Source organism: Nelumbo nucifera, chromosome 7, assembly GCF_055504915.1.
Source record: "Nelumbo nucifera cultivar China Antique chromosome 7, China Antique-T2T, whole genome shotgun sequence".
In the NCBI taxonomy this organism is placed as follows: Eukaryota; Viridiplantae; Streptophyta; class Magnoliopsida; order Proteales; family Nelumbonaceae; genus Nelumbo; species Nelumbo nucifera.
Genome location: NC_142655.1, coordinates 5,018,958 through 5,163,136, shown reverse-complemented (window position 1 = coordinate 5,163,136; position 144,179 = coordinate 5,018,958). Strand labels below are relative to the sequence as shown.

General features: G+C 37.7%; 6 protein-coding genes, 1 long non-coding RNA gene and 2 pseudogenes across 27 annotated transcripts; 4 read left to right on the top strand and 5 right to left on the bottom strand.

Moving 5' to 3' along the window:
- Positions 1–12,144: 12,144 nt before the first annotated feature.
- Positions 12,145–14,855, bottom strand: LOC104597449 (zinc finger protein WIP2-like). The gene is made up of 2 exons (XM_010258981.3): positions 13,924–14,855; positions 12,145–12,880 (listed from the first exon to the last, which is right to left on the bottom strand). The coding sequence occupies exons 1-2, from the start codon at positions 14,497–14,499 to the stop codon at positions 12,443–12,445; spliced, it is 1,014 nt and encodes a 337-aa protein (XP_010257283.1). The 5' UTR covers positions 14,500–14,855; the 3' UTR covers positions 12,145–12,442.
- A 10,910-nt stretch (positions 14,856–25,765) lies between these two features.
- Positions 25,766–49,228, bottom strand: OEP80 (outer envelope protein of 80 kDa). Its single transcript, XM_010258983.3, has 16 exons — positions 48,463–49,228; positions 47,816–47,909; positions 47,547–47,629; positions 47,304–47,401; positions 47,133–47,202; positions 41,820–41,913; positions 37,571–37,652; positions 34,892–34,927; positions 30,093–30,246; positions 29,850–29,990; positions 29,566–29,636; positions 29,355–29,433; positions 29,116–29,231; positions 28,782–28,929; positions 26,474–26,543; positions 25,766–26,074 (listed from the first exon to the last, which is right to left on the bottom strand). Exons 1-16 carry the CDS (start codon positions 49,021–49,023, stop codon positions 25,920–25,922), a joined length of 2,052 nt encoding a protein of 683 aa, XP_010257285.1. The 5' UTR covers positions 49,024–49,228; the 3' UTR covers positions 25,766–25,919.
- An 8,162-nt stretch (positions 49,229–57,390) lies between these two features.
- Positions 57,391–66,579, top strand: LOC104597452 (copper-transporting ATPase HMA4-like). 3 transcript variants are annotated; one of them, XM_088891255.1, is made up of 9 exons: positions 57,391–57,678; positions 58,162–58,449; positions 59,827–60,572; positions 60,735–61,206; positions 61,530–61,697; positions 63,200–63,454; positions 63,627–63,749; positions 63,860–64,345; positions 65,973–66,579. In XM_088891255.1, exons 2-9 carry the CDS (start codon positions 58,186–58,188, stop codon positions 66,393–66,395), a joined length of 2,937 nt encoding a protein of 978 aa, XP_088747381.1. In that variant the 5' UTR covers positions 57,391–57,678; positions 58,162–58,185; the 3' UTR covers positions 66,396–66,579. The 3 variants fall into 3 exon arrangements, with proteins under 3 accessions (XP_088747381.1, XP_088747382.1, XP_088747383.1); XM_088891256.1 differs by lacking the exon at positions 57,391–57,678 and adding an exon at positions 57,762–57,814; XM_088891257.1 differs by lacking the exon at positions 57,391–57,678 and adding an exon at positions 57,885–57,907.
- A 5,415-nt stretch (positions 66,580–71,994) lies between these two features.
- On the bottom strand, positions 71,995–84,404 carry LOC104597451 (subtilisin-like protease SBT1.9). 16 transcript variants are annotated; one of them, XM_088891183.1, is made up of 9 exons: positions 83,920–84,344; positions 83,416–83,522; positions 83,049–83,335; positions 82,754–82,946; positions 81,313–81,392; positions 80,991–81,098; positions 78,044–78,272; positions 77,410–77,617; positions 71,995–72,677 (listed from the first exon to the last, which is right to left on the bottom strand). In XM_088891183.1, the coding sequence occupies exons 7-9, from the start codon at positions 78,047–78,049 to the stop codon at positions 72,469–72,471; spliced, it is 423 nt and encodes a 140-aa protein (XP_088747309.1). In that variant the 5' UTR covers positions 78,050–78,272; positions 80,991–81,098; positions 81,313–81,392; positions 82,754–82,946; positions 83,049–83,335; positions 83,416–83,522; positions 83,920–84,344; the 3' UTR covers positions 71,995–72,468. The 16 variants fall into 16 exon arrangements, 2 of the variants coding, with proteins under 2 accessions (XP_088747309.1, XP_088747308.1); XR_016078453.1 differs by having other exon boundaries at positions 77,945–78,272; positions 80,891–81,098; positions 81,313–82,946; positions 83,049–83,300; positions 83,920–84,395; XR_016078461.1 differs by having other exon boundaries at positions 77,410–78,272; positions 81,015–81,098; positions 83,920–84,376.
- Positions 84,405–86,484: 2,080 nt separating this feature from the next.
- LOC148790110 (copper-transporting ATPase HMA4-like) lies at positions 86,485–103,805 on the top strand (annotated as a pseudogene). Its single transcript, XR_016078598.1, has 9 exons — positions 86,485–86,516; positions 86,619–86,634; positions 87,135–87,193; positions 87,453–87,725; positions 88,047–88,214; positions 101,180–101,434; positions 101,513–101,635; positions 101,746–102,231; positions 103,295–103,805. The product of XR_016078598.1 is annotated as a copper-transporting ATPase HMA4-like (transcript).
- Positions 103,806–115,577: 11,772 nt separating this feature from the next.
- Positions 115,578–118,173, bottom strand: LOC104597751 (GDSL esterase/lipase At4g10955-like; annotated as a pseudogene).
- Positions 118,174–120,255: 2,082 nt separating this feature from the next.
- On the bottom strand, positions 120,256–122,456 carry LOC109114728 (uncharacterized). Of its 2 annotated transcripts, XR_002022682.2 has the most exons (3): positions 122,042–122,438; positions 121,083–121,155; positions 120,256–120,902 (listed from the first exon to the last, which is right to left on the bottom strand). It is a non-coding gene; the product is annotated as an uncharacterized LOC109114728 (long non-coding RNA). The 2 variants fall into 2 exon arrangements; XR_002022681.2 differs by lacking the exon at positions 121,083–121,155 and having other exon boundaries at positions 122,042–122,456.
- Positions 122,457–125,342: 2,886 nt separating this feature from the next.
- LOC104597454 (ADP/ATP translocase 1, mitochondrial) lies at positions 125,343–130,310 on the top strand. Its single transcript, XM_010258989.3, has 4 exons — positions 125,343–125,391; positions 128,056–128,586; positions 128,675–129,046; positions 129,634–130,310. The coding sequence occupies exons 2-4, from the start codon at positions 128,074–128,076 to the stop codon at positions 129,928–129,930; spliced, it is 1,182 nt and encodes a 393-aa protein (XP_010257291.1). The 5' UTR covers positions 125,343–125,391; positions 128,056–128,073; the 3' UTR covers positions 129,931–130,310.
- Positions 130,311–135,767: 5,457 nt separating this feature from the next.
- SLO1 (SLOW GROWTH 1) lies at positions 135,768–138,384 on the top strand. Of its 2 annotated transcripts, XM_019197787.2 has the most exons (2): positions 135,768–136,406; positions 136,548–138,384. In XM_019197787.2, exons 1-2 carry the CDS (start codon positions 135,968–135,970, stop codon positions 138,125–138,127), a joined length of 2,019 nt encoding a protein of 672 aa, XP_019053332.1. In that variant the 5' UTR covers positions 135,768–135,967; the 3' UTR covers positions 138,128–138,384. The 2 variants fall into 2 exon arrangements, with proteins under 2 accessions (XP_019053332.1, XP_010257292.1); XM_010258990.3 differs by having other exon boundaries at positions 135,769–138,384.
- Positions 138,385–144,179: the final 5,795 nt, after the last annotated feature.

The window sequence follows — 144,179 nt, the reverse complement described above, 5'->3', positions numbered from 1 at the left end:
GCATGAGGGTCATGAAAATGTTCATATTTTATGGTCCAACCAGCTGGGACGCAGAGTTGGGATTTCATTTTTTCTTGGGAGGGGGCCAAAAGCTAATAAACATAGAGCTTGGGGGGGGGGGGTCCAAAAGTTAACAAGCATGGATGGGGCGAAGGTATATGTGGGCACTCCAGATCTCTTACCCACAAACTTTTTCCACATCCCTGCACACAAGTTAACAAGCATGGATGGGGCGAGGTATTCCCAATGAACACATGTAATGTCCTGTGGGTAGTGATTTGAGAATAGTTGTGGGAGGGAGAGAGAGAAGAGGGGCCGGGGGATAGACTAAAATTTTGAGATGATCATTTTGACCCTGAGGCCAAGGCAAGTATTGGCAATGGCATCATCTAGTAAATATGAACCACAATACCATTTTAAAGTTAGAGTGGCCATTTTCTGTGTGTAATGTGTTCCTCTCCCCATTCTATATTAATAGGCAACTTTAAGCCCCAAAACCTTTTGTCTTTGTGGCTAGAGTAAATTCATCTTCCTAGGCAAATTTCATATCAAAATATAAAGCCTTTAATATAGCCAATAACTGTTTATGGAAAACAATAAAGGTAGATGCAGACTAAAGAATTGAACAAAAAGACCAATCCAAAGGGTCATTTACTTGGTGGACAACTCTTTTTGTTCATAGTTTTTAAAACGGGACCGAACAAGGAACCGTTTAAGGGTCCGGTTCCTGGGTTGAACGGTCTGATTGTTCGGTCTGAACGGATAGCCTGTTCTGACAAAAAAAGAAATTTAAAAAATGGCCAAAAACTATTCTTAGGTCGAACGGTTCGACAGTCTGACCACCCGGGTCAATGGTTCGCTAACCAAATCAACGGTTTTTGGCCAAAAAGAGATTTTAAGGTTAAACGGAATTAGTTAGGTGACCGGTTCCTAGTTTTTCCGATCCAACCATCCGGTCTGGTCTGATTTTGAAAACATTGGTTCACATCGTGCGTCTACATGGTAGAAACTGGGCTATTGAACTGAAACTTTTTCTTCAAGCAGTAATTGTATTAGTTTATACTTGTGCTTTTCTAAAATTTCAATAACTATCTATCATTCTATGTGTAATGATTCAAAATAAAAAAAAGGGTCGTTTACAAAAACACTCCCTATAGTTTCATAGATCTACTTAAACCTACCCTATAGTTTTTATTTTACTAAAAACACCTCTATAGCTTGCAACTTATTTACTGAATCTACCTTTTACTACGAAGTGTTTGTTTTGCTATCTGAAAATGGTAATACGATCACCTAACCTGAGTGGAAAATGTTCAAGGGCATGGGCCATGATTGTTATTTCAAAAATACCCATAACACTTCATATGGAAAACAAAATTGACCAAATAGAATCAAACATAGTGGTTACTCGTGTCTTAGTAGGAGCAAAAGTGATATTTTCATTTTTTTTATTTTCTTTTGACTAAATTTATTCAAATGGACATTAGGGTCAAAACTATTATTTCCACAGTCATCTAATGGAAGATTGATTAAGTAAATCAATTGCAAATTATAGAGGGTGTTTCAGTAAAACGCAAACTATAGGGTAAATTTTAGTAATTCCATAAAATTATAGGGAGTGTACGTTTTAGTAAATGACCCAAAAAAAAAAAATAAACAGACTTCCCAAAACTGTTGATGGAACCCTACCCAGCCCATGATTCCTTTTACAATTTCTTCTGTTGAGAATTTGAGATGAGTGCCTTCAAACAACTTTAGAATTGTGCTCAGTCCATACCCCTATTGCTCAGCTTCCCAACTGCCCAATAAACACCACCTCTGATGAAATACGGGTGATCTGCTGTGCTTCTACAATCTTGTTGCATAGATCAACAGAATTCAGGTTGAGAATTCCCATGTCTAAAGCAGCTAAATTTGTCCTTGCTTAAGCACTTTCCAAATGTATGTGGCCATCCAGACCATAAAAGCAATTTTTGAGGGTACCTTGAGGTCGAAATCTCAGGATGAAGTAAATCAACCTTTGCTAGTAGTGTATGAAGTTTCCCAAAAAAAGGATCAGATTCTAAAAAGCTCTGATGGTTCCCTTACCCAAATTCTTCATGGAACTTCAATAGTAAGCTAGCTATCCATCTCCTCAAATTCCTATGGTGTAGGTTCCTTCCAGACCTAGCTAGACTGCCATATTGTTCCTCCTGAACCTGTGGGCTGTTAATCTGAAACTTGACCAATGAATGAAAAGCCTTTGGCAAGAATAAGTGGAGTCCTTGTGAAGTACCAACCCAACTACAGCACATGTGCAAGATTCTTGGGCTGATTGATTTCTTCTTTAAGTGACTAGTGTCTGTGGTACATAGATAGTAATTTTACATTTTGCCACGTGTCATCCCAAAAAGCTAATAAGGATATATTCTAGAACTACATGAGACATATATACATTGGTGGTTGCATTCCTAATTCGTATACTTTTTATGTTATTAAGGAGGATATTCATCCAATATGTAGTGGACAAAAGAAGTATGGATTTATTACATTCATTCATCACTGATCCAAAATTTTCTTGGAAAAAACAAAATGACCACAAATCAATAGTGAATAAATAGCATATTCAGTTAACATAGTCAATGTTATAGTTGATATAACAACATATTTTCTATTGTGATTTATGGGTTTTCTTCTCATGTGGAGGAATATAATATTATCCAAACTGTTAATTTCATGCCGATAAACCTTTTTGTTCATCCCATCTTTATAGTGTCCTTGTCGGCATCAGTTTGATACCTGGTTCTATGTAAGTTCTCCACTGAATAATAGGCCCCAAATGTTCTTTCTTTCTTTTCTAAAGATAAACCAGAGATTGGAAAAGTGGCACTTTTTGTCATATGGTAAATGACTAGCTACCAGGCTCAAAGTTGACATAAGAAAAGAGAATTACATGGAGAAAGGGGGGAAAATAGAGAGAAATTAATAATAATGATATTGAACTAATGGGTGGGAAAAACTGTCCTAGAAATCAGGATACAACTGATTGCTCGATTCTGCATTTTGCAATATAATTTGTCAACTTTACAGAATAACACTAAAATAGTTGCCTTAAACAATGGTCCAGACTTGAAAGAGTGTGAAATCTTTTATCTAAGCATCAACCCTACTCTCTCTCTCTCTAAAATATACACACGTACACATGCACACTGCATTATTAAGAGAATCAACAATTCTTCTTTCCTCATGGTGGATGATGTATGTCAGAGGTGGACCCAGAAAATTTTCCTTGGGGGACCAGTGAGCAGAAACATACAAAGCCTTGATGGAGCCTACCTTATATGTCATAAGCTCTGTGGGCAGTTTTTCAAAAATTCATAGCCACACTTGGCCCCGTTCCACTTTCCAGGGTGATGCCAACTTGATTCTTTAGCTGTGTCATTTTTATTTTTCTAACTTATTGACAGAGAGTAATTGGATAATCAAATAAAAGCATGACTAAGCCAGAAATTTAACTTGGATAATCTTTTTTTTTTTCAACTTACATTTTTGCATCATTCTTAGTATTTTGAATCAAATAGGTGTTCTATTAATTTGCTTAACCATTAATTATAATCACCATGTCTGCACTTATTTACAGTTTTATTGCTCCTAAATTGAAGCATTGTAACTAAATATATTAAGAAAAATATCATACAAACACCAATGATCTTACCTTTTCTTTCTAATGGAGGAAGAGGGATTGGAGGGTTTGAATGTAAAAAATAAAAATGCGTGAGAGAGAGAGAGAGAGAGATTAAGGGTCATCTAAGCAAGTATTGAGCTCTCTATTTCTCTTAATTAACTTAATATCAATTCTAAGAGAGAGGCTAGTTGGTAGATTTTATCTTTATCTTTTTAGTAGTAAGTTTTAAAGAAATAGTATTAGTGTTTTTTTCTTTTTGGTAGGTAAGCACTAGTGGATTAGTAGACTGTTTAATTTTACACCAATTATTGTTAGTAGATTGTTGACAGTTTCCCTTTATAATTTTGTAATTAGTAATCCTAAATACTAAGAGGGCATTCATGCATGTGGTTCTTCTAAGTTGAAGACAAAAGTATTGCAACACCCTTGCCCCTGGATCCTATCCTGATTAATTAGAAAATGGTTTTGAGTTGCAAATGAGCTTAATGCAACTTTAAGTTTGCTTTTTTATTTCATTAATTCCTCATGGTGATCGATGCTGATGTAATTCTTGAAGTGAATGTTTTAAATTTTTAACACAGAAAGTGTAATTAATTGGATAACCAATAACCACAAATCTATTGCAGAATGCAGATAAGGTCAGTACAAATTTATGTATGAAATGATGTTGATGTCTTGGGGAAAATTATTACTTAGTGGCCCCTGATCATGTGGCAGAAAGGTTGTTTTCATTGTTTTCTCTTCATTTTCATCATCTTCTCCATCCTTTATTCTTGTTGTTGTCATCATCATCACTGAAACTTCTTTCTTTGGCTAGTGATTGGAGAAATGTTCAATTATACAATATGTTAGTATCTCATGTACATGGAGCCAATTTTGGTGAGTGCTTACTAGGTATGATAGTTTGGATTGCTTGTGCCATAACTCCATGTATTAAGGATTTGACTCGTGAAATGAAAACACAACAAACTTTTCTAACAAAAACCTTTCAAAAAAGGAAAAAAAAAGGGAAAAGTACGGGCAGGTTCAATGCAGATTTCTGATTTTCACTGCAAAGCTATAAACATTCAAAATGTCAATAATTCACATTCTATACAATAATGCCTGCCCATGAATTGACATCAATTCCGAGCTGGCACCTACCCCAACAGTACTTTGGGCCTACAAATTCTGACCCTGGGCTGAACCGTCATTCTCCCAAAAAAAAAAGGCTTATCTAACAAAAAAGAGCACTAATTTTATTTGAAACAGTTTTGTATCCATCGTATGCTTGTTTTACTATTTTATGTTCACTTATATTAAAGACTTAATGGAAAAGTTGTGAATGACCTTACATCTTGATTAACTACTTTTTTCTGTCAATCTATGTGGTAAACTCTTGTATCTCGTTGTTTATTGGATGGTTTTGAAAAATCCATATGATAAATCTGCTGAGAAACTTGCTTTGCAAATTGTATATTTCAAATCCATCTTCTTTTCCAGCCTTTACAAATTGTGAACATTAGGTATGCACCCATTCTTTATGTTGCATGATTTTCAAACCATCGTTGACCCAGATAGTAGGACTGTTTGGCCCAGAAACTATCTAGGTAATTTGTTCCGTTTCACCCCCGAATCATTTCTTTGCCAAAAATCATTTCAGCAACACGTTAACACAAGTGATCAAACTGTCATCTGTTCAGACCCGAGAGTCGAACCACTGACCCAAAAACAAACAGGGTCTAATTCTCAAATCAGGACATTGAGACTTAAACCTTGTATGCTTTGCCACAAGATTTAATCCTTTCAGAAAGATACCTCTGCACTTGTATCTTTGAGTTGGGTTGGTATATTTTCATCTTGAGTGTGTATAGTTTGTAAGGTTCCAATGGTAAGGTTTGTGTCTAGGGATGTCAGTTTTTCCCATTTCCCTGGGACCTGCCCTTTACAGGGCGGGCATGGGATGATTTCCCCCCTATGGCCATGGGGATGGAAAAATTTTCATCCCTATTAATAAGGATGGGTGGGGAATGTAAAAACACTCTCCACCTTACGATCCTTGTTTATATATGTATATTAATATTTTAAAAAATATAACTGAATATATTTAAATTTTTTAATATTTTTAAAAACAAAATGATTGATATCATAAAAAAATCACGGGGAATGAGAATACCAATGGGAATGGGGTTAAAAATGTTATGAAAAAGCAATTGACACCCATGAGTCATCTTGTATTGATCAGTATGCTAATTTTGACAAATCATAACTAATGTAATAGTTTAATCAAGACACTAAATCTTTCTTATTAACTTTTAGATTTATCATGCTTTTCCAACCAATCCCATAAATACTCTTTTACCTATTGATTTTTAGCATAAAAAGCAATGGCTATCTTCTTTGTCTAGAAGATTTATGAATCCCCCTTTTTTTTGTGGTAAAGGAAGACCTCCGAATCAAACAAGTGAGTAAATGGTCTAAATCCTAAAGGATTTCTTACTAACCCTTTATCGCATTCCTTAAGTAGAGAATCTTTTAATTTTCTATATATCACTTCTTTGACAAAAGTGCTCCAAGAATTTCTTTTAAAATTTTTTAAGTTCAACTTAGAATTGATATGACAGAAATAGAATTGGAGAAGACATGAAATAAGACTTGACGTATAAAGAGAGATCTGATCTACAGCCAGGAGTGCCCCATCCTCTATTATAAGTCTACCTACCAAAAGAAATCCTGATCTGTTTTCTCGATCATTTTTTTTTTAATTAATAAACTCCCAAACATGCCCCCCCCCATTTATGTTAATGAAAGACAACTACTTACGCTCGTTTGGAAAGAGTATAAATTAATGCAAATATATACAGTGCAAATACATGCAAAATATAAGGTTTTGCACTTTACAAATTTGTATTTGTATTCAGCATTAAGATTAAATTGAGAGTATATATACAAAAAAAAACAAGGGTGATTAAGAGGTTATCTGATGAATACTGTTTCAAAGGAACATAGTGATCAGTAAAAACTTGAGATAAATCCATTAGGTCGGCCCTGGATGAGGGGTAATTTAGTCACCTGAATGACATTACGACACATGGCATTACTAAACAACTAGACGAAACCCTAGCATTGAGTAAGCAAACCACCTCGATAGAGCGGCTAGCAGCGCCTCGTCCAGGGCCGACCTATAGTACCTTGGCCCGGCCGACCTAAAGTATCTCGGTGTAAGGAGAGACCTCCTCCGAGGACCGGACGAGCTGACTTGGGCACAAGTAACGACTTACGAGACATGCCCGTCGATTTACTCTTTAAGCCCGTTATCAAGACTAAATTCTCCGGGAGTAACAATGCTCGGTTGTTAAGCCCGCCTACCCGCATCGTCCGCCTCAGAGTTGATCGAACGGACCTTAGTCCTCTGCACATGTCACGTAACTGATAGAGAGATTCTCTCCGAACATAACGGGATTGGCTCTCCGGGAATTTTAGACCCGTTACGAGGGGCCTCTAGACCCTCACACCTATATAAAGGCATCATTCTCCTAAGTGAAGGTACGCACAATTCAGCTCTCGCATATTCTAATCTTCTAGCATTCTAATTCTCCTAAGTGAAGGTACGCACAATTAAGCATTGGTGTGCCCTCCTTGAGTAAAAACAACCCTAGCATTCTGATATTATTTCCCTTCAGGTCTCTCCAGAAAACTATCTAGTTCGTCGATTGATCTACCTCAGCATCCGATCTACCACCTAACTCGGCATCCGAGTCACTTTCCAATAGGAAAATTTTCAGCTCGGCATCCGAATCAATAGCCAACAGGGAAGTACCAGATCACGCACTATCACATTTGTACTCCTCAATACTTTTCCTTATTGACCTTAAGATTAAATTGAGAGAGTATATATACAGAGAGAAACAAGGCTAGGTAAGAGGTTATCTGATGAATACTGTTTCAAAGGAACTTAGTGATCAGTAAAAACTTGAGATAAATCCATTAGGTTACAGAAGTAAAAGCACAGTCAGTCCCTTTTTATTTGTTTTTTGTTGGTTAGCAGTAACTACTCTCAGTGAGAGAAATCACTACAGTACATGGGTTATAGATCGAGCCCAATAAGCACTGTTTGCTTTCGGCAACTTACAAAAATTAATCCCAGCTGTCCTGTGAAGCTTTTACACTAGTAGGTGAATTATTCCTAAAAGAAAACAACTTAAGAGTGATACATTTCGCTTTCAACTTGTGCTTCATATTTTTCACTCTCACTTTTTTTTTTTTTTTTTGTTCTGATATGTAGCGTGTTCATTGTACACACACATCTGAAGAATGGAGAGAGGATCCTTCGAGGAAGCTGGTGAAAGAGCTTTTTTTTTTTTTTTTTTTTTAAAAAAAAGATCTTTTTCTCTTTAATCTTTCGTGCTTATTATTATTATTATTTTTTTTTTAAAGTTAAGGGGATGAACCTTTGGCCTTCTCCTAAGTGGACCCCACAAACCCATAATTTACACATGGTCCCACCAACACAGCGATCAAGACCATTCAATGGGTGGGCCAGCCTTTGATGGTTGCATGGCCTCAAGTGTACATAGATTGTAGACACTGGAGCAGCTGGTTCCTTTTGAGTAAGGTTTTACATAAAGAAAACAAAAGGAGAGGTGGCCATGATAACTTCTTTTGGCAAATGATTAACAAAGTATGAAACACCATCATTTTACAATCCGAGCAAGTCATCATTGAATATGTAGGAATATATATGTTGATTCCCTTCCAATGGTTGATAGTATGTCTACGTACCCAAATAAGATGGTTTATTCCACTCAGAATCAAAGAAAAAAAAAGATTTTAATTTATTAATTTTTAATTATTCCTGATTCCATGCGACTCACTCACTCTCTACTGACAAAATCATCCTATGGAAACTGATGGGTAGCTTTCAAAGGACAGGCCACAGCTAGGCCAGCCCTGAAATAACGGAATAACAGTCAATATGTAACGGGTATAAAGGTGCAACTGTGTAACGGCCATAAATTAATAAACAGTGTGACACATTTGCTCCTGCATGTGAGAAGCCAGATGCAATTCTGATGAGACCGTGGGCCATGCCACTGGTGAAAGAACGGATGGGATCATAGTCTGTGGTGGAGCCATATTCATTCATTTCCTTCCCCTCTACCTTGGATTGGATATGTAAAGCTCAACAGACAAGATTTGGGTTTTTTTTTTTTGTATGGTTACTATTAGTATATAAATATACTATAACAATACAAACGAGGAAAAAGAGAAAAGAGATGAGTCATGTAAAAGGTAGCTTTTGTTCTTCATGAAGAACATACGACGAGGAACAAGAAAAGTGCCCCTTTATTAAGAAGGCTTATCTATATGATAAGTATTCCGGAGCATAAGTTAGATGCATCCAAACACAACCCAAGTAATAAAAATTATAAAAGTTTTCATGTACTAATGTAGAAAAGAAAGAACAGGAAAAGGTTGAATGAAGGCAAGATCAATTCCAAGATGTCGATAATTTCTGGATGTACTTTTTTTTTAAAGGTATGGATGTGCTGGTTTGGTTTAAGTTTGTGGGTTTTTGGAGGTGGGCTTCTTTTAACTTTGATTTGGGTGTTTTGTTTTTCTTTCTTTACTAGTATCTTCTGCAGCAAGATCTTGTATTTATTTCTCAAAACAAATGGATCTATTGGAAATACCCTTTGATTTCATATGCTGGAATCATGGCCAAGAACGCCAAATATAGCTTTTCCTCTCTCTCTCTCTCATTTCTTCTGTTTGAAGTCTCTACATATTCCCTTGGCAAAGTGACCCAATACCTACAACTTGGAGAATCTCCAAACATGCAAAGCAAGAAAGCTTTAGTAGAAGAGATTGGATCAAACCAAGCATATTGCATGGATGATGACGATAATGAACAACTAAAATAAATAAAGTGATCTACGATTATAGTCCAAAAGAAGGATTTTGTTTTCTATCTTTTTCCTATTTATTTATTCTTCTTTCTTCAAAAGTTAATTTGTTATAAGGTCAAGATTATTTGCTTTAATTTTTGTTTTCCTTTTTCCTTAATGGGTTCTATATATATATATTCTGAGTATTTATATCAATATCCCATCATATTTTGTGGGCGGAATTCAATTTTCCATATGAATATATGGTTTCTCTTGAGATGATAAATTTGGGTAGCTTTTAAAACTTTGAAAAGAGACTTGTGATTCGAGCCATGGGAGACAAAGTTGTCCCCTTGTGTTGGAATGTGAATAGAAAGGCAGAGGATAAAAAATTGTTTTTTTTTTTAATGGGGAATGCTTGTTCTCCTTGGCAAGCCCACAGCAATACATGTAATTTATAAACCTAATAAATAATGGGGGAGAAGAAGAAAAGATAGAGAGGAGAGAGAAGGGTCTTGGGATTTTAAGCAGAGAGAGAGAGAGAGGACTAACTCATCAACTGCTAGGCAGTGGAGACAATCAATTTTCGGTTGTCAGCATGTGACCAATCCTCTTGTGATCCCTACTAATTCCTTCTAATCCCCTGCTTCCCTTATTAAAGAAATGTCAACAGGATCCTGTAGTCTGATTCGTGGGTCGGAGTTGCAGTCTTGCAGAGTCATAAAAAATAACAAGGGTGGAAATTAAGCTCCCACCCTTTAAGACATTTAATTATTAATAATGCACGTATGCATGCATTCTCTCTTCATCAAAAGAGATATTAATACAAGCTTTGTGTGTCTTATTCTTAGGTCGTTGTAACTCATTTCAGGAATGTAAAACCTTTCATTAGGAAGCTAAGAGCATATTTTGATGATACAGAGAATACAATCACAACTCCAACTCCAAATATTTTGAGTAAAGGGGGCCAAGAACAAATTAAGTACTACAAAGGAACAGTTGTAACGGCTGAAGTCAAGAGTGACTTCACACTTGACTTCGTCAAGTCTCTCTCTCTCTCTGGTACAGATGATTTGTTGTTAGAAACAGCAGTAACCATGGACACTTTTCTTGCTTTTCTTCTCTAACTTGATATATTTTGATGTTGATGCATAAAACATAGTGGGCATTAGGGTTTATATTATCACTCCAATGTTGTCAAGGCAAAACGCCTAAAGATAATAATGACCTCTTGTCACCATAATTATCATCGTATTCATCATTAATACTGACTCGTCTCGGTGTAAATATAACAATTAAAGACGGTCATACTTCCCCGTTCCCACGTTAAGTTTGAAAGCGAAAACCCAAGGTGCCAAATAAAGAGAAAAGGTAGAGAGAGAGAGAAGATCATGAGGAGCTAGATCAGTCAAATGTCTGTCGAAATGTCATTTCAAACTACAATACATCCATGAATAGGGTCCATCAGTAGGTTGTGTATGTACCGTAGGGAGGCATCAGTATGTGTCGCAAATAAGCCCAACCAATAGGACTAAGGACTTTGGCTCCCACTATTGCAGACCTCTTCCCAATCTCTCTCTCAGTCACTCTCTCTGTTATCTATCTATCCATACGTTTCAGTAAAGCTGCCAGCAAATCCATACCGTCCCGTCCAACCTTACGAACATCGATCTTATATTATTGGTAGTTTGGTACTACTGGTATTATTGCTCCTTCCTTTCTTGTGTTTATATTTATTATATATTAGAACTCTCTCTCTCTCTCTCTCCTTCTATTACAAGCTAATCATTTGATTTGAATTTCCAAGCGTAGTGAATCTCACACGGTATATGTTCCATCCATCAACGAAAACATCTCTCCAGTCTCCACTACCCAAAGTAAAGGGTATGGCATCATATGCACTCAAAAAGCTGATGTATTTGCAGGTTGAAAAGCCTATTCCAACTACATTTCGAACCCAATATCCTCAACTGTCTTTCTTATCCAGGGAGCTTATATCCTTCCTTCCTTCTACACCACTATTTGTAGATTTCATGGACTAGTGGTAGAGAAGACTGAAAAAAGAGCAAAACAACCTTATAGGGATTTCCTTTTCAGAATAATAATAATAATAAAATCTTGCAGCTGAGACAAAAGTTTGATCAGAACATGAATCCAAATGGGTATATATATATATATATATATATATATATATATATATATATATCCATGCAATGTACCATTGACCCTAAAAGTGGAAGAGACTTTGATTATTTTGAGTCATTCACTAGATATCATATAGCTTTGTTGAAAACATGGGTATTTGCACACTGTAGCGCTGTATATTTGTTTTGACGCATGCATGTGTAACACATGAGAAAGACAACTCTTAGGTATTGATATCCTAACTAAATCAGGAGATAGTGATTTATAAAGGGACCTTCAAAACTTCTTTTCCCTTTCTATGGGCAAGTGCTGCTGGATTTCAATCCTCAATGCCTCAGAGATTTTTTTTCTATTTTTCAATGATGAGAGCAGCGTATATGAATTAGTAACTGATCATCCATTAGAACTCCTTCTTTCATCAAAGCTAGCTAGCTAGGAGAGATTAATTAAAAAGAAGAAATGGGGGAATTAAATAATAAAAACCATTAGCATTACCTGATGAAACAAAAATGGATTTACAGAAACTGGGTCTAGCATTGATATCGATGTATTTTTCTATATGGGTTCCTACAATACTAAGATCAAAAGAAAGAAAGAAAGAAAGAAAGAAAGAAAGAAAGAAAGAAAAAACAGCTCTCAGAAGTAAATTCAACGTTCAATGTTTTGCTGCTGCTTACTCAGAGAGCCAAAATTGTAAGCTGGGTACCAGCTCATAAGAAGAGTCACTATTCACTTATCCAAAGGACCATGGATATGATCCGTATCATCACTGCGAGGTCTCGTCATCTTGTTCGATTTCAGACGCAGGTTCTTCTTCTTCTTCAAAGCAGTCAATGCCATAAGCAGCGTGGCCATGTCCAAAAGCTTTGATATGGTCCTTGAGAGACCTCTTGTGCTTGAAATCAGACCCACAGATGCAGTACCACAGTTTCCCACAGTTCTTCTCGTGGGTTCTCCAGTCACCTCTCACGGCGAAGGCCTTGCCGCATTTCCTGCACATGAAGGGCTTGATTCCATGCTTTCTCTTGTAATGGGTCTGCAGAGTTCTGAAATCCTTGAGTGGTTTGGCTCTTGGGTGATCGATGTTGTTCCTACAGCCTGGTGCACAGCAATAGCAAGGCAACCTCAGCATGGCTGTTGGTTGGGTGCCCCTCAGAGACTCCGGCCCTTTTCTATACTGAGATCCATGCCCCCACATATGCATCTGCAAACCAAAGAAACATGCCGGAGAGAGTAAGTACTTCCACCAAAAGGGGTTAGAACCAGAAGCTACAAATTGTGCATCCACCATTGCTCAGTTTTCCAGAAATTAAACTGCACAAAAATGCGATCTAATGTATTAAAGTGGAACTTTCTGCTCCAAAACTAGTCTTTTCTGTTGCAGGCTTTAAGAACATGTGGTTTGTTCAATTCACAACGGTGATCTGAAACAAGATTCATATTCTAGATCTCTCTCTCTCTCTCTGAGCTCCTGTTAAGACCGAAAGCGTATTCTTAATCAAGAAACAGATGATAATTGGAAAACCCTGGATATAAATTGTGTATTCGCTAGCTTGAAATATTGTGTGAAATTTGCCCACCATAATACCCACAACAATAAATTAAAGAAGAAAAAGGGAGATATGAATTCGTGGTTAAACATGGAAATAAATTCTGAAGCAGGTATAAGTTGGTGCAGGATCAATAACAGTGGATACCATATTCCGTTGTATGGGTTTTTTCATGCATGTGAGGATTGGTTTGTTTCAGAGAGCGGAGTGTTCAGGTTGAAAAGTTGTGTTCTTTGACGAAGATCATCTGAACCCTGGAAGAAACTGGAACATTTTTTCAGTTTTGCACGCGCGCCAATGTGTTGAGGAGAACACAAACTTCAAAGTACCAAAAGCATAAGGAACATGCTTGTGTTGTTCAATCACATAAAGAAAGGCACTGATCTGAGTCTCAGTTGGACCGATGGTCATATCTTCAAATCCCAAAACCAATAAACCATGCAAATGCAAACAAAAACTGAAAGCATGTATGACTATATAAATACACATAATTTTAAGAAGAAGAAGATCAACTCAGACCCATATGACTAATATACTATCTTCATGTTGATCAAGCTTAAAGAAAGTGAAAGATTATAATCCAAGTGGAAGCAAAGAAAAGAGATGATGGGTTTTTCTATTTCATCTTTTCTTCAAAATTAAAAAGAAAAAGCTCAAAGAAGAGGGAAGGAATCATGGTTCATGTTAAGAAACATACCTGCATGTTGTTGTATCTATTGAAGGTCTTGCAGCAAACAGGACAAGCGAACTGTGTAGGACCAATGAGAATCTGAGAAGGGGTAGGGATCCAATATTGGCCCTTATTGAGTCTGTTCGTTGTATAGCCTGAAGCAACAGTAACGCCTTCCGTCTCTGTTTTTTCTGTAGATGAAGAGACCGAAGAGATCAGATCAGCAGCACTCGGACTGGGGAGCCCGATATGTAGGGCAACAGTTACAGTTTCATCGTCGGCAATACTAGAGAAGCTCTCATCTTTAGGCTTGTTCTTGTCCTCATCCATGGCACTGCAGGAGGCCCCTTGTTCTTCATGTCTGGTCGGGCTCAAGCTAAGGAGAGGAAGAGCTTCTCTGAGGGGAGGAGAGGGAGGAGGAGACTGATAGTGAACCAAAGAGTTCTTTCTGTCGGTGCTGCTGATGATATTATTTTGATAGTAGTTGTATGCGTAAGGAGTATAAGATGGGTTGGAGGAAGAGGAGGTGGAAGAAGAAAAATGGTGATGAAGAGATCTGTAGTTGAACCATCCATTGAAGAAATTAGAGTAGGGGTCTGTCATGATGAAAGGTGAGAGGGGAGAATGGATGGTTGGGTGGATGGGAGGTTATTATAGAGAGAGAGAGAGAGAGAGAGAGAGAGAGAGAGAGAGACTAAGAGAGAGTAAACCCAAAAGAAAAATAAAGATAACTCAAAAGTGGAAGGTAAATAAAACCAAATGAAAAGAAGCAAATGGGTGGACAGTTCAAAAAATCAATACTAATAATAATAAGGTAGACCCAATAAAAGAAAAGGAGAGAAAGAAATCACCTCTTGCTACGGAGAGAGAGAGAGAGAGGCAAGAGAGGAAGGGGATAGTGGGATAGAATGAGATAATCTTGGGACTTGAAAGAACAAACTCCTTGTTGGGTAGTGTGTGAAAAGGGAAAAAATGCACACAGCAACCCAAGAAGAGAAATAAAATTAAATATATAAAAATGAAAGAAAAAACTCAGAAAAAAAAAAAAAAGAATGACAAGGTCAGAGGTTAGGGTTGGAGTTGTCTCCCATCCCACACGAGTGTCTTATGTGCCTGAGGCTGAGAGAGAGAGAGAGCCTCGGTACAACCCGAACAATACGTATAAGAGAAAATTAAACTTTTTTTTTTCTCTTGCTCGGGAAGCAAGTAGTTTAGTTTCACTCAGTGCCGGCATTTGCTTCGGTGGACGCGCTTTGGTCGGCTCGGCTCAGTACGAGCTGAGAGACTGTCCCAATCCTCCTCTCATCTTCCTTGTCTTATATACTTGACCCTGTTCATACATACATACATACTCGCATGCACGCCCAGAATCCACTGGTCCTCCCATCACCCACACTTCACCTTTTGCCTATTGAATTCAATCCAGCTATTCTCACTCCCAGTCTACAACTCCTCAACCTCCACTTCACAGTTGTTGTGCATGTAGTATTACGTTTCTCTTACTCTTTTACATTGCACCAATTCAGCCAGTACATTACTAACTACTAACTACGTACATTAGAAATAAAAAAAACTATTATCTACATTTAAGTTATATTTAGTGTCATTGTCATTTTTATTTGCAATGTTTTAGCTTGATTAATACAAATTTTATGAGAATATATTGTTTTCTACAATAAATGTTTTGAATTAGTAATACAATATTTGGTACCATTGTTGTTTCTTCATGAAAAGTTAAATTTGGTGTTTCTACTATAAATGACAACACTCAATCCAATATTTATGTTTTTTCTTTAGTGGAAATGACTATATGGTGTTATGTGATTAAACAATTTCTCAAAAATTTGTATTGACCAACCTAAAACATTGCAAGTTAAAGTAATAATAGTATCAAATACAACCTTAATTTAATGTGGTTTTTGCCATGTTTTTTTTCTATATGTTTTTGAAATATTGCACCATTACTAACATTATTTAATTGCATTTTCCTTTATGTCTTCCTATTAATTAACCAATTGATCAAATGGGGTCGTGGGTAATTGATTCAGGAAAGGCTGTGCCTGTGACTCACTGGTGACCATTAAGGGTTTATGCATGGATCTCATCTTATTAACAGTGTCTGCATAAAACCCATGAAATGGAACTCCATGATTTGCTTAAGAACCATTATGGGTCTGTCCTTCAGTGATAATTATTATTGGGTAATAATTCAGCTCTTCTTTGCGAGCCAACAGGGAAAAGAAACCGTACCCTCATCCTGATCATTCTCCAATCCATATCACGAATGTCCATGAAAGTATGTAGTATTATTCTTTAATTGCCTCATAAGGGGTAGATGGGACACCCTATGGGCCCTTAATTAGGAGGGATTCATGGGTCATGGCTAGCTCTCTTTCTTTATTGACAAATTGTGGGTATTTGATCAAGGAAAGCATTTGTCATCCATATTTTGCGGAATCCAGGATCTTCTTAGATGGGCAGATGGATCTTTCTCTAGGTCAACTATTCTCAGGTGGGGTAATTGATTTATGTTGAGTAATTTGGTTTTTCGATCATGTGTTCTTAGGGCATTAATTAATTACCCCTCAAATAAGCCATGGCCATAGGGGTATATGTGTGAGCCATGCATTCTCTCATGGATATATCTTCTTGGATAATTATATTAATCAAACAATATAATACAGCTTGATTCTATAGCCATCGATCCTTTACAGATTGTGATCAGCTGATTCATATATATCATTCATGGAGCTCTGATTTCTTGACTATTAACAAACTTGGTTAATTGATCAGGAATGAAATAGGAGACATTCTCTCTCTCTCTCTCTCCTATTTCATTCCTGTGTTGCATTTACTAAGTGGACATAACAGGACTGTTGGAGCATAGTACCTGGAGATGTCCCAAGAGAAATAAATAATGGATGGAGGGAAGGTGGGAAGCTGCCATTTAAGTGAGAAAATGAAGGCCAGATATAAGCCAAAGTGATTGAATGGAAGGTTTACGGGAGGAGGCGGCAAGGAAAGTGATGGTCAATAGCAATACAGCTGTTTTTATTCCTTGGGGTTTTTAGAGAGGTACTGAGAGAAGAAATTACGTGGTGAGAATTACAATGACCAAGTACATGGACCATAAACATCACGTACTGGGGAACATTTTGCTGCTATATTGACCAGCATGACTACCCCAAATTACTCTCTTTTGGCCCCTAACTATGCTAAACCTCATAATTAAAAAGGTCCCTATATCCTTCTAATGAGAGAGAGAGAGAGAGAGAGTTAGTGGCATATTTGAGTAGGACCTTTTCCTATGAATTAGGGAATGAGAAGAGTTTGTGGGCAAAGGGGATTTGAGTTAAGGGCAAAAATGTTATATATGTGTTACATAATCACACATTATAGAGATGGGGGACAGAACACTTTGGACTACTTTGGACAAGAATGATTGCACACCCAATTTAGGCTTTACTCGCTTGGTTTGGATTACTTTTATTAGGTGGATCAGTGATATACAGTGAAGTTATTCAATGTTCCTTCCCCATCTCCCTAAAGCAAAAGGATTTTAATTAAAGAAACACTGATGAGCATAGTGTCACCTATCTAATTCAACTGTTCAAGTTTAGACCCTTAATTAGACCTAAAAGCCTCGTTCATAGGGATGTTGGTCTACATTCAAGATAATTATGCACCCAAATCCTTCCATTAACATAACTGATGGATGATGCCCATGCTAGATAGACTCTACTACTTTGCATATTTCTTAAGGAAGAAAGCTTTATTAATGCAAAAGAATAACCAGGGGGCAGGTGACCTGATCCTCAAAGGTACATCAAGAGAAAAATTGCTCTAAAAAGTAAAAACCATCCAAAAAATTAAACCAAAAACAACAAAAATTTTAAGAAGTATAGCAGGGTGATCGATAACCCTTGTTTTTCCTTGTTGACCTTCGAACTTGGACCGTCTCCGGTACGTTCTTAGATTTACGGTTCTTTTGATTGATCATCCAAAAACTAATCAAATTGGTGCCATGGTTGGTGATTCATTGGATTGATATTGGGGACCATATATGAAAGGTATTCTCAAACGCAAGGTACCAACCAGCTGGTTGATAATTAAGGTTTCCTGTTGGTTGTAGCAAAGACTTGGGATCGAATCCCACCTGCACCTAGGTTGCGGGGGTTACGGGTTAGGGGATGAATTACACCCTGTTGTGTATTCCTTCAAAAGATATCAAAAAAAGAAGGGTATTCTCAAACAAGTCTCAGAAGACTCTGGTTGAAAATACATTTCCTAACATCTCTATTATATATGTTGAACCTTACAATAGCAGCTGGTCCTTATGCTCTAAAGGGTAGTTAGTACGTCTAACAAATGAGCTATATATAGGGGCTTTTAAACCTTCTTTATTTATATAAAAACCTATATCCCCAGCCCCTTTCAGATAGCAACTCCTCTTATTTGATTAGTTTTCCTTCTTCAATTGAGTTTTTGTCTCACTTCACCGACAACAGAGATAAAACTTTTGTTCTCAATGAGTCTAGTTGAAAACTTGAAAGCTTCTTTCGATGTGAATGGGGCCAGATAGATTGAGACCATGACTAGAGGGAAACATGCTTGTAGTCTGTCAAACTTTGATAAATTTGGGTAACTATATTGGGCTTGAATCACTTTTCCCCGTGATGTATATGAGACAGTTCACGTCAAATTTCTTGCGATAGCTTCAAAATATCCCACCTTTCTAGGGAGAAAATTTTATTCAAGGTCATACCGCCCAATATTTTTAGTCTGTGCACAAAGACAGCCTATTAGAAAGGTTTCCAATGTCCAATTCATAGTCTCATCATCACCATTATAGACAAAACTGAACAGCAAACTATCTATTCGCATAGTCAATGTGATGTATGAAGGAGGGACTCTGTCAATCCCCCACCATCCCTTAACGACCCATGAAGAAAAATGAGATCCAATAACTTGTGCCGACGAATTATCCCATAGGCTGTGTTTGGTTGCAATGCAAATAAATTTGTTATGATGCAAAATTATGACAGTGCAAATGATTTGAGTGTAAATTTTTGTTTCAAATTTTAGCTTATTTTATTTGATTGCAGTACAAATGAAGTAAATTAAGACATGAAGGAGAATAAAATAAAACCCAAAACAAAATTAAACAAGAATGTGCATTTTTTTTTTCATTTTGCACTTCCATACATTCGTACTAATATAAATAAAATTGCACTGCAACCAAACACAGCCATAAAGAATTTTACAAAGTGGTAAATTTGTTTTTCCATTTTCATTCCCATAATTCCTCCACATGCAGTGTACCTTGATCTTTTGCTTTCACAGATCTTATCGTTTTGGATTTGACAAGTTCATTGGTGGGTATAAGCATCAATTCAGTAAGAAAATCAGGCTTTACCCAAATTCAAGATTTCAATGAACTCGAAACTTTTCTTTTTTGTTTTGAAATTAGTAGAACCTTTCATTCAAAAAAGCTTTGCCATTTATTAAAGAACAAGTTCTCCCTCTAATATAAATGGTTAAATAGTTGCATGTAAATATATGTTATATTATCTCAATTTATTTTTACCATGCTATATAGGATTCTTATCTTGATTTCCAAGGCAAGCATGTCTCTTTGTGGGTAATTTCCCTTTTGGAAGACTAATATTAATATTCTTTAGATTTCATTGTAGTACTGCAAGAAAAGAGAGTATTTGTTCATGTATGACTATATACTTTTTGAGGTTTTTTTTTTTATAATGAGTATTTTTTTCCTGTTTGAGCATGGGAAACATCCAAACAACTGGTTTTGTTTCACCCTAAAATCATTCTTTGGCCAAAAACCGCTGACTTGATTAGTGACCACTAACTCAGGTAGTTGAACCGTCAACCCATTGACCTGGACAATGATTTTTGACCGTTTTTTATTTTAATTATTTATTTTTTAAATCAGAATGAGTCATCCATTATTCGAACTGGACAGTTAAACCGTTTGACCTGGGAAATGGTGGCTAAAACGGTTCCATGTCAAGTCCGGTTTTTAAAACCTTGTGTTTGAGAGATTTGGGTTGGGGCTATTATGAACCTTAATTTGGGTTCAGCGTTGAAGGTAAAATAGATATTTTATTTCCTCCATTAACTGTTTCCAAAATCTGAACTAGGGGTCTGAAGTTCTACACAAATTTCTATCTCGTGTTTTGGGTTTTGGGAGCTTTGATATACGAATGTTTTTGTGTGATTTTCATTGAAAAAACTTGTTATAACCTCCCTTTTATTTAATAAAGGGAAAATCTGTGATACGGAAAAGATATGATATGGAAAGAGTTTTGATCAATCAAAATCCACCCATGAATTTTGATAAATAACACTTGATTCCTTACCACGTTTATGATTCCAATTTATTGGTCAATTGTTTTTCAGATATCATATCTTTTCCATATCATAGTCGAACCCTTTAATAAAATTGTGTTTATCTTAATTAACCCATGACATAGGCAGTTAGTTGAACCACATGAAATCCTTATTCTTTGTGATTTTGCTTTTCTTTTTCCTATCAATGTTTCTCTATTTTTTGAGACATCAATTCAAACAACATACCATAATACGTATGACTCAGAATTTATATAAATTAGATGTTGGTTTTAATCAATTATGGTTGCAAAATTAAACAATATTAAACTCAACAGTGCAGTTCAGATAAATAACTTCTCATTAATTATTTTAAATTTATATTAATTCTATTAATCCTTGCAAAGGAATGTTAAATGCGTAAAAGCTCCCCATCTGTTGTTGGTAGATGCCAAGATCGATTAGAAAATAATAGCTGCCACATTCTGCACAAGATTGCTTTGACCACCAAACAACTGTTTTAGATTCCAAGGTGCTTTGGTATTAACAAACCAAAATGCCAAGGTCTGTATATTCTTGCAGACTGCAGTAACATGAAAAGGAAAGGACTCTACCAGGATATTCCTCATTTCAGTCCTCTTTCAAACAGACTAACCCATGCCCACTTGGCATCAACTCCTAACATGAACCCCCCACTTCTGCAATTTGATCTTTTTTTTTTTTCTTAATTTTTGAAAAGGGAGATGGATCTCCCATGAGGATGACTTGGTGAATAATCCAAACACTATAATTAACTTCTTTTCATACTATATTAATTTGCACTTAAATATATCTCATGCTTTTGTCTAAGTAACCAAAATTTGCATTACTATGTCCTCTTATCTAAGTCTAAGCATTTTGGGGATAGTTACTTATTCCCCAAACTTGTGTTGGTCCATGTTTTTTTCTATTAAATGAGCTTTACAAGGGAATGAGGGATACATTGGAAAAATCAAATCAAAAGTGCACACTCATGTTAAATATTGAAAGGGCTGAGGCTTAATCACATCTCTTGGTTTCTGGCCAACTTGCTGGTAATCAAATGCCAACCCCATAAAGGAAAGGCAATGTATGCTTGAAGTTGTTTAGGAAACCAAGTTCTAGTTTCATTCAAAGTTCAAAATTCAAGTCCTTGTTCTGGATAGCCCCATGTGAATCCTTAGAGAAAACCCATATTTAGTTCTTTTAGAGAACTACTTTTTGGTTATGTTCAAAGTTCAAACCACAAGTAGCCCTTTTGGATGGACCCCTATTGCATACTGCATTGACTAGTGGATTGATTGACAAGCCCCTCAAGCCAATATGTAAGAATTTTATACTTACTTCAAAGCCTCCCTCATGTATCAAACTCTGTAAAAATTCTTGGGGATTGGAATAATTAAGTAGCCATTAATTTAGGAATTCCCATTTCATGTACATTTTAAATACAATGAGAGCAAGGGTGGGGAACATTAAATGTTTCTACTATTACATTTGTAGGGTTCCCTTGCCAACAAGAAACACATCATGCCATGTACATTAATTAATAAACTCATTAATGAATTAATTAACAATCCCAGGTAGGTATAGACTCCAAGAGCCTAGAGATCTGTAAAAAATAATATAATAGATTAGATCATTAGAATAAACCATAACTAAATAACAGATTAAAACAGCCACTCAAATGAGGTTGAGGCCCCTTCTTTCTTGACCACACTTCATGCTTGATGCTTCTTCCAAGTTCCATCCCTTTATGTTTCCAAGAGAGCACGAGTGTGTGGGATCACTTTCAGTCTTCACCCTCCATATATCCTGTTTTGTGACTCCCAAACATCTCTGTCCCCATAACTACGAAACCCTACAAAGTCTAAATCTTATTATTATTATTTAGTTGCAGTTATTTTGTTCAATTCTCAATACAAAACTTACAAAGCTGTTTGGTTAATGTTCTTTTTTCCTTCATTCACGGTGATGATGAAACGTGGGCCTAGTCTATCCATCGGCTTTTCTTGAGAACTGGAATGATCCAGTGCAGAAACACATAGTTACTTGCACTCAGGATATGTTGACCAAATCAAGAACACCCTGTGTGAAAGTGCAACTATGAACATGATCAGTGTGAAGGGAGCCCGCCTGAGATTTTGAGACCCAAGTCTATATTTGCAGAGAGGTCTCTCAGTATTTGTTTTCCTTCTTGTATTTAGCAGTTTTGATCTCTTTTTGGGTGGAGTGTTATCTATACTTGTTTGGACTTAGTCAATTTATTTCGGCTTTTCTTACTGCTGGTTTCTCTGAGTTTGTACACTGACTCTGAGCATATTACTGAATGAACTTCGCCTATTAAGGCTTAAAAAATAAAATGGAAAATTCAAACGCGTTGATATGGGCTATGCACTGCAGCCATGCATGGATATACTTGTACATCCAACCAAGCAAATGACACGTGCAAAGGTTAACAATACGGAGAGAATGAATGGTTGATAAACACTATTTACGTGAAAATATGACATCAACCAATGATCTCTCTCTCTCTTCTGAAAGAAAATGAAAGCATACCAAAAACAAGGAGGGATCCACAGAAATCATCATCACCTAAGACTTGTCCCAACTATATAGGGTCCGCAAGAGGAATTGATAAATAATCAAGTAATACAAAGTGAAAAGATCATTTACTAAAGCACACTATAGTATAGTTTAATAGATTTATTGAGATCCACCCTATAGTTTGTGTTTTATTAAAATACCCCCTATAATTTGCAATCGATTTACTTAATTGGTCTTATGTTAAGAACTTTTGTATTGCTTGGGAAATGTCATGTGATCACCTATGCCGAGTGGAAAATGTTTCAAGGGCATGGGTCGAAAATATCCCCAACACTTCATATCAAACTTTTAGAAAGAAATAATGTTTAGTTTTAATAGAAGAAGGGAAACAATGGCACCCGGGTTCCCAATTTGCAATATTGACTGAACAGGCTGATTGCCCACATTTTACAAGGGAATAATGTTTAAGTTAAACTTGTGTAAGTCCATGAAACCATAGGAGATGTTTTAGTAAATGACCCAAAATAAAAAAGAACACTGTTAAATTTCTTTTTCTGAGGGTGGGTCTACGGTTTGTTGGCATGTCGTCCATGACCATTTCTAGTTGTTTATTGTAACTTGTAAGTACGGCAAGAGGAGAGATTGTGTTAGAGACTAGAGAGAGAGAGAGAACCTTAAGATCGAGATGCCGTCACTTCAATTCTTCAAAGCGTTGTGGGTTCATGGACTTCTTTCTGGGAGGGTATTATTATGATTGTTGCCAATTGCCAATTAAGATTAGTTAGGATTGGACGAAGAATCACCATCCGTGAGGGTTTGTTAGGACTATGACATTGGTCTTCTTTAATGAGCCATCAATCAACCCAAATGTGGCGTCAAGTCTCCTTCCTTGCCGGGTTACACGACACGAATCACATCACCCACGTCCACGGTAGGGTAGACGGTACACCCAAATGAATTCATCAAACATGGTGGCTTCATTTCCCCGATTTTACGTGTGTATGGATGTGTGTAAAGTGTAGTAATCAACTGCATTCTGAAAACTGAAAAGCATTATCTGATTGTATTGTTTGTAGGGTTGGTTAGCATTTCACTGCTCTCAGCTCTTGGGAGGGATTGGGTAAAAAAGATGAACCGGGGATGGAGGGTGGGGAAATGAGAGATGTATGCCACAGGGCAAAGCGGTCAAGAATCAGCATTCCGCATGTTCCGCCTAACAACAACAGTTCTCTGGCTATTAATAGTGAATTTGGTTCCTGATCTTCATGGTTCAGACTTCAGAGCTCGCCACGCCTTGCGTAGTCCCGAGGTGTCTAATCAAACTATTAATGGAGCAGGAGGGGAGAAAAAAGCCCAGTGGCTGGATGGAAACACTTCAGAGTTAAGACTTAAGACATGAAACAAAGGCATCTTTATCTTTTTGACAGTGCTAAGAGTACGGTAGTGCTTCTGTCGTCGTGGGGTGATGCTTCTTCAGTCATGCATGCATGGCGTGCATGGTGAAGCTTCCAACAGTAAATAGATTTAATCCCAATCCAGATTGAACAAAATGCCCAGAAGATAATATGACACCGACTTCTCATCATGGGTGAGACCGGGATCCTAATTTCATGGATGGGGTGGTGCAGCAACCAGCAGCTCTCTCTCTCTCTCTCTCTCTAATTTAATTGATATGAAATGAAACACAAGGCACCTGGCAACCTGCATTGCCGCGCCCTGTTGAGTTCGGTGACGCATTAGAAATTAGACATTAGACATTAGACCACGTTAAAACAGTGAATAACAAATATGGACAAACCCAAATGTAGCAGCAGTTCTTAGATGACAGTGGCACTACTTATAAGTGATATCATAATTGCATATGTAGCCTGGCTGAAAGATATAATACGTGATGATGCCCAACAAGACAGAGATTCTCTTAGGGCCCAGACAGGGACCACGCCAAGAGGCAATGACAACATTTCGGTTTTACAGACAAATGGTAACCCCAACTGGGCTTTACTTAAAAAATGTTCTCCAATGACCCACTCAATGGAGACCTGCTACAAAATTCAGCAGAAACAAGCGAACTGGGCAACATGATCCACTTATCAAATTGCAGGGTTGCTTCGGAAAAGAGTGCAACCAACCGAATCAGCAGAGCTTCTAATACTTCACGAATCTTGCGAGTTCAGGTCCAGGAATACTGGAGAACCATCTATAGTTTCTAGAATAATAGATAATCAGGCCAGCCCTCTGAAAAATGCAAATCCAGAGAAGCTTGGTTAGGTCGTCTTTCTGAATTTGAACTGGACTATGCCGCGGGCCGGAAGCCTAGCATCTTAGGCCTTGTTCTCTGTGTATGCGTTCTTAATGGACACACTTAAAGTCTAGTATCAAAACCAAACTTCTAATTTTGATTTGTGACGAAACCAATACTTCAAAATGAAAGGGGCTCGTTATTGATCAAAAATATGGGCTCGCTCTCCGTGGCTGCTGACCAATTCAATGTGAGAAATCTATCAACCCAGCAAACTCCCAAGTGAGCTTAAAACTTATTAAGACTCCGATCTTCCCCCCCCCCCCCCCCCCCCCCCCGGCCCCGATCGCATTTCCTGCAACTAGTTGCAGGACAATCCACAGACCATTCAATAAAATGCAAACAAACCAGTGTTTGAAAGAAATGAAAAAACATCACATCAACTGGTGTTTTGTTTAAAACACCGCCCTATTCACATTTCATTGGGGTCGCATGCAACAACAGTTGCAGTAAATCTTCTCTACCCCCTCAAGTGCTTGTCACCATTCAGATTGGTTACGAAAACCAACCCAAACGGATCAAAATCCCAAGTTCTAACTTCCAAAAACACATCCTGACCATCAAACAAGATGGATTATAAGGTTCATCCATCAGAATGGAGGCTTAGGTTGGGAGCATGTAGTGATGTGTCACCTCAGTACAGGCGTAACTGCAATGCAATTTTATGAGAATGGTAGACTGACCTTCCGAGCTTGGGGTTTAAAGAAGAATGAAGAACAAAAACTACCAATCAAAAGATAAATATTTATAACGTAAAAAAAAAGAATAATAAAAAGAAAGGGACTATCAAAACTGATAAAAAGGCACCCTTAACTCAGTTCCGGTGCCCAACTCCAAAATGAAATCTCTTGGCCTGCTTGTCGTTGAATGCATATTCCAACCGCAGAGGACCTAAGGGAGAGTCTACACGGATTCCAAACCCATAGCCATAGCCACTTCCAGGTTTTAACCTCGCTCCAGCTGGATCACCTGCAAAAAAAATAGGAAAGGGGCAGAAGATTACAAAATGAGTAACAAAGGAATTAACTAAAAATCAACATGAGTGAAAGAAACCACCCTTCACTCAAAGAATTGTGGATTTGGTGGCTTATAAGCTCCTCTCAAATCTTTCAACCTAGATCTAGCATTTGGGTGTTGTAATAAGCGGCCCAAAGGGCACAGCTTTTTGGTTGGCCAGGCCAACAAACATGGAACTTGGAAATAATATTTAGGTTAACCACCCAAATCTTTAAACCCAATTCTGCAGGCCAACAAGTGGCATTGCATGCATTAATATCAGAAAATACATGGAGCATTTTATTCTACTAGAATGTCATATGTTGTTAGTTCATTGACAACACAAAGCAGAACTGGTTTAAGAAGACATACCAGACACTGTTGGGCCTGATCCAAGATCACTTCCATAGTCAGCAAAAACTGCCCCTTCTACTGGTCCAAACTGCAAGATGGGAATATAATGATCAACAGTCGGTAATAGTTGCATGCAACATAGGAAAATACCAATAAAAAAAAAAAAAACATCAAAATTCCATAGAAAATTTTCCATGCATAAGCATTCTCATGGTAGGTCTGCCTCGAGGTTTCACTTACATGCCATTGTATAATTAAAAACCTTTGTCATGTCTAACCAGTCTGTTTGTGTTGAAACATCCGTGAAAAATGGAAGCTTGAGTTGTGACCAGCAAATCCACTTGTCAAAAAAATTTCCTACCATGAAAAATGGATGCTTGTATGGTATGGTTTGGAACTGGTTCTGCACATTTATCCAGACCCGACCCATTGGCAAACACTAGTGTGATGTAGTCATGACAGTAAATACTAGGCCTTTTGTTCATATTTTCTTCATGTACCCTTTTGCTAATCAAATATGGAATCTTATTGAACTTAGAAAAATGAATAGAAGCCTATCATCCAATATCTACATATCCCTAGTAGTAGTGCTTAGAAACGATATAAGAATCACAAATTATACTGTCTGTCCACTTGGGAATATTGGGTCTGACCCAGTAAGACCCTATTGACAATAAACCTATTTATTGGTTAAATTGGCACATTTGGACATCATAATATGACAATATCGCAAGTATATCATGAGAAAAAATAGGTATTTTTCATGGTGAAAGGGAAAAATAAGTATTAGACTGGGTGTTTTTTTGTAATACACACATGTATCAATGATGTATTAGTTGGATCGTGTCCTAATCTGTTCAGAACAGCCAAAACCGATCACGACCCAATTATAATCAGGGCACATCATACAGACCCAGGCTCTGTAATTGGGTCATTCTGTTTGGCTTTGGGCTACGACAAAAAATGGGGAGTGGGCTTAATTCTAATTCCCAAGCAGTGTTACACTCATATGTCAACCCATGAATATATATATATATATAGATTAAAATTTTTATATAAAATGAAGTATATTATATATAAATTATTACATATAATACATAATATAATATTTTATACTATAATCATATTATGTATATGTATATCATTAAATATATTAGATTTATTGTGGGTCTGGCCAAGAATGATAACCTCTAAACACATTGCTTAACAAGATTGATTTCTAAAATGTAGAAGCTTGAAAGCATGCTCTAGTTAACTTTGGTCTGATTAGCAGCTCCTAAGTCATGAATCACGAGCATAAAGAACATGATTTCTCAAGAGAACATTCTTTTTTTCCACAGAAGACTTGATGGAGTATAACAAAAACCCCATGCTTAAGAGTGCCATGACAGCTCATCAACTTCTGCCTATTTGGTTTATTCCATAAAATTATGATACCCCGATACCCATACAAGGGTGTCATATTGTGTTAGATAATTCAATTTTTAATGTAAATTCTATATCAAATGCTGTATGCAGGTAGCATAGCCATAAAATTTCTGAAAAGTTGCAGTTCACAGTTTACCTCAGTCAAAATAGTTCCTATGCAATTAACCACATCAAAGACATATTACGATTCTTAAATAATATTTCCCTTGCGAGCTAGGTTGAAATTTTCTGCAATAGGGCAAGCAGCAATTCATGAAAATGCAGGAAAGATTTGGCACTTCTTTATTTTCCACAGGGTAGAGACTCACCTGATTGGTGGTCTTGGAATTCTTAGAAGCCAAGACAAGGTAATTTTAGTTAGCTAGTATGCCTATCATGTTCAGGAAGTGTGAAGACTAGCAAAAATCTATTTCTGAATCCAGAAACAAATGGAGATTTACACTATCAATACTACTTGTATATACAACATTAATTAAACATAAGCTTTGGAGAGAGCTTTGGAGAGACAGGACAGATACTCTAGAGAATCACCTTAGCCGTGAAGAAAATAAACAAAAGGAAAATTAAATGGAAATAATGAGGTTTCCAAGGATCTGTAGAAACATGCTCCTTCCATTAATGTATTGAATCTGATTTTTTTGAGAACATGAAAAGGACTAGTCTATAAAAGATTGAGGCAAGATTGTGAAACACTGATGTTTTATTTATAATTTCTGAATATCTCATACTCTTTTTTGGATTCATAGTCACATGAAGGATCCTTCTTGTAATACTTTTTTTATATACAAGTTGCTTGTAACCAATCAAAAGAAGTTCAAATATTCTAGCAGAGAAAAAAAGATAAGAAATGCAGACAAAAACAAAATAAATAAAGAATAAAACCAAGATTTCTACCTACCATAGGAAAAGAAACCTCTCCACAGCCAACCACATATGACCGACCAGAGCCCACTGCACCTTCTTCATAACCTCTGACACTGTTGGTTCCACCAATTGCAAATGCCTCATGGGGGGAGAAATTACCCACCACATGACCACCAGATAAACTAGGAAACCGACAACACAGTGGGAATCAGTGGAATAATGAATTCAACTAGAACATTAGAAGCAGCCCTTCAACATGAATAACAATACAGAAACTCCCCATTACATTCATATAATGTCATTTTTTCAGCAGACTTTGCTAATGAAATGCTTTCCATGCACAGGAACAGCAATATAGGATATTTTACCTCAAAACAAGGCGTGCAGGACCAATTTCAACACCTTTCCTAGCGCGGGCATTCACTCTGTTAAAACACAGCCACTCGGGCAAAATAGGTAGTCCTTGTTCCATGTTGAAGACAAACTGTAGAGAACATAGAAAACTGAAATTAACATGAAAGTTCAATAATAGTAAAGCAGCACAAAATGCTGCACATTTTCTTTTTAAAACAATAGAGGAAACCATAAGATCAAGTTGAAAAGTAACCATTGAAGACCCATGATCACCAGATCCAGTGTAGACACTCTCAATTTTTGCAAGAAGCATGTCATCATGAGTATTCCCACTAAAAAATAAGATTGAAAAGCAAAGTGTAAGAGCAAACTCATAAGCCAACAACATAATCAAATGCATGATAATGAATATGTACTGTAGGAGTTCAAAAATGACCAGAAGGGCAGCATTTAGATGTTAATACCTTGCGGTAAGTGGACTGCTATAGCAATCCTTAATAATGGGGTTTCCTCTATCATCACGTGCACCAGCATGCTGAAGGGGAAAATGGAATTAGTAGACAGAATTGAACAATACAAAGAAATGTATCCAGGATAATGCTAAGGAACTGAAATTTATAGCAATTGCACACTTTTCCCCACAAGTTTTGGCCCTCATCCTCGTGCCATGCCAATAAGGGAAAAATGAACACTTTATGAAGGACCCTAATAGAAACAGGCCAAAAAATTGGCAATTTCAATCAAATACCTGAAAAATAAGACCAGCTGTTCCACTCCACTTTGGCCTGAAGGGTCGACTGAATTCAATGCCAGCTGTAACTCGACCAATTGTCACATTACCGCCATCATGTTGGTTCCCATGAACAAGCATTCCTGGAGTTCGTGAGTTCTACACGAAGAGATCAAGTTAGTCATTTTCTTGCAAAAAAAAAAAAAAAACTCGTTATATATGCTTCTTTTTTGTTGGGTGGGGAGGTTAACTTTGGATTACCTGAACCATAATTGACCTAGATGTCCGTTTGTCATCTCCTTCAATCCATGGATCCGTATAGTTTATACGAAATATTGAGTCAATTTGACCTCTTTCTAGTGAGATATTAAGTTTCTGGTTCCTTCCAAGAACATTCCTATGAGAATATGCAAAGCTGTAACAAAAATTGAATGAAAAATGAATAAACTGCAAATAAAAAAAAAGTCATATAAGCAAGGTTATTACAGTCTTTGTACTCCTCTAATATTAATGAATATTATCAATTGATGAAGTTATCGATCAAAAAAGTATAGGCAAGGTTATTTGTCACCATAACAAGAAGTGACTTATAGCCAGTTAGCACATAACAAAGGTCTATACATAACAGAAGTGACTTATGTATATATATATATATATATATAGAGAGAGAGAGAGAGAGAGAGACTATGTAGAGCTGCAACTTGGGCCAGGTTAGCCCAAAGCAGCCAGAAAAGGTTGTGTCAGGTTGAAATTTGGGTTAGTGTTATTGTTGAAAAGTATGAACCCAGCTTGACTTCAGGTTGTTAGGGTTGAGGCTTTGGCCAACCTGACCCCATTGGAGAAACTTAGGTTTCCAAGGCAACAAAAAGAGTTTAATCTTCTGCAGAAATACCTTACATGTCCCTTTTACTTTGGTTGCCAAAAGGTCATGTGGAATATAAACACCTAGTTCTATGAGAACTAGAATCTAATCTTTGATGGTATTTCCTCAATCAAGGAAGCTTTCCTGGAGTAGATCCCCTAGAATGTTGAATGGTTAGGTTCTCTAGTGTCAGGAATGCAAGTCTTTCATCTCATATGCATATAGAGTTGAATAAAAAAAGAGTTTGAGCATAAAAAAGCAATAATTATAATGAGAACACTAGTCTTAAAATAGTTTCACTAAATTAACTAGAACATTATTTTTTATTGGCAACCAGAAAGTAGAAACTTCATTAACTTATTAAAAAGAATGGATTTGAAGTAGATGTGCTATACATCCCTATTATAGTGTTAGGCTAGCCCCAACTAGACATCCCTATTATTTGGTGGTATAGGAATTCTTTTAGTATGAAAGCTTGTAAATTCCATGTTTACAGCCTCTAGTTGTAGAAGGGTTTTGTCTTCTTTTTTGGTTGAAAGTATACTTTACTTCTCCAAAAAGAAAAAAGAAAAAAAGTCCAACTATTGCTTTCATTATTGCATTCAATTCTATAGGGATAACCAACCAATACAAGTTACTTCTGTTCATTCCTTGCCTAGCCAACTCATTGGCTAGACTATTAGAGTTTAGAGGATCTTGTGTCCATGGAAATGTAGTTCTTAATTCCATTACCAGTTTTAGTGTTTCTCTCATCTTGTATCTGTATTTCCAAGAGCCAGTAATGCTTTGAGCCAGCCCAAAACTACCCTTGAGCCATACAACTAGCAACTCATCCCTTGTAGAATCTTCATAACAACATTTCCATGATCATTCTTGAAAACACCAATAAATCCTAAAGGACCTCAGTTAAACAAGTTACATCCATCAAAATTTAATTTGATATAATCAGGAGCAGGAAGAGGCCAAAAGGAGTGAGTTATTAGTAGTCTTAGCTGAAGAAAAAACAACCATAATTTTCCAACCCCTATCTAAAGAAAAAGGGATAAAAATTTTCAATGGTTTCACCCATGTGCCACCTGAAGTTAAATGTTCTCTATCAAAGCTTCTTTTGATTGGGCCTTGTCTTTAAATATTATAGCATTTTTGGAAACAACCTATCTGTATGTGCAGGGGTAAGGCAACATATATCTTCCCCTCCCCAGACCCCACATTGGCAGGAGCCCTGTGCACTGGGCTGCCCTTTAAATATTATAGCATTTCTTTCGTCACAAATTGTCCACCAGATTACAGCCCTTGTGTGTTTCTCCAAAACCTTCCCCCTTCTTCAGCATGGAGAAAAAAAGACTTTCCACATCCACTAGCACTTGCATCCAAAGGGTTAGGACCCCAAAAATATCATATACAAACAAACAGGAGATTAGTAAAGGGAAGCAATATTCACAGCTTGTATTGAATAAAAAACATCACAAGTATTTATTTTCAAATGTATTACCTCCCAACAGAAAATTCTTGTTTTTATTGTATCAATCCACTCAAATTGATTTCACAGGGGAAAAAGGGGAAAGGGATTCCTAAGAGAGGGTCTGAAAGAAATATGCACAAGTGAAAGAACCACAAGGGTTTTTTGACCAGACTTTGCAATCAAAATTAGCACCAAAAGAATTCTTTCCAAAGTACTAGAAAGACAAACAACCTCAAAAGTTTCCAAAACCCAAGGGTTCTCCTCGAACCTGAATCACAAGTTTACCCCTGTTCTGAGCATAGTTTTCAAGGCGCCAAGGCAAGGCTATGCAACAGGGGGCGCCTTGTCGCCTAGGCAATGGATTTTTTTTATGTAGAAAACATAGATCCTAGGGTAGTTCCCTAGGTACCATAACCATATTTCCTTAATAATTATTCATAATTTTCACAAGAGAAGTATAGAGTTCATGTTAAAGTATAGAAAATCAACATATTCATGAGAAGAAAATGAAGAAGGAAAAGAAATTCACAAAATATAGGGGCTGAACCCTTATTTTTGTTATAGGAAAAGAAGAAAACAAAATGTGTTGATTAGACAATGTGTAGTAGTAGTAGTAGTAGTAGAAAATGTGTTGATTAGACAAAATTTTAAGTTCTTCCTTATTGGTTCAGGTTTTAAAGTCTCCGGGGGTTCAATACAGCATTTAGCAATGTTTATATTGATTAAACCCTAACAAATAAGAAGATTAAAAAAGAAATTAGTATATAAACACACAAAATGAATATTTTAGTTTAATAGTACCTATTTTATAAATATAATGTCAAAAAATAAAGAATAAAAAAGTATTTTATAATACATAGTACAAAACTGTTTGGCAATTAGGCGAGGTGAGCCTCAAAGGGCACCTTGTCGCCTAGGCGTCGCCTTGACAACTATGGTTCTGAGAAAGAAACAAAATGAGAACAAGCTTTTTTTTATTGAGAACATCTGGAGAATCTATCTTTCAAAGATAACTCATTCAACCACAGAACTTCCCAAAATCTACTTCTATCCTTAGATAACACATCATGCATAATGTGTTGCCAAAAAAAGAATTAAAAAAAACTTGAAAACTAGAAGACGGCTTTCGAAGGAAGGAGAAGCTAAAGATTCTCTTGCAACTGCAACTGCATCTTAGCCATTTTTCATCATCCCATAGACACCTTTAACAATAATGTGCCACAATTCATCTAAATCCAATGGAAATCTCAATAACTACTTCCCCAAAAAAGAACTTCTAAACACCAACCTTCCCATCCCTAACTCTCCTTCCTTTTTTTCCTTTTACACACCATAGTCAAATGAATCAGATGGTCACTTTTAGAATCACTTGGTTCTCAAAGAAAACCCCTCATTATTTTCCCAACCTTTTTTACAAAAAGAACTAGGATTTTGAACAAGTAGATAATAAATGTGCAGATTGGCAAAAGCTAAATTAATTAAAGTAATTCTCCCTCCCAAATAAATATAATTCCGCTCTAGTTAGTCAATTAGAAAATATATCAAGGAGGGGATATTAAAAATTGTTGGATCTAAAGTTGCTAACTAGAGAGAGTCCAGATATTTATGAGGCCGCGTAGATGCTAAGCATTCCAACATTTCTGCATTTGATCAAGAATTGAAGTTTTCAGGACCCATACTCCCCTCTGTCCTCATAAAAGATGATGCTGTAATCTGAAAATTGAAAATGAGTAATCATGGTCCTATTCCATCCAACTCTCCATCCTAGACCAAGTCTTTTACTCCAGAAATTTTAGGCCCCCATCTTATTATTAATATCTCTTTAATCATTATTATTAATCAGAAAAAACAAGAAGGCAATATAAATAGGTGGACCTCCAAGGGCAATGAATGGCAAACAGGATAAACTCTCTAGGAGGGGAAGGGCTTACAAGGGATAATCCAATTTGAGGGGCACCAAGCTAGGGGTGGCCACGAGCCGAGCTTCTCACGAGCTATTCAAGCTCGGCTCGGCTCAGTTTAAACTGAGCTTCGAGCCAAGCTCAAACCTGATATATAGGCTCGTTTTCTAATTGAGACGAGCTCGAGCCCAACGAAGCTTGGCTCGTGAGGCTCGCGAGCCTAGTAATAATAAGTAAATAATTTTTTATTACATACATGCATATACACACATATACATATAAATATAAATAGTATATAATAAATAATTTTTGTTATATAAAATATTTTTATTTTTTATGTATAATAGTAAATAATTTTTATAATTCTTATTTTTTGTATGTAAAATAAAAACATTTTATATGTACATTTTTTATTTTTTATATGTATAATAATAAATAATTTTTATAATTCTTAATTTTTTGTATGTAAAATTAAAAAAAATATTTTTATATGTATAATTTTTATTTTTTAGAAAAGAACTTGGCTTGCAGTTGAGCTTGAGCCGAGCCGAGCTCAAACTTGCAAGCTTTGAACAGAGCCATGCTCGAGCCAAACACAGTTTCAGCGAGTCAATCTCGAATAGCCAAGTATTCGGCTCGAATCCACCCCTACACCAGGCATTGGAATAATTTGAAGAGAGAGAGAGAGAGAGAGAGAGAGAGAGAACTAGGTTCTTTCATGGTAAAAATTAAGTGCCACAAGTGTAGGGATATAGAACAAATAAGCATAATATATACTGAAGATGAGATGCACAAAAATAGAACTCTTGTATAACCAAGATAGCATAACACTTACCTTCCAATTAATCCTGATAGAGGGCCACTTGTTATCCTACATATACAAGCATCACCAGGCAAATATCAGAATAATAGCATCAAAAGATGATACAATAAACAGAACCATACTACCATGAACAGAAAAACAATAGAATTATGTACTTTCTAGTTTCAACTTTTCTATATGGATAATTGGCCATGGTAATATAATTATACAACTCCAACCAAGAAAAAGTTTTGGTTTTTCATGGAAAAGTAAATGGAAACAATAACAAGTATACCAACAAACAGTAAATTGGATTACATCAAATTGAACTCGGACAGCTGCAGTATGGGAAACTTTAAGGGTTCTTATTTTTAGTAATGCAAGGATTCTTCTTTTGTTTGTTCAGGGTTCAAGCTCTTTGGCTGGATCATACTAATGAAATTATCTCTTCTTGGCCATACGTCCAAGGAGTAAAAAAGGAAAATATCCTTTTAGAGTTGTATTCCTTGGATATTTTCGGTGTAACCCTTTTTTTAGAAAGATAAAGTGTATAATTGTATTGCCAAAAAAGTATCAAAACCAGAAATTACAGGAAGCCCCAATGAGAGAAGGGGGCTCCCAAAGTATGATATTCACATTAAGCATATATAAAAGACAACTCAGAAAGTCAGCCAGGGTCGTAGCCAATTGATCCCACTGATTACAAAAGTGCTGAAAAGAAAGCCTGATGAAACTTCTCTTCAGGGAAGCCCACAAAAATAGCAGCCTTTCTGCTTTACCAAAAACTGTTAGCCGAAGTTGATTATTGTAGATGTCAGTTTTCTTGTCATTTAGTTTGTTTGCAATTTCTCAAAGTGGTGCTATCTCATCACCCTTATTGATATTGTAATCCCTCTTTTTTTAACTGAAGCATTGGTGGGTCTTTTAGAACTTACAAAAGGGAGGTACTGGTAATGTTTATTCAGGTCCTATTGGTATGGGGGATGCGACTTAGGAAGAGCTACTATCTATTCTACAAGGTTTAAAACTGGGAATTTCATTGAGATAAGAAGTTTAGAAGTGGAAGGAACTGACTGATGATCATCAGCTGGTTCAGAAATGGAGCTGCAGGAACATGGCATCTACATCATCATATCAATTATCAAGCAGGCTAGATCAATGATTGCTAGATCTAATGCTAGTTTCAACTGTGTTCCTAGATCAGCAAATACTCTTGCTGATGCTCTAGCACAAGGAGTCAATAGACAGCATTGGTATTGGAGCACATATCCCCCAGGTTAGTTGTCTATGTTGGGTCTGGTTGTATGGTGGGGAAGAGTAGAAGTGGGCTAGTTCTCATCTATCATTTGGGTGAGGGTTGATCGCACTCATTGTTGTAAGTAGAAAGCCTTATGTGCTGATTCGGCCAAGCTTGTTGTGAAAGGAAGAGGAGAAAGTTGGGGGTTTCAGCAATAGACAGATGAAAGGGAAGAAAAGGAGAAGAAGGTCGACTAGGATAGTGATTCATAACCCTAGCCGCCAGCCCCTCATTCTATTTATAATTAACTTAAATATGAGATATTACAAAGATGCCCCTAGTAGGGCGGCAACTCAAACTAAGTACTTACAATTCTTTTAAAAAATAAAAACTAATGGGCCCAAGGCCCAACAACTTCTTAATTTAAAAGAAAACAAACTAAACATAAATCGGCCCACTCAACATTGTACAGTCTGGTCTGTTTGTATTCAATTCTATTTTCGTTAAATTGATAAAGTTCAGGAAGTTACCAATGAAAAACAGTAATATTGAAGATGCCAATGACCTTGCCTGGTTGTGGCAGACACCAGGGATTGAATCCCACCTTTCACCAGGGTTGGGGATTGGGGGGGGCTAACCTTGTTGATTTTTTTTCTTTTTGAGGAAAGTATTAAATTCATAACTAATGGTTCGTCCCCAAAAGACATACATGGCAAAGCCACTGCATATGAAACCAAGAGTTGACTGTATAGTAAACAGTAAAGACTTTACATGAATCCACCCAAGCTCCCAAATACCCCCCCCCCAAAAGTCCTCTCTCTAAAATGCATTTCAAGATCTTCCAAGGATGCTCCTTAAATTCATTCCCCGCTAATCGCCAAGATTTGATACATCCAATAACATATTAGTGTTTCTCCAAATTTTATCCTCCTGAGATGATTACTGAAAGAGTCTCAAGTACCTCAATTTACATATGGTCCAAATTATGGCTGTAGAAATGGACAGCCAAAATAACTTTCTTCTTTAAGCTTGTTACAACCCAGCATTGGGGTGTTCTTTTAACCATGCCCACTAATTCTACTGCTGATAGGGTAATGCAGAAATAAGTGGTCTGCCAATTCCAGCCCATGGCTGCAGAACACGAAGCATTGGTCCTGGTGAGCACTTTATCAGTTTACACTTGGTGTGACATCAGCTCAATGCTGCTGTCCATATTAGAAAGGAGCTTTTTATGGTATAGGTGCATGCCAAACCACTCTGCAAGGGAAATCACCTTCACTCACAGCAAAGGACCTTTTTAGCAAAAGGAACCCACTAAGAAGGTGCCATTCTCTGCCAACTCTTAACTAAAACAATTAATGCTATTATATTTACATTACATTCAAATACACTTTCACAAGGTTAAACCAAAATACCAACACAAAAATCAGCAAAATGTCCCGATTCTGGTGCTCTCCAAGACAAATGTTACTTACCCACTTGAAATTCCACCACCAGCAGAGAAACCTCCACTAACACGCTCAACAACTTTCATTATCAAATCAACCTTTCCAGTATCTACAACATCGGAATAAGGAATGTTATTTTCAAATGACATGATATATACACAAATCATTTAAGGACCCATAATTTAATAATGGATATTGCACTGAACAGAAAAGGATTCATCTAGCCAATCCCATATATGTATGAAATTCACATGGAGCTAGTATTTATGCACAAACAGGACTCTTGACAATGAAGAAACATAGTTCAAAGAGAGATTCTAGTTTTTTTATCAGAAACAATAAGAATTTTATTGATATCTGTATTAAAACATGGAATACAAAGATGTGCCAAGCACCCTCAGCTTTTGAGATAACCCCTACAACCCTTCTTGGGAACATCAGTCATATTGTTAGCTGATATCAGGATCCAGTTGTGATCCATTCTCAACTCCATTGCCAATGGTTTTACCTCTCTCAATACATGTCTTTATGCATTCTTTTTTTGATATTCTTTATGTAAAAGCCTCCCACAATATAAAATAGCATGAAAATTTAAGTAAAAGAAAAATAAGGTAGTAAACAGGTGATAAGAAATGTCTTGAGGATTCTCATGTAATCCTATAATTAGTTAATTACATGATTAAGCTCAAATTGTTTCTTCAGATATGTATATGCCACTATTAACTGATATAAGTCCTCCATGCTTAGAAAATTACAATTTTAACAAAGAGGAATATAAAATAAAAATTCTAATATCACATTATTAATGAATTTTTTTATGAATAACTGTCATTGGCTGGTCCACACACCCATGAAAAGGTGATATTTAACTGCCTTGCCAGTCTCTTGATTTTTTTTTTTTGGATAAGTTTGCCAGTCTCTTGATTTCCCTCAAGACTTGTCGGTATTGCCAATGTTCTTGCCCTTGTTCCTTCATCCAGTTCACAACCACCCTCAGATCACCTTTTGCATCTATATTATCGGAATTTTGAGAAATTGCCAACCTGATTCCTTGGCTTGTTGTTACACTTTGACGAAATATCAAATTTGATGTCAAATGGGTAATTTAATATACTGTAGGTCATGTCCATGATGTTTAGAGATAAAACAGTTTAGCCTATTGGAAGTTTGGAACTTAAACAATAAAAGCTACAACCTTTATGTTTAGGTTTGCATATTCTTGTATAATGAAGTTTTCTTTTAATTCTTTTTCCCCCTTAAAAATGGCACCTCACTTAGATTAGGCACAAGTCCAACCATGTATCTCAGGCTTTATCGACCCCTTGTACTTTATTTGCAACTCTCATTTTTAAAGCATTGGCTGGAAGTGGGTTCTTCTGGTAGGCCCCTGACGTGGAGGTAGTGGTACGCTAAATTCCACACAACTCTTCTGTACAGGGATCACAGTGAGGCTTTATGTGTTTGTTTTACTCAAGCTTCATTCTGTTTTTCTCTTTTTGTTTTTTCTTTCCCCTCGTGTTTCTTGTATTCTTTGTATTTCCTCCCTCAATTTGTAATAAAATTTTCTCTCTTTTTTTGCCTTTTTTGATTGGTAACCAGAAACTTTTAATACGAGTGAATAAATAATGAATTATAAATGAATTGTGTGAAGTACCCCCTTTAAAATTAAGCCAGCGCCAGCTACATAACCCCTTGATTCCTGACTTTTTTTAGCAATTTATATTTGTTTCCCGGATGGTGACCCCCCAACACAATTGACTTCTGCTTACCCCTTATTCACTGAATGTGTCAGCTAAGTTATTGGCCAATCTATAAGTCCATATAAACTGTAATGAGCCCACTTTATCAATGAAAAGCATACATATTAACATATATAAAACAATGTTGTCAGACTCAGACCACTCAGACCTAGAAAGGCCACTGGGCCATAGGTCAATTGCCCTACCAATGAATCAGCACAGTGACCTATCACCTATGATGTTATATAGCCCATTACCCAATGTTGGTAGGGATCTTGGGAGAGGTGGAGTGGATACAGACTTAACCTTTAGCATTTTTTTGCACCAAGTGACCAGTCTCAGACTCAAACCAATGTTCCCATGCTTGTTAGCCTTAGATTTTACCATTAAACCAAGCAATGTTGTCTGAGTTAACCTGTGACTAAACTTTGAGTCTTGTAAAGCACATTTTTGCGTCCAAAAAAGCATTATCCAAAGTTGGTCCCAGCTATCTAGGGCCTTGGGAGGAGTGGACTGGATACAAACCTAACCATCAGCACTTTTTTTTACACAAGACAGTAACTCCCAGACTTGAACCCACAATCTCACATTTATCAGACTGAGATTTTACCATTAAACCAAGCAATGGTAGGTCACTTTTTTTACACAGGTTTTAGTGGGTAGGTCATCAAAAACTGTTTGGGTTGCAAAAACTAAGTCTTCAACATTTCATATGAATCAAAGGTATGGCATCCGGTTTTCCAAACAAAAACTGAAAAAACAGGGTTTTAAAAAACCAGAAAGGCTATGGGTTCTGATTTGAACAGTCCAACCAATCTAGCTTGGTACAAGCCTGACAACACTGATAAAATATCAAGTGACTACTAGCCAAAACATAGAGTACATTCAAGGATAATCTTCTGTCTTGCTCTTTTTTGGCTGTTAATTTTTTGGGAGTTCTTAATGGTGTTCATATTTACAGAAGCTTTTTGTACAGTGAACTTACTGTATACTTTCTTCTTTTGATCATAGTAATACAATTTTACATTACCTTTTTGAAAAAAAAAAGGAAAAGAAATTTCCCCATATTTGCCTTGTTTGTAAAGCAAGTTGTAATACTACATGTCATCTGCTAATCTCTGTAGCATTTGCAAGCATTTCTTTTTTCTCTTTGGTTGCAAGTGGTCCCCTCCCCCAGGGGATGTGAGTAGTTTGTTTGATTGGACAGGGATCTATCTTGCTAAAAAAGGAGGAAAGTATTAAGGAAGTGTGCTAGGGCTGCGATAATTTTATCCATATGGGAGGAGAAGAAATGAAGAATTCAAGGGTTTTCAAGGAAGTCGCTCACTATAAAGATGCACTAGTTAAAAACATTATGACAAAGGCAGTTCATTGGGCTAAAACATTGACCCTTTTCAATCATTTTTCAGTGCATGATATGCTTAGAGGATAGAAGCACATCATAAATTCCTCTTCCTCTCTTGTAGACCACACTATGGGACCTCTTCTTTGGTCCCCTCTGCTAGAAAATTACATTGAACCTTGATGGATGTGGCATTGGGAATCCTGGACCTTCAGGCATAGGAGGGGCATTCCAGTACCATGATGGCACACTTGCAGCTATATTATCAGGTCTTATAGGACAAGCAAACTCAAAAGGAGAACTCCTGGCCATCCAGTAAGGGTTAGGAATACAGAAGGACCAAAACTATTGTCAGCTGTTTTTCTTCTTTTTTTTTATTTTGATAGATAATGATAATTTTATTAATTAGAATAAAAACACAGTATACATCATACAACTCCCCACAAAGAGACGCGAGGTGCAGCCTCCAAACTACATCATAAAGCTTGCAAGTGAGCCCAAAAGAGATGATTCCTATGTACTCCTTGTTTGGCTAGGAAATCTTCTTTCCCATTGAACTATTGTCAGCAGTTTTTCTTTTTTTTTGTTTTTTCGTAAAGTGGTAACTATCATCAGCTGTTGGTAAAGGGTGATTCAAAGGTCATAGTGAAATATGGTTTTGGGGGAATAGCATGGTACTATGGTAATAAAGACATATTATGAGAGAAATCAGATAGACAGACAGACAGATAGCAAGAGAAGCGGAAGTCACCTTCACATGGTTTCAGCAAACTTATAATGGATTGGCAGATAGCTTGGCCAAACAAGGGTCAACAGAGCACAGATTTTTCAGGAATCATCCCAAGGGATTTTAATGGCATTGTAAACTGAGAAAGGTAATGGGTTAGGTAGCAGGGCTAGCCTAATATTGGGATACCTGGCATAACTCACAAAGCATTTTTTTCCAACAATTAGTAAATGACTTCAGTTTCTTATTAAAAAAAAAAAAAGAGCTCAGATTCAATGTTGAAAAGCTGAGAATCACCTACATAATAAACTACTTTCAGGCTTGGAAGATATACTTCAAAACAAGATTTATCATGTCTCAAATTCATCAAAAAAAAAGATTTATCATGTCTCAAAAAGAAGAAGACAATATCAGAAATAAAAACACCAAACAATAATAGTGTTCAAATGAAAAAAGAGTCAAGTTCACCTCCTGCAGGCTGTGGTATAATGCTAACATCTTCCATGATTCCCATTGTCAGCACAGTTTCAGCATCTCTTTTCCCCTGAAGCAAACTGTACACCTACATAATAACTTGAAGCATGAGACCTTTCTTATGACAAAAAGTATTAACTGATACAACATGACCCACATGATGCCACATAAACTTCAAGTTTTACATCCTAATTAGTCAGTCATGAGTGAATCATATTTAATAGTAGTCCATTTGTCTATGCACTTAAAATGCCAAAAAAAATAGTATTAACAACCGAACAGAGGAGACGAGAGGAAGGAGAAGAGAAGAGGAAGAGAGGAGAGAAGAGAGAAGAGGAGAGAAGAGAAGAGGAAGAGAGGAGGGAAGAGAGAAGAGGAGAGAAGAGAAGAGAGAGATTTGGAATCAACCACAGTGACTGGCGGCACCAGTTTATATTAATATATATAGGGCAATCATAATTAGAAGGAAAAGGACCCTTATGCCCCTACTTAAGTTACAGCATAAAAAACAAAAGAAAAAACTGCTTTAACTAGTCCAAACGGACCCTCACTCAGCAGAATACAAACATAAGAAATAAAACTAGTATTCCAACACTGCCCCCCTCAAGTTGGGACATGGATGTCAATCATGCCCAACTTGTCACACAAATTATTATGTAGCACATGATAAAGGCCCTTGGTGAAGATGTCTACAAGTTGTTCATCTAAACTGACATAAGGAGTGCACACTTCTCCGCTCACAAGTTTTTCTCTAATAAAATGCTTGTCCACTTCAATATGTTTTGTTCTATCATGGAGGACTGGGTTAGCAGCAATATTGATAGCGGCTTTGTTGTCACAGTAGAGTGACATAGGTTTATTAACTACAAAACCCAGCTCTCCTAACAAGTTTTTTATCCACATCATTTCAGCAACTCCATGAGACATGGCTCTGTATTCTGCCTCAGCACTGGATCTAGCCACCACACTTTGCTTATTACTCCTCCAGGTGACTAGGCTTCCTCCCACAAAGGTACAATACCCACTGGTAGATTTTCTGTATTCAATTGCCCCTACCCAATCAACATCTGTATATACCTCCACTTTCAAATGCCCATGTTTCTGGAAAAGCAAACCAACTCCTGGGAACTTCTTGAGGTATCTAAGGATTCTTTCTACAGCTTCAAAGTGAGTTGTCTTAGGATTATGCATGAATTGACTAAGAACACCCACTACATAGGCAATATCAGGTCTGGTCATAGACAAATATTAGTCTCCCTACAAGTCTCTGGAACTTCTTCACATCTTTCAAACACTCCCCCTGACTGTCTCCTCGTAGATGGTTGGGTTCAATGGGTGAATCAATTGGTTTCACTCCCAACTTGCCTGTATCCTCTAATAGATCTAGTACATATTTCCTTTGGGAAATAAAGATGCCCTTTTTTGAGCGGGCAATTTCAATTCCAAGGAAATAACGTAAGGGGCCTAGATCTTTGACCTCAAATTGAGTGGCTAGAAATTTCTTCAGCTTCTGTATTTTAGTCTTCCAGTCTCCGATGATTACTATGTCATCAACATACACAATTAAAGCTGCAATTTTCCCTTCACCTTTCTTCACAAACAAAGTATGATCTGACTGGCATTGTTTGAATACCATCTGTTACACTGCTAAATGAAACCTACTAAACCAGGCCTGAGGTGATTGCTTCAGCCCATATAAAGATTTTTTAACTTGCACACCTTCTGCTCACTACCTTTGGCACAGAAACCTGGAGGTTGAGTCATGTAAACCTCTTCCTCTAAGTCACCATTCAAGAATGCATTCTTGATATCCAATTGATGAAGTTCCCAATCAAGGTTAACTGCCAGTGAGAGAAGGATTCTGATCAAATTCATCTTGGCTACTGGAGCAAAGGTCTCTGCATAGTCTACTCCATACACTTGTGTAAATCCTTTGGCCACCAACCTAGCTTTGTATCTTTCTACTAAACCATCAGCTCTATGCTTTACTGTGAATACTCATTGGTTCTTCCCCTTCAAGAAGATCCACCAACTCCTAGGTGCCATTTTTGTGTAAGGCATTAATTTCTTCCTTTATTGCATCTGTCCATTCAGGTTTGGATAAAGCTTATGCCACATTCTTAAGAACAGAGACACTGTCAATAAAAGGAATGCACGGTATGAAAGTGAAATATGATCATAGGACACAAAGTAAGAGATAGGATGATTAGTAGTACAAGATCTAACACCCTTTCTCTTAGCAACAGGAGGATCAATGTTAAGAGGTTCAGGCATATCAATGGGAACAAGTGTACCTGGTTGATGAGGAGGATCTACCTCTGGAGAGTTCGATGATATTGGTTGCATAGTTTCAAGTTCCACGGCTCTTGAACTCTACTGGCTCTTATGGCGGCAAAAAATGACACGAAATGGAGAAGGATCAGGAAGAGGAGGTAGTTGAACCCGAGTGTGTTTCTCCTCAACCCTACTCTCCCCCTGAGGAGAAACCAAGAAGAAAGGTTGACTCTCAAAGAATGATACATCCATGGAGACATAGTACTTGTGTGAAGCAAGATCATAAATACAGTAACCCTTTTGAGATAACGAATAACCAAGAAAAACACAAGGAGTGGCACGGGGATCGAGTTTACCACGAGTAGGAGACAAATCATGAACGAAGCAACGACACCCAAAGACACGCATTGGAATGGGGGACAGCGGAGCTGTAGGAAACAAAAGTTGATGTGGGGCCTTATACTCTAGTAACCGAGATGGCATACGGTTGATGATATATGCAAAACACATAATAGCATCCATCTAAAAACGTTCTGGAACATTCATATAAAGTAATAAACCACGAGCTACTTCAAGTAGATGACGATTTTTCCTTTCAGCAACACCGTTTTGTTGAGGTGTCCTAGCACAAGAACTTCGATGAAAGGATCCACACAAAGCAAAGAACTCCATGAGATCACTATGGAAGTACTCTTTTGCATTGTCTGACTGAAAAATGTAAATTTCAGTTTGAAATTGAGTGAAAACCATTCATTGAAAGTCTTTCACAATCTTTGGTACTTCATCTCTAGATCGCATAGGATACACCCAAGTATATCTAGAATAGTCATCGATCAAAGTAATGAAATATTTATATTCAGTCTCAGTAGGTAGAGAAATAGTCCAATTCATATAGTTTCTTCTTGGTACACGACCAAGGTAAAAAAAATACTAAAAAAAAATCTGTACTAGTCGTAGGTCTGTACTTTTGATCTCAGTTGAAGAAGACAGCAGGTTGAAACTTGTTTGATCTGCTCACAGGCCTAGCAGAACCGCTTTGATACCGTATTAACAGTTGAACAGAGGAGAAGAGATGAAGGAGAAAAGAAGAAGAAGAGAGGAGAGAAGAGAGAGATTTGGAGTCAACTACAGTGACTGGCGGCGCCAGTTTATATTAATATATATAGGGCAACCATAATTAGAAGGAAAAGGACCCTTATGCCCCTACTTAAGTTACAGCATAAAAAACAAAAGAAAAAATTGCTTTAACTAGTCCAAATGGACCCTAACTCAGCAGAATACAAACATAGGAAATAAAACTAACATTCCAACAAATAGAATGCAAAAGAACTTTTTTTCTAATCAATGCAAACCAAAATTTGATGGTTGTGACACAGACTACTCTCCGCCATTCTTTCCACCACCATTGTCACCATCAGCAAGCATTCTTCACTAGTTTTCTTCTCCAATAAATTTCATATCATTTATTTGTCCATTCATTTTTTGTTCTTCTTTTTTCTCCAAAAGAAACCCTAATCTAGGGATTTGACTCCCATTCGTGTTATTCCAAGTCTAGATATAGTCAAATGGCAAATCAAGATGTAAGGTCGAGTCTCAATGTCTAATGCCACGTTTCTTGTATGATGCTGCCTTCTAATCTATAAGAAGAAATGGTGATTTGTAACAGGATCATCGATTGATCTATAAAAAGCACTCTAATTGCTTCTATGGTGTCCTCTTCTTTGTAACATAAATTTTTGGTTCATGGTAAAGCAATACACCACAACCAAGCACTTATTTATGCTTTTACTTTCAAAAGCTTGTTTTGAAAGCAACATTTGCCAAACTAAAAAAGCACAAAACATGCTTCATACTTTGGTGCTTTGGAAAGCACAAAAGCAAAAGCTTATCCAAACGCAACCTTAATTTTGCACTTAATCTTTCATTAGTTCCATCAATTAAAACAATGTCATCATTAAACAACATGAACCATGGACCACCTCCTAAATATGTTTAGTCAATTCATATATGATCAATGAAAATAAATAAGGGCTAAGTGTTGAACCTTGGTGAAGACCCATCATAGCTATAAAATCTAATGTCTCTCCTACAGGTGTTCTAACATTGGTTGTTGCATCCTCTTAGATATCCTTAATTGGGTTTCTATCATATAATTTCTCTAGAACAATGAACACCACATGAAGATCTCTCTTCTTCTTTCTTAACTTTTTCTAACAATCATCCCAAAAGAAAGATAACTTCCATGGTTGATCACCTTAACATAAATGTAAATTGGTTCTTTGATATACTTGTTTCATGTCGTAACATTTGCTCAATTATTCTCTCCTAAAGTTTCACATTGTGGTTCATGAGTTGAATCTCTTGGTGGTTATTACTACTTTGCATATCGCCTTTATTCTTTAATATAAGCACTAGACTTCTCTTTCTCCATTCACCAAACATCTTCTTTCTTTTCATTATCTTGATAAATAATAATGGCTTAGTTAGTAATAACAAGCCTACCTCTCATACCCTTTCCACACTTCTATTATAAGATCATCAGGTCTTCATGTCCTTCCCTTCATCTCATTTAGCACCTCTTTCGCTTTAGTAGCTCTACTTTACAAAGGTACATGTCGTATTGTTGTTTTAACACTATTAGTTTAGTAATCTCTCCTCCATTAGCACCCTCTACATGTTGTACATTTAATAATTTTCCAAAATAGTTTTCCAGCTTTTTCTTGATTTCCTCATATTCTAAACATCTTGTTACTAATTTCTCTGGATTGTTATAACACTATTGGTGATCTTTCTTGATTTTCACCAATTTTTTTTTTGTATTTTCCATGAAAAAAAGGGAAAAGGAAAAAGAAGCATGTCGCCATAGTTCATAACAATCCAAAGGCTGCAAATATGCAAACCAAACAATTATGATAACCACCTCCAAGATTTAGTCTAATTGACATTTGACAATTAAAACCAACTTTATAGGAAGAACAATACATTTAGTAATGTTCTCTACAAAAGCACAAGAATCAGGATGATGTAAGATACCTGTCCCTTCTTTGTTGTCAGTTGCCGAAGAATGGTTTCTGGCTTTGTCTTCCCAGAAGTTGGTTCACCACTAAAATGTTACAAGGTATAGTATATTAGCCAAAAAGCATAACTTAAACATGTGCAGCTCTTTTATGGAAAACATTGAGCACTAGAAAGGCAGGCCCTTACGTCCTCCTATCGAGGAACTCTATGCTGATATTATTGACTTCAGCTTCTGAAACTTGTAATTTAACGATCCCACCCGAAAGAATCTCAACATCTGAAACCTGAAGCAATGGTTAAAAAAGAAATGCCTATTAAAATTAATATAAGAAAATGTATATCCAGGAATCAGTTCCAGCTTTGACAAACAATGGTTTCAGGTCCCTCTTAGAGAAACCTTGCTATTATTACAACAGATGAAGCACTAACCATGCCAAATAAACCTCGCTCCATGTACCACCCATTAATGGAACGTATCACTTCATCCAAACGCCGGATGTTGACTACTTTTCCTGCATAGCTTGACACCAAAGACTCAACTCAATGAAGGCCCGTTGTGAGCAACATTTGATGCATGGCCAGCTAATGAAACATACACACACATAGGGGGGGGAGAGAGAGAGAGAGAGAGGAAATATAACTCTACTACCTATCACTAAAAAGTGCAAAATTCTGAAAAAAAAAAAAAAGGAAACTACCATATCCATCACGGAATGCATCTTCCAGAAACTTTGACGGAAGAACATTGGCTCCTTCACATATCAATCCATGGAACTCCTGGTTTGATTCTACCTTGTACCATAGAAACAAGTTCAGTTATTTATGTCGTGCTAAATCAGATAAGTAGGTAATTATATGTAGTTAAGAAAATTTTAGTGACAATTTTTGTGCTGCCCACCAAATTACAAAACTGAAATTAAAACCAATTCTCGATTGCAGTTCATGGTCATGGAATTCTACGGGAAAGACTTCAACACGCCTATAGGAGACAATGATGATCAATACTCCCTAAAATGAACATCTACCAGCTAGTTTCTTTCAGCAGTTACAATCATGCAACCACGATGGAACCAATACTTTGGGAACTAGACCAATATTTATGTTTCTTTAGTGCAATCAGAATACTTCAAGTTGAGTCCTAGCACCATTGAATAAACAGTTTCTTTACTGAGTAAAAGCTCTACAACCAAACAGCCACTGCTAACTAGATAGAAATGCGTTGCCCAGAATAAATATTGTACAGCATTTTTTTTCACATGATTTTGTATAAAAAACTCCCAAGTCCCAAATTGTTTCTCTATACATAAATGGGAAGGAAAGGAAAATAGAATTAAGCCAAATGTACCTGAAAAACCAACCGAATTCCATCTCTGGTATCAATAGCCACAGGCATGCACGAGCAAAAGTACCCACTGTTAATAATCCGGTGAACATCCTCTTGCACTTCTTGCACTGTAAGTGCCGAATTCGGGCGACAAGCCTTCAAAGCCGCTGCAGCCTCTGCCTCGAGGTCCTTCCTCTCGAGCTCCTCGCCGTCTTTGTTCCGAATTAGGACCTCACTAATCAAAACCCTCTCTTCATTTTCTCTCCCATGCCGACTTGGTGAATACACTTTTTGTTGAGGTTCTCTACCTTCCAATACATTCTGATTCGACTCCTCAGGTCGAACCAACGCTAAAGAAGAGGAACAGAGGAGCGAAGATTTGGTTATAAAATGCCCAGATTTTCTGCGGTTTCTAATCGACGAGATGAAACGGTTTATTTTATCCTTGGTTCTGATTAGATTCAGGGAGAGCGTCTGAGAGCAGAATGGAAGATCGGAGAAAAAGGGAGGAAGATGGTGGGCAGTGGCCGGGGGGCACTTGATAGAAGATGAGACGAATCGAACGCCTTCGTTTTTCGCCATTGTCAAATGATTGACGTCTAGACTCTAGAGTGTCTATTGAAACGGAAGCAGAATCTCAATTTTCGACTCTTCCCTACAGATTTGAAGTGCTGTGCACCTAGTAAAACCCTAGTTTTCCGCCATTTTTCGAACGGATTGTTGTAAGTTTGTAACAGTACGAGCTGCAACAGTGGCTACGTTCAGATTAGCGGGAAACCTCGTCCCTGCTTAGTGCGTAGTTCTACTCTCTAACGTGCGCTCAATTGAGAGATGGACTGATAGACACCTGGAAAATGCACATGAGCTCCGGCCCGCCATGGCGCCATGGACAGGTACGATGCTTTTGCGGATCTGCCAGACTCGACCCGGTATCATTTTTTCATTGACTCGGCATGCCAAACCCGGTCGGGACGGATTTTGACCGAGTTGGATCGAGTTGCCCATTTGTCAACTGGGCTTTGTGGAGTGATGTGGAGTCTACGTCATCTCTGAACAATCGTCCAGACAGTCTAATCCGGCAGGGGCCTATGATTGCGCAATTACCAAAAAACCCTTGTTACCATTGCAAATTATCAAAACTATCTCTTTTTTATTAAATAAAAATAAAAAAAATTAAATTTTCTATTTTTCTTATTTATTTCCTATCAAACCAAACACAACCTTGAGAGGCCAGTGCTCGCTGGGTTGAGGTTAAAGCCTTAAATCCGCCTTGGTAAGGGGGTTGGGCTCGGATCAACTTTACTTTGTTTTTCAGCTGGGGTTCAAGTTGGGGCTGCTCCGCACCAAGCCCAGCCCATTTGCATAAAAATGTTGCAAAATATAAATTCAGCCTTTGCCAATAATAGTGGACTATATATGGTTCGGTCCAATTAAGTAGTTAACCAGGTTTTTGGATTCAGATTAGCTTCGTGTTGGATTTGGATTGGATGGGTCAAACTCGTACCAAAACCGACCTGTTGGGGATCCTTAATTAACCAAGTTAGTAAGAAAATTCATATTTAGCTGCAAGGTTGAGCATTTTCCAGAACTTCAATGGTTTTGGCACAAGGGCCCAACGATGTGTAAATTGTTAAAGCCGTTTTCCAAAGTAGGGGTGAGCATGCTATGGGTCAGGTTGGTTCAGTTTTATATGGCAGAACTTGGAAATTATCCTATAGGGGTGAATTCTAGGGTTTTGAAAGTAGGAGCTACGCTATGAAGATCAGTTCCATGGTGGGTTCTGGCTTTGGTGGTTCTATAATTGGTCTCAAGGTCTATTCGTGGAATTTGTTTTTTCTTTACTCTCCCCCTTGACGAAAAGGGATAAGTAGATTGTATTCCACCTCATAAATCTGAATTAAACTTCTGACCTACAACAATTCAAAATTATAATCACCTTCACCTATACCTGCCCATGAATTGGCATCAATTCCAAGCTGGCACCTACCCTCACCTGTACGGTGGAGATAGGATTTCCGAGGGCGGATTGAACAGTAAAAACTCCTAAAAAAATGAAACATGTTCTTTAAAATCTTTATTTGCAAGGGAAATTGTCCAAAATTCACCATGAGTTTTTAACATTTCTCTTAAACTCACCACAACTTTTTTAAATGTATAAAACTCACCATGTCAGTAAGTTTTTATTTTCCAAAACTCACCTTCTGTTAGTGCACCGTTAATGCTTCTTAACAGAGGTGTCCATGTCAGCATAAATAACAATTTTTATGACCAAACTACCCTTGAATGGTGAGTTAGAGGAAAAATGGTTTTTTTCAGTTTTCAAATTTCTTGTTTTTTTTTTGCATTTTTAGTGTTTTGTTATAATTTCAATGTTTTTTATAATTTCTGATTTTTTTACATTTTTCTATCTTCTACAATCTATAAAATTTCCTGTATTTTTGTTATTTATTTACAACTTTTGTGTTTTTCTATAATTTTTGGTGTTTTTTCTACAATTTTTATTTTCTGATTTTGTTTTTCAACTTCTATAGTTTCTATAATTTGAAAATAATTTTTTATTTTGTTTTTAATTTCTATAATTTTTTATACTTTTTGTAATTTCTATGTTTTTATATATTTTATATTTTAAAATATTTTTTTGAACTTTTTCCTTTTTTCATGTCTAAATATTAAAATGGTAATATATTAACACCCATTAATTTATTTTGTATATATTTTATATTTTTCTATGAAGGTTAAAATGGTAATATATTAACACCCGTTAGTCTGTTTAACGTAAAGTTAGTGACATGGTGAGTTTTAGATATTTTGAAAAGTTGTGGTGAGTTTAAGAGAAATACTGAAAACTCATGGTGAGTTTTAGACAATTTTCCTATTTTCAATAAATATACTATATAGTTTAAAACTTACATTGTCTTTATTGATGAAATTGAGCAATTTAATATGTAAATTATTATGATATATTAATGTATGGTTCAAAACTTATCATTATAATTTAAAATTTGTAAATATTACCTTTCACATTACTTATTACACATTCAAATATTAAAATGAAACACAAATGATAAAATCACTTAAGTATCTCAATGGTCAAGTGAGACCATGGCCTTTTGTAACCATGAGTACTTACGTTTAAATCTTCACATCTTCAAAATTATTTTGGGGTTTATTTGAAGGCAAATTCAATTCCAAAGCTAATTCATCCGATCGATTTGGGTCGGGTAAACCCTTAGACCCTGGAATTAGCCTGAGTGGGGGTCGGTTCCAATAATTTGGAACTAAACCCTACCCTGTAACAAATTGAGTAGAGTCAGTTCAAGGTTGGTTCGAGGTCAAATCCATTCAGACCAGGGTAGAACCTAGCCATTTGCTCGCCCTTATTTTGGAGTGTTTTTTAGGGGTAATCATTATGACTAAGAAATTCCATACTTGGGCATATACCTAATACTTTATCTAGGGGTGCTCATGGTTCGGTTAACCAAACCGTGGGGCATATTTTGTAACTGAACCGGTAGTATTGGTTTTTGGAGAACCGGTAACCGAAACTGAACTGAAACCTATCGGTTAACCGATTGACCGGTTTGGTTAATTGTTGGTTTGGTTCGTCGATTTTTTGATTTTTGAATTTTTACAATATATTATAAAAATATATAATAAAATATTATAAATATATATAAAATACTATATTTTAAATAATAAATAATATATCATATATTATAAATATATATTTATATATATAATGCATATTTATTAATTTATAATATATATAATATACATAAATATATATAAAATATATAAAAATATATGTATACCGGTTGGTTCAATTAACTGCCAGTTTTCTATATTGGTTAACCGAAACCGAATCGGTGCCTTTGGTTTTTTAAAAACACCGAACCGATTGGTTCGATTAATTGATTTTTTGGTTCGGTTTCGGTCGATTCGATTTTTCGGTTATTTTTTTTCTCACGCCTACTTTAAGCTTGCCCAACCTAGGCATAGGCTTATGTTTCAGTTCAGAACCCCGGTTGGACTGGGCCCAAGCCTAGGCTATAGTCTTAATCATAAGTGTAAAGCCTGGCCCGACCTAGACCATGATCAGCCCTTCTCTAACATTTTTTGTGCTTTTCACTTGCATCAAAAAAGCCTATTTGAAAGGTAGGAAAAAAACATTTGGCTTCTCACGTTTATAAGAGACTATTTTGAACCAAAAAAAAAAAAGATTGATGATAAGCCAAACACTAAAAAAATGCTTTTAGAAAAAGTCACATTTTCAAGAACCCGTTTGGACCAAAAAAAAAAAAAATCCTAGCTAGACCTATGCTTATCCACATTGCAATTGATCCTTGGGCGTTGGTGTTTATTCTCATATAGAAGGTACTTACCTTTCAGCTAGTTGTTAAGGTCTCTGTCAGGTTGTATAGAAAATTTGAGATCAAATCCCACCTTCACCAGTGTCGGGAGAGTCGTGGGTTTCAGGAATGTTCTATCCCCCCTCTTGTGTAGTGTAGCCCCATGCCCCATGGAACACCTCACACCCCACTCCATAAAAAAGGTCTTTCTCATGAGGGCAGATTCAGTCCTCACAAAATTGTGCTTACATCATTTTCACAGCCCTTTTCAGCCATACGTTACGAACATCTCTATACCTATGTCTTTTTATTCATAGGATATGTTTCCAATGCAGGCTGAAAAGGGCTGTGAGAACAGTATGAGTACAATTTTGTGAGGATCAAATCCGATATCCTTTCTCATCTATAATAGGTCGTGTTTCTAGTTAGGAGGTCTCTTCATGCTACTTTTCTGTTGCTGTTTTGAATAACATACATTGCATTTGGGTAAGCTTTAATTTGGGCAAAGGCCTAAAAGTCATTTGCTTCAAATCATGTAGCAATCTCTCACCCCCGCCTCAGAGCATGTTGCAATCACACATTGGGAACATGAGGGGACGTTTCAAATGCACGGCTGTGAGACCAGTGAGATGGGTGTTAGGACCATTCTGTGAGGAGGAAAAACGACTCAATTTTGTTTTCTACAGCCCAAAGCTCAAAAGCAAAAATTTATTCAAACCACACATGGTTATTATGCACTTGTCATTCCGATATATTACAGAGCTACCCTAGACAAGTCTAATATTATTGGCGTAAATTTCTACCTTGCAATCAAACTTTTTAAATGCTGGACATAGTGGGTATTAGCCAATGCGTATGGTTTGTTACATTAACAAAATCATAATTGTTTTGAGTTGACCAATTGTGGCAATTATTTTTATTTCGAAGAAGAGAATCGTACAGATTGACAAACAGCTTCAGTGTTAATTAAAAAGTGGGGATGATACAAAAATAATACACTGGTTTGCTAAGTGTATTATTTAGTGAACTACCCCCCAACAACTCAGGATTCCTTCACATGGAAATTTAGAGCCCTAAACCATTGTTACATGTGAGACCAGATCTACTCCTTAAAAAGTTAAAAATATGGGAGATGTTTCCAATGTGTAACTGCAATGTGTTGTAAAATTGGTGTAAGGAATAAATTCGGATTTCAGAAAAAAAAACACTATAGCCTGCTTGGTTCGTGGGAATAGGGGTCTAGAATTAGAATTGGAATGGGTTATTTCGATTCCAACAATTTGATTGGGTGGAATCAAAATCCCATTCCCATTCCCATTGAAATGGCATTCCCCTATTTGAAGAAATGAAATTCTATTCCTGCTGATTTCAATTTTCATTCTCATTTCTGTCTGAACCAAACATACTCCGGTTCCGATTCTGATTCCAACTACGAACCAAACGGGTGCTATATTTGCTCAGCAATAGTAACTTAAACTTTTACTCACACAATAACAAAGTTATACATGAAATAATTTGAGTTGGAATTGATCCAAGTAACATTAGAATGGGAACCGGGTCAGGATATGAATATGCAACCATCAAGTTCTTCTCTCTCCAAGCTTCAGCTCAGGTCCAAGATGAAACATTTGTGCACAATTGTTTTAGGCTTTTAGCATGTGGATTGTAATGGAAGCCAGAGAAAACAGTTTATTAACATTGTCATATGGTTAAACCAAACAGTTTACAAGATTGTGTTTGTTTGTTTAGTTTAAAATCAACCAAGTTGTCTGCATTGCAGAGCTTAAAAATTGCAGTGGGGCAACACTTGTAGACAGTAATAGCCCCTAACAATGAGCTTGACCTGGCAGAGTCTGTGGTAAGTAGGTGCCTGTTTGGGAAAGGCTTTTATTTTGCTGCTTTTGGGTTTGTAGAGTGAGACTCACCCAAAAGGCCTGTAAGCAATGTTTAATAAAAAAGAACTGAAACTATTTTTGAAAAAACATGGTTTTTACTTGACTTCCTCAAAGCAACCCGGGCAAAAATCAATTTTAAAAAACTCGCAACCATTCCAAACAGGGCACATGTAAATGGGATGGGCTTTCATGTTGCTGCTCCCGACTTTGCAAAGTGGGACTCACCCAAAAAGCCTGAAAGCAATGTTTGATTAAAAAAAAACAGAACTGCAACTATTTCTCAGCCTACATGGCTTCTAACTTGAATCTATTGATTTCCTCAAAGAAGCCCAATAAAAGCAATTCAGCCAAAGCTCAAGCTTTCCAAACAGGGGCTTTGTGAATTGGATGAGCTACTATGGTTGGCTCATTTGGGTGGGGTGTGCGTTGTCGTTATGTGGAAGTGGAAGGCAGTCCCAACTCCCAACCTTGTGAGTGCTTTTGTCTGTTGTCCTTGAAAAAGAAAAAGAAAAGAGAGTGAAAGGATGGCAATAGCAAAACTCCACGTAGTTAGGATAAGAGTAGGGGTAGTGCACACGATGATTGAGAGAACAATTGAGAAGCACTTATTGAACACAATCATACCCACCTTGAGTCCTTTCAAGGCTACCTTCCAAAGTTTCGCTTCTTTACAGAATTACAGTGTCTATGGCGGTGGCATGTGCAGTACTGCGCGTGCAACCATGCAAAAGTAATACAAAAGTGAACTCCAATCTCACAAGAGATTTATACTTGGAGAACAAAATCTATGCACCATATGATTGGTTGAATATAATGATAATTATATTTAGTAAAATGTAAAATAATGAAAAGTAATCAAATTTTAATATGTTGAGATTAGCCAACAACCAAGATGTAGCACGATCTGACTGTTCCTGCTGGAGGATGATCTGGTTTTTAGTCGGACGGCGAGCTAGGTGGATGTGCCAAATAAGATAAGAGAACTCGGGGTGGTTAGCCCAGTGATGTCGCTTCGATGCTTAAGTTAATAAGCTGTTTGCGAGCTTAAATGACTTTGAATGTAGAGACTAGAGAGCTAGAGAGCAGAGAAATCACGCGTACCTTATGCCCTCGGGGTTGGAGCCTTTATATAGTTGAGTCCTCATGGGTTTTGCGGATCGGTTCCGGGATCTTCGTCACGATGGGATCCATTTCCGCTTTAATTGGGGGATAACGTTATCAACTGATAAGGTTTATCAATTTCGCCCGAACCGGGCGGAGAGATGATAAGGCTAGCTATTACGCGGCGTGATCCCGTGTGGTTTATAATCTGTTGGAGGGATTTCTGGGATCACGTAGTGGTTTGAGTTGGTATCCCCGAGCTGATGCTTTTAAGTTCCGAACTGGGTTGAATGGCGAAGTGCCTTGAGGTCGAGGTGATCTTGTTGCGATTTGGTACCGAGGTGATCTTGTCCCGAGGTCACCTTATCCCGAGGTGGTTGAATTTTCGAGCTTGATCTGTTGCGAACTAGTCATATCAAGCTGAGTTGTCATCTCTTGGTCAGGTCGTGTCCATGTGTCCCCTTTTTACTAGGTTGGGGCCAAATCACCCTTCATCATTAATTGAACTTAGATTTGGCACATAAAACTTAGTTTGGAAAGAGTATAAATACAAATATGTACAGCACAAATACATATAAAATATAAGGTTTTGCACTACATATTTGTATTTGTACTCCTTTCAACCGGAGTCTAAGGCTCAGTTTGAAAGGAGTACAAATGCAAATATGTAAAATGCAAAACTATATATTTTGTATTATTTTGTATGTATTTATATTATATATATTTGTATTTGTACTCCTTCCAAATTGAGTTTACTACAATGCAAATGCATACAAATATTACAAAATATAAGGTTTTGCATTCTATATATTTGCATTTGTACTCCTTCCAAACTAAGCCTAACATATTTATATTTATACTCTTTCCAAACATAACCTTCGGTAATTGTTAAAAAGCATGTATAAATTTGATAAAAAACAAATTGCAAACTTGGATCAATTTTGCAAGATCAAAATCTACCTATTTTACATTGATCCACTTTGAGTGCAAATAAATATACATAGCTTCACTTTCAATACAAATATGTATTCTTACCAAACAATTGCAAATTGAAGGACAAATTCATCTGGGTTCTGCATTTGCACTCTTACCAAATACATCCTTAGGTAAATAATATGCTAAATACCGATTTTTTTGTTATGTTAATTGTTTTCTTTTATGTAATAAAGTGTTAATAGTTTTACGTACAGGGGATGAATCTTGACCATGTAAATTGATGCCAAATTCATGGACAGGATATGGTTTATAGGGGCTACTTGTTAGACTATGGGGCTTGTCATTCAGAATTCTGTATTGGGTGCAGTATACTTAACCTTTTTTCTTTCCAATTTTGTTATGAATAATTATGATTTTGATTACAAATTAGAAAAAAAAATCATTTTTCCTTACGTACAAAAAAAAAAAAGAAACTAGTATTATAAAAGTATTTTTTTGAGTCTCCCCAGTCCCCACCTTCTCTAGTATTTTTTTATTAAAGTATATTTTATTATATTTCCGATTTCCATTATCAAAACTGAATTGCACAAACTTCTTGTTTTCCCGTAATTTTACGAACCACGAAAGTCAAGGGGCATTTTCGAGATTTCAAGCAGCGTTCATTCCAGAGTGGTGTAGAAACCCAATGGGACGTTGGAGATTCGAAAATTTAAAAAGCGGACCACCATATAAAGAAATTCCCACCATCTGGTGCGAACGACAGAAACACTTTGCCTTCTGGTGCGTTTCGTCTCAGCGGTCGCAGCCCTCCCATTTGGAGAACCCTAGCTGTGAAAAGTGACCCTCTTTCCATACTTCCATCTCTGGTTTCGGTAAGCCCTATCTTTTCCAGACGTCTTCACGTGGCCGCTCCGCAATCCGACGAAGATAATTAGATAAACGTCAAAATTCAAAAGGTGCCCAGTCACCCATCAGTGATTTGCAGATTCTTTTATTCCCCTTGGATTCAATTATGGGGGCAAATATGGTTCTTTAATCTTGTTTAGTTTTCTATAAAGACTTATATATCTTCACGTGCTCAATTTTGATTCGGTTGGTTTCTGCAACTCTAGATTGATTGCAAGTCTTGATTGAAGTGAACTTTTCTGATGATTCTTACTATCCTTTTTTTCTTGTCTGAAAGAAGTATACTAACCTTATGGCACTTAAAGGATCAATTTCTTGTAAAATTATAAAAGATTTTACTGTAGTTATCGGCGAAGCTTTGATTTATTTATTTTTTGGTTTGTTTGTTTTCTGCTAGCCTGATGCTATGATGTATTTTATTGTTCTGACTTCGAAGTTCGAAGGCCAGCAGGAAGATTAAGAATTTTGAAAATTTTGGTTTAGATAACGAGTTTGACTTTTGTTTTTTTCGCTTCCGTTGGTTGGCATCGAAGAGCCTGCTGTTTTGCGAGGCGGAAATGGAGGCAAAGGCGAATGGAACCGATGATCTTAAGGTACCTCTTCTTCAACCCTCGGAGAGTGTTGCAGTTACCGTTTCTCAACCAAATGCAAAAGGATTTAAGAAAACGAGGAAAAGTATGTTCAAAATCGGAGGGATCAAGTGCACTTCTTGTGCAACATCTATAGAATCTGTTTTGAAAAAGATTGACGGAATTGAAAATGTTACCGTATCACCTCTTCAAGGTCAAGCTGTAATCAGATACGCTCCAGAACTCATCACTGTAAGTCAGCTTCACGTAGTTTGTTTTTCGATAGATATATGAGTTTTCCACCATTTTAAGATTTTAAGCCAACCTAATACTCCTTAATTTGGTTTTGAGGCCACAAACCCGAGTTTGGAACCCATCTACACCATATATATCCCAAGGGCCAAGCCGCCAAGGTGATGCATTTAGTATACCGCTTCAAGATGGCTTGCTGAACCTCTGAGCCTGATGGAAAAGGTTTACCTGTTGGAAGCACTTGAATTTAGAGTGTGGCAGCTTGCTTAGTTGGCAAAGTATGCAAGCATTGTTACTGTAGGCTTTGGCCTTAGAACCAATCTTAACGCAAGAAGCATATAGTGATATAGATACATAAACTTACATTCATAAACATTAAAATATAGCGATGAAACGCACAGAAAGCGGTTGATTTGTTTTCTTCAGTTGATACCCTTTTAATGGCATTCTATTTTCAAGTTTTGGCTATGGGTCTGTATTCAAGTACAGTGTTCAATGGGTCCCTCCTCTGTGATCCCCACAAAAGCAGTAGTGTGAATATAGTTAATACTGCATCTTAGCATGCTTAGGGGTTGTTGGCTAATATGTATGATTTTGTTTTCTTTTAAACGAAAAAACATATCTCATATCATAAAAATCAATAACATATTGGGCAATATCCCCTAAATGACTGAGAACTGTATCCATATTTTCTTATGTGGAGGCTGCACTGGTCATTGCGTGATATTTCTATATGGGACCATGTTAAAACAATTAAATTGATTCCCTAAAAAACATGTAACTTGTGAAACTGATACTTATAAATGTGTTGAAATTTTTTGCTGAGTTATCTTCTGACTTGCCTTGGCACTAAAAATCCAATATAGATTATGTGAATTGTATCATAGCAATACCAACTTCAGCACATGCATATCCTTGCATTTTTTTTTTCACCAATTCAATGAGATATTTGAATATCTTTTAACCCCTATTCTCCAAATGTATACCTTAGTATTCCTAATAAACATGAAAAAATACAAAAAAAATATTTAATTAGTGGTAATATTCCCAATGAAAATTCCCAAGAATGAGGCTTGTCAGGATGGCACTGTTAACTTGGTCACCTTATGGGATCTTGGTTGTAGATACAAATAGGTGTTTACATGCAAGTGTAGATATTACCCTTGCAGACAGAATTACTGTGAGGTTCTACATTTGTTCATATATATTTCTAACTATAGGTCATTTTGCAATTTAATATGAATTTATTGCAAGGTTCTACATTTAAAGACATTTCTAACTATAGAACAATGTGACATTCTTCTGATGAATTCAGTTTCCAGGATTTCCTATTGGTATTATTTTCATGTTTAACAATAAAAGTTGTGTTCCCTTCAGTCAAAAACAATCAAAGAAACCATAGACAACATAGGCTTTCAAGTTGAGGAGTTTCCTGAACAAGATATAGCAGTATGCAGACTCCGAATTAAGGGAATAACATGCACAAGTTGCTCTGAATCCATAGAGCGCGCCCTGATGATGGTTGATGGAGTGAAAAAAGCAGTGGTGGGTCTAGCCCTTGAAGAAGCAAAAATTCATTTTGATCCAAACATCACTGATTCTGACCAGCTCATACAAGCCACTGAAGATGCTGGATTTGGAGCTGATCTCATTACCTCGGGAGAAGATATGAACAAATTGCATCTAAGACTTCATGGAATTAGTTCTCCGGAGGAAGTGACCATTATTCAGTCCTCCCTTGAGTCAGTAGAAGGTGTGAATCACGTGGAAATGGATAAAGTGGGACACAAGGTGACTATTAGCTATGACCCCAATCTTACTGGTCCAAGGTCTCTCATTCAATGCATCCAGAAAGCTGGCAATGAGCCTCATCTCTACCATGCAAGTTTGTATGTCCCCCCAAGACAAAGAGAAACTGAAAGGCAGCATGAAATTCATGCATATAGAAACAAGTTTCTTTGGAGTTGCCTATTTTCAGTTCCGGTATTTATGTTCTCAATGGTACTTCCAATGCTTCCTCCTTATGGAAACTGGCTAAACTACAGGATCCACAACATGCTTACAATTGGGATTTTTCTGAGATGGATTCTTTGCACACCAGTACAATTCATTATTGGCCAAAGGTACTAATTCAGATGCTAGCAGATAACTTTTAGTCCTTGTTAATGCTGTCTTTCTGTTGCCAGTGTGAGGAATTTCTTTGTTTGTGAATGAAGATTAGTATGCATGAAATGTCTTCTGATACTTAGTAATTGAATATCTCTGTCTCTTAATTTTCATTTCAGGTTTTATGTTGGAGCTTATCATGCATTGAAACGAAAGTCTGCTAATATGGATGTTCTTGTTGCATTGGGCACTAATGCTGCTTATTTTTACTCTGTATATATTGTTATAAAAGCATTCACTTCATATTCATTTGAAGGACAGGATTCCTTTGAGACCAGTGCTATGTTGATATCTTTTATTCTCCTAGGAAAATATTTGGAAGTTGTAGCAAAGGGGAAAACATCAGATGCTTTGGCAAAACTGACAGACCTTGCACCAGATACAGCTTATCTGCTAACATTGGATGGGGAAGGAAATGTGATCTCAGAGATGGAAATAAGTACTCAACTGATACAACGAAATGATGTAATTAAGATAGTTCCAGGGGCAAAAGTTCCTGTTGATGGAGTTGTTATAACGGGACAAAGCCATGTAAATGAGAGTATGATCACCGGAGAATCAAGGCCCATAGCTAAGAGGCCAGGAGACAAGGTTCTGTTCTTGTTCTATATCTTTCTTCTTATATTTCTTCTTTCTTGGGGCCATTATTTGGTGCAATGATAAAATCTTGGGCTGGCAAACATGAGAACGTGGGTTTGAGTCTGATAGCAGTCACTTTGTGAAAGAAAATGCCTAAGTTTAGGTCTGAACCAATCCAGTCCACCCCTCCCAAGATCCCACATAACTGGGACAAAATTTTGGCAATGGCCCTTTGACCCTTATATATTTCTTCTTTCTGCATTGTGAGTAACCTTGTAAACTTTATCTGGAAGCCAAATTCCTAATTAATTTATGCTTTAATGTGTCATAATCAGGTTATTGGTGGAACCGTAAATGAGAATGGATGCTTAGTAGTTAAGACTACTCATGTTGGGTCAGAGACTGCATTGTCCCAAATAGTACAGCTGGTGGAAGCTGCTCAACTTGCCAGAGCACCAGTTCAGAAACTAGCAGACCAAATTTCAAAATTCTTTGTCCCTATGGTAGGTTCTTTCTTTGATGACTTGCTCTTTCACTTTGAAGTTAATAATGATCTACTCTAGTCAGTTCTATTAGCTCATTATGAATGGTTAGTTCAAAGGCTCAACATGTATTGTGTTTCTGTGAAATAGTTGATTGCTTAACTCCTGTAAGGTTGGGAAAAGTGGTGCTTGAAACAGCTATCTAGTCAGTCATTGTCAAAATACAGAACCACAAAATAAAGCATCTTCTGATTTTGAATATTTTTTAAATAATGTCGTCTGATGAATAGTTTCTTTTGAACTCATACATTTATCACTTTCAGGGCAGAGATGTCTTTCACTCAATGTACAATTTTTTTTTGATGATACAGTGAACAATGTACTCTTGCTTATACATTTATCATAGGAAGAATGTTGAGAAACTAGTTTGTCTATTTTTCTAATTCAATTGTTTCCTCAGGTATGCTTCTGCGATTTTCTGGTGAAGGTAAACCTATGAAAGTAAAATACAAGAAAATGAATGTTGAGAAAATAAAGATGAATAACTCTTGAAATACACTTGCTTTCACTGGAAAAGAGACAGATGAGTTTAATGAGTATCTAGGGCCATAAGATGGCCAGTTGACACAAATAATGTCTCACTATCATAGTCTATATGTGTCCTCAGAAGAAAAGTTATCTGCTCTTTATTTTTGTATATACCAATTAAATTATGGTGGATAAAATGTGACATTTATCTGCTGCATAATCAGTCAACTCCACAGGATATTGACCCAACGTACAAAACGATATTTTGCCATTCCATTCTTTCAAGGGCCATATCATTGTTAAATTATGAGACCTCTAGTTTTATCTGAATCTTCAACTTGCAAAAGATCATTTACTGACAAAGTTGGTGGTCATTTGTGTGCATAAACAGTCGATCATAGTTGACTGCCCCTCATTACCTACATCGCACTTGTTTATAATTCTAAATTTTAAATCTAATCTTACCATTCACTCATCTCAACATCATGAACTTGTATACATGCAGCCTCTTTTGCCTACTACTTTTCTTCATATATATATATATATTATTGCTGGTCTTATAGTCATTCTATAAAATTTTCATTTAAATCTAATTAACATGCATAAATCAGGAACAACTCTAGATGCTCCTATCCACTTCATTTTTCTTGCTACACTCCCTTCCAGACTTCATGACTTCTGTTACTTGCCATTGCTACCATCCTAAATCCTTTCTTGTTTTACATAAACTCCGGGAGATTTTTCTTCCAGATTCTAATCAATTTTTAAAAACATAAATTAGTATCAAATTTGTCCATCAATTTGCTGTTAGACCAGTTTTGTAATAATTATGGTTCATTTTAAAGTACTTTTCCTCTGTGCAAGGACCTTGACCTTTTGGTTCTAAGACTTTATTAAAGTTCTTATGTTTCATATAAATAGGAATATAGAAGGGAAAAATCTCCATGTTTTTCCCTTGATGCAATGTGTATTTATTTCCCTCCACCATATTGCAGGTTGTTGTAGCAGCATTCCTTACATGGTTGGGTTGGTTCATTCCAGGAGAAGTTGGTGTATACCCTAAATGCTGGATTCCAAAAGCCATGGATCGGTTTGAGTTGGCTCTGCAGTTTGGCATTTCAGTTCTTGTGGTTGCTTGTCCATGTGCTCTAGGACTAGCAACCCCAACTGCCGTCATGGTTGCCACTGGGAAGGGAGCTTCTCAAGGTGTCCTCATCAAGGGTGGAAATGCACTTGAAAATGCACATAAGGCAAGAAATCACGTCAAATAAATATACTATTTTTTTGATAAAGAAATGGAGCTGAATAATCTGTATGGTAAAAAATGCAGTTAAATATCCAATTTTAGGATTGCTTTTTTGTTAGAAATTGAATTTATTCTGGACTTGAATGATTAACTAGGCCACATCCCTCAAGATGCAGGTACAAACTGTTATGTTTGATAAAACAGGCACATTGACAATTGGAAAACCTATTGTTGTTAATACAATGCTCTTTTCAAACGTGTCTATCCAGGAGTTCTGTGATGTGGCTGCTGCTGCTGAGGTGAGGTTGATATTTAACACCTAGTTTTGTTGGAGTTGCTTGCTCTATGTTCTGGACTAAAAGTTATAGATTTGATTTTTCCCAATGATTTCTGAAAGTTCCATTGGCAGGTAAACAGTGAGCACCCAATAGCAAAGGCTGTGGTGGAATATGCTAAGAAGCTGCGTCAGAAGTATGGCTCTGCTATGGAACATGTAACAGAACCCAAGGACTTTGAGGTGCATCCAGGGGCTGGGGTTAGTGGAAATGTTGGAGGAAAACTGGTGTTGGTTGGGAACAAGAGGCTCATGCAGGCCTGCAATGTTCCACTGAGCCCTGATGTTGAAGATTATATGTCAGAAACTGAACAGAAAGCTCGCACATGTGTACTGGTTGCCATTGATGGGAGGATTGCTGGGGCTTTTGCCATAACAGATCCTGTGAAACCAGAGGCAGAACGGGTTGTATCATACCTCCGGTCAATGAGGATCTCAAGCATTATGGTGACTGGGGACAACTGGGCTACAGCAACTGCCATAGCAAAGGAGCTTGGAATTAGCAAGGTGTTTGCTGAAACTGATCCACTAGGAAAAGCTGATAAGATCAAAGAATTACAGGTAAATACATCCAAACACTTGCTGGGCCAGTAATACTCCATGTGAACTATAAACCTTCTCCCGTGAATGCATTGAATGATTCAAATGCCTTGTCTTGTATTCTTGTAAGGACTATTGACCCTCAAACAGTATGGTTGACCTCTGCTCATTGAGACAACCTTCATATGGGTGTTCTTTTACAGTTAAGTGATGGTAAGAAGTTGGTTAAGTGGTTATGGACTGAATTACAACACTTGAACACCCGACTAGCAGTTTACACAATAATAGCTCATCCTCCTGGATTAATGATTCAGTCAACTCAACTTCAGTTTTGTTTGCATTAAATTTATCATATCATTTTTTCTGGAACGTTAAAAAGAAATGGGGTTTCTTTAAATAATGAGTATACATTATATAGAAAAAAATTAAGGTTAAGCAAATAGAGACTGAAGTTCTAAAGCCATGTGCATCCAATCTGATACAAAAAAACAGTCGTGTATAAGCTTTCATGTTTAAAGTCTCTCATTGATGAATGCCTCTCAACCCAAAGCTCCCTCAATCCTATCTGCCCCACCAATCTTAGAATCAAAGCAGAGTATTATGTCAAATAAATCACATGACTGCTGATCTGATGTTATGCTTCTTAATGGCTCATCTAAGCCAGCCGTGCAACTCACATGGGCTATACTGCTCCCCAGCTTTTTGATATTGATTTTCTAGTTCATAGGAACAAGCGGTAGTTGAAAGGCTTTATTCAATTGATATTGTGTAGGGACAAGCTCACTTTCATGCCAGAAAACTGGATATGTTAGGAATGTATATTACTGATCAAGTCAGTTAGTTTATTGATACATAGTTCATGTTGTATATGTGATCCATATATCCTAATGGTTGTGTAGATTTTCAAGACTGCTATTCAGTCTTGATCACTAAGAGATTTCAGGTTCGATGAGAAGAGAAAGTGAAGAAGATGTAGAAGAAAGAGTGATGGAAGAGCAATAGAACACAGATTTTGAGGAGAAGAACAGAATGTCAATATTCTGCCGCCGCCACTTTAAGTTAATATATATAGGTTATGCTAGTTACATGAAAGGACATATCTGCCCTTGGTGTTTACATCATAACTGCTAACAAATAACAAACAATATAAAACTGAAACTAGAAATAACAGAATAGCAAAATAACCACAGCTGTGACTAGATACATTCTACCCTACAGACAGAGTGGGACCACAGCTGTGGGGCCCACATCAATGTTCTCTACAGGTTGTACTAGTATATAAATTATACATGTATCCCTAACATCCTTTCATGCTATGGACTTAATTAGGCACAGACTGAGTATGAAGTTTCAGTAGTAATCAGAGCAAAACATAATTTAGAGGACTTGTTGGTTTATTGCTAACATCTTTAGTTCTTTTCTGCCATTATGTCAAAGAAGACTGATCTGGTGGCCTATACTGTGATAGTCCAAAAAACTTTGTCTGGACTCTGACATGATATGGTGATAGTGAATGTCTGACAATTGAACCCATCAATTACAAGGCACCATCTGATTAACTACATGAATTGACGATATGATGTTAGATGTCTATGTACAGCATATGTCTATGACTGTATTGATTGACTGAAATCAAATCTAATGCCAGATGAAAGGTGTGACTGTGGCAATGGTAGGTGACGGAATCAATGACTCTCCAGCTTTAGTTGCTGCTGATGTTGGCATGGCAATTGGTGCGGGTACTGATGTTGCCATTGAAGCTGCTGATATTGTTCTCATCAAGAGCAACTTGGAGGATATTATAACAGCCATTGATCTCTCAAGGAAAACTCTCTCCAGGATCCGGCTCAACTATGTATGGGCCTTGGGTTACAATGTGCTTGGAATGCCAATTGCTGCTGGGGTTTTATTCCCTTTTACCGGAATCCGATTACCACCTTGGCTTGCTGGTGTTTGCATGGCAGCCTCCTCACTTAGTGTTGTCTGCTCATCGCTCTTATTGCAGTCCTACAAGAAACCTTTGCTGGCCCAAGACACTCGAGGAACAATTAGTTACTCAAATTCTGTGTAAGGTAAATAGAATTAAGTTTTTGTTTTGGCCACCTTTCACCTCCCATGTAGTGTTTGAACTGCAATGATTCCATTTCTGCCAATTGTTACAACAGGTCTGTACTGGATTTCTGTAAAAGAACATGTAGTTCACCTTTTCAGTGATGCATTTCTCCATCTTTATTAATTTTCTTTTGTGATGTTTGGAACTGAGACTTCCTGGACAAGTATAAGTGGCTTGACAACAGTTCATCTACAGGAAAAGCCAAGGATAGTTGTAGGACAACAGGACAGACATAGGTTGCAGTTTTCCAAATTCTGGGTTGATGTTGTGCAGTTATACTTCTTTGGAAAATTCTAAATTGGAAGCTGACTCTACCAAGTTTAGGGCCGGAGTGACCAAGTGGATGGTTAATTCCGTTGGTCCAGGTTTGAAACATTTTGGCATCGTTCATTTTCTGGTAAAGACGAGCAGGTAAATTGGTGGGTCCCACTGAATTAATGGAAACCCACGCTCGGGTGGGTCCCAGCAAATTTTACATAGCCGGATGAATAATGTTCTCTTATTTTGGATGTCTACAAGGGTATGTTTGGTTTGAAGGAAAAGAAAGAGAAGGGTAGGGATGATCCCATTGATTGGTTGGGATGGGTCCTTGATGTGATATTTGACTGAAGTTTGGTCCATTTTGCCTTCCACGATTTTGGCTGTATTCAAATTCAAATTTGGTTTGGTTAAGGGTCACTTTTGTTTATAATTGGATTAAACGAGGATCTACCCCTACATAAATTAAATGGGTTTAAATTTTATAGTTTTACTAAAGAGTTAGAGGTTCTAGTTTCATAAAAGTTATTTTCAATTCCCTTTATTCATGGTATAGAATGTTAGTCATTTTTTGCTCCTTTTACTAAAAACATAATATTTTGAATCTTTGATTTTTTTTTTTGCTCCAAGGGCTACACAACGAGGGTAGCTCCAAGGGCTGTACATTGGGAACATCTTATTTACATGTTACCATTCATGGAGAGATGTTCCTAATGTACAACTGCAGTGTGTTGTGGGTAGGAGATCCAAATTGCCCCGAATCCTATGGACTTCCAGCTCATCTCATTTCAGAGGTGTCCCCTTAGATGACCTCTAAAGAAACGTTGTAAATTTCCTTCACTCTAAACAAATACAACTCATCACTACCCGTAATTTCAGATCTGATATGGGTGACGAGACGACCTTGTATTTTGATGGGAGTGCTTTGGGAAACCCAGGTCCAGTGGGTATTGGAGGTGTAATTCGAAATAGAAATGGTATCAGTTGGCCTTTTAGTGGGCCAATTGGGATTGCCTCCTCAACAAAGGTAGAAGTCTTGGCAGCTCTAACTGGCATCAGGATTGCAAAAGACATGGGCTTACGAAATCTTACCATTAAAGGAGACTCAGCCAACACCATTAACAGGCTTTCTAGTCCTGACAGTGGGCCTTGGGCCTTAGCTCACTACCTATCTGAAGTGAGAGACATTCTTGCTTCTTTAAATGCCCATGTGGTTTGGATTCCAAGGGAGCTAAACTCTAAAGCTGATAGTCTATAAATCTGGTGCACACAGGGATTTTCTCTTTAGTGATAGCTATATGCCTTTGTAATTTTCTGAGAGTTTTATCTGTCGTGAACATTGCCTCATGTACCTCTTCTTTTTGAATAAAGTTAACTTTTTCTCAAAAGATTGCCCCAAATCTATGTGCAAGCAGGATTCAATCCCCAGTCTCGCTACAACCAAGAGACCTTCAAAACAAAAAATAGCTGCTACATCAGCAAAAGTATACTGATTTTTCTAATGTGGCAGCCCTTCTTTCTTTTTTTTTTTTTTCCCTGCATTACCTATCAACCATTATCTCCAAATCTCATTAATCAGATTAAGATAGACAGGATGTCATGCTGAGGGTACCCAAGGTCAATGATCATATGAGAAAACTTACACGATGCATGTCCAATTTGTAATGCAAGTTCTATAAAAAATAAAAATGGCATAGTCCAGCTTGGGCTGATATCTAATATGTATCCATATTCGTATCCATATCCATATTTGTATTCAAGTTTTCCGGTGCAATACTCGATACAGATACTTTACTCCTTGACCAACACACACCAAAGCGATTGCAGAAAGCCTTCCTCCAGCCATCATATGCAATTAGTCTAGACTCAAAACACTCCCTAACCATCTCACTGTTTTTTTTTTTTTTTTTTTTTTTTTTTTTAACTTAGTGTTCCAAATATAAATTCTATAGACTCTCCACCACTCATGGTCTCAAGTTTAAGTTTTCAAAGAGTTGTTTTTCTTTTTTTTTGGTAAACTATAATTTATTAGCATAAATATAAAATATCTTAGTCTATTTCCCTTTATTTATTTATTTTTTGTCCGTATGCATAATACCGAATTGGGATTTGCTCCTCACAAAGCATGCCTCACACCGATCTCGCAACCACATCCCACTTTGTATTAGAAACAACTCTCCATAAATAATAAATACAAGAATGAGAGGTATTCCCAATGTGTGACCAAGACATGCTATGAGATTGGTGTGATGCACTCTCATTGAGGAGCATATTTACTATTACAACATTTTGGCCATTTATTTTTACCCAAAATTTTAAATACTATTAAAATATCTAAGATGAATCAGTAGTATGAATATAAATAAATGCATTATAAATATTTTAAAGAATTAAGAAAATAATTCAGATTTATTGAAAAATTCAGCCAAATTTTCAAAATTTCTGAAATTTAAAGCCATGATTAAGGGGGATAGTTGCACGTAGAAGATGGAGTGCAGAAATGTGTTTATAATACAGTGCGCAAATACGGGCACCGGTGGCCCATGTAACACTGCTTGCCACCATTGCCTAACCTAATTGAAAAAGTCTCTCCTTGTTGAAACAATGACAAGCCATTTTATACCTGCCAAAGCACTACATTCACAAACATGCATGCAAATCTTGTTCACATCAATGCAAGACTTAGTTAATTGTGGTTATGCAAGGAATGTTTCACCTCTCTCCCTTTCCCTTCTTTGTTTTTTTATGTATAGTTAGTTGCAATCCATGAGGGTTTGTGCTCCAAGAAAAATCAACAGCATGACCTCCTCCCAATTAAAAATTCAGGCTAGAAAAACAGTCTTTGAATGTTTAGACCTCTTGTTCCTCTCCCAAAACCAAGATAAAAAATAGAGGAAGTATGTGACGTCTTCAGCTATATTGAGTAGAGGAGCTCTTAGCTGTTTGGTCTTCTCCAACAGAGGAATCATGTCCTTTATTATTGAAATTTTCTGGTCAGTTGCCAAGACCTTTTCATTCTCAAATCCAAAAATCATTTTTCTCAGGCTATGTAACAAATTGTGGTGAAATGTAACCAAGATCAATGTGCAGACAAGTCTGAAAAACATCAGGGGAAAACACCACATACATCATATAATTAACAAAGACAAATGGAACTTGAAACCAGCTAAAAAATACAGACCCCCATTCCATCCACCTCCACAGTTGTCTCAAAGGATGATGAAGATTCAATGGATAAAACACCTTCAGGGCCAACCTTATCAATTGCATGGCAATCATAGTCCCAATGGTATCATTATTTCCAGCAGAGATGGAAGCAACAATTGAAGAAATAAAAATAAATATTTGGTACAAGAATGTACCAGACAACAGTAGAAAATGCAAAATAACTTGAAGAAATAAAAATAGCAATTACCTTTAATATCATCACGCCCCTTAACAGGCCTGTATTTCTTCTCCAACTTATCCACCAGGCCTTTGGACTGTCTTATTAATCCCTCTCTTGATTGATATAGGCTTTGCACCAAAAGTAACACTCAATCAGCCTAATTTGATAACTTCATGTGCAAGAACTGATGCGCTTGTTGATCCATCACCAGCAGAGTTGCGAGTTCACTTGCATCTTCCAATCCAGAATTAACAATGTCAACAAAGAGATCATCCGTAGGCTCCAAATCTCCAATAGTTATAACATCCAACAATTTAGTTATGCCATTAAAGTTTGTTTCAATCACAACTAAAAGAATCTCAGGATGCATCTCGATATCACCTTGAATAAAACTTGAATAACATCAAGAAAAGAAGCATCGGTACAAATTTCCAATAACATTAATAATAAGTTTGAAAACAAAATTAGACATGGACTCAGTGGCCAATGTGTTGTGAAAGGCATTTGGTGGTGGGCATTTTATTATGAACAGTGAAAATGATTTCTCCTTGTTGACCAATTGGCCTGATTTATCCAACTCAAATCTTGTTTATCAAGCACACTGCATTTTCGAAAATAAATAATAATTAAAGATAATATCATTTTCAACACACAGATTGACACTGGGTGTTCTTCCAAGTGAATTGTTTTTCTTGTTGTGAGTTCCAAATGCAAATTAAACCATCTATTTTGATGACAAATTGGTTACTAAAATAAAAACACGGAAAACATGTTATTGGTAGTTTACATGTTTGTTACCAAAACAGAGATAAAAATGTGTTCAAGAATTTCTGGTTTTCATATAATGATATTTCATGAGTTCATCATGAAAGAACATATCTGTCTCTTTGTGGTTTTAGGTTAAATTACACCCATTTGATGTTGGTCCCGATTATCTAAATAGAGCTCCGGGTAGTTGCTTTTTTTAATGAACAAGTTATTAAGTAGGTTGTAAGCTCCTACTTTATGAAGCTGAAATTGGGTTGATTGCTATATATGATAATATTTTAAACTTGCAACAAAGAAAAGAACATCACATTGGCTAACATCCCCACGATAAGTTATTCAGTTCAGCCACCTCAGCCTTTGTGTTCTAAAGCCCGCTGTTCTTCTCAACTCAATTAATTTATTTATTTGTTGAATAGAAGTATATCAAAAAGTTGATTCATAAGAATTCAACCAGACAGTGACATTGCAGAGAGAATTAAGTCATTTGGCTATTGCTAATTTCCTAGATGATGAAATTTTGAGCAAAATCAAGAAAAGAGGCTCCCTAATTGGGTCAAATTGGGAGCTTCCTCTCTGCCACACCTGGAAGCATAATGTGGCCAATTCCAACTGATATAGGTGACCTTCTGTATCAGTCACCCATTCAACCCTACAACTTATGTCAGCCTTCCATGGCACCAGTTGTATCTTAAGGCTATGTTTCGTTTTGATAGAAAATAAGAGAGTAACAGAGAATTGAGGCAAAGTTCTCAACAAACTTTCTGAAATTTCTTGAGAATTTTCCCATATCTTTTTTGTTTCTCTCTTATTTTTCTCTAGAACCAAAAACAAAAACAGTCTACATGTTTTAATATTTTAATACCAAACTTTTCCCCCAATGGGATTTTATTCTAATCACCACCTTGCAAGGGTTTTGGGTCTCAAATTTAATTAACCCATCAACGGGGGAAAAATTTATGAAAAGTCTCCCAAGTTATAACAATAACTAGACAATTAAGTGACATAATCCATATGTTTGAGTGAATGTTACACTCCTTTGAGGAAAGAGCTAAAATGAAATCCAAATGAATGGGGCCATTTTGAGGTCCCAGATCAACTTTTGATATGAAAGATTCCTGATCATTCAATCTTTTTGGCCAACTGTGAAAGATAATTGCCATGTGTTAGGCTAAGCAAGTGTAAAAGATAATTTTAACCTTGTTTGCAACCTCCAATGAAATACAAACATTTTTTTTTGATAATATTCTAAGGGACTACACAAGACAGGGGTAGCATGTCCCTACAGATTTTCATTCACAATTACACTAAGATCATAAGGAAGAGCTCTTGGATTGAATGTTGAAGAGGCATCCCCAAACTTTTGCGCAGAGAATGACATTGTTATCTTCTTGATTCCTTCTTAGTGTAATTCAGAGTGCAGAGAAGCCTCATGTAGTCCTCTGTATTTGCATCATATACAAGTCCAAGGTCGAGCACCTTGTTAGGATTTAGGTGACCCGCTCCCATGGCTAGAGGACTGGTGGGTTGCTCGTCGTCTAAGAGTTCTGTGATGGGTTTGATAGTGTTACCGAGTCAATCTTCTGTTGTCATCATGGCAGATCAAATGGTTGTTGGGCTTCATTCAGGATGGACTGCTTTCATAAGTGTTACCGCTCCCACCGCATGAGGACAAGCCATGGAGGTTCCGTATAAGATGTTGAAGTTTCTAAACAACTTTGTTGATCCTTCGTTCACCACGGGACTTACTGGAGACCAAGATGCATGACCAAAGGAGTTGGGAGCCATGAGGTCAGACTTTAGAATGTGGTGGCAAATTGCAGACAATCCTGAAAAGCAAATCCACAATAACCTAAAAATTAAATCTGCAACTTGATGAACATTCATCATGGAAAAACTTGAAGGACTTGCATTGTCTGTTTAACTTAGAGTCGTAATTAGCCCATCCAATGCGTTGATTTCATAAACAAAAAAAATAATAATAATAAAAAAAAAGAAGAAGATTAGTTTTCTTCTCTTTAGCCAGGCTTACCAACTCACAGCTTTTAGTACTAATTGAGGCAAATATACACGCAACATTACTGGTGTTGACAATGCATCTGTAGAGTCCGGCTTCGGTCAAGGCAAAGCTCGTTCCTACAGCCTTGGGAATATCTCCGTATTTATGTGATTTATTTCATGGGAGATGTTCCCGATGCAAGGTTGCAAGGGGCTGCTCGAAGGGTGCGAGCACTGACTTGCCCCGATAGAAGCCGTGTGGTTGCCAATATCATGATTTTGTTTCAGACAGCAAAACAACTATGCAACAGGTTGATCTTTCGTACAAATGGAAGTAAGTATTTCCAATGTCTTAAAGTAGAAAGATTTTAGAGAATCTAAAACAATGTGGGAAGTTTAGTGATAAAACAATTATTGATGAAAAAAAAAGATTGTTGGAAAAGTCAGAATTGGCATAACTAGCTAAACCTCGGAATGGATTTTCAATCAAATTTTTATCCTGATATAACTTGATTATTCGCTACAGGTTATCTTTTATCTTTAGATAAAATAAAAAAGTTCTTATATATAATAATAGTTGACACTTCTCTCATGGCCTACATTCCATGATATTGTAAGGACCAATTATTATGATTTGCATAATTGCATCTCAAACTACTTAAGATAGATAATAGTTAGGATTTTCCCTGAAAACAATGTAGAGTGCGCATGTATCTAAAAGGGCCATTATCCATTCGTGGCCCCTGCTATATGGGGTCTTGGGAGGGGTAAACTAGATAGTCCTAACTCCTAACCTTTGGCATTTTCTTTTGCACAAAGTGGCTGCTCTCACTCTCACGATATGAGAGTGCACATATCTCTCATTTAGAAATAGTATTAAGTGGGAACTTTTCAAGCAGTTTACTTCTATCCAACCCATGCCTAATACTTCACTGTGAAAAGTTGTTTATTAGATATGATTGTTGCATGACTTATGCCCACTTTCTAAAAGTTTTGGCAACTAAGGTTCTATGCCATGGATAAATAGTAGAGATACTTTTGAATGTTTCTTACATTGCAAATGCATTTATGAAATTCTTAGTTGCTATTTCCCCCTGTTGGATATGGTGTGATGCCCTGATTTATTGCAATGTATTTAGGAGTTTGTGTACACACTACACAGATTACATTTGAAAATGAGTTTAATAATGACATTCCATGTAGTCAAAAAGTGAAAAATTAACAACAAACCACAAATCATGAAATACAAAATTAGGAAAAACAAAAACTCAGTTATATTTCACATTTACACAACCTCCAAGACCTAAAATTCAAGAGATCAATGATGGGTGACACAAGAAGAGCTAAGGGTAGAACAAAATGAACATGGGTAGAAGTTGTAAGAACTGATTTAGGCACTAAAAATTTAATAGTGGATAGAGCTTTAACTTGAATGGATTGGCGAAATAGGATTCATGTAGCCAAAACCCCATATAGCTAGGATAAGGCATGGATGATAATGATGATGACATATTAGAGATGATTATTTAAGACCCGACCCAGCCTGCTTGGCTTGAGAATTTCTAGACCCAGGCAGCCACATTTTTTCCAGGCCTAGCCTAACACGGACATGCATTAAGCCTGTAAAAAATGTTGATCGGTGAGATTTTGTTATATCAAGATAAATTAGATATTAGTTGTAACCTCAAAATTGACATGAGCTTGTAATCATTAATTGTAACCCTAGAATGAACTTTTAGTCAAATGTTTATCCTACTGATATGATTGTAGGTCTGTAAATTTAGAATTATCTTGAGATATCCTACAACTTGTTTATGTTGTTTGGGCACACATTAGAATTCAATATCTTAGTTTTAAAAAATAATAAAATATTATTTGACTAACAATAAGATAATAAAAATATATTAACAATAAATATTAATGCACTGCTAACTAAATATTAGTACAATAATAGTACTATAACAAAATATTAATAAATTAAAAATAACAAAAATATTAATTATTAAATATAATAATAAAATATAAACACAATATAAATAAAATAATAAAAAAAATTAATAATTAACTAATAAAATGTTCCAAAAGTTATAATAAGATAATAATAATAAAATAAGAGTACATTTATAAAATATTCATAAAATAATAATACTATAATAAAAAATTAATAAATTAATAATAAAAAGAAAAGATATTAATTCATTAATTAATAATCGTAGTAATATTTAAGTACAAATAAAAATCTAATAATATTATAATTAAAGTAATAATAAAATATTAACATACTATTTATTAAATAATAAAAATTTAATTTTAAAATAATCAACAAAAATAATAGAATATTAATAATCTAATAAGAAAATAATAATAATAAAATAATAATTATGAATAAAATATTCATAAATTAATGATAAATACTAAGATATTAATTCTAAAAAAACTAATAAAATCATAACAATGTACTAATAAAATAATAATTATATATTCATAAAATAACAATAAATATTAAGATATTGAAGTTTAATGTGTGCCCGAACATCACTAACAAGTTGTATGATTTCTCAAAACAATTCTAGTTCTACAGAACTGCAATCACATCAGTTATATCGGGATAGAAAATTTGACTCAAAGTTCATTATGAGGTTACAATTAAAAGTTGTAGTATGAACGTCCATTCTGAGGTTACAACTAATATTGGGTTTATCCTAATATAGCTAAAAATCACATATCTGCATTTTTTGTAGTCTTAATGTAGGTCGAAGATGGGCTAGACCTGGAAGAAATGTGGCTTTTTTAGTCCAGAAATTTGCAAGCCAGCCAAGCAAGGCTAGGTTATAAACAACCATCCCTAATATGTCATCATCATCATCATTCATGCCTTATTCTAGCTATATGGGGTTGGCTACACGAATCCTTTTTCACCAATCCATTCAACTTAAAGCCATATCCACAGTTAAATTATTAGTGCCTAAATCATTTCTTACTACTAATACCCTTGTGCTTTTTGGTCTACTCCTAGTTCTTCTTGTGTTACTTGTCATTGATCTCTTCAATTTTAGGTCTCAGAGGCTATATAAATGTGAAGTATAATTGAGTTTTTTTATTTTTCCTAATTTTGTATTTCATGATTTGTGGTTTGTTGATAATTCTCTACTTTTTTGGCTATACAAAATGTCATTATTAAACTCATTTTCAAATGTAATTTGTGTAGTGTACACAAACTCCTAAATACATTGCAATAAATCAAGGCATGACACTATAGCCAATAGAGAGAAATAGCAAAGAAGAATTTCATAAATGTATTCACCATGTAGACAACATTAAAATATCTCCAGTATTTATCCACCACATAGAAGCTTAGTTCCCAAAACCATCAGAAAGTAAGCATAACTTATGCAACAACCATATCTAATAAACAACTTCTCACAATGAAGTGTTAGGTATGGGTTGGATAGAAGTAAATTGCTTGAAAAGCTCCCGGAATACTATTTCTGGATGAGAGATATGTACACTCTCATATAGTGAGAGTGAGAGCAGCCACTTTGTGCAAAAGAAAATGCTAAAGGTTAGAAGTTAGAACTACCTAGTCTACCCCTCCCAAGGACCCAGATAGTAGGGGCCACCATTGGATAAGGGCCTTTTTAGATATGTACACTCTCCACATTGTTTGTAGGGAAATCTCAACTATTGTCTATCTTAAGTAGTTTGAGATGCAATTATGCAAATCACAATAATTGGTCTTTACAATATCATGGAATATAGTCCATGAGAGCATTGTCGACCGTTAACATTAGGGATGTCAACCGGTCGGGTTTGGCACGAGCTTTCCTCAACCATAACCCAACTCTCAAGCACCGTAACCCAAAGTCGATTGTGACCCGACTCAACCCGTAGCATTTCAAATGTATTTTTTTAACATGTTTTGAAAACATAAAAAACATTAATTTAAGTTAGGAAGTTGTTTTATAGATTCTAAGGTGTTACTTTTTCTATTTAGAAAAAAAAAGAAGAAAATCAAAATCAACATGTAAATAAAATATAAACTTTAAATCTATATAGTTAGAAGTCAAAAAACTGCAAGAACACTTGGTATATATATAGGTATCATGACCCAACGAAATGGTCCAATCAAATCCCAAACCCAAGCCCGAACCCGACTCGGGTCAAAGAATCAAAACCCTAACCCGGCCCTAAAGCCGAATACACCTGACCCTTACCCGACCATATAGGGTCGGGTCACGTATTTGACTCGACCCATTGGCATCCCTGGTTAACATATATAAGAACTTTCTTATTGTGTTAAATATATTTAATTTCTTAGTTTTACATGTCATGAAGAATAATAATTTAATGGGTGATTAATTTAAGCAAAATAATGCTTTCATGTATACATCATAATTATCAATAAAACCTTTTTAGAATGAACATATGTTTATAGTGTATGTTAGAAACCACAAGGATACGCACACATGACATAAATGCAAAGGCTAGCATCTAACCAATACTCATTCTCTACATTTTGGACTAGAGCATACAATGGAGAAACACTTAAGTCAGGATTCAAACCTCCTAAAATGGTCATCCCTTGGTCCTGAACTCTATGGAAGCCAATGCACCAAAATTCTTGCCCCATCTTGGCAGAAATGTTAAAAATTTGAATTGAAACCTTTTGGTGGAATAATAACAATACTTCATTCAATTGACTTAAGATCATAGGTGCAGTACTAGCAAAGCATAAAGCTGAATGAGCAGATTGTGAAACAACATTATTTATCTGCACAAAAGAAAAATGGAAGAAATAAAATTCTGAGATCATGAATATAATTTGTTTCACCAATTTCCTTCCCCAACAACGAAAACTAAGTAGTCAGTTGGTTAACTTCAATCTTTAACAAATAAAAGGTGTGGGTTTATAATCCTTTCCAACAGCCTGTACAAAGTGTTTCACATCAATTAAATTGTTAAAAAATTGTGTTCCTGTAACTTACAGCATTGACAAATGGATCATATGCATCTTTTTTTTTTTAAAGAAATAAGAATTCAGTAATTTGATTAGTAATATAGTACAGGAACTGAAATGATAGGTTCAATGTATACATACCCGCTATTGTATATGACATACAAGAAAATTATAGAATGCAAGTCTTCAATGCATGTGTTGTCCCACCACCCAGGTGGGTCAGTAGCAAAAAATCCGTACCTCCATCCTGCTCTAGACTCGGAAGTAATATCTTTCTGTTTGGTTAGTTCAAACTTGTGCGGACAACACTTCATTGGTTCTAGTTTGTTGGTTAGTTCAAATGGATCATATATGCATCTGCTGCAAGATATGCCAAAGTTGTACCAGAATCAGTTATGGTTCCCCTATTGCTTGAAGTGGCAAACACTGTTGGATCAATGGGGAGAATTTGCCCATTGACAGCAATTCTCTGCAGATAAATATTATAATCAGGCCTGAAAGTTTTGAGACAAAAGGAATTCAAACACAGTGCAGAATCAGAATTAAAATGAATCAAATTTGATTTGTCTTATGCACATAAACAATAGTGCGATGAGACTGAAAAAAGAGATGATTATCTAAAATAACAAACTTGTCTAACATTGGATGTTTAGCACACAAAGATTGTCATCTATGATTGGATACCTCGTGCAAAATAAAAGATGTATGAATGCTTTAAGATAAACTTATATTTAGACAGGAAGAAATGATATGGCATGTTTTGGGGGAAGTAATATATTTTTGTGTGGTTAGTTCAAACTTGTGCGGCTATAGCTAGCAAAACTCTCCTGACATGCAAACAACATTGAATGAAACCACAAGAATAACAATGACAGTATACTCCTAAAAGTTCTGTAGACCAAGTTATAGCTATTGCACTGTTTTGGGTCAGAGGCTGCCATTTCTTCTTGAAGGACAAGTCCAAGTCATCTTCTGGCCCAAATTGATAGAGATCATCAATTAGATACAGGGAAAGAGACTCTTAAATGCTTTATGTTTTAGAATTTGTCCATACAAAGCTGAGCTGGGCAAGGCAATTGCTCTCAGAAAAATCATGCAATGTATGATGCACCCGTACTCCTCCACAATCAGTTCTTCCAAGCTCTTCCTTCATGGTTCTTCTACATTCATTAGCATCCTGTAAGAATTTCAGCATTTGCTCTTCAATGGTACCACACATTTCCAAAGTTTGAACATGAATAGGACAAGTAGCACCCATCCGATGAGCTCGACTTAGGACTTGTTCCTCTACACTTCTGTCCCAAATAGGTTCCATCAGAAATACACGAGTAACAAAGCTCAAATCAAGACCCAAAGCTGCACTTCCATCCATCAAAAGAGCCATACAATTCACATCATGCTGGAATATTGTCAATGACTTCATCTTATTAGTAGAATGCATCGAACTATATATTCCAACAAATTTTATGCCAACAACTGTTAACTGTTGTTCAATAATCTCTTGAATTTTAGGTCTCAGAGGCTATATAAATATGAAGTATAACTGAGTTTTTTATTTTTCCTAATTTTGTATTTCATGATTTGTGGTTTGTTGGTAATTCTCCACTTTCTTGGCTACACGAAATGTTACTATTAAACTCATTTTCAAATGTAATATGTGTAGTGTACACAAACTCCTAAATACATTGCAATAAATCAAGGCATGACACTATAGCCAATAGAGAGAAATAGCAAAGAAGAATTTCATAAATGTATTCACCATGTAAACAACATTAAAATATCTCCACTATTTATCCACTGTATAGAAGCTTAGTTCCCAAAACCTTCAGAAACTGGGCATAACTTATGCAACAACCATATCAAATAAACAACTTCTCACAATGATGTGTTAGGTATGGGTTGAACAGAAGTAAATTGCTTGAAAAGTTCCCTGAATACTATTTCTGGATGAGAGATATGTACACACTCATATAGTGAGAGTGAGAGCAGCCACTTTGTGCAAAAGAAAATGCTAAAGGTTAGGAGTTGGCACTACCCAATCTACCCCTACCAAGACCCTAGATAGCAGAGGCCACCATTGGATAATGGCCTTTTTGGATATGTACACTCTCCACACTGTTTGAAGGGAAATCTCAACTATTGTCTATCTTAAGTAGTTTGAGATGCAATTAGGCAAATCACAAAAATTGGTCCTTACAATATCATGGAATATAGTCCACGAGAGCACTGTCGATTGTTAACATTAGGGATGTCAACCAATTTGGTTAAGCACGGGCTTTCCACAACCCTAACCCAACTCTCGAGCACTATAACCCGAACCTGACCCGTTGCATTTCAAATGTATTTTTTAACATGTTTTGAAGACATAAAAAACATTAATTTAAGTGAGGAAGTTGTTTTATAGATTCTAAGGTGTTACTTTTTCCATTTAAAAAATTAAGAAGAAAATCAAAATCAACATGTAAATAAAATATAAACATTAAATCTATATAGTTGGAAGTCAAAAAACTGCAAGAATACTTGGTATATATGTAGGTATCATGACCCAATGGAGTGGGCCAATCAAAACCTGTACCCGAACCGAAAGTGGGTCAAAGAATCAAAACCCTAAGCCGGCCCTAAATCCAAATACACCTCACCCTAACCCGACCCTATGGGGTCGGGTCACGACGGGCTTACCATTTGACTCGACCCATTGGCATCCCTAGTTAACATATATAAGAACTTCCTTATTCCATTAAATATATTTAGTTTCTTAGTTTTACATGTCATGAAGAATAATAATTTAATGGGTGATTATATTAAGCAGAATAATGCTTTCATGTATACATCATAATTATCCGTAAAACCTTTTTAGAATGAACTTCATGACAAAGATACAAATACATACATATCTAGGCATGTATACAAATATATACATAATACATTTACATATCTAAATATAAACATATGCTTGTAGTGTATGTTAGAAACAACAAGGACAAGCACACATGACATAAATGCAATGGCTAGCATCTAACCAGTACTCATTCTCTACATTTTGGACTAGTGCATACAATGGAGAAACACTTAAGTCAGGATTCAAACATCCTAAAATGGTCATCCCTTGTTCCTAAACTCTATGGAAGCCAATGCACCAAAATTCTTGCCCCATCTTGGGAGAAATGTTAAAAATTTGAATTGAAACCTTTTGGTGGCATAATAACAATACTTCATTCAATTGGCTTAAGATCATAGGTGCAGTACTAGCAAAGCATAAAGCTGAACTTGCGGATTGTGAAACAACTTTATCTATCTGCACAAAAGAAAAATGGAAGAAATGAGATTCTGAGATCATGAATATAATTTGTTTCACCAATTTCCGTCCCCAACAACAAAAACTAAGTAGTCAGTTGGTTAACTTCAATCTTTAACAAATAAAAGGTGTGGGTTTATGATTCTTTTCAACAACTTGTATAAAGTGTTTCACATCAACTAGATTGTTAAAAAATTGTGTTCCTGTAACTCACAACATTGACAAATGGATCATATGCATCTGCTGCAAGGTATGCGAAAGTTGTACCAGAATCAATTATGGTTCCCCTATTGCCTGAAAGAGCAAAAACTGTTGGATCAATAGGTAGAATTTGATTGACAACAATTCTCTGCAGATAAATATTATAACCAGGCTTGAAAGTTTTGAGACAAAAGGAATTCAAACACAACGCAGAATCGAAATCAAATGAATCAGATTTGATTTTTCTTATGCACATAAACAATAGTAGCGATGAAATTAAAAAGGAGATGATTATCTAAAATAACAAACTTGTCTAACATTGGATTTTAGCACACAAAGATTGTCATCAAAATAAAAGATGTATGAATTATTTAAGATAAACTTATATTTAGACAGTAAGAAATGATATGACATGTTTTGGGAAAGAAATGAATGATTGAATGACAAATAGATATGCGAACTAAAGAACATATATGATGGCACAATGACCAGTGTTAGACACCTAGGGGAGAGACATCAGAGTTATTAATTATAACGAGACTTCAACATAGATTGACACATAGCCCTTATTTGACCACATAGTCATGGATGTATGATTAAACATGTCAAAGAAGAAATTCCATGGATTGACAAAATTAGAGTGAATATATAACTATTGTGAGAATAGTGTAATATTATTAGTATTGGAGACCAAGATATGGCTTCTGTTACCATGGTTTAGTAATTCATAACTAGGGACAGGTTGAGAATGTTTCCCATAGAATTAGTTCATCCAAAACTATAATTTCTTCTGTTACCTTGGTTCAATAATTCATAACAAGGGAGAAACTGGAAAAGATAGGATTAGAAATGAATATACTTACGGAAATCTTGGAGTAGTTTCAACAAGTGAAAAAATGAGGGAAAGTAGAGTAAGATGGTGATCAAAAACTTGTTCGAGCCAGTTGAACAAACTTAAGGAAGAAAACAAGCTTTCACCAAACTAATATAAAGGTCCAAATGATAAAAACAGAGTTATGATAGAAATGAAATAGAATCGAAGGAAGCAAACAAGATTTAACTAGATAGTTTTATAGGTAAGTAAAGACCATTGACTACTAGGGTTCTAATTTCTTTTCCCTCCTTGAAGAAACACTTCCAAAGGCAGTTGTAGTGGACAAGCTCCATATTTTTAAGAATCAAAACATATATATTTAACAACGTCCAACCACTAAAATTTATAAATGTGTTCGAGAATAAGGAAAAATGTCCTTTGCAGATAAAAAAAAATGCAGGTGTTTCCAATATGTCCATCCTCAACTTTTTATGGTACTAGTAATCCAGAAACAAACTTGAGATCAGAAAGGAGACTGTAAAGATTAGGCGACATGAAAAGAAAAATGGCAAATAAAAGCTAATAACTCTAAGAAGAGGACATACTGATTTGGAACAAGAGGACTATAGACAATACTTGCCTCTACAATCCCACCAAAAACAAATATACCTCCACCACTATTTTCTTCTATCAGCCAATGAGCAAACACCTTTGGTGTAACTCCTCATGAGGATAGTTGTGAAATGACGGACAGTTCCTGCTGGCCAAACCGAAAAATCCCATCAACGGCTCTGTCTGGCTTGGTCAAGTCTCCGGACTGATAGTTGCTACATCTGTGTCAAGAACCAATCTCTATCATGTAAGTTCCAAGAAGCATAATATTATCCCCACCAGCCAAGTCATACAAAAGAACATATCTGATACATAATGCCTACCCAAAAACTATGGTAGCCGAAGAGTTTGAAACCAAATACTTCCTGAGAACTGTGTCAAAGAATAACATATCTTGTACAATAATAACCCGATGTCCCACTTCCATCACCAATACTGAAAGGAGTAACCACACTAGGAATTCTGAGCAGTGCAGCACCATCTAATGTTTGAACCGTCAAATTACATATATCATCTGAACAAGATACTAGAGAAGTTGTGGATGAGGCAGCAGCATCAAAGAAATTCAAAGAAATCTGCGAAAATGTAACAGTCTTGGTAAGGATTACACCTGCAAAAATGTCACTGGAAATGAAAGAAGAGGAAGGAGGCGGAAAAAAGAAGGAAAGAAAGAAAGCTTTAGATTCAAACCTTTATATTTGGGGCAACCACTGCAGGCATTGCAGGTGACCGACAAGACATCACCTCCGGTGTCAATTTGAACATAGAATTCTTTTGGAGGAGTCCCCAATTTCGCTCTAGTAAAATGGATCCCGGATAAATGAAAAAAGAAATGTGTGAAAATCATTATAATAAATACCCACCCAATAGAGTTTTAAAGAGATCAAAAGCAGGTAGATAAACAAATTGAGAAAATCAACATCTTCAAAAACCCATCTATGAACTACATCAAAAGCATCAAAAGAAGAGTATAGACCCAAATAGCTGTCAATTTACAAACTGAAGAATCTCAAAACATCAAAAAACCATCAAATCCAGAACCCACTAAACAAAGAAAAAGAACACAGTAAAGAAGGAAAGAATATCAAGAACCCATCAATATAAATTATAAAATAACGAGTAGGTAAAAGGACATAAACAAAACCCGGAAGCCAAACGACTTAAAATCAACCAAGGACCGAAAGAAAAAATTACCCGACGGTGTAAGGATCGTAGGCACTCTCAACGGGAAAATCGACGATCTCACCCTGCAAGATTCGACAAAACACCACTGCTGGCAGGAAGACGGCACCCAAAACCAAGATCAGAAACCCGACATTTCGTTTTGATTTGCATTTCACCCTCTCCCGACAACAACAAAAAAACGGAAATCCATGATTCAGAGGCGAAGATCGAGGTGTGTGTCTTCTTAGAAGAAATAGAGTGTGCGTGAGAGAGAAAACAAGAAACAGTCTAGAGACTACCAAAGGGCCCAAGCAGAGAGAAATCAAGAAGAGGGAATAAAAAGAGTTACACGAGACGAGACATTGGCAACGGCCACCGACGGACAGAGAATTCAAAATCAGATTTATCTATGTTTTCTTCTTTTACTTTCCACCTTCTAAAGCCTCTGAGGCTCTAAACTAACTAACGATGAGTGCGTACAAAGCCTCTAAACTAACGATGGTAACAGACCGTGGGCCCCTGTTGGCCGTGCATCTTGCTTCTTCTGCTAACACGTGGCTAATGTATGTATGTATTAATGGAGTTGCTCGCAAGCTTTTAAGGCGAATTAACGGTCACCATCGACTTCTCGGGATTACTTGGCAATTTAAAGTAGAACGTCCATCCTTTTCCAAATGCGTTTTTTTTTCCTTTCTTTTTAATTAAAAAAAATATTTGTTTAAACATAACAGGCCATTTAATTTTCGCACAGATGTAAGCCATAGTGCCCATGTAAAGTATGATGTGTTCCTACATGATTCAAAGTGTAACAATGATTTAGATATAATACAATAAGTCTGATGCGGCGTATATTGTATTGGTATCGGTGAATGATAATATAGTATACGTTTAAAACGCATGTATTAGATTGATATGGATGCGTATTGGCCTATATTGCATTGTATCAAAAACTAAATAAAGTGTTTCTCTCAGTCTTTTCAAAACCAGACGGTATCGGACAAACAGATTGAAGAAAAATTGGTGACTTGACCGGTTCGGTTTCACCCCAAAATCGTCTTTTACCAACAAAAATGTTGATTTGGTTTGCGAATTATTGACCAAGGCAGTCGGACTATGGACCTAGAGGTCCTAGACAATGGTTTTTTGGTCGTTTTTGTTTTTATTTTTTTGTTAGAATGGGCCATTTGTTCAGAATGGACGATTGGAGTGGTTGACGCGGGAAGCTGTGCCCATAATAGATTCTTGTCTGGTCTAGTTTTAAAAACCTTGATTTCTCTCCCAAAAATTAAATGACACTTTTAGTATGATTGGATCCTGGATCACCTGACGTGGCGTTGAATTTCTTAACACGCTTTCAAATCACTAAGCCGTCATGTCTTAATATGTCATGAAATAAAATAATTTTATTACTTTTTCGCCCATCCAAACTCCAACTAAAAATACTGAATACAGTTACTCTAATCCTTGCCAGCACACACCAAAGCGATTGCCGAAAGACTTCCTCCAACCATCATATGCAATTAGTTTATACTCAAAACACTCCCTAACCGGCTCACTGTATCAGAAACATCTCTCCACGAATAATAAATACAAGGATGAGAGGTAAGGCTGGTGTGATGCACGCTCTTTGAGGAGCAGATTCAGACTTGGTAACACCAGCTACTATTTTCTTATAAACCAAATCAGATTTCCGCAGACTAACTAGTCAATGGGATTATAAGCGCACAGTAGCTTCCCCACAGCCCATCTCCCCCAGTGCATTAGGAACATCTCCCGTGCTTGTAGCAGGGAGATATCCCAATTAATGGGGGGGGGGGGGGTGTGGGATGCCTATGGGCCTTTGAGACAGGTTAGTAAATGATAATACTGAATGGATTTATTTTGGTTAAAATTTCAAAATTTTGGCCATTTATTTTTACCCAAATTTTTAAATACTATTAAAATATCTAAAATCAATCAACAGTATGGATATTATAAATAAATACATTATGAATATTTTAAAGTATTAAATATTATGTAAACCAGAATTTTCATGTGGTTGATAAATCCTATCAGATGGCTGCATTTCATTTCATCTGCCTACCTAGATCACTTTCTTGACCTTTTCATGATGGGAATGATTGGATACTGTAAAAATATATGGAAGCAGAAATGACAGCTTCTTTCCATGCTCTGAGCCTGGCAGCTGTCTTGAATATACAATAACAAAAGCAAAGAATAAGTTAATCTGTTTCCATAGATAAAGCAGGCACAGTGTAGTGGTCACAGTCACAAATCATGTTTGGAATCAAACCCTTAATCAAAGTTGATATTACTTGGTTATTATTTCGTTAGATATGGTACTACAAGTTTCTCCTTGACAGGAATTCTTTAGTTTGCTAAACAGAAATTAGAACGCCATAAATATACTTTTAAGCAAAATGAGTTACTTTAACTACAGGCGGCTCTAGAAGACCCAAGAAGGTTTCCCATAGAGATGACATTGAGCCATGGTGCAGATTTAAGCCCTCTGGAGGAAATACTTCTAACTTATTTCATTAAGTGAAGGATAAAAGGTGCTGCTTGAGGGAATGAGAGAAAATAGATTATGAAAACATGGTAATGACCCCTCCCACACATTCCTTCAGGTTGTGAGACACTCAAATTTGATACAAAATATGTTCAATTTATATAACAATAATCGGAGTTGTTCTGAAGCTGAAGATTGCATCTGGCCTTGCCCTGCACAGATATGATTCGGACATGGTATGTTATACATGTGTGAACACATACATGCATATCAGAAAACGGGTGGATATGGTCAAATGGTAAAATTTCTATTTTATGCAAAATTTTCTCTTGCGGTACACATGTGAGCCAAATGATCATGGACCACATCTTCAGCATGTCTGATCATGTCGAAGAGTTACAGTATCCGAAACTTTTATCTTGCCGTTAATGCTGCATTCTTTAGTCATCAGTTTTGGTTATAAATTTGAAGGTTAGATCAACAAGTGAAACTTATTTTCAGAGGAACAATATCCAAGATTCACCCCAATCAAAGGGTATGGTTAATGTGTTGGTTAATGACTTTTACTCAAAGAGGATGGCATTCTAGGTCTCATGTCTTCTGTAAAAGTAGCAAGTATGATCTGACAAGCTAATTGACCATGATTGTGTGATGGACTAAAACAATGTTTAGAACTAGATGAATGGAATGGTGCTAAGTTGCTTCATGCAAGTTCTTTTTTTTAACATTTTTGCAGAAGAATGATGGTCAGGCTGCTTCCTTGCATCAAGAACACACATTTCCTATAATGTCCTGGTAGTTCTTTGATACTGGTAGAAAACAAAATATTATTCTCTTGATTTTCCCATAGATTTAGAGAATACTTTGCTGGATTTTGAACCATTTCTACCCATCAACCTTATATTCTATAAACCATCCATACATTACTAGCCCAAAATTAAGTTTCTTTAATATTTTACCCAACATAACCCATACCGTTTTTAAGGACCTACGTAATGCTCAAAAGATTCACAACATGCAGAAATATAAAATAAATCAAAATATTGACATATAGTGAAGTTGTAGCAAAGGGGAAAACATCAGATGCTTTGGCAAAGCTGAAGGACCTTGAACCTGATACAGCTTATCTGCTAACCTTGGATGTGGAAGGAAATTTGATCTCAGAGATGGAATAAGTACTCAACTGATACAACGAAATGACGTAACTAAGATTGTTCCAGGGGCAAAAGTTCCTGATGATGGAGTTGTTATAACGGGACAAAGCCATGTAAATGGGAATGCGATCACCGGAGAAGCAAGGCCCATAGCTAAGAGGCCAGGAGACAAGGTTCTGTTCTTTTGTTCTATATCTTTCTTATGTTTCTTCTTTCCTGGGGCCATATTTGGTGCAATGATAAAATCTTGGGCTGACAAACATGAGAGCGTGGGTTTGAGTCTGATAGCTGTCACTTCCTGAAAGAAAATGCCCAAGTTTAGGTCTGAACCAATCCAGTCCACCCCTCCCAAGACCCCAGATAACTGGGACAAAATTTTGGTGATGGCCCTTTGACCCTTATATATTTCTTCTTTCTGCATTGTGAGTAACCTTGTACACTTTATCTGGAAGCCAAATTTCAAATTAATTTATGCTTTAATGTGTCATAATCAGGTTACTGGTAGAACTGTAAATGAGAATGGATGCTTAGTAGTTAAGGCTACTCATGTTGGGTCAGAGACTGCATTGTCCCAAATAGTACAGCTGGTGGAAGCTGCTCAACTTGCCAGAGCACCAGTTCAGAAACTAGCAGACCAAATTTCAAAATTCTTTGTTCCTATGGTAGGTTCTTTCTTTGATGACTTGATCTTTCACTTTGAAGTTAATAATGATCTACTCTAGTCAGTTCTATTAGCTCCTTTTGAATGGTTAGTTCAAAGGCTCAACATGTATTGTGTTTCTGTGAAATAGTTGATTGCTTAACTCCTGTAAGGTTGGGAAAAGTGGTGCTTGAAAAAGCTATCTAGTAATGTCGTCTGATGAATAGTTTCTTTTGAACTCATTAGATCTTTACATTTACCACTTTCAGCGCAGAGATGTCTTTCACTCAATGTACAATTTTTTTTGATGATAGAGTGAACAATGCACTCTTGCTTATACATTTATCATAGGAAGAATGTTAAGAAATTAGTTTCTCTATTTTTCTAATTCAAGTGTTTCCTCGGGTATGCTTTTGCGATTTTAAGGTGAAGGTAAACCTATGAAAGTAAAATACAAGAAAATGAATGTTGAGAAAATAAAGATGAATAACTCTTGAAGCACAATTGGTTTCCCTGGAAAGGAGACAGATGAATTTAATGAGTATCTCATAGTCTGTATATGTCCTCAGAAGAAAAGTTATCTGCTCTTTATTTTTGTATCTACCAATTAAATTATGGTGGATAAAATGTGACATTTATCTTCTGCATAATCAGTCCACTCCACAAGATATTGACCCAACGAACAAAACGATATATTGTTGCTGGTCTTATAGTCATTCTATAAAATTTTCATTTAATTCTGATTAACATGCATAAATCAGGAACCACTCTAGATGCTCCTATCCACTTCATTTTTCTTGCTACACTCCCTTCCAGACCTCATGACTTCGGTTACTTGCCATTGCTACCTTCCTAAATCCCTTCTTGTTTTACATAAATTCTGGGAGATTTTTCTTCCAGATGCCAATCAATTTTTAAAAACATAATTTTGTATCAAATTTGTCTATCAATTTGCTGTATTACCAGTTTTGCAATAATTATGAATAAATTTCATTTTAAAAAAACTTTTCCTCTGTGCAAAGACCTTGACCTATTGGTTCTAAGACTTTATTAAAGTTCTTATGTTTCGTCGAAATAGGATATAAGAGGGAAAAATCCCCTTGTCTTTCCCTTGATGCAATGTGTATTTATTTCCCTCCACCATATTGCAGGATGTTGTAGCAGCATTCCTTACATGGTTGGGTTGGTTCATTCCAGGAGAAGTTGATGTATACCCTAAATGCTGGATTCCAAAAGCCATGGATCGGTTTGAGTTGGCTCTGCAGTTTGGCATTTCAGTTCTTGTGGTTGCTTGTCCATGTGCTCTAGGACTAGCAACCCCAACTGCCGTCATGGTTGCCACTGGGAAGGGAGCTTCTCAAGGTGTCCTCATCAAGGGTGGAAATGCACTTGAAATTTGAAAATGCTCATAAGGCAAGAAATCACATCAAATAAATATACCATTTTTTTTATAAAGAAATGGAGCTGAATAATCTGTATTGTAAAAAATGCAGTTAAATATCCAATTTTAGGATTGCTTTTTTGTTAGAAGTTGAGTTTATTCTGGACTTGAATGATTAACAAGGCCATATCCCTCAAGATGCTGGTACAAACTGTTTTGTTTGATAAAACTGGCACATTGACAATTGGAAAACTTGTTGTTGTTAATACAATGCTCTTTTTAAACGTGTCTATCCGGGAGTTCTGTGATGTGGCTGCTGCTGCTGAGGTGAGGTTGATATTTAACACCTAGTTTTGTTGGAGTTTCTTGCTCTATGTTCTGGATTAAAAGTTATAGATTTGATTTTTCCCAAGGATTTCTGAAAGTTCCATTGGCAGGTAAACAGTGAGAACCCAATAGCAAAGGCTGTGGTGGAATATGCTAAGAAGCTGCGTCAGAAGTATGGCTCTGCTATGGAACATGTAACAGAACCCAAGGACTTTGAGGTGCATCCAGGGGCTCGGGTTAGTGGAAATATTGGGGGAAAACTGGTGTTGGTTGGGAACAAGAGGCTCACGCAGGCCTGCAATGTTCCACTGGGACCTGATGTTGAAGATTATATGTCAGAAACTGAACAGCAAGCTCGTACATGTGTACTGGTTATTATTGATGGGAGGATTTCTCGGGGTTTTGCCATAACAGATCCTGTGAAACTAGAGGCAGAACGGGTTGTATCATACCTCCGGTCAAGGAGGATCTCAAGCGTTATGGTGACTGGTGACAACTCGGCTACAGAAACTGCCATAGCAAAGGATTAGCAAGGTGTTTGCTGAAACTGATCCACTAGGAAAATCTGATAAGATCAAATAATTACAGGTAAATATTTCCAAATGCTTGCTGGACCGGTAATACTCCATATGAACTATGAATCTTCTGCAGTGAACGCATTGAATGATTTAAATGCCTTGTCTGGTATTCTTGTAAGGGCTATTGACCCTCAAACAGCTTGGTTGACCTCTGCTCATTGAGACAACCTTCATATGGATGTTCTTTTACTGTTAAGCAATAGTAAGAAGTTGGTTAAGTGGTTATGGACTGAACTACAACACTTGAACACCCGACTAGCAGTTTACACAATAATAGCTCATCCACCTAGAGTAAGTATTCAGTCAACTCAGCTTCAGTTTTGTTGGCATTAAATTTATCATATAATTTTTTTCTGGAACTTTAAAAATAAATGGTGTCTCTCTGCATAAGAGTATACACTAGACAGAAAAAAAAATAATAAAGGTTAAGCAAATAGAGACTGAAGTTCTAAATCCATGTGCATCCATTCTGATACAAACAAACAAAAAAAAAAACAGTCCTCTCAACCCAAGCTCCCTCAAACCAATCTGCCCCACCAATCTTAGAATGAAACCAGAGTATTATGTCAAATAATCACATGACTGCTGATGTTATGCTTCTTAATGGCTCATCTAAGCCAGCCTTGTACCTTGCATGGGCTATACTGCTCCCCAACATTTTGATATTGATTTTCTAGTTCATAGGAACAAAAGGTAGTTTAAAGGCTTTATTCAATTGATATTGTGTAGGGACAAGCTCACTTGCATGCCAGAAAACTGGATATGTTAGGAATTTATATTGTTGGTTCAATTGGTTTAGTGTTTATGTTAGTCTTATTTATGTTTTAAGTTCTTAGTTATTGGGCCTAAACTTGTTTTATTCTTTTTTTATGTCTAGGTGTCTCATCACTAATCAGGGGCATTCTAGTCCATTCTTGTAACATTACTTTGTAAACATCTATATAAGGTTATAAGGCCGGTTGAAGTGTGTATGCCGCCATTCTCAAATCTTCTTCTTCTTCGGCTGCTGTTCTCCAGCAAACATGGTATCAGAGCACTAATCGGTCTGACTGGTTACAGCCACCTCTTTTCTCCACTTCTCTATTCCTTCTTTTTTTTTCTCTCTCTCCTATCTCGGCCACTGTGAAGAAACCCTAGGGCTGACAATAGAACACAGCAAGGTCTGTATCTAGGGCTTCCCTTGGTTGTAGGGCCCAAGGGGAGTTTGTTCTAGAAGCTGATGCCCTACTAGAAACCCTGCAGCAGGTAGTAGCCATTCGGCTGCTAAGAGAGATCTGTGTGGAACAGATCTAAGTGGAAGGGCTGAGTTAGACAGTCCTAGTACAGATCGTAAGGGTGGTCACAGTCTACGACAGCAGAAGTCAAAGCCCAGTCCAGAAGTGTTCAGCACAGTACAGGGGTGGATTATTCTTGGTTTCAGACCTGTTACAAGGGGTTCTCAGACTTGTAACAGCTTCGGTAAGTCTGAAATCGTGTTCTTTGTACTGAGTTTTCAATTGTGATCACTGTAAGAGGAAGGAGATGTCTTCAATATCGGGAGAAGTGTCTTCCAGGGATAATAGAACTAGTGGGAGGTCTTCTAATCTGGAAAACCCAAATCTGCACAGCTTGCAGATCACCAGTGTATTGTTGGATGAATATAACTTCAGGGAATGGTCTGTTTCAGCCATGCTCTTCATTAATTCCCGGGAACTTATGGGTTATTTAGATGGACAGAAGTAGGAACCTGAAGTGGGTAGTGTGGAGTACGCAATATTGCGTAAGGAAAATGCTACTGTTATGTCCTGGCTACTTGCTTCGATGACTCCAAGAGTGACCAGGACTGTTCAACACTTTCCCACTGCTGCTAAGATTTGGGAGAAAGTGTCTAAAACTTATGGACAGAGAAAGAACGATGCAAGAATCTATCGGCTAAACCAAGACATTGCTGCTTTGAGACAAGGAGATATGACAGTTGCAACTTATTTTGCAACCCTAGAAGGACTATGGGAAGAACTTGATCATCATCTTATTCTTGGTTGGGAGAATGTAAGAGACAAGGAGAGGCATGATAAACAAATTGAAGAAAGTAGAGCCTTTAAGTTCTTGGCTGGCTTAGACCCAATGTATGAGAGCATAAGGTCTCAAATTTTGGGAAGGGATGAAATGCCAAATTTACACCATGTCTACTATCTAGTAAGGAATGAAGAGGTTAGGAGGAAAAGGGATGCAAGTTGACACTCAAATACAACCTGTTGAACGTTCAACCTTGATTTCTTCAAACCAAAAAGGGAGCAAGAACTCGGACAAGAGGCATCTTAAGAGCACTCATTGTGGAGGTGAAAGGCATGTAAAAGAGACTTGTTGAGTTCTTTATCCTCATCTGAAACCAGCTGCGTTAAGGAAAGACAAGAAGCCTCAGAGGAATCAAACAGGAAGTGAGAACCTTGTTACTAGTCACAGTGGTGAGAGCCCGAAGAACCTTGTTACCTTGGATTTCCGAGACAGATTGATCTGAATTCAACTGGTTGCAATCATGAGGCTGAGGGCCCTTTTTCCTTCTACTGTATGTGAGTATCTCTTTCTCTTGTCTGCTGGAGTCATCAGAAGCATCAGCTGAAGCTGGAGTCTCACTAGGTTGACCCGGAATGTTACAGCTAGGAGTAGTGGAAGGTGATGAAAGGGGAACAAAAAAGAAGGGAGACTGAGAATCCTCTTCCATTCCACTAGTCTCCCCGTGAAGAGGATTCTGGGAAGACTGGAAATAGGGTTGAGACTCAAAAAAAACTACATCTCTAGTGACATATTTTTTCTTGGAGACAGGATCATAACACTTATACCCCTTTTGTGTAGGAGAGTACCCCAAAAATATTCCCTTTGTAGCCTTAGGATCCAGCTTGGTTTTCTTTGGATCCTTCACATGTATGAAGCATGTACATCTAAAAACCCGTGGGGGAAGAGGAAATTCTGGAAGAGTGGGACACAACATAGAGAAGGGGGTCTTCATACCCAGTACCTTAGATGGCATCCGATTTATCAGGTATGATGCAGTGAGGACAGTTTGAGACCAATATTGCTTGGGCACATTGTGCTGGAAAAGTAAAGCTCGAGCTGTCTCCATTAGGTGCCTGTTCTTGCGCTCAGCAACTCCATTTTGCTGAGGGGTGTAAGCACATGATGACTGATGTAACATGCCTTCGTCTTCCATGAATGAGTTCAGGGATCTTTCAAAGTATTCAGCTGCATTGTCTGAACGGAATTGTTTAATCTTCTTCCCAAATTGTGTTTCAATCATCTTGCAAAACATCATAGTTATCTGTGGAACTTCTTCACGTCCTTTTAACAGATAAATCCAAGTGCACCAAGAATAATTGTCAATAAAACTGATAAAATAACGGAAGCCATCAATGGAAACAATGGGTGAAGGACCCCAAACATCAGAATGGACCAAATCAAAAGAGGCTTGTATTTCATTACTAGAAATTGGATACATTGATCTGCATTGTTTTGACATTTGACACACATCACAAACTAAACTTTGACTCGAAATTCCCTTACATAAATCGGGAAACAACATAGCTAAAGAAGAAAAGGACAAGTGACCTAGCCTAGCATGCCACAAGTGCAGCCTAGCTCTTGACTCCACACTTTCTGAACTAGTAGTAGCAAAAGCTTGCAGTGCTGAGCTGACATCCGCATGAAAATAGTAGAGGCCCTCATAATCACGACCACTCCCAATCGTTCTCCTCGTCAATCTATCCTGGAAGACACAGTGAGAGGGAAAAAAAGTTATACTGCAGTTCAAATTTCTTGTAAGCTTTGAAACAGACAACAGATTTGATGTAAGACTCGGAACATGTAAGACTGATTTAAGAGAGAGATCCTTGCTTAGGTCAACCACTCCCTTTCCCGAGATGGTGGAGAGTGACCCATCAGCTACTCTCATCTTATCCTGGCCCGACAACAAATGATATGAGGAGAATAATGAGGACATGTGTGTCATATGGTCAGTGGCCCCTGAGTCAATCACCCAAGAGCTAGAATTAATGGAACTAGTTGCACTAAATGCAGAGGCTGTACCTGATTTGACAAGAGAGGTGGAAGCTAAAGGATTGTTCTTCAGACGGGCTAATGCCCGGCTGAGAACCTCTACCTCACTAGCTGTAAATCCCAAGGTACTTGGTCTAATAGAATCAACAACCTGCTTTGTGGTGGAGGAAGACACTGGCTGAGTACTCTGTGAGATGTCACTACTGCTGTTGGTGGCAAGATTCCCACTTGCCGTATGGCCCTTATGTTGCCTTTTGTCCTTTCTCAGAGCAGCTGGCTTCAGATGAGGGTACAATACCCAACATTTCTCCTTTGTGTGTTTCTCACCACCACAATGGGTACACTTGAGGGTCTTCTTGTCTGAAAATCTGTTTCCCTTAGTGGAGACTAAGGCTGAATGTTCACCAGATAGTTCTGTTGCTTGTGTCTGGGAATCAAGTTGCATCTCCTTTATCCTTACCTCTTCATTCCTCACCAGGTAGTAAACATGATGAATTTCAGGTAATTCGTCTCTCCCTAGAATCTGTGACCTTACACCTTCATATATAGGGTCTAAGCCTGCCAGGAACTTGAAGGCTCTGCCCTCCTCAATCTGCTTGTCATGCCTCTCCTTATCCCTTGCATTTTCCCAATCCAAAATCAAGTGATGGTCAAGCTCTTCCCAGAGGCCTTCTAGTGTTGCAAAGTATGTTGCCACAGACATGTCTCCTTGCCTTAGGGCTGCAATGTCTTGGTTCAGCCTGTAGATTCTGGCATTGTTCTTCTTTTGGCCATATATGTCTTAGATACTTTCTCCCAGATTTTTGCGGCTGTAGGGAAGTGATGAACAGTTCTGGCCACCCGAGGAGTCATGGAGGCCAGCAACCAAGACATGACTGTGGCATTTTCCTTGCACCACACAGTGTATTCAGGGCTGCTGATTTCTGGTTCCTTTTTGTCTCCATCTAAATAGCTTGTGAGGTCACGAGAGGTAATGAACAGTCTTGCTGAGACTGATCACTCTCTAAAGTTATACTCATCCAATAGCACACTTGTAATCTGCAAGCTATGCAGATTAGGGTTCTCCAGGTTTGAGGACCTTGTAACAGATCTGTTATCTCTAGAAGAAACTTCACCAGATAGTGATGACATCCTAACTTCGGTCAAAGAGTTTGTTCACAGTGCGGTAGGTGGTTCTGGTTAGGGCTGGCCGAAGTGGTCACAGAGTTCACAGTGCTGGTAGCACACCGGATAGGTTTCACTTCAGAGTTCACAGTGCTAATGACACACTGAATAGGCTTTACTTAGACTAAACCAGTTCGGGTACAGTAGCAAATGAAGGTCTGTAACTGAACCAGTTCACAGAGCTGAAGTAGTGCTGATACCAGAAGAAGGGCTGATAACCGACCTGGAAATGATCTGTAACTGAAGTCGCCACAGTTCTGTAAAGGTCTTGCTAATGCACTGAAGCTGCAACTGTAGAGGAGGCTATGCCTTTACCACTGTTCTGCACAAATCTGGCTGGAGCACCAAAGCTGCAACTGTAGAGGAAGCCCTCCCCCTTTCGGCTAGTGCTAGGACTGCTGGAATCAGTCCTCAACTAGGTCTGTCTTGTACAGACCTCTCTTAGTAGCCAACTAGCTACTACTTGCTAAAAAAAAACTAGTAGGACATCTACTTCTGGGTCTTACTTCCCTTGAATCCTACAACCAAGAGAAACCCTAGGTTCGAACTTGCTGAGTTCCCTTACACTCCTAGGTCTTCACTGCAGCAACCCAGAAAGAAAGGAGAAGATAAAAGAAGGCAGCAAGAGAAGATAGTGCACCGGTTGAAACCAGGAAGGAGCTAATGCTCTGATACCATGTAAACTAAGAAGCTGAACTCGAAGTAGTAAAGAAGAGGATGAACTTCTTAGATGCAGAGAATGTCGAACTATGTTAGCAGTCGACCAGGCCTTTATTTAAATATAAGTGAAGTACAAAGTACAATAAAATTACTGGTACACCCCTGATTAGTAATGGGACAACCAGAATACTTAAAACATAAACAGGATTAGGCCCATTAGCAAAGGCCCAGTTACAAGATAAAATTAACATAAGAATGGGCTAATAGGAGACCCTATAAGCCGAACACACTCTAGCATTCTAACACTATATAACAACTAACATAAACATCTACTCAGAAAAACATCATAAAACTAATTAATCTTCAACACTCCCCCTCAAGTTGGGAGTAAATGTCACACATTCCCAACTTGCGTAGATCATGTTCAAGCTTGTTCTTTGCCATCCCTTTTGTGAGAACATCAGCCAGCTGCGACTCTGAAGAGACATAAGGCAAACAAACTTCTCTGGTTGTCACCCTTTCTCTTATAAAGTGCCTATCAACTTCAATGTGTTTTGTCCTATCATGCTGAATTGGATTGTGGGCAATATTGATTGAAACCTGATTGTCACAGTATCATAGGTTCCTCTGCTTTCACCCCAATCTCACTCAAAAGAGATCTAACCCAAAGAAGTTCTGAGACACCATGAGCCATGGATCTATACTCAGCCTCTGCACTTGACCTTGCCACAACCGCTTGCTTCTTACTCTTCCAGGAGATCATGTTTCCACCTACAAAGGTACACACTCCTGATGTAGACCTCCTATCATCTAAGCATCCTGCCCAGTCTGCATCTGTATTGGATTCTAGCTTCAGATTCTCATGATTTGAGAAAAAAATGCCTCTGCTAGGGTGTTTTTTCAGATATGCAAGTATTCTCTCAATAGCTTCTCAGTGCTGAACCCGAGGTGCATGCATGTACTGACTCACAACACTGACAACATAAGAAATATTTGGTCATGTCATACACAAATACAGCAGTCGGCCCACCATTCTTTGATATCTCCCAACATCCTTTACTAGTTCACCATCCACACCATTAATTATGTGATTTGGATCAATAGGAGTGTCTGCTGGCTTGGTCTCCAGCTTCCCAGTCTCTCACAATAGGTCAAGTACATACTTTCTCTGTGAAATGAAGATCCCATGCTTGGATCTTGCAACTTCAATCCCTAAGAAGTATTTGAGATCACCAAGATCTTTGATCTCAAATTCTTGCTGCATTGATTTTTTGAGATCATCAATCTCCTCTAGATCATTTCCTGTCACCACTATATCATCCACATACACAATCAGAATTGACACCAGAGCATCTCTCCTCTTCACAAAGAGGGTGTGATCAGACTGTGTCTATGTGTATCCAAAACGGATAAGTGCCCCTCTGAACCTATCAAACCAAGCCCTAGGTGACTGTTTCAATCCATACAGAGATTTTCTGAGTCTGCACATCTTTCCTTTACCAACATTTTCATAAAAGCTTGTTGGAATGTCCATATATACCTCCTCCTGTAAGTCACCATTGAGGAAAGCATTTTTGACATCAAGCTGAAACAAGGGCCATGAATAGGTGGCTGCTAGAGATAAAAGGATACGAACTGAACTCATCTTAGCTACTGGTGCAAAGGTTTCCAGATTATCAACACCATAGGTCTTAGTATACCCTTTTGCTACCAACCTTGCCTTGTACATCTCTATCTATCCATCAGCCTTATACTTCACTGTGAATACCCATCGACATCCGACTGTCTCCTTGTCTGGGGGGAGATCAACTATTTCCCAAGTTTGGTTTTTGACCAAAGCATCCATCTCATCTTGCATGGATGTTTTCCACTCAGGTTTGGAGAGAGCCTCGGTAACATTCCTGGGTATAGACACAGAATCCAGCGAAGAAAGAAAAGCATGGTAGGAGGGTGATAAGGCACTGTAGGAAAGATGGTGTGAAATGTAGTGGGCTGTACACTTTCTCTTCCCCTTACGAAGTGCAATGGGAAGATCAAGGTTAGCGGGATCAGTTGCAACAATGGTGTTAGGGACAGAAACATTATCATCAGAAAACATAACAGGCTCAGGCTCAAGAGGAATACCTGGAACTATATCTGCCAAATCTGGAGTTTCAGAAGGACTGACAGAGAGTGGTGTGGGTTGAGGATGTGTGGAGTCAACCATCATCTATCGGCGCTGATATTGCTATGAGGCTTCCCGTAGTGGCTCAGGTAATGAAACTGGAGGTGCAGGTGCTGGCTGAACTGATGTAGATGCTGGCTAAACTGATGGAGGAGGTGGTGGCTGAACTGATGGAGGCACCACAGAAATAGGAAGAGGCACAGATTGTGAGTTCTTCTCCCCAAAACTCTCCCCCTGAGGAGAACCACTCGAGAAGAAGAATGTGGATTCAAAAAAGGAAACATCCATAGTGACAAATCTGCTCCTCGATACTGGGTCATAACAGCAATACCCCTTTTGGTTCTGAGCATACCCAAGAAAAACACATTTCTTGGCCTTAGGATCCAATTTCTTGCGATGAGGGCCGAGAATGTGAACAAAAGAAACACAACCAAAAACCCTCAGAGGTATATGAAATATCTCTCCATCTGGAAAAAGAAGGCTAAATGGCACCTTAAACCCCAAAGTCCATGAAGGAACACGGTTAATCAAGTGCACGACTGTAAGAACTGCATCTCCCCAGAACTGCACAGGAACTGAAGCACACACCATAAGACTCCTTGCCACCTCCACAGTGTGTCTGTTTTTCCTCTCAGCAACTCCATTCTGTTGCGGTGTATATCTACAACTGATTTGATGAACTGCACCATGTTCTAAGAGATACGTCGTCAGGTCCTTCTCAAAGTACTCTCTGGCATTATCTGATCTAAAAGCCTTAGTTCTCACTCCAAATTGTGTGAGAACCATCTGCTAAGAGATGCTTTGGAAAAGCTGACAGACCTTGCACCTGATACAGCTTATCTGCTAACATTGGATGGGGAAGGAAATGTGATCTCCGAGATGGAAATAAGTACTCAGCTGATACAATGAAATGATGTAACTAAGATTGTTCCAGGGGCAAAAGTTCTTGTTGATGGAGTTGTTATAATGGGACAAAGCCATGTAAATGAGAGTACGATCACCGAAGAAGCAAAGGCCCGTAGCTAAGAGGCCAGGAGACAAGGTTCTGTTCTTTTGTTCTATATCTTTCTTCTTTCTTGGGGCCATATTTGGTGCAATGATAAAATCTTGGGCTGACAAACATGAGAACGTGGGTTTGAGTCTGATAGCTGTCACTTCCTGAAAGAAAATAACTAAGTTTAGGTCTGAACCAATCCAGTCCACCCCTCCCAAGACCTGAGATATCTGGGACAAAATTTTGGTGATGGCCCTGTGACCCTTATATATTCTTCTTTCTGCATTGTGAGTAACCTTGTACACTTTATCTGGAAGCCAAATTTCAAATTAATTTATGCTTAAATGTGTCATAATCAGGTTACTGGTAGAACTGTAAATGAGAATGGATGCTTAGTAGTTAAGGCTACTCATGTTGGGTCAGAGACTGCATAGTCCCAAATAGTACAGCTGCTGGAAGCTGCTCAACTTGCCAGAACACTAGTTCAGAAACTAGCAGACCAAACTTCAAAATTCTTTGCTCCTATGGTAGGTTCTTTCTTTGATGACTTGCTCTTTCACTTTGAAGTTAATAATGATCTACTCTAGTCAGTTCTATTAACTCCTTATGCATGTTTAGTTCAAAGGCTCAACATGTATTGTGTTTCTGTGAAATAGTTGATTGCTTAACTCCTGTAAGGTTGGGAAAAGTGGTGCTTGATAAAGCTATCTAGTAATGTCGTCTGATGAATGGTTTCTTTTGAACTCATTAGATCTTTACATTTTTTTCTTTCAAGGCAGAGATGTCTTTCACTCAATGTACATTTTTTTTTTGATGATAGAGTGAACAGTGCACTCTTGCTTATATATTTATCATAGGAAGAATGTTAAGAAATTAGTTTCTCTATTTTTCTAATTCAAGTGTTTCCTCGGGTATGCTTTTGCGATTTTAAGGTGAAGGTAAACCTATGAAAGTAAAATACAAGAAAATGAATGTTGAGAAAATAAAGATGAATAACTCTTGAATCACACTTGCTTTCCCTGGAAAGGAGACAGATGAATTTAATGAGTATCTAGGGCCATAAGATGGCCAGTTGACACAAATAATGTCTCATATCATAGTCTGCATGTGTCCTCAGAAGAAAAGTTATCTGCTCTTTATTTTTGTATCTACCAATTAAATTATGGTGGATAAAATGTGACATTTATCTGCTGCATAATCAGTCCACTCCACAAGATATTGATCCGACATACAATACATATTGTTGCTGGTCTTATAGTCATTCTATAAAATTTTCATTTAATTCTGATTAACATGCATAAATCAGGAACCACTCTAGATGCTCCTATCCACTTCATTTTTCTTCCTACACTGCCTTCCAGACTTCATGACTTCGGTTACTTGCCATTGCTACCTTCCTAAATCCCTTCTTGTTTTACATAAATTCTGGGAGATTTTTCTTCCAGATGCCAATCAATTTTTAAAAACATAAATTAGTATCAAATTTGTTCATCAATTTGCTGTTAGACCAGTTTTGTAATAATTATGGTTCATTTTGAAGTACTTTTCCTCTGTGCAAGGACCTTGACCTTTTGGTTCTAAGACTTTATTAAAGTTCTTATGTTTCATATAAATAGGAATATAGAAGGGAAAAATCTCCATGTTTTTCCCTTGATGCAATGTGTATTTATTTCCCTCCACCATATTGCAGGTTGTTGTAGCAGCATTCCTTACATGGTTGGGTTGGTTCATTCCAGGAGAAATTGGTGTATACCCTAAATGCTGGATTCCAAAAGCCATGGATCGGTTTGAGTTGGCTCTGCAGTTTGGCATTTCAGTTCTTGTGGTTGCTTGTCCATGTGCTCTAGGACTAGCAACCCCAACTGCCGTCATGGTTGCCACTGGGAAGGGAGCTTCTCAAGGTGTCCTCATCAAGGGTGGAAATGCACTTGAAAATGCACATAAGGCAAGAAAGCACATTGGGATTGCTTTTTTGTTAGAAATTGAATTTATTCTGGACTTGAATGATTAACTCAAGATGCAGGTACAAACTGTTATGTTTGATAAAACAGGCACATTGACAGTTGGAAAACCTGTTGTTGTTAATACAATGCTCTTTTCAAACGTGTCTATCCAGGAGTTCTGTGATGTGGCTGCTGCTGCTGAGGTGAGGTTGATATTTAACACCTAGTTTCGTTGGAGTTGCTTGCTCTATGTTCTGGATTAAAAGTTATAGATTTGATTTTTCCCAAGGATTTCTGAAAGTTCCATTGGCAGGTAAACAGTGAGCACCCAATAGCAAAGGCTGTGGTGGAATATGCTAAGAAGCTGCGTCAGAAGTATGGCTCTGCTATGGAACATGTAACAGAACCCAATGACTTTGAGGTGCATCCAGGGGCTGGGGTTAGTGGAAATGTTGGGGGAAAACTGGTGTTCGTTGGGAACAAGAGGCTCATGCAGGCTTGCAATGTTCCACTGGACCCTGATGTTGAAGGTTATATGTCAGAAACTGAACAGAAAGCTCGTACATGTGTACTGGTTGCCATTGATAGGAGGATTGCTGGGGCTTTTGCCATAACAGATCCTGTAAAACCAGAGGAAGAACGGGTTGTATCATACCTCCGGTCAATGAGGATCTCAAGCATTATGGTGACTGGGGACCACTGGGCTACAGCAACTGCCATAGCAAAGGAGCTTGGAATTAGCAAGGTGTTTGCTGAAACTGATCCACTAGGAAAAGCTGATAAGATCAAAGAATTACAGGTAAATACATCCAAACACTTGCTGGGCCGGTAATACTTCATATGAACTATAAACCTTCTCCAGTGAATGCATTGAATGATTTAAATGCCTCGTCTTGTATTCTTGTAAGGAATATTGACCCTCAAACAATATGGTTGACTTCTGCTCATTGAGACAACCTTCATATGGATATTCTTTTACAGTTAAGCGACAGTAAGAAGTTGGTTAAGTGGTTATGGACTTTTGAACTACAACACTTGAACACCCGACTAGCAGTTTACACAATAATAGCTCATCCTCTTAGATTAAGGATTCAGTCAACTCAGCTTCAGTTTTGTTGGCATTAAATTTATTATTTATCATATCATTTTTTTCTGGAACATTAAAAAGAAGTGGGGTTTCTTTACATAAAGAGTATACACCATACTCAAAAAAATAAAGGTTAAGCAAATAGAGACTGAAGTTCTAAATCCATGTGCATCCAATCTGATACAAAAAAACAGTCCTGTATAAGCTTTCATTTAAAGTCTCTCATTGATGGATGCCTCTCAACCCAAAGCTCCCTCAATCCTATCTGTCCCACCAATCTTAGATTCAAAGCAGAGTATTATATCAAATAATCACATGACTGCTGATGTTATGCTTCTTAATGACTCTACTAAGCCAGTCACTTGCATGCCAGTTAGTTTATTGATACATATTTCATGTTGTATATGTGATCCATATATCCTAATGGTTGTACAAGTATATAAGTTATACATGTATCTCTAACATTCTCTCATGCTATGACTTAATTAGGCACAACTTAATTTAGGGGACTTGTTGGTTTATTGCTAACATCTTCAGTTCTTTTCTGCCATTATGTCAAAGAAGACTGGTCTGATGGCCTATACTGTGATAGTCCAAAAAATTTTGTCTGGACTCTGACATGATATGGTGATAATGAATTATGCCTGGCAATTGAACCCATCGATTACAAGGCGCCATCTGATTAACTACATGAATTGATGATATGATGTTAGATGTCTATGTACAGCATGTGTCTATGACTGTATTGAATGACTGAAATCAAATCTAATGCCAGATGAAAGGTGTGACTGTGGCAATGGTAGGCGACGGAATCAATGACTCTCCAGCTTTAGTTGCTGCTGATGTTGGCATGGCAATTGGTGCGGGTACTGATGTTTCCATTGAAGCTGCTGATATTGTTCTCATCAAGAGAACCTTGGAGGATGTTATAACAGCCATTGATCTCTCAAGGAAAACTCTCTCCAGGATCCAGCTGAACTATGTATGGGCCTTGGGTTACAATGTTCTTGGAATGCCAATTATTGCTGGGGTTTTATTCCCTTTTACCGGAATCCGATTACCACCTTGGCTTGCTGATGCTTGCATGGCAGCCTCCTCACTTAGTGTTGTCTGCTCATCGCTCTTATTGCAGTCCTACAAGAAACCTTTGCAAGCCCAAGACACATGTAGTGTATGAACTGCAATGGTTCCATTTCTGCCAATTGTTACAACAAGGTCTGTACTGGATTTCTGTAAAAGAACATGTAGTTCACCTTTTCAGTGATGCATTTCTCCATCTTTATTAATTTTCTTTTGTGATGTTTGAAACTGAGACTTCCTGGACAAGTATAAGTGGCTTGGCCACAGTCCATCTACAGGACAGACCTAGGTTGCAGTTTTCCAAATTCTGGTTTGATGTTGTGCAGTTATACTTCTTTGGAAAATTCTAAATTGGAAACTGACTCGACCCAGTTTAGGGTCGGAGTGACCAAGTGGATGGTTAATTGTCCGTTAGTCCAGGTTTCGAAACATTTTGGCATCATTCAGGTAAAGACGAGCAGGTAAGTTGGTGGGTCCCACTGAATTGATGGAAACCCACGCTCGGGTGGGTCCCATCAATTTTTACATAGTTTTTTTTTATTAAGAAGCAAGATCCAGAAAAACAAACATACAACATACAGCAGTTAAGAACTAACCAAGTCTTGGTTAGCTAAGAGTTGAATCCATTCAGGCGGATCCTCTAGGAAGAATCCAGATTCCTTCAGCCCTTTCCTAGCTAACTTATGGGCTACCACATTTCCACACCCGCCAACATGCACAAAGTGAGTAGAAAGTCCAACTGTACACATGAGAATGTCCATGCACAAAAAACTTGCATCCAAAGCCAGGTCAACTTTCCTCACATTCAAAGCTTGGACTAACGATAAACTGTCTAATTCCACCAGAATAGCCTTGCCCTTGTAACTGTTCAGCATTTCCAAGATCCTTAAGATTGCTAGAGCTTCTGCTTGTATTGGGGATGCCGCAGTAGACTTCCCAAAAACAGCTGCTAGCACAGTCCCAGAAGAATCCCTCAGGACAGCCCCAAAAAACAATTTAAGGACTTCTGGCCCTGGAGCTTTCCAAAAAACAACTACCCTTGCTTCATTGCCGTGTTACTGACGAGAAGAACCTTGCAATCCGGCTTGGGAAATCTTCTGCCTCTCTCTCCACATCCTATATAAAACAGACAGATTAAAGCTCGGGTTTGGGTCAATGTTTTCAAAAACCTTCCAATTCCTGCTTTTCCAAATAATCCACATAGTCAAAAAAGATAGAGAAATCATATCATTTTTAACATTTTTATTAGATGAACACCTGGTGAACCAAACAGAAAGCCACTGTTTAAAGGAGCTTAAATGACTCCCATTCAGAATTCTAATTCCCATATGACTACCAAACCACACAGCTTTAGCATGAGAACATTCAAAGAGACGGTGCGTAATTGTTTCAGAGCTTCTGGAACAAACAGGACATGTAGCATCAGAAGCCAATTTTCTTTTAACAAAATTCTCCTTTACCGCAATTGCATTTACACAACATTTCCGGATGAAGTTTTTAATTTTTGGATCAATTTTGGCTTTCCATAATTCTGACCACTGACTCTTCTTTAGCTCCTCATCATTTCCACCTTCTTCCCTAGAAGGAACCCTTCCACTCTTCAAGGCTTTTAGGGCATAATAACCAGATTTTACTGTATAATGTCCATTTGGATTGAGAGTCCATCTGAGCTTATCCTCCCACTGACCCTCTGAAAATTTTATACTAAGAATACTTCTTGCAATTTGGTCACAGAAATTGGCCCAAATTAATCTCTCATTCCATCGTCTTTCATTTCCATCCAACAGATCCTTCACCCAGAATAAGTTAGGATTGTTTGGTCAGGGGCCTGTGATTTTGAAGGACTTAATATTTTGTAGCCAAGAATCATCCCATACCCTGACCTTTGTATCAAAACTTATTGCCCAACAGGCTCCTTTTTGGATTACCTCTCTAGCTGCTAGGAGACTCTGCCATCCCCAAGACCCATGTTTTGGAAATTTGTTAGTTAGGAAATTTTTCTTTTTTATATATCTGGCTCTGATCACCTTAACCCACAGGTTGTCCTCTTCCTTGCAAATTCTCAAAACTTGCTTGGCTAGAAGGGCCAAGTTGAAGAGGTAGGGGTCCCTGAATCCCAAACCACCAGCTAATTTATTCCTATTCAGTCTTTACCAGTAGACCCAATGGGTTTTCCTAGTTCCTTGGGATCCCCCCACCAAAATTTTGTTTGGATATTTTTCAACTCATTACAAACACTTTTGGGAAGTAAAAAACATGGCATAGTGTAATTTGGAATAGCACTAGCTATAGCCTTGATCAAAACTTCTTTCCTTACTTGTGAGAACATAGATTCATGCCACTTTGACAGGAGTTTCCCCACTTTTTCAATTAAGAAGTTAAATAGGGTTGGCCTTCCTAACTTGGGTAGGCAGCCCCAGGTAAATAGAGGGAGTGTGCACTCTCCTCATTTTCAGAAATCTGGCCAAGATTCTTTGAATTTTGGGGTGCAAATTCCTACTGAAGAAAATTTCAAACTTTGAGAAATTTACTTGTTGACCAGAGCTTTCCTCATACACCTTGATAGTGTCCAGAAGAGCCTTCCCTTCTCCCAAGTCTGCCTTAGTGAATATGTAACTGTCATCTACAAAAAACAAATGAGAGACAGTTGGGCTGTTCTTGGTGATGGAAATACCTGAAATTTTCTTTTGGTGTACAAGTTCTATCAGCTTAGTAGACAGGACTTCTGAACAGAACATAAACAAGTAAGGGGAGAGATGGTCCCCCTGCCTCAACCCTCTTTCAGGAAAAAATTTTGATCCCGACCTTCCATTAACTATCACTCTATAGGAGACTGTTGAAACACATTGCATTATCCAGTTCACCCAATTGGCCCTAAAACCTAATTTGAAGAGCACTTATTCTAGAAAATGCCACTCAATTCTATCATAAGCCTTACTCATGTCCAGCTTTAGAGCCATCCAGGGAGTTTTACCCTTTGTTTTTCTCATAAAGTCAATTATTTCATGGGAAACTAGTATGTTATCTTGTATACATCTCCCAGGAGTGAATGCACTCTCATTTTCACTAATCAGATTCCCCAAGAATGGTTTAACTCGGTTCACCAAGACCTTAGCTATAATCTTATAAACTATATTGCACAAGCTAATAGGTCAGAACTGAGTAGGATTTTTAGGGTTCATAACTTTTGGGATTAGTGCAATGTGGGTTTCATTAAACACTCTTAAAATTCTACTTGTGACAAAAAAAAATTTAACTGCCTTTACAATATCCTCTCCTACAATACCCCAGTACTTTTAGAAGAACAGGTTTGAAAATCCATCAGGCCCCAGAGCTTTCCTTGAAGCCATTTGGAATAAAGCATTTTTTATCTCATCATCAGTTACATCTGAATCTAGAAGATCTCTGTCCATCACATTTAACTTGGGCGTCACACAGTTTAGTAAGCTATCATGGATTCTTAGGTGTGAGGTCTTGTATATTTGTTGGAAATGGTTCTCCAATTCTTTCACTATCCCCTCTTTTGAAGATACCACCTCTCCATTATCTTTCCTAATAAAAAGGATTCTATTCTTGCTACCCCTTCCTTTTGCAATTGAGCGGAAAAACCTTGTATTTTTGTCTCCACTATTCAGCCAGTTCACTCTTTATTTTTGTTGCCACATGATATCTTCTCTCTTAAGCCAGGCAGCTAGCTCAGTTTCCAGAGTTTTAACTTTGGTCGCATTCTACAAGGGTATGTTTGGTTTAAAGGAAAAGGAAGAGAAAGGTAGGGAAGATCCCATTGATTGGTTGGGTTGGGTCCTCCTAGATGTGATATTTGACTGATGTTTGGTCCATTTTGCCTTCCACGATTTTGGCTGTAGTCAAATTCAAATTTGATTTGGTTAAAGGTCACTTTTGTTTATAATTGGACTAAACGGGGATCTACTCCTACATAAATTAAATTGGTTTAAATTATATAGTTTTACTAAAGAGTTAGAGGTTCAAGTTTCATAAAAGTTATTTTCAATTCCCTTTATTCATGGTATAGAATGTTAGTCATTTTTTGCTCCTTTTACTAATAACATAATATTTTGAATCTTTGATTTTATTTATTTTTTATTCCAAGGGTTACACAACGAGGGTAAGCCCAACCCATTCCCCCCTAACCGAGTTCGGATCTCCTGCCCACAAGGATCCTACCCACAGGACATTACAGCTGTACATTGGGAACTTCTTATTTACATGTTACCACTCATAGGGAGATATTCCTAATGTACAACTGCAGTGTGTTGTGGGTAGGAGATCCAGATTGCCCCCAATCCAGGTGCTGGCAGGATTCAATCCCAAGTCTCGCTACAACCAGTAGGAGGCCTTCAAAACAAAAAAAGTAGCTGCTACGTCAGTAAAAGTATATTGATTTTTCTAATGTGGCAGCCCTTCTTTCTTTTTTTCTTTTCCTGCATTACCCATCAACCATTATCTCCAAATCTCATTAATCAGATTAAGATAGAGTGGATGTCATGCTGAGGGTACCCAAGGTTGATCATATCAGGAAACTTACACAAAGCATGTCTGTTATTTTCTAACCCCTTCTCCAGTTTCAATGTATTGTTTTGTACATAGACCTTTCCAATTTGTAATATAAGTTCTATAAAAAATAAAAATGACAAAATCCAGCTTGGGCTGTAATCCAAAGCGTACCCGTATCCATTCCATATTTGTATCCAAGTTTTCTGGTGCAATACTCGATACAGATACTTTACTCCTTGTCCAGCACACACCAAAGCAATTGCAGAAAGCCTTCCTCCAGCCATCATATGCGATTAGTCTAGACTCGAAACATTCCCTAACCAGCTCACTGTTTTTTTTTTCTTTTTTCTTTAATTCAGTGTTCCAAATATAAAGTCTATAGACTCTCCACCACACATGGTCTCAAGTTTAAGGTTTCAAAATGAGTTGTTTTCTTTTTTGGTAAACTATAATTTATTAGCATAAATATAAAACATCTTAACCTATTTCCCTTTATTTATTCATTTTTTGTCCGTGTGCATAGTAATAGGTGATACCGAATTGGAATCTGCTCCTCACAAAGCATGCCTCACACCGATCTCACAACCACATCCTTCCCAGTATTAGAAACATCTCTCCATGAATAATAAATACAAACATGAGAGGTATTCCCAATGTGCAGCCAAGACATTCTGTGAGGTTGGTGTGATGCGCGCACTTTGAGGAGCAGATTCGGACTTGGTAACACCAGTTACTTTTTTCTTATAAACCAAATCAGATTTCCACAGACTAACTTGTCAATGGGATTATAAGCACACAATAGCTACTTGTAATGGGCCGAAGTGCAAACATTAATTCATACCATTGGGGCTTTATTAGCCCTAATAAATGAGTTCGGGCGGGCTCCCCACAGCCCATACCCCCCCATGCATTAGGAAGTGCTTGTCGTAGGGAGATATCCCAATTAATGGGGGGGGGGGTGTGGAGTGTGGGATGCCTATGGGCATTGGAGACAGGTAAGTAAATGATAATACTGAGTGGATTTATTTTGTTTAAAATTTCAAATTTTTGGCCATTTATTTTTACCCAAAATTTTAAAAACTATTAAAATATATAAAATCAATCAATAGTATGAATATGAATAAATGCATAATGAATATTTTAAATTATTAAGAAAACAATTCAGATTTATTGAAATATTTAGCCAAATTTTCAAAATTTCTGAATTTTAAAGCCATAATAAAGGGGGATGGTTGCACGTATAAGATGGAGTGCACAAATGTGTGTATAATACAGTGCAAAAATACAGGCACCGGTGGCCCATGTAACACTGCTTGCCACCATTGGCTAACCTAATAGAAAAAGTCTCCTTGTTGAAACAACGACAAGCCATTTTCCCCTTAGTACTCCATACAGATTCCAGACAAGTTTCCATACACAAGGAAATCATTAATGGTGCATAGCAAGTCTGCCCACAACTTAAAAGTTTTGTCGTGTTGATGCATCAAATGTTTCAACACTCGATTCCCACAACTCCTTCAATTCCTCTATCAAAGTTTGGAGATAGATATCAATTACGTCTCCAGGACCCTCAGGACTTGGAATTAGTATGGACTTGTTTCATTTGCATCCAAGGAAGAAAATTTCAAGGAATAAGTATTACTGGCCAAATGCTATATGGAGTTTTAGAATTTGCAAAGGGTTGGAAACCATCACTAGCAAGACCAAGTCTCACATTACGAGGATCTACTGCAAAAGTTTCACAAAGTTCATCAAAATATTTCCATGCCACTGAGTTTGTTGGGTGCCTCCTGACTCCATCTTTTACTCTTTTATCGTAATGCCATTTCATAAAAGAAGCTGGATTTGTAGACATAAACAACCTTTGAAGCCTCGACTTTAGTTGGAATTAGTGTAGTGTCTTATGCAGTATTTTCTTACCATTTCTTCTACACCTGATTTCACCATTACACTTATCATTCATCCATCAATAAGCACCACATATTTTGCAACAGCCAAATTCTCCATCTTCCTTCCAGAATAACATGCAATCATTCACACATACATCAATTTTTTTTATTTGCCTCAGAATAAGAATCAGGTAAAGTTGATCCACAAGGTAGCAATTCTTCTTTAAACAGTTGTAGCAACATAGTCAATGACTCATTACTCCACCGACAAAGACTCTTGATATGAAACAATTTCATTAATGCGGACAATTTTGAAGTCTTGCAACCTTCATACAAGAGTTTCTCTGAATCTCTTAGCAACCTATCAGATTTCTTTGCTTCATCATTTGGTTCCTCTTCAGGCATATCATGACTCAATGAACCAATATCTGCATTGTTTCTATCAAATTCACTAAAATTTGGATATAAATCTATTATAAGTTCATCCACCTCATCATCACTTTCACATCCTTCTAATTCATCACCATCTTCATCATTAGACTTAGATTGAGGCTCACATACTCTTTCCCCATGGTGATACCAAAAGGTATAATTAGGAATTTTTCCATATACATTTAAATGCGCCTATACTACCTCACGAGTTTTTGAATACTTGTTGCTACATTTGACACAAGGGCATCGAATTTGACCATTTTTTTTTATGTCCTCTTAAAGGCATGACCATAAAATTTTTGAACACCAATGTCTAATGCTTCATTCAGTCGACCATTAACAAGATACATCCAACACTTAATAGGCGCCATCTTTATTGGAAACGAATGTGAATAAGATCAAGGATACCTGAATAGGCAAATTATTAATTATAAGTTGACATGAACATGAAATAGGTCCTAAAAGAATAATGTGAACAAATTCCATTCCCAAATAAAAATCTGAATGCAATTCAAGTAATTGTGCTTGCTAATTTCTTCATGACAATGAAAACATATAGCATCTAACAATTACGTACATTATACGGAACAATGAAACACTGTATGATCAATCTTCTTGTTTGCACCTAGCTTGCTGCTGCAAATAGTATATGAACTCAACCTCAAATGGTCATGAATTTTCAACTCAGATCCACCTAACCTAGCTTTCTCTATGGATACCAACCACAATACCTCCTGTCTTTGTCTATTTCTTTTACTGCTGCAATTTCCAGTAAAATCCTATACCTTGACACCAACCCCAAAACTGTGTATTTGCATCTGATCTCCTTTATGTATGATTTATCCTTGACATATATTTTTATGTTGTTGAGAACCCCTTTTTCTGGATTGCTGATTTTTGCTCCAATATATTACGCATATTCCGAAATATACTTTTTTTTCATTGTCTGCAAAATTTACTCCCAGTGGAGGGGTGGCCACCGTAAATTTTATTAATAAGTCAAAAAAACCTATGAGGGGGGACGTAAAAACATTACCCCACTGGGAATCTATACAAAGTAGTGTTCGGCTGATAGATATACAAAATGGTTCGACACCTACCAAAAAATCAAGAGATCCTAAGATAAGTAAGACCAATCCTATCAGCATGAATAATTCCATTAATCACCAAAGGCAGCTCACTGTGGGAATCAAGGATTGTCGAGGCGCCAGAGTGACAGGAAAAATTAGCTAAAGCATCAGATATGAGATTTCCTTCTCTCAAAGTATGATGAAAAGTAATATCTCAGGAAGCACAGATCTCCTCCACTTCTAGCTGCCAGTACCATAAATAATGAGGTAAGGGGGGCATATTCCAAAATATACATTCATAGGCTAATGTATAACTATAAAAGGCTTATATAGTCTTCTTTACCTTTTAAAACTAAAATAATCTTGGTTCAAAGTATCTAAATTGGACCTTGTTAAGCCTTATATAGTCTTCTTTATTTATCATATCTATCAAAGGCATCAGCTGTCCATTAGAATTCCAAATAAATAACTCCTACCATCAAAATGTTAGTTGCTTTCAATCAAATACTGGCCGGGGTGCATGTTTAGGATATAAGCTGTCTTGACACTTTACTGTAGTTAAAATGGTGGCCTGTATGTCACAGATGTTCAATAATCAAGCTGAGTTTCATGATTTTACTTAAGAACAAGAAAAGAAGGGGTATGCGTAATCCCAAAAAATAGTTATTTCATTATTTTGAGGAATAGTTTATGTGGACTAAAATGGATAATTGACTCAAATAATCCTTATAGATTGTTCTAGACTTTAGTTGGAAGATCTCACACATATAATGGTTGAAATGATAAGTATGTCCTGTAACTCCCTACAATTCTGAATTGGAATGGTTGATAAAACATACATTGTTGCATATAAGGATAACCGAAGATTGACAAAGGAAAAAGAGTAGCATGCTTAGGTTTACCACCAATGACTCCTTCAGATGTTACTACCTTTAATTTACAGTAATAAGATACAGACTTATGGCAGGGTATGTTTAGAGATTTACCCTGTATTGTTTTATCTTTATTTAGTGTATGAGCATAGAAATACTAACAGACCCGGTTTAATCTATCCTGAACCAAAACCGAATCATCCCAGAATGTTGGCTGACATCTGGCCACTCTTGTTGATTTGGCCCAGTTATAGGAAGATTATACAAATTAATAATTCATTCAAATGCAGAAGAGGGGGGCCTCATTCTCTCTCTCTCTCATTCTCTCTCTGACTTTAGATCTTGCATATTCTCTCCCTCCCTCTTTCCTTCCCCTCCCGAGAAAATCAGGGGAGCTACAGTGGCTTGATCCCTCCTTGGAGGGTACGTAGTGCAGCCCCTCCAAGGTCCATCCTATCCTTTCCTTCCCCAGATGGATGTAACCATTTCTCTTCAGATAGGAACCTAGATCACTAATTCCACTCCATGTTCTTCCATTTAGATATGTTACCAGGGGTATAAGTGTCTTTCTATGTAAACCAGAATTCTATATATAAAGGAGAAGGGTTGCAGATAACCCTATCCTTTTTTATCAATTTCGTTTCTCATATTTTAAGTTTCTCTCTTCATCTTCCTCTTCCTTTATAGTAACATATATTAAGTTAAACAAATCAAATCTAACAAGACAAGAAGGTGGGAGAATGTACACAAACAATCTTCATCCTATTCTCCATTTAAGTGGCAAACATTCAGAATAGGACCATGGTCCCTCAGGGGATATATCCCTGTCTTTTTTTTCTTTCCCTTTTTCTTTTGTACAGGTGGGGAGAGAGGGGGAGGAAATCAACCAGGTTCTTCTACCCTAGTGACTTCTTTCATGCAGTTGATATATCCTATCAGATGGCTGCATTTCATTTCATCTGCCTAGATCACTTTCTTGACCTTTTCATGATGGGAATGATTGGACACTGTAAAAACATATGGAAGCAGAAATGACAGCTTCTTTCCATTCTCTGATCCTGGCAGCAATCTTGAATATACAATAACAAAAGCAAAGAATAAGTTCATCTGTTTCCCTAGATAAAGCAGGCACAGTGTAGTGGTCACAGTCACAAATCATGTTTGGCATCAACCCTGTAATCAAAGTTGATATTACTTGGTTACTATTTCGTTAGATATGGTACTACAAGTTTTTCTTTACATAAATTCTTTAGTTTTCTAAACAGAAATTAGAAAGCCATAAATATACTTTTAAGCAAAATGAATTACTTTAACTACAGGCAGCTCAAGAAGACCCAAGAAGGTTTCGCATAGAGATGACATTGAGCGTTGCTGCAGATTTAAGCCCTCTGGAGGAAATACTTCTAACTTCTTTCATTAAGTGAAGGATAAAAGGTGCTCCTTGAATGAATGAGAGGAAATAGATAATGAAAACATGGTAATGACCCCTCCAACAAATTCCTTCAGGTTGTGAGACACTCAAATTCAATACAAAATAAGTCCCAAAACTGTAAAAAAAAAGATGAAAAACTAAAAAATTGGAGAGGTCAAATTTTATGAATGAAAATAAAAGAAGTTATATTCAGTTTATATAATAATAATTGGAGTTTTTCTGAAGCTGAAGATTGCATCTGGCCTTGCCCTGCACAAATATGATTCAGACATGATATGTTATACATGTGTGAACATATACATGCATATCAGTAAATGGGTGGATATGGTCAAATGGTAAAATTTCTTTTTTATGCAAAATTTTCTCTTGTGGTACACATGTGAGCTAAATGATCATGGACCACCTCTTCAGCATGTCTGACCATACCAAAGGGTTCCAGTATCCGAAACTTCTATATTGTCGTTAATGTTGCATTCTTTGGTCATCCAAGTTTTGGTTATAAATTCGAAGGTTAGACCAACAAGTGAAACTTATTCAGAGGAACATTATCTAATATTCACCCACCAATCAAAGGGTATGGTTTATGAGTTGGTTAATGACTTTTACTCAAAGAGGATGACATTCTAGGTCTCATGTCTTCTGCAAAAGTAGCAAGTATGATCTGACAATCTAATTGACTATGATTGTGTGATAGACTAAAACAATGTTTGGAATTAGATGAATGGAATGGTGCTAACTTGTTTCATGCAAGTGTTTTTTTTTTTTTAACATTTTTGCAGAAGAGTGATGGTGAGGCTGCTTCCTCGCTAGGAATGGCAACGGGGCGGGGCAGGGATGGGGAGCCTCTCCCCATCCCTATCCCAGCGAAAATCCCCATCCCCGCTAATGGGGACAAGGTTATCCCCATCCCCATCCCCACGGGGATCTCAATCCCCGCGGGGATCCCCATTCCCCGTGATTCTTTATAATGCTAATCATTTTGTTTTTGTTTTTTTTATTTTATTTAAAAAAATAAAAATAAAATAATTAGCATTTTCAATCGTATTAGAAAATATTCAAACATATTCAACCATATTTTTAAAAATATTAATATATAGATGTATGTTTACATATTTACATATAAAGCGTATGCATACATATATACATATATATTAGTGGGGATCCCACGAAGCGGGGATCGGGGTCCCTACGGGGCTGGGAGTGCTCTCCCCGTCCCTGCTAACGGGGATGAAAATTTCCCCATCCCTGTCCCTGTGGGGGGAAAATCATCCCCATCCTTGCCCCATTCGGGGCGGATCCCCACGGGGATCGGGGAAATGGGAAAAATTGCCATCCCTATTCCTCGCATCAAGAACAGACATTGCCAATAATGTTCTGGTAGTTCTTTGATACGGGAAGAAAACATAAAACTATTCTCTTGATTGTCCCATATATTTAGAGAATACTTTGCTAGATTTTGAACCAATGCTACCCATCAACCTTGTCTTATATAAACCAACCATATATTACTAGCCCAAAATTAATATTTTTTAATATTTTAGCAAACATAACCCATACCATTTTTAAGGACCTACCTAATGCTCAAAAGATTCACAACAAGCAGAAATGTAAAATAAATCAAAACATATAGTGAAATTTTATCCACTAAAAGACAAAGCAATTATTCACTTAGCCATTTCAGTCAAAACCAAATGTCCCCTTTCACATGAAAGTAGTGCACGCTCTCTTGTTAACCTCTTTTACATGCTAGATGTGGTTTAAGATGTTGACAAACCAGATCATTGGCCAACATGTCTTAACTATTGACTCTACAAATAGATACACAAGAGTATAAAGAAACAAGGTTTCAATGAAAATTAGGAAAAACAGGAATTCTGTGGCTGAACCAAGAACTAATCAGAGCAAAAACCAAACCACCTAAACATTCACCCACTTATGGGAGTGATGATGGAGTTATCTTCAGCAATTTTTATAACAAATTGGATGAAAAACTTTTGCTGGATGCTAGAGATCTTTCCAGACAGGGGTTTGACTTCTATCTTCAATGATAAGCCGTATAGGAAGGTGACCAATAATTATCCTTTTATTCCCAGAATTACCCATCAACCATTATCTCCAAATCTCATTAATCAGATTAAGATAGACAGGATGTCATGCTGAGGGTAACCAAGGTCAATGATCACATCAGAGAACTTATACGAAGCATGCCTGTTATTGATAACCCCTTCCCCAGTTTCAATGTATTATTTTGTGCATAGACCTTTTCAATTTGTAATAAAGGTTCTATAAAAAATAAAAATGACATAGTCCAGCTTGGGCTATAATAGAGTCAGGCATAAAAATGACCAACTGTCAGAACCCTGTACCCAGAAGATATAATTGCCTCAGTCCATACAATATTTGGTTGTGAAGAAAGAATTTGGGGTTTTTTTTTTCATTACTTCGGTGTTCTCATCAGAATCATTGTTATGGTCAGATCTGAGGTAGTTAGAACTAGGAGTTAGAAAAAGAGTTAGACTGGAGACATCTCAAGAAATCCAGGTCTGTACCACCTTTCAAGTGCCCATGCATGGATAGGTGAATATGATCAATCAGTTTTGTATTAGCTGTAGTTTCATCCTCCAGCATTGGTGAATCCCATGAGCACGTTTAAAATCCAATGATGGGCTCTGGTTGATGGTCAGATTGACTGATGGAAGAAGGTGCAGTGGCTCTTCCTGTGCAATTACATGCATGAATAGGCCCCCAATAGAGTTTTGAGTGGTCACTTTCTCAATGCTTCCAGCTCCAATCTCTTCATCTTTTTCCTATGCTCAAAGTACTGAACATACTCCGAACAAATGTCATCTGCAGGATTCACAAACAGATATGGGACCCATGTAGACAAGGCAAGAAATGGATCTTCTGATAGAGAATTTTGGTTCTCACAGCCATAGAACGTCCTGCAGTGATCAAGCTGCTTGTGATGTGGATCCCATGCTTCAATTTTTTATCTTTTATTCTCTCAATTGGAGCAGAGAAGAATGGTGGATTGAATAAAATCTCAATTGGAACAGAGAAGAATGGTGGATTGATTAGAAATGATATAAGAAAAGTGCCAATCTTTGCCATGTTCTTTCCAGCCAACATTGCTACAACAGATCCCAACAAATGACCTGTTATCCATACATTCAAATCTCCAACAGCAGTAACTGTGTCTTGAACAACTTCCATTGCAATCTGAAATCGAGAGGTACAATGAAGTTCCTTCTAGATGAAGTGGAAGTCCAAACTGAGATCTTGTAGGAAGGATTCAGGCTTGGTAGTGGTACAATGGAAAGCAACAACATATCATGGAGAACCCTGTGTTGAGTGGCCACAGTTGCAGAACTGGGGTATGAATTCATATATAGTGCCCAAGATGGAGAAATCTACATTATCCACAAGTGGACAAATCAACTGGAAATGGAAAATTCCCACCAAGTTGGGGCAAGATCTTCAACTGGCTCAGCTTTTAACAAATTTACCAAATGTAATTTTGTACCTGCCAAAGCACTACATTCACAAACATGCAAGCAAATCTTGTTCACATCAATGCAAGAGTTAGTTAATTGTGGTTATGCAAGGAATGTTTCACTCTCTTCCTCTCCCTTCTTTGTTTGTTTGCTTGTTTATTTGTTTTTTTTTTATGTATAGTTAGTTGCAATCCACGAGGGTTTGTGCTCCAAAAAAAAATCAACAGCGTGACATCCTCCCAAATAAAAATTCAGGCCAGAAAAACAGTCTGTGAATGTTTAGACCTCTTGTTCCTCTCCCAAAAACAAGATAAAAAAAAGAGGAATTATGTGATGTCTTCAGCTATAATGAGTAGAGGAACTTATAGTTGTGTGGTCATCTCCAACAGAGGAAGTTTGTCCTTTATTATTGAAATCTTCTGATCGGTTACCAAGACCTTTTCATTCTCAAATCCAATAATCATTTTTCTCAGGCTTTGTGACAAACTGCGGTGAAATGTAACCAAGATCAATGTGCAGACAAGTCTGAAAAACATCAAGGGAAAACGCCACATACATCATATAATTAACAAAGACAAATGGAGCTTGGAACCAATTAATAAATTCAAAACCCCATTCCATCCACCTCTACAGTTGTCTCAAAGGATGATGATGAAGATTCAAACACCTTCAGAGCCAACCTTATCAATTGCATGGCTATCATAGTCCCAATGGTATCATTATTTCCAGCAGAGATGGAAGCAACAACTGAAGAAATAAAAATAAATATTTGGTATAAGAATGTACCAGACAACAGTAGAAAATGCAAAATAACATGAAGACATAAAAACAGCAATTACCTTTAATATCATCACGCCCCTTAACAGGCATATATTTCTTCTCCAACTTATCCACCAGGCCTTGTACTGTCTTATTAATCCTTCTCTCAATTGAGAAAGGCTTTGCACCAAAAGTAACACTCAACCAGCCTAATTTGATAATTTCACGTGCAAGAACTGATGCGGTTGTTGACCCATCACCAGCAGAGTTGTGAGTTCACTTGCAACTTTCAACCCAGAATTAACAATGTCAACAAAGAGATCAACCGTAGGCTCCAAATCTCACATAGTAATAACATCCAACAATTTAGTTATGCCATTAAAGTTTGTTTCAATCACAACTAAAAGAAGCTCAGGATGCATCTCGATATCACCTTGAATAAAACTTGAATAACATCAAGAAAAGAAGCATCAATACAAATTTCCAATAACATTAATTACAAGTTTGAAAACAAAATTAGACACGGACTCAGCGACCAATGTGTTGTGAAAGGCATTTGGTGGTGGGCATTTTATTATGAACAATGAAGAATGATTTCTCCTTGTTGACCAATTGAACTGATTTATCCAACTCAAATCTTGTTTATCTAGCACATTGTGTTTTAGAAAATAAATAATAATTAAAGATACAAAATTTTCAAGGCACAGATTGACACTGGGTGTTCTTCCAAGTGAATTGTTTCTCTTGTTGTGAGTTACAAATACGAATTAAACCATCTATTTTGATGAAAAATTGGTTACTAAAATAAAAACATGGAAAACCTGTTATTGGTAGTTTACATGTTTGTTACCAAAACAGAGATAAAAATGTGTTCAAGAATTTCTGGTTTAAGAATCATGTTTTCATATAATGATATTTCATGAGTTCTTCCTAAATCATACAATATCTGTACTCTAAAATTTGTTTTTGTTTTAAAAACCATCACTTCGGTGGTTTCAAAAAAATATGAATGGGTTCTTTTTTGAAATAAAACAAACTTATTTTTGCATCTCAAAACAAATACATGATTCACGAACAATCAAGGATCACTGATGATTCTTGTAGATCTTCAAACTGAGAAGTAAAAGGGAAAAAAGAACATATCTGTTTCTCTATGGTTTTAGGTTAAACTACACCTATTTGATGTTGATCCCGATTATCTAAATATAGATCCGGGAAGTTGCTTTTTTAATGTGAGCTCCTTCTTTATGAAGCTGAAATTGGGTTGATTGCTATATATGACAATATTTGAAACTTGCAACAAAGAAAAGAACATCACATTGGCTAACACCCCCATAATAAGTTATTCAGTTCAGCTACCACAGCCTTTGCGTTCTAAAGCCCACTGTTCTTCTCAACTCAATTGATTTATTTGTTTCCAAATAATGCTGTTGAATAGAAGTATATCAAGAAGTTGATTCATAAGAATTCAACCAGACAGTGACATTGCAGAGAGAATTAAGTCATGGCTATTGCTAATTTCCAAGATGATGAAATTTTGAGCAAAATCAAGAAAAGAGGCTCCCTAATTGGGCCAAATAGGGAGCTTCCTCTCTGCCACACCTGGAAGCATAATGTGGCCAATTCCAACTGATCTGGGTGACCTGCATCAGTCACCCATTCAACCCTACAACTTATGTCGGCCTTCCACTGCACCAGTTGTATGTTAAGGCTATGTTTGGTTTTGATAGAAAATAAGAGAGTAACAGAGAATTGAGGCAAAATTCTCAACAAACTTTGTGAAATTTCTTGAGAATTTTCCCATAACTTTCTGTTTCACTCTTATTTTTCTCTCGAACCAAAAACAAAAATAGCCTACATGTTTTAATATTTTAATACCAAACTTTTCCCCCAATGGAATTTTATTCTAATCACCAGCTGGCAAGGGTTTTGGGTCTCAAATTTAATTAACCCATCAATGGCGGAAAAGATTATGAAAAGTCTCCTAAGTTATAACAATAGCTAAACAATTAAGTGACATAATCTATATGTTTGAGTGAATGTCACACTCGTTTGAGGAAAGAGCTAAGAATGTGAGGTCCCAGATCAACTTTTTATATGAAAGGTTCCTGACCAATCAGTCTTTTTGGCCAACTATGAAAGATAATTTCCATGTGTTAGGCTAAGCAAGTGGAAAAGATAATTTGAACCTTGTTTGCGATCTCCAATGAAACACAAACATTTTTTTTTTTTTATAATATTCGAAGGGGCTACACAAGACAGGGGTAGCACGTCCCCACAGATCACCAGACACAATTACACTAAGATCATAAGGAAGAGTTCTTGGATTGAATGTTGAAGAGGCATCCCTAAACTTTGGCGCTTCACGGGCTAACCAATCAGAGAATGACCTTGTTATCTTCTTGATTCCTTCTTAGTGTAAGTCAGAGTGCAGAGAAGCCTCATGTAGTCCGTTGTATTTGCATCATATACAAGTCCAAGGTCGAGCGCTTTGTTAGGATTTAGGTGACCCGCTCCCATTGCTAGAGGACTGGTGGGTTGCTTGTCGTCTAAGAGTTCTGTGATGGGTTTGATAGTGTTATTGAGTCAATCTGCTGTTGTCATCATGACAGATCAAATGGTTGTTGGGCTTCATTCAGGATGGACTCCTTTCATAAGTGCTGCCACTCCCACAGCATGAGGACAAGCCATGGAGGTTCCATATAAGATGATGAAGTTTCTAAACAACTTTGTTGATCCTTCGTTCACCACAGGACTTACTGGAGGCCAAGATGCAAGAACAAAGGAGTTGGGAGCCATGAGATCAGACTTTAGAATGTGATGGCAAATTGCAAACGATCCTGAAAAGCAAATCTGCAACTTGATCAACATTTCATGGAAAAACTTGAAGGACTTGCATTGTCTGTTTAACTTAGAGTTGTAATTAGCCCATCCAATGCGTTGATTAGCTAGATGATAAAGAAAAAGAAAAAGAAAAAAAAAAAAAGAAGATTAGTCTTCTTCTCTTTAGTCAGACTTACCAACTCACAGCTTATAACTCTTGTACTAATTGAGGAAAATATACACGCAACATTACTGGTGTTGACAACGCATCTGCTTCATTCAAAATGTGGTTGCCAATATCATGAATTTGTTTCAGACAGCAGAACTACTATGCAACAGTTTGATCTTTCATAAAAATGGAAGGAAGTATTTCCAATGTCTTAAAACAATGTAGGAAGTTTAGTGATAAAACAATTATTGATGAAAAAAAAAAAGATTCTTGGAGAAGTCAGAATTGGCATAACTAGCTAAACCTCGGAATGAACTTTCTATCAAATTTTTATCCTGATATAACTTGATTAGCCGCTACAAGTTATCTTTTATCTATAGATAAAATAAACAAGTTCTTATATATGTTAACAGTTGACACTTCCATGATATTATAAGGACCAATTATTATGATTTGCATAATTGCATCTCAAACCGTTATATTTGGGGCAACCACTGCAGGCATTGCAGGTGACCGACAAGACATCAATTTGAACATAGAATTCTTTTGGAGGAGTCCCCAATTTCGGTCTAGTAAAATGGATCCGGTTCAAAGAAAAAAGAAATGTGTGAAAATCATTACAATAAATCCCCACCCAGTAGAGTCTTAAAGAGATCAAAAGCCTAGGAAGATAAACAAATGGAGAAGAAGAATCAACATCTTCAAAAACCCATATATGAACTACATCGAAAGCATCAAAAGAAGAGTAAATACCCACATAGCTGTCAATTTACAAACTAAAGAACCTCAGAACATCAAAAACCATCAAATCCAGAACCCATTAAACAAAGAAAAGAAAAACAGTAAAGAAGCAAAGAATATCAAGAACCCATCAATATAAATTATAAAATAACGAGTAGGTAAAAGAACAGAAACAAAACCCGGAAGCCAAACGCCATACTCAATTGAACCCAGAGCTTATCAACAAGGACCGAAAGAAAAAATTACCCGACGGCGTAAGGATTGTAGGTACTCTCGACAGGAAAATCGACGATCCCACCCTGCAAAATTCAGCGGTGCCTTACCCTTGTCACGAGCTCTAAACTCAATCAACTCAAATCTTTGGTCCACCGGAAAGGCTCTTTCAAGCTTCGAAAATCGACAAAACACCATTGCCGGCAGGAAGACAGAACCCAAAACCAAGATCAGAAATCGACATTTTCGCTTTGATTTGCATTTCATCCTCTCCCGACAACAACAAAAAACAAACGGATCTTATATTATAATTCCATACAATTCAGAGGCGAAGATCGAGGCGTATGTATTCTCAGAAGAAATAGAGTGTGTAAAGTGTGCGTGAGAGAAAGTGAGAGGGAAAACAAGAAACAGTCCTTTCTTCTTTTAACGGTAAGTGCGTACAAAACCTCTAGACTAATGGGATGGTAACAAACTGTGGGCCCCAGATGGCCGCGCATCTTAACACCTATTTGCTTCTTCTGCTAACACGTGGCCAATGTATGCATGTATTAATGGAGTTGCTCGCAAGCTTTTAAGGCGAATTAACGGTCATCTGATCGGTTATTGGTTTTCTCTGTCCGACCGTCCGGTCTGGTCCGATGAGGCTTCCCCGGATTATTTGGCAATTTAAAATAGAATTTTCACCCTTTTCCAAAGCTTGACTTCAATCATTAATGGCATCCACTAGCTTTGGGATTTGGTCTGCAAGAGTTGCCTGCTTTGTTTAGTCTCTCATAACTCTCAAAATTGTTTTTTTTTTTTTTTTATTTTTCCTTTCTTTTTAAGTTTAAAAAAATATATTTGTTAAAACATAACAGGCCATTTTATTTTGCATAGATGTAAGCCATAGTGCCCATGTAAACTATGATGTGTTCTTACATGATTCAAAGTGTAATAATGATTTAGATATAGATACAATATGTTAGATGCAAGGTATATCGTATTGGTATCGGTGTATGATAATATATGATACGTTTCGTAAAGCGCACGTATCAAATCAATATGGATGTGTACTAGCCTATATCGCATTGTATCAATTGATGCGCACCAATACAAACCAAATATAGTGTTTCTTTCAGTGTTTTCAAAATCAAACCAGGTCGGGCAAACGGGTTGAAGAAAAATTGGTCGCATCATCAATTCGGTTTCACCCCAAAACCGCCTTTTACCAAAAAATAATGTTGATTTGGTCTGGGAATCATTGACCTAGGCAGTTGAACCATCGACCTAGAGGTCCTAGACAACGTTTTTTTGGTCGTTTTTATTTTTATTTTTTTTGTTAGAATAGACCATCTGTTCAGAATGGACGATTGGAGCAGTCAACGTGGAAAGCGGTGCCCATAACAAACCCTTCTTTGGTCTGGTTTTAAAAACCTTGGTTTCTCCCCAAAAAATAAAATGGCACTTGCAGGTCATTAAGACAACATGCAAGGTCGAGCGCCTTTTAGGATTTAGGTGACCTGCTCCCGTGGCTAGAGGACTGATGAGTTGCTCATCATCTAAGAGTTCTATGGTGGATTTGATAGTGTTATCGAGTCAATCTGTTGTTGTCATCATGGCAGTTCGATGGATGTTGGGCTTCATTCAGGATGGACTGCTTTCATAAGTGCTGCCACTCCCACTGCATGAGGACAAGCCATGGAGGTTCTGTATAAGTGCTGCCACTCCCACCCATCAACCTTGTCTTCTATAAACCAACCCATCAATCAATGAAATTTGGTTGCAGCTCAATGCCACATGTGCATTTCCACCAATAGAGTTTGAAATATTATTTAGTTAAATCATTTACCAGAGAATTTGTTAGGGACATTTTCCAATACTAAATAATTTTTTCACTATTAAGCTTATATGATTTTTAGCCTCAAAAAACATTTTTCAATAGTTTTTTTTTTCTGGTTTTTTCAAAGGATATGTGCTATAAAATATTTATTAAATAAAGGGAAATGAAACTAAGGCTCAGTTTGGAAGATGTACAAATACCAATATGTACAGTGCAAAATTATAGTTTTGTGTTATTTTGTATTCGTATTCCTCCAAACTGAGCCTAAACTGATTATAGATCTGCAAACCAAATTATTATAGAATTGCAAACCTGTTTCTTCTTCTTCTTAAATAAATGAAATGAGTAATCGGATTTTTTTTTGAAAAAAATGAATAATCGGATACGGAGTCCAATCGAATATCGAATTTTTGGAATCCTTTGACGCCCAGACGCGTCAAATTAAATACTTGGCACGATTAATACGTGAAGAGCGAAGTGTGTGCGTTGGCGGGGGAAGTTGGTGAGTCCGGATCTCCTCTGCCCACAAAATATTTGCCCACGTCTGTTCACATAACATCACACATCTATGGAGAATATCTCATTTTCTTATATGGGTAGAGTGAACAGAGTTCTCGTGGATAGGAGATCCGGATTCGAAGTTGGAGTCTTGGTCTCTAGGAGATGATAAGCTATTCTGCACGTGTGAGAGCAAGAAAAGCACGTGTTAGACAAATGTACAGAGTGTGAACGCACAGCGTGAAAGCCACGCGTGTCTGCCTTTTTCATCGTCGTCTGTAGACCACCCAATTTTCAGGACTTCTCTCAGCCGCCCATTCGCTGGCGTCTGTATACGAATCCACCTACCTCTCTCTCCCCTCCGCTACCTTGGCCATGTTTTGATATAATGCTCCCGGTATCATATTAAACATATAGACACCTACCTTTTCCTCCAAACGAATCTCTACTCTCTCTCTCTCAATCTGAAAGGCCAATCTGGCAATCTACAACAACCGATCAATTATCAATTATTCGAAAGACCCAATGAGGCGGGCAACGAGCACGCTCGACCAAAATTACTGTAGTATCGGGGAACATGAAATCTGTCTTCTTTCTTGCCCTTGCATTGCATCGGGAACCTCAACATGCAGGAGACGATTACACGAGCAAGTATCAGGGGCTACTGTATTAAGTTGCAGAAGGTTCATCAAACGGTGATCTGCATGACGTTTTTCGTGCATATACGGATGGTCTAGGTGTATATGCGCGACATGTTTTAAAAAAGAAATTGCCGGGAAATAAAATATCCGACGGTTTACATTTCAATATGTGAAATCCACGGTAATGAAATTTTGAGACCACTGAAAAGTAGTGCTCGCAGATACATCAGAGATTGTCTTCCCCGTATTAAAAAAAATAAAAATCTCTAAAGTCATCCCTTAAAACGAGACCATCCCTCACATCGTTGATCCCTCTCTCTCATTCAGTCATTTGTCCTCTCTCCTCACCTTTCGCTTTTTCAGCGAAGCGAGAGGTGGAGCGAACGCTCAGAGACTACTCACGCAATCTTCAGAGCCGAGAGGTATTGCCATTTCCAGATGGTTTTCTCTTTTTCTTTAATATTTTGTTGCTCCTTATTTCTTTACGGTCGGATCGGAGGTCTGGTTCCGGTCCGGATCTTCTTGTTCTTTGGGAGCGTTGATCTAATGCTTGGATGGATGTTAGGGTTTTATAACTGTTTGTGTATTTTTAGTTGCAGAAGTTTCGCCGCTGATTGCGTCATCCTGAACTGCTCTCACACTTCTAACCATAGGCACACTCAGATCTGTTGATTGTTCTTCTTTTTCTTTTCTTTTCTTTTTTTCATTTTGTAACAGCTCTTGGATCGTTTTTCCTCATCTGTCATCCTTTTATCTGTTTATTCCTGTTTGTATTTCGACTTATGTATTTTAGAGTTTTGTTTTAACATTAGAATCGGCATAAGAAGGTTAGTTGGATCTGTATGTCTACAGATCTTGGATTAATGCGTATGTTTTTGTTCATTTGTTTTTTTTTATTTAGTGGTTCTGTTTCTTTAAGGGATCTGTATCTTGATTAGTTGTATCTTGGCTGTTGTAGCATAGATCTGGGTCTTTTTATCCGTCCTATAGTATCGATCTCTTAAGAACAAGTTTTTAATTTCCCGAGACTAAAAGTTCCAATTTTCCATTTTAACGGGATTTGTTGGATTACCGTTTGTGTCAGTTGAATTTCTTGTTCAGTGTGCGTTTTTCCGTCGTAATGTGTACCCAATTGCAAAATTTCGTAGTCGTGGATGCTACGATCTGTGTGTATGCTGCATTATTTCATGGGCCTGGTCTTTCAATCCGTGTGTCAGCCAACTTAGCTCATCAATATTTATGAACGAATCGGGATACCAATTCTGAAGATTGTTTGTGGTTCCTTGTTGTGTCTGGATTTAGCTTAGTGGCTTAGTGCTTTTCAATTATCCATTTACTGTCACCTAGATCGCCAAGCTTTGCCTCTACGTTCAATTGGTTTTTAAATTTTAAAAATGAAGTTCTTGTTCCTGCTGTTTTCCTCTTTGTTGGTTGTCGGCAGTTCTGCACTATAATTAGGAACCATTAACTACTAAGACTATTTTCTCCGAGGAGCTGCCACTATCTATAGCATTGGTTCCACTATTGTACTGCATCTTATACAGGTTTCCGTACCTTTCCGTACATTTTCTTTCAAACCAAACATAAGGTAAATGTTTTACTCCTTATTGTCTAACTTGGTAGAGGTCGCTGGCTGGAATAAGAATTGGAAGTGGGCCTTGCGGCCCTGTTCCTGTTTGAGAGAAACTAGTAGGTTGTCTTCACTGTAAACATTACAGAGCTGTTTCTTTCTATACCATCCTTTGGTTCCAGACTTCCAGTGTTCTACTGTATCTTCATACTTGAATATTTTAGTCCTTATGGCGGGTAATAGGATGCCTTGACTGGAAAAGGAAAAGAGGGCCTTGTGTAGTAGGGGCATTGACTGTAAACATAACAACGCTGTCTTTTTTTAATAATTTGAGACACTAAAAGTCGGTTTTGTGGGCCAGAATCCTTGTAGTATTGTTTCGTTATTTTCTGCAAGGCAAAAAGGGTCTTACTGCCTGCTGTACACATTTTACTTTGCCTTCACTCTGAATCCTTTAAGATTCACATTTATTCCCCTTCAATGCTGTTAACAACATCTTGTCCTTTGTTAATTGTCCTAATCATCTATGCTCTCTGATAATCAATTTTGTTTCCATTTCCTAGTTTACCTCGGGCAGTTGAAGAGTATTCTCAAACTCAATTGAACTTGAGACTCCAAATTCAAGAAACTGACCTCATAAGTGGTGATTATTGTTCTGCCAGAGCCTGGTTTCCATTTCTGGGAATTTAGGCAGATTCTAGAACGTTGGTATAGAATTGATTTTGTAATTTGCCTATGGCTTCTGAACCAAGGAAATTTATGGTATTTTAAAAGCAGGAAGTGCAACTAGTACTCAAGGGGTTCCTAGAGCCCAAGACTTGACATGCAATGATGTGCCAATTTTGAAAAAAAAATGTTAATACTTGTACGTATGAATCTGCAAATCTAAATTTCTGTAGAAAGACAATGTTCTGAAAAAGCTCATTAGTTATATTGCTTGAAAACATGATATCTACACCCTACATTATAGTAAGCTACTTGGTCATGCATTAAACTCAAGGTTAATTATTCAAAACACAGACAGAAATAACCATGGCGAGGTACACCTTTGTGTAGTTAACATGCATGTCACGAAATGAGCCTTGATTGTACCTGGTTGCACCTCTTAAAAAATCATAGCTAACAGCCTACATTACAGTAAGTTACTTATTCAAACATTAAATTCAAGGTTTATTCATCAAAACACAGAAATAACCAAGGAAGGTACAGCTGCGTGTAGTTAACATGCATGTCACAAAATGAGTCTTAATTGTTCACCTAGTTGCGAACACTGTTTGAGGCTGAGTCATCTTCTGGGTGTGATCTGAATTATTGGTATGCCATTCTGGGTGTGATCTGAACACTGTTTTGAGTGTAGTATTGATGGGAAGTTTTAGTTGATAACGGTGTTTTAATCTCCAGAAAATTATGGCTGATTGGTCTGTTCACAAGAGCTTTATATGTTTTGGTGTTTTAATCTGCAGAAAAATATGGCTGATTGGTCTGTTTGACAAGAACTTTTTTATGTTGTTGACAGTGTTCTAATTTGGAGAAAATGATGGCTGATCGGTCTAATCATCCAACTGTTATTCAGAAAGTTGCTGGCCAGCTTCATCTCAGTTCAAGCCTCTCCCAAGATGTGTCTACTCGGAGCAATGCCTTTTATGGGCCTTCCTTGTATCAAAGGCGCTTCGCATATGGAAATTATAGCAATGCGGGATTGCAGTACCCATTTGTACAGCCATGCAGCGGCAGCTGTGACCTGTCCATGGTTCCCCCCTCTGCTTTACCTATCTTTGTCCAAGCCCCCAAAGAGAAAGGATTTTCCGGCTTTGCCATTGATTTCCTAATGGGAGGTGTTTCTGCTGCTGTATCCAAAACAGCTGCTGCTCCCATTGAGCGTGTGAAGCTTTTGATCCAGAACCAGGATGAAATGATCAAGGCTGGCCGGCTCTCTGAACCCTACAAGGGTATTACAGATTGTTTCAAACGAACAATCAAGGATGAAGGGTTTGCGTCATTGTGGAGAGGAAACACTGCCAATGTCATCCGTTACTTCCCCACACAGGTTTTCCTTCTGTTCTTGTGATACTGTTCTGGTTGCAATTGTTTCCTATCTTCAGTTTGTGCTGATAACATACTGGTTTCTGCATCAGGCTTTGAACTTTGCTTTTAAAGATTACTTCAAAAGGTTGTTCAGTTTCAAGAAAGACAGGGATGGCTATTGGAAATGGTTTGCTGGAAACTTGGCATCAGGAGGTGCTGCTGGTGCTTCTTCCCTCCTTTTTGTCTATTCCCTTGACTATGCTCGAACCCGGTTGGCAAATGATGCAAAGGCTGCAAAGAAGGGAGGAGAGAGGCAATTTAATGGCTTGGTTGATGTCTACAGAAAGACTCTAAAATCTGATGGTATTGCTGGTCTATACCGTGGTTTCAACATCTCTTGCGTTGGAATCATTGTTTACCGTGGTCTCTACTTTGGACTCTATGATTCTTTGAAACCGGTGGTTCTCACTGGAAAGTTACAGGTTAGTTACAATTTACAAAATACCATTTCTCTATGAGAACACTTCTCATATTGTTTCTCTCGGGTTAAAATGCATGTGATAAAGCCATTTAAGTGTGAGTAAATAGTTCTTTGTGATCTGCAATTGCCCAACAATAATGGTGATTGAACATCTTTCCCCTCACTAGAACTAGAAGGATAGGTTGATGCATTGGCTAATGGCAAGGTCCATACTTGGTGCTATTCTGAGGACACCACACACTTTATACGTTGTTGGAAGTTGAATGCTAATTCCCATTACTCAGAATATGGGCCACAATTAATTTTCTTATAATATGTCTATTCAAACGAAAAAGAAAAGGCATAGAACTAGAAGTAAATGCTTGTGGTTCCATTGATGTTATGAGTGGGAGAATAGCATTCCCTGTCCTCGTGTTTTAGTAATTGAACTGCCTGATTTAATACTCCATTATCTTCCTCATCCTATTTTGTATTAAAATGTAATCTGGCTGGAACCTCTCTGCTAATAGGGCTTTCAATTTAGAGAGCATGGATCCATGGATTGCATTTTTGTTCTAACATGCATTTTTGTTTGATTGATGTTTTCAGGATAGTTTTTTTGCTAGCTTCGCATTGGGTTGGCTCATCACAAATGGTGCTGGCCTTGCATCATACCCTATTGACACGGTTCGTAGAAGAATGATGATGACCTCAGGTGAAGCTGTGAAGTACAAGAGCTCTCTGGATGCCTTCTCTCAGATCCTCAAAAACGAGGGTGCCAAGTCATTGTTCAAGGGGGCTGGAGCAAACATTCTTCGAGCAATTGCTGGCGCTGGTGTGCTTGCTGGTTATGACAAGCTTCAGCTGATCGTTTTTGGAAAGAAGTATGGCTCTGGTGGCGCCTAATTTGGTCTGAATTTCCCTGCAAATCATTCCTTCAGTGGTAGATCGTAGATGGTGATGAAAACTTTTTGAGTTGATATTATCGAGAGTTCCGTTCATCCGGGCGATTTTTTCCTTCTCTTGAATAATTTAGTTTCAGATTGAGATTCAAAGGGAGCTTCTCCCAAAAACTTTCTTGATGGATTTTTCCCCCCTATAAACTAATCATCGGAGGGTTTGCAAGTGCCAGCTCCGAGGAGTTCTTTATTTACGAGGGTTGTTTTAACCCTCGATTACTACGTTTTAATTTTTATTAATTTAGCATCAATGCTGGATTTAGTTTCTTTTTAATATGACATATCTTGTTTTCAATTTTATTGGATGGAAGTGTATGTTTTGACGAATGGACGTTTGAATTTTTTATTTTCCTGTGCTTCCCGTTTCTGCCTGTAACGTACTTTGGGTAGTAGTAGGACTAGGGTGAAGAAGCGGGTCATTCTCTATCTTTTACTTGTAGTCGGCCCGGTCTCTGTTTGGTATTTTATTATTATTTATGGATGAGATCCCTCATTTTTAATCGTTAGATTGGAGTATAAAGGGTTCCAAACTAACTGAATCCCGATGGCTACTTCTTTTCATGGGCCAGCTGTTTTCACAACCGACATATCTAAATTTTATTTGGGTTGGCCACGTAATCTGAAACAAGTCCTAACTCAAATTCGGAAACCTATGGCCTCACGACTCTTGGGCGGTCTAAAAACCTTTTAAATATCCTGTTTTATCCGTACATGGAAAAGCATTCGAAGTTTCAAACACGATCGATAGATGTTTTCAGTAATTATCTTTAAGCGTTCGTAGAAATCTATTTTTTGCAAAAACTTCGAGAAATCCGATAGTGGATCCTTGTCAGAAATCCGATACGACAACAAGACAAGAAGGGGAAAAACAAGAAACGTCATGAAGCGTAACAGCAAAATCCTTGAAAAAGCCAAATTATTCAAGGAAGAATTAGAAGAAGAATCAGCGAATAGTGATCTAACCATAGATGGTGATGCTACTTCGAGCAGTGCCAGTATTAATGCAGGAAGACTGGGATTTGAACCCAAGGTTTTCAAGGGACGGATTCGACGTCGATGCCGAGGGAGACCACGCACCAGGCCAGTTATTGGCTTTAATTGCGATGTTGTAACAGAGCCAAAGGGATCTGATACTGATCCAATGGCTTGTGAGGCAGGAAAGCGAGGCCGAGGAATGCCACGGAAGAGGCCAATCGTTGGCCCTGATCCTGGTTCTATCCTGCAGACAAGTAGTCCCCAGGACCGCGAACCACATGGCTGTAATCCCTTTGCGGTGAAGGAAAGGGGCAGACCAGTAGTACTGCATGAATGCAAACGCCCAAGTTCGAGAACTTGTACAGGAGTTGGGGAGGATATAGTTCATACTTCTTTATCAGATGAAACTATGGAATTTGTGCTGCCTCCTTGCCCTAAGAGAAAGAGAAGTTCAAGAACTTGTAGAGGAGTTGGAACGGATATGGTTCATACTTTTTTATCCGATGAAAAATTTGGTTCTTCCCCCTTTCATTTGTCGATTTCGGGTTCTGAGATCCCAGGACCGATTCCTGATTGGAATGATGTTTATATTGATACAAATGTTTTGATGAATTTCTTTGACGATATCCCTAATGAATGATACTAAGGGGACCTTGTCAATTTGTATGTTTTTGCTTTTCAAAACATAAAAAAAAACCAAAAACAATGTTATAAGTGGACCACATTGTTTCCTCTTTTGTATCATTCTTGGTTTTTTGATTTTCAAGTATAATTTGTACATGTATCATCATTATCATAATTCAAGCCTTATTCCCAACTACATGGTTTCAGCTAAAATCCAATCATCTTTTTTGCTGGACTCGGATATCCTCATTTCAATTTTTTTGGAACAGATTGAACTTGATTTGGATCACCTTTATCCGTGTATATATATGCTATTTATTTATTTATAAATATGTTATTCATATTACATTTTTGTACACATTTTATATTACTTATTTTTTATAAAAAGAAGTATATATATGATGAAAATAATTGAAAAAATACTTTTATTTTTATTTAAACTGTTATATTTTTCTTTCGTTTTAATAATTTATTATTTTTAAAAATTAAATTGGATTGGATCATATTCAGATATCTAACACCCTTACTGGATTCAAATCCAAATCAATATTTGTAAGATCCTATCGGATCGGATCAAATCAGATCAAGCCTACAATTCATCGGATTGGATTCAGGTATACCCTAATTTGAATTTGATCCGATCCGTTTGCATTGCTATAGCTACATGTGTCCTATTTCACCATTCTATCATATTTAATGTCATAACAATTGTTAAATTATTGATGCTTAAATCATTTTTTACTAATTTTATCCACGTCCTTTTTGGACATGTTGCCTTTTGAGTGCCTTGTACTCTTGCTTCTTACAATATAATTGGCTTTGCAATTATTTTGTAGTATTTTCCTTTCAATTTAATTGGTATTTGTCTATCAAATAAAACTTCATTTGTAGCCTTTCATTTTGTCTTTCTTGTTCATATTCTATGGGCATCTTCCGTGTTATAAATTATTGAACCAATATATCAGGAAGAAGGTTGCATTGAGTTATCTTTCCCATAGATGTCTTAACATAGGTATCCTTAATTTGGTCTCTCTCTCTCTCTTGCACACACATATTTGGAACCTCTTTATTTAATAATTCTATTATATGATTTGTCTAGTTCAATAAACATCATATGAAGATCTTTCCTTTTTACTTCCATAGTTGATTTGTCTAACATAAATTCAAATAACTTCTATGATATATTTATTTAATGTCATAATCTTTACTCAATTATTCTCTCCCAATTTTTTATAGTGCGACTTAAAAGTTTAATCGCTTGATATTCATTATAACTTTATATATCACCTTTGTTTTTAAATATTGACATCATTTTACTTTTTCTCCATTCATTAGACATCATATATTTTTTTCTTTCTTTCATCATTTCATTAAATAACTTAGTCATAATAAGCATTTATCAAAATATTGTTTACATATTTAAATGCTTTGATGTAAAATTGTATATAACGAGATAATTAGTTTGATGTGTATCCTTACTTATCATGTCTCTATCTTTTTTTTTCTTTAAAATTGGATTTTGCCAAAAAATAAATACTGTAGACCATGTAATACATATCCAAGGGTCAAAATATAGAAAACTATGATACCCTATCAGAGAATATGTATTAATTTTTGAACTTGGGATATGTTAAATACTAGTAATCAGTGACTTTGTCAAGTTTAAATATTAATGGTAGGTGAGAAATAATGGTGAACGGATGGTTATTAACTGAAAATTAGTAAAACTGTGGGTATTGGACCTTTTTGTATATCCTACCCCAAATAGCTTATAAATCAAATCACTAATCATGCAAATTCTTTAAAAAAACAATAACCATGCAAATTGTGAAAACTGAAGAAAAATTGTGACCATTGATATGTTTTAGCGTTTTATAAAATCTGTTTCCAGTGTGTTGTAACCATTGATATGCATTTTATATCTTGTCTCATCATATTAACAATATGTTGGAATTAATTAAGTTTATGTCAAAATAGTATCAAAATCATATTGTTCTAAAATACGTTGGCATTTATTTTTATAAATTATTTTCACGTTTAAAAAAATTTCTAAGCAGTACAATATTTAAAATTTAAATTGAAAAGGCTACTAAAGATGCTTAAAATTAAAATAATTCAGTGAAAATAAGCTCTCAGAGTTGTACTTTGTAAATTGCAATTAAGAGAGAACTTAAAAATTTATACTACATATTTAAGTGGACACGTGTACCTTCAGATATGGGGGACCCGCAAGGATAACTTTTCAGCTTTGTGGGGTATTGTACCTGATGTAACCGTTTTTGGTCACGTACCATTTTTTGTGATGTATAAATTTTTTGGCTAAGTACCTTGTGTTTGACCTGGTGGTGACGTGCCTTGGTGATGAGCTACTTGGTGGCGAACTGCCTGGGGGAGAACTGCCCGGTGGCGAACTGCCTGGTAGTGCTCCCTGGTGGCGAACTGCCCGGCAGTGCTCCCTGGTGGCAAACTGCCTGATGGCGAACTGCCTGGTGGCGAACTGCCCAGCAGTGCTCCCTGGTGGCGAACTGCCTGATGGCGAACTGCCCGGCAGTGCTCCCTTGTGACGAACTGCCTGGTGGCGAACTGCCTGGTAGTGCTCCCTGGTGGCGAACTGCCTGGTGACGAACTGCCTGATGGCGAACTCGTCACTTGACTTGCTCCTAGGCGGTCTGCAACTCAGAGGATGGTGGAGCTCCCTGGTGCAGCGCAACCCGACTACCCTCCGCGTGAGGTGATTTTCTCTCCTTTGTAGACAGCGGAAGCTGAGGGACCTACGGGAACTAAATCAGAGGACCCGGGGGTATTTTCCTGGCGGGGACTCTCTGATGCCTAAGTTAGCATTCTGATTACAAAGGGCTTGGAGAGAAATGAGAGAGCTAGAAAGCGGGGGTTACCATACTTTTTTCTCCCCTCTGGCTTTGGGGGTCGGAGTCCTTATATAGTGGTGCCCTCGCGGGTTAGGTGGGTGAAAAGCCTTCAAATGGTAAGACGTCATATCCCGTCAGAACCGGGGTACGGTGATGAACTCCTCGAGGTTGTCAGGCTGGCGCTTGTGCCAGGCGGCCAGGTCGGTGCCTGGGCCAGGTTGTCAGGTCGGCGCCTGTCAGTCGGCGGGTCGGTGTCCGAGCCAGGTTGCCAGGCCGGCGCCTGTGTCTGTCGGCGGGTCGGTGTCCGGGCCAGGTTGCCAGGTCGGCGCCTGTGTCAGTCGGCGGGTCGGTGTCTGGGCCAGGTTGCCAGGCCGGCGCCTGTGTCCGGGTCAGGTTGTCAGGTCGGCGCCTGTGTCCGAGTTAGGTTGTCAGGTCGGCGCCTGTGTCCGGGCCAGATTGCCAGGTCGGCGCCTGTGTCCGGGCCAGATTGCCAGGTCGGCGCTTGTGTCCGGGCCAGATTGCCAGGTCGGCGCCTGTGTCCGGGCCAGGTTGCTAGGTCGGCGCCTGTGGCAGGCTGATCCGGCCAGGTCGCGCAGGCCGTGCGCAAGCCGCGCCAGGCCGCGTGCAGGCTGCCCGTGGGCCACGTGCAGGTCGCGCCAGGCCAGCCAGACCGGTGCCCAGGGGGGAGACCAACTTGGTAAGTTGTTGCCTGGGTGCTTGCCTAGTTGTCACGAGGTGCTACGTGTCGCAATTTCACTGGAGGGCCAAATCTGCCCTCATCAGTACCCAATACTGGTTTCTAGGTCGATGGTTCGATCATCTGATTTGAATGGATGACCCATTTTAATAAATAATTCAAAAATTAAAAAATAATTAAAAATAAAAATGATCATAAACCATTGAACGAATCGATAGTTTGACCGCATGGGTCAATGAATTATTGATCAATTTAATGATTTTTGGCTGATAATCAATTTTAGAGTAAAATGGAACCAATTTTCTGAACGATTTTCGATCCACAAGATTCAACCATCTGGGTCAACGATAATTCGAAAACATTGATTGTACCAGTATGGCAAATACTCGGGTTTAGTATGGGTTTAACTTTACTCAAATCCTATCCGTCTCATTTAAAGTACAGCTATACTCGACTAAGAGTCTAAGACTACCAAGCCTATACATGCATATGATAAAAAGCAGCATTGTGAACGGGTCGGGTTTAGCACGGGTACAGCTCAAACCACCCCGATCGGACACCTAATAAGGTTAATTCTAGCCTCTAGGTTTTCGATCCAAGCTCCATAAGGTCGGGGTTAGTGCGGACTTACTACTTAATCCGACCCACTGACATCCAGAAACCAGAACCCCCCGGCCCCGGGCCCCGGTAAATTTTGCTTGGAAGACAATTTCGATCGTAGACAGCCTCTCTTCAAAAGGTCGGTCAGTCCATTCGTCCTTTGCAGACGATTAAGGACCTTCAGTCACGAGTCACCCTCTACCTGCCTTGAAGAAAACCTAATGATCGTTTTCTTTCTCATCAAATTGAGATCTCTGCGTGGCTTTCCAAGACCTCTGTCCAAGTGCAATCCATTTGTTTCTTGTCTCCACACTCGCTTGGTCGTACCACATAAAGAAAAACCCAGTTGGAACACAAACCATATATTTGTTCTAACAAATCCCCTACTCTCTCTCTTAGAAAGATGCAAATCCATGAACCAGTTGAAGCAAATTCAAGCTCAGATGATCTTAACCGGGTTAATTTCAGACCGACTCGCCTTGAGTCGTTTGATCGCTTTCTGTGCGATCTCGGAATCGGGTAGCCTTGATTACTGTAATATGATCCTTGCTAATACCGAAAACCCAAATGTCTTTTCATGGAATATAGCCATAAGAGGGCATTCCGAAAGTGACAACCCCAAGGAGGCGTTTCTGCTGTATATGCAGATGTTAAGGAACGGTGGGTCATGCCCGGATAATTATACTTATCCCTTCTTGTTCAAAGCTTGCGCTCGGTTGTCATTGATCGGTATTGGTTGTGCGATTTTTGGGCATGTCATGCATTTAGGTTTTGATTCTGATATTTTTGTACACAATGCAGCTATCCATATGCTAGTTTCGTGCGGAGACTTGGAAGGTGCACGGCGATTGTTCGATAGAAGTCGCATAAGAGATTTGGTTTCTTGGAATTCTATCATTAATGGTTATGTTCGGAGGGGGATGCCTGGCCAGGCTTTAGAACTTTTTCGAGAAATGAAGGTGGGCAAAATTGAGCCTGATGAGGTGACAATGATTGGGATGGTTTCGTCCTGTGCCCAGATGGAAGATTTGAATCTGGGAAGAGAATTTCATCGTTATATCGAGGAAAGAGGATTAAAAATGACAATTCCACTTAGTAATGCGCTCATGGACATGTATGTGAAATGTGGGAGTCTTGAGTCGGCAGAATTGTTATTTAACAGCATGACACATAGAACCATGGTGTCATGGACTACCATGGTTGTTGGGTATGTGAAGTTTGGACACTTAGATGCTGCTCGGAAGCTTTTTGATGAGATGCCTGAGAAGGATGTTGTGCCATGGAATGCCATGATTTCTGGCTATGTACAGTGCAATCGCCGTAAGGAGGCTTTGGCTTTATTTCATGAAATGCAGGCAATGAACATAAAGCCCGATGAAGTGACCATGGTTAGCTTGTTGTCCGCCTGCTCACAACTTGGAGCTCTTGACGTAGGGGTGTGGATTCATCATTATATTGAAAAGCACAGCATTTGGATAAATGTTGCTTTAGGCACAGCACTAGTTGATATGTATGCGAAGTGTGGGAACATCACAAAGGCCCTCCAGCTGTTCCAAGAGATCCCTGGGAGGAATGCATTGACTTGGACAGCAATTATAGGTGCTCTGGCCCTACACGGGCATGCACAGGATGCCATTTCCTACTTCTTGGAGATGATTGATACTGGTTTGGTTCCAGATGAAGTTACCTTTCTAGGGGTGTTATCTGCCTGTTGCCATGCAGGGTTAGTTGATGAGGGTCGTCGATTTTTCACTGAAATGAAATCAAAATTCAAAATTTCACCAAAACTTAAACACTATTCATGCATGGTGGACCTCCTAGGAAGGGCTGGCTTCTTGCATGAGGCAGAAGAGCTAATCGACAGTATGCCAATGGAGCCAGATGCTGTAGTCTGGGGGGCCCTGTTCTTTGCTTGTAGAACTCATGGTAATGTTGCAATGGGAGAATGGGCAGCATCAAAACTTCTTGAGTTGGATCCTCATGATAGTGGCATTTATGTGTTGCTTGCCAGCATGTATGTGGAGGCAAACATGTGGGAGAAAGCAGGAAAGGTGAGAGTGATGATGAGGGAGAGAGGGGTCGAGAAAACTCCTGGTTGTAGTTCGATTGAGGTGAATGGCATTGTTTACGAATTCATTGTTAGAGACAGATCACATCCACAGACCCAGGAAATTTATGAATGTTTGATACAATTGGCAAGGCAATTAGAGATTGATGACTATGTTTCTGGTGTTCCTCAAATAAATGTTTCTATAGATAGCTTGCTCTTTTGCTCTTCATTGGTAACTGATGCAGGAATTGATTCTCCATACCCTGGGTCTTTTATTAGAGACCTCTTAGGTAAAGAGATGAACAGAGGGTCAATGATCATAATCACTTGAATCTATACGTGATTTCAGAGGACTCCGGTTGGTTGGCGCTAGATTGTGTTTTCTAGTCTAGTTCTCAAGGAGGTTGTGGGCATGAGACCTAGCTCTATAAAGGCCATTACCCAATGCTGGTCCCAGCTACCGGGGTCTTGGGAGAGGTAGACCGAATACAGACCTAGTTACTGGCATTTTTCCACACAAAGTGGCCGCTGTGAGACTCTAATCCATGTTCTTGTGCTTGTCAAATTGAGATTTTACCATTACATCAAGCAATGGTCCCTATGAGATCTAGCTCTAACATATCATGAAATTGGGCTGACTATGGAGAGGCAAGGTGCCATCTGGTCTCCCTTTAGGTAGTTATTGCAATGGCGAAGCATTCTACTCAAACAACTCCCATCTTTGAAAGATGATGACAGTTAAGGAAATTTGACCATGAGATGCTGTCGTTTCCCCCAGTGGAAAAGAATGAGTCATGACTGAGTTACCTGTTGTCTGATGTGACCAAATTAATGACCGATCAAAATCTGAAAAAATTTGGCCGTTGGGGGCCAACAGCCTTTCCTGTTGAGAGAGTTTCTGGGTTGGGCACGTTAACATGAGAGTGGGCAAATTAGTAATTGCCCGTTAATTTATTTTGAGTAAAAACAAAAGCATGCCTGTGAATTGGTGAACTGCCATGAACGTGAACAGCCAAAATTAACCCATCATACTCACTTATGTTTGAACCCATTTTCTGAATGTCACCTGTAAAAGGCTGGTATATCATCTAAAACTTGGTAGATCTGTTTTCACAAAATTTCAATGGACAAAACATGTTGGGTGATGCATGACCGACAGGAGTGGATTCTTCTGAAAATTGACAGGAGGAGTATTTGGGGTTTGGGGCCTGATCTTTGAGGGGAATGGCTCTGATTTCTAAACTGCCACATAGCCATCCGTTTGACCTCAGTGGACCACAGGTTACTCATCCATGAGGACACTCTTATCTTCCCAAAAGAAAGGAAAGGAACAAACATGGCAAATGCTAGTATGCTACAATATGGAAGTCCACTTGATACAGAAATCTGATAGTAGATAATGTAAAAATGATCGGTCCAAATTAGCTGCACCTGATGGCTGTGTTGGAAAAACTTTAGCTGTTGGGGGCCAACGGCCTATGTTGTTGAGAGAATTTCTGCAAATACCAGTTATCCTGTTGGGTAAATTAATAATTATATAACCAAAGTATAGGCATGAATAGCTGAACTGCCCAAAACGTGCCCAGCCCAAAACTATCTCAACAGCCTCTGCTGTTGGACCCCAACAGCCAAAGTTAAGCCGGCTGTGTTAGCCTGTTGGGGGCAGTCTAACCAATAACAAGGTCCCACATCAGCCATGCACACGAAGAGATTGGAGTGGTTGTGGGGCATATACACTTTATGGCTGATGTGGGGCCTAATGCCTAATTATACGGGCGTTATTATTGGTCAAACAGCTCTCAAGACAGCTATAAGTGCAGCTAATCCCAATTTCATAATAAGTCATATTCTGCCGGTGTAATCATACAATTCTTTTTCTATTGTAGTATTTAGATTTTTGCTGTCATATTAAGTGATCTTTCATGTTTTGGTGTCATTTCTATGACCACTTCTAGAGAGAGAGAGAGTTATTAGAATGCTTTCTGAACAGATATAAGAGAACTTCATTACCATAACTATAGCCTTTTGCTAATGATACCGTTCCCTCTGCTATTCAGATTCAAATATTTCATTTTTCTTTCTTTTGACTATATTGTGAAAGGGTTGATGAGTTGATCATCATGAAATAAAGGCAATTGTATTACAGGCCCGTGAAAGAAATGAATGTCGTCTAGCACACCCCAAGGCAATTGTATTTCACGAGATTTAACCCTCTCTCTCTCTCTCTCATTCAGTTATATCGACCACACCAAATATTGGTCTTAGTCAACATCAGGACCATCCGACCATCTTTTAGGCAAAGTCCTTCTGGTCCTCCAGAACCAAAAGAGTAACAACATTGGTTTTGGGCCCTTTGCTTTGGTTCTCTCTCTCTCTTCAAATTTTCAATCAACATCAGGAGTCGTGACCGTGAAAGCCTTTGCCAAGTTTGTATGAACTACAAGAGTGGAGTTGTGAAGCTTTGTTCCTTCTCCTTTCTATTTCTATATAAACATCATAATTTCTATCACATAATGTTGAAACATGGAATACTTCCTAGTTTGTGGTAAAGGGCTATAACGTCCGAATTCTGTGCAGTTCTGTCTGGTCAGTCCTATTTTGACCATATTATGGGTTGTAAAGGCTTCTGAGCACATGACAAAACCTTCACATGAGATGACAAGAAGACAACCAAATAATGGTGGCTCAGTTGGTAGGGTCTCTTGCTCGTTGTAGAGGAGACTTGGGATTAAGATCCCGCTGCCACCAGAGTTGGCGAGGGTTATGGGTATGGGGGATGGCTCCCCACGCCCACTGTGTAGCCCAATGAACTAAAAAAGGATGACAAGATATTTTATTGCATTTTCCCCCAATAGGGGTGTTTCCACTTTGGTTGTTTTATGTGGCGTCTAGCGGTGTTTAATCGCGCTCGAGCTTATTGTTTAAAAGTTAAAATCATAATAGACAATTGTGTATTGTATCATGTGCTAGGACACTTTATTTTTTCAATTTCTAAAGCTACAATTCAAGTAGATAATCAGTTGAAATTTTATTAAATTGGGTTTAGATCAGAGGCCCCAGGCCCCTCTTCCTTGCTTGTTCACCAGGTTTTCTACAAGTTCATGAAGCAATAGTCATGGCATCACGAACATCTCTCCCCCAGATTACAAGCTTTATATCCCAAACTAAAGAGAGCTTCAGCTTCTTTGTAGTTGAATATGAACTGGGAATGACTCACTTTTTCCTTTGTCATTTACAATGACACCTAAAGTTTCAAACCCGGCATCCCCTGACAACAACATGTCTTCTTCGGGATACGTTAGCAGATAAACAAATTACACTGTAACTTTTGTTAATGTGAGAGACTGATTCCTAACGAATCTCAACCGACATAACCTCCTTTGAGGTTATGTCGGTTTCTTTCAACCATTTTATTATATGTTTAATTAATGTTGTTGTAAACCAACAAGAAACAAAGCTTTGATGGGTTGGGATTGGGTCGACTCATTGAGTTTGGTTGGAAAATGCTCTAATCAAAAGCTTACTTGAACCAATTTGACAAAAGATCCATTTTAACCCTTGCAAATATCAGACAAGTTAGCCTCTGAAGCTTATTTTCTGCTCAACTCTAGGGGGCCCATATGGGCATCTAATTCTCAAATGCCTTTGAATCTTGTGGGGTGACAAAGTTTAGTTCAATTGGAATGTTGTGGAACTCTCAGTGACCATAAAGTAAATAGTTGGTGGGATAGACGCTGACCATAAATTTGCAGAACAGAAAGGGAAAGGAAAACCTTTAAAAACAAAAGAAAAAGAAAAAGAAAGGAAAAGAAGATTGGAGAAGACTTGATTGCATTAAACCATGTAAACTAATTGTGGGTTCCACCAATTAATATATAATACTAAAAAGTACAACCAATAAAGACTAAAATCATGAACCATCAATCCAAAAAAAAAAGTATGTATGAGATAGCACTAGATCCTTGGCCAGTTAAGTTGATGAAATTCTTTGATCTTACTTTCTTTGGTACATTTAGGAGGCAGCAGTTAGAAATCCCTTGGACCCATTAACATTGTTTACTTAGTTTGTAGAAATTTTGGTTTGCTGGAACCTCCATACTGTGTTGAATCCTGATCCAAATGAAACAAGCCTTGTCTCGATCAGCCAAAGCAAAACCCTTGGAATTGGAACCTTTTATTACAGGGACTAACAGAACATTTATGTAAATAGGATTCTATGATTCTATCTCTAGCTGTAGCTGACTAGCTGTAGTACATAGAAGTAGAATATCTCAGTAGGAGAAGCATGGCAGCATCAAATTTCAACAGTTACAGCTTGAGGAGTACAGGCTTTGTACTAGGTGAGAGATCCCAAGTGCAACCACCTAGGCATTGTTGGGCATATACTAAGTAGTTAAAATTAGTGAGCTTTTGTCTCCTTAAAAGCACTTAAATGATGTACACCAAACACAGATCCCTTGTCCTTTGCATGGATCTTTCTACTTCAACCTTTGCCAGCAGCTAGCTCCCAGCCCCAGGTTCTATGTACTATGGTACGACCAATGGGCCTCATGTGAATCCCTGCGGCCCGCCTGATCGTGAGCCCAACGCTTCTCCCGTGTCCTTCACAAGTCTTCACTCACTCTCCAGCTTTTTATTGCACAAAGCCCACCAGGCCACCACATCTTTCGGTTGGGTTTCTTTCAGGCCTTAGAAGTTTGAAACTAGAAACTCGCTTTCGGCCTTTGGGGCCTTGGTTTCAGGCTTTCAGCTAGCTAGGCAGCCGAGCGGCCGGCGCACTTAATGAGGCCGCGCGTTAAATTGAGTGGAACAGTTGGGCGCATTGAAGGCACAGAGAAGAGAAGAGGAAGGAAAAGCAGGAGCTGAGCTCTGCTGCTGGTTAAACGATTTCTTTACGGCGGGGCGTCATAGAAGCGACGCAACCAGGAGTGAAAAAGAGAAGAAGCGTCATGGTTTTGTTGCGTAAACACAAAGCGAAAGCCAGGCCCCAGAGCCCCTCGCTTTTTGTAGACATCACAAGCCCGATCAATTCGCCTGCGCTCTCTCTCTTTCTCTCTCACTCGCTTTTGCAAAAGAGAAACAGTGATTCGTAACGTGATTCAAGGCTTTTGCTTTGTGAGCTCCGGTTTCTGTCTTAAGCCTCATCAACCAGGCCTGGGCGACTGGGCCCTCCATCTGGACGGTCCCACATCATTGATGAAACGTGAAAAGAATAGAAGTTAGTGAGTTACGAGTGAGTGAGTGCCTTCTCATTGAGCCCAAGTCACGAGCGCTCCACTGTGTTTACTGTTTAGCACTCATTGGCTGAAATTTTCAGACAACAAATTTCTCTCCAATTAATGAACACACGTAAGAAGCAGCACAATCAAACTCAAGGGCCTAAATAGAGTTGCCACGTGGCCCGACTCCCCTACACAAACGGAGCGGTTTGCGGAGAAATTATGGTACTAGAGAGAAAATGATGCTAGAAAAGCTGAGAGAAGTATAAGGACCCTTTGGAGTTTGAAGGGCTCAGCTGAGATTCAGCTAACCTAGTTCAACTGCTTTGAACTTTGAAGTGTTCTAATCTCTAGATAAGCTATGGGTCTAATTGGGCTATCCGGATTTTCCACCAAACATAACTTAATAAGCTGTTGTATGGGACCCATTTTGGAAAGTCGGAAGCCACAGCTTCAACAGTCAATACCATGCCAATTGGGAGGGTTAAGCTGAAGATAATCTTTGCTTCACTTGCTTTTGGAGAAGTTACCTCGCTTCAAATAACGTAAGATATGTTTGTTAGACAATTGGTTTAGTGCCTTAGAAGTTGGATAATCTTGACAAGGCGCCACTGATAAGTTATTCAAAGAAGCTAAAGTGGACAGCCCATCAACTGATTGATTGGCCGACAGCCGATTTGGCTCTCCAGATTTTACACCAAATACCCCTTTGGAAGGCTGAATGCAGCGGCTTTTGACTTTCTATGTAGGCTTTATAGGGATAGCCTTTAATAACCTATATTTGATGACAAATTTGGAGAGCCCGAATCACCTGTTAGTGAAACATTTTTTTTTTGGATAATCCGCTTCAACCTCTTTATGTAGTTTATCCGGAGTGTCTCAAAAGCAAGCAGTTGAACCATCTTAGCTGAATGTGGAGCTCAATCCTTTCAAATTATACGCCGTAGGATTCACCTCCAAAAGCCAGAAGCCGCTAACATTCAGTCTCCCCAAACGAACACCAAATATAGGTAGTGTTTGGTATTATTATCATTTTTTTAAAAAAGAGTCACTTCCTCCCATAATACGTTCCAAACAGTCATCGAAAAGCGTTGTTAATCTGCCCAACCCTTAAAAGCTCTTCTTAATTAGTTATCCGGTTAATTCAAAGAGAGAGAGAGAGAG

Excerpts from the sequence above, each read along its gene's own strand:
- LOC104597449 (XM_010258981.3), bottom strand. The coding sequence starts at position 14,499 with ATGACAGACCCCTACTCTAATTTCTTCAATGGATGGTTCAACTACAGA. Across the intron at positions 12,881-13,923 it reads ATAGATACAACAACATGCAG|ATGCATATGTGGGGGCATGG; the intron begins GTATGTTTCTTA and ends TTTGGTTTGCAG.
- OEP80 (XM_010258983.3), bottom strand. The coding sequence starts at position 49,023 with ATGGCGAAAAACGAAGGCGTTCGATTCGTCTCATCTTCTATCAAGTGC. Across the intron at positions 47,402-47,546 it reads AGCGAGGTTTATTTGGCATG|GTTTCAGATGTTGAGATTCT; the intron begins GTTAGTGCTTCA and ends CCATTGCTTCAG. Across the intron at positions 29,991-30,092 it reads CTAGGTCAATTATGGTTCAG|AACTCACGAACTCCAGGAAT; the intron begins GTAATCCAAAGT and ends CTCTTCGTGTAG.
- LOC104597452 (XM_088891255.1), top strand. The coding sequence starts at position 58,186 with ATGGAGGCAAAGGCGAATGGAACCGATGATCTTAAGGTACCTCTTCTT. Across the intron at positions 60,573-60,734 it reads CAATTCATTATTGGCCAAAG|GTTTTATGTTGGAGCTTATC; the intron begins GTACTAATTCAG and ends TTTTCATTTCAG. Across the intron at positions 61,698-63,199 it reads CAAAATTCTTTGTCCCTATG|GTTGTTGTAGCAGCATTCCT; the intron begins GTAGGTTCTTTC and ends ACCATATTGCAG.
- LOC104597451 (XM_088891183.1), bottom strand. Across the intron at positions 72,678-77,409 it reads AGGGATGACCATTTTAGGAG|GATTGTCTGCAATTTGCCAC; the intron begins GTTTGAATCCTG and ends TTTGCTTTTCAG.
- LOC104597454 (XM_010258989.3), top strand. The coding sequence starts at position 128,074 with ATGATGGCTGATCGGTCTAATCATCCAACTGTTATTCAGAAAGTTGCT. Across the intron at positions 128,587-128,674 it reads TCCGTTACTTCCCCACACAG|GCTTTGAACTTTGCTTTTAA; the intron begins GTTTTCCTTCTG and ends TTTCTGCATCAG. Across the intron at positions 129,047-129,633 it reads TTCTCACTGGAAAGTTACAG|GATAGTTTTTTTGCTAGCTT; the intron begins GTTAGTTACAAT and ends TGATGTTTTCAG.
- SLO1 (XM_010258990.3), top strand. The coding sequence starts at position 135,968 with ATGATCGTTTTCTTTCTCATCAAATTGAGATCTCTGCGTGGCTTTCCA.